Source organism: Drosophila elegans, unplaced genomic scaffold, assembly GCF_018152505.1.
Source record: "Drosophila elegans isolate 14027-0461.03 unplaced genomic scaffold, ASM1815250v1 contig_149, whole genome shotgun sequence".
In the NCBI taxonomy this organism is placed as follows: domain Eukaryota; kingdom Metazoa; phylum Arthropoda; class Insecta; order Diptera; family Drosophilidae; genus Drosophila; species Drosophila elegans.
The window spans coordinates 24,884,025-25,023,221 of record NW_024545513.1 but is presented as its reverse complement, the minus strand read 5'-3'; the positions used below and the strand labels follow the sequence as shown (position 1 = coordinate 25,023,221).

The 139,197-nt window shown below is 39.9% G+C and overlaps 14 protein-coding genes across 26 annotated transcripts; 7 read left to right on the top strand and 7 right to left on the bottom strand.

The window, feature by feature from the left end:
* The first annotated feature begins 3,499 nt into the window (after positions 1–3,499).
* On the top strand, positions 3,500–11,114 carry LOC108148153 (regulator of nonsense transcripts 1 homolog). The gene is made up of 3 exons (XM_017275048.2): positions 3,500–4,069; positions 4,152–7,613; positions 9,755–11,114. The coding sequence occupies exons 1-3, from the start codon at positions 3,902–3,904 to the stop codon at positions 9,794–9,796; spliced, it is 3,672 nt and encodes a 1,223-aa protein (XP_017130537.1). The 5' UTR covers positions 3,500–3,901; the 3' UTR covers positions 9,797–11,114.
* Positions 11,115–11,252: 138 nt separating this feature from the next.
* On the bottom strand, positions 11,253–19,907 carry LOC108148171 (poly(A) RNA polymerase gld-2 homolog B). 3 transcript variants are annotated; one of them, XM_041710859.1, is made up of 8 exons: positions 18,783–19,907; positions 16,795–18,404; positions 15,261–15,753; positions 13,721–13,946; positions 13,525–13,668; positions 12,262–12,571; positions 11,694–12,180; positions 11,253–11,636 (listed from the first exon to the last, which is right to left on the bottom strand). In XM_041710859.1, exons 1-7 carry the CDS (start codon positions 19,725–19,727, stop codon positions 11,724–11,726), a joined length of 4,185 nt encoding a protein of 1,394 aa, XP_041566793.1. In that variant the 5' UTR covers positions 19,728–19,907; the 3' UTR covers positions 11,253–11,636; positions 11,694–11,723. The 3 variants fall into 3 exon arrangements, with proteins under 3 accessions (XP_041566793.1, XP_017130559.2, XP_041566795.1); XM_017275070.2 differs by having other exon boundaries at positions 16,795–18,389; XM_041710861.1 differs by having other exon boundaries at positions 16,795–18,221; positions 18,917–19,052.
* A 3,926-nt stretch (positions 19,908–23,833) lies between these two features.
* Positions 23,834–26,720, bottom strand: LOC108148121 (NADH dehydrogenase (ubiquinone) complex I, assembly factor 6 homolog). Its single transcript, XM_017274971.2, has 4 exons — positions 26,524–26,720; positions 26,345–26,459; positions 24,482–25,107; positions 23,834–24,006 (listed from the first exon to the last, which is right to left on the bottom strand). Exons 1-4 carry the CDS (start codon positions 26,682–26,684, stop codon positions 23,925–23,927), a joined length of 984 nt encoding a protein of 327 aa, XP_017130460.1. The 5' UTR covers positions 26,685–26,720; the 3' UTR covers positions 23,834–23,924.
* A 333-nt stretch (positions 26,721–27,053) lies between these two features.
* Positions 27,054–27,839, bottom strand: LOC108148125 (glycine-rich selenoprotein). Its single transcript, XM_017274975.2, has 3 exons — positions 27,687–27,839; positions 27,544–27,628; positions 27,054–27,485 (listed from the first exon to the last, which is right to left on the bottom strand). Exons 1-3 carry the CDS (start codon positions 27,703–27,705, stop codon positions 27,245–27,247), a joined length of 345 nt encoding a protein of 114 aa, XP_017130464.1. The 5' UTR covers positions 27,706–27,839; the 3' UTR covers positions 27,054–27,244.
* Positions 27,840–28,241: 402 nt separating this feature from the next.
* On the bottom strand, positions 28,242–29,210 carry LOC108148169 (glycine-rich selenoprotein). Its single transcript, XM_017275069.2, has 3 exons — positions 29,065–29,210; positions 28,909–28,993; positions 28,242–28,850 (listed from the first exon to the last, which is right to left on the bottom strand). Exons 1-3 carry the CDS (start codon positions 29,081–29,083, stop codon positions 28,625–28,627), a joined length of 330 nt encoding a protein of 109 aa, XP_017130558.1. The 5' UTR covers positions 29,084–29,210; the 3' UTR covers positions 28,242–28,624.
* A 1,312-nt stretch (positions 29,211–30,522) lies between these two features.
* On the top strand, positions 30,523–33,272 carry LOC108148168 (lymphokine-activated killer T-cell-originated protein kinase). Its single transcript, XM_017275068.2, has 3 exons — positions 30,523–30,996; positions 31,929–32,287; positions 32,466–33,272. The coding sequence occupies exons 1-3, from the start codon at positions 30,737–30,739 to the stop codon at positions 32,999–33,001; spliced, it is 1,155 nt and encodes a 384-aa protein (XP_017130557.1). The 5' UTR covers positions 30,523–30,736; the 3' UTR covers positions 33,002–33,272.
* A 1,621-nt stretch (positions 33,273–34,893) lies between these two features.
* LOC108148166 (partitioning defective protein 6) lies at positions 34,894–38,622 on the bottom strand. The gene is made up of 3 exons (XM_017275066.2): positions 38,264–38,622; positions 37,462–37,690; positions 34,894–37,377 (listed from the first exon to the last, which is right to left on the bottom strand). Exons 1-3 carry the CDS (start codon positions 38,339–38,341, stop codon positions 36,617–36,619), a joined length of 1,068 nt encoding a protein of 355 aa, XP_017130555.1. The 5' UTR covers positions 38,342–38,622; the 3' UTR covers positions 34,894–36,616.
* Positions 38,623–41,811: 3,189 nt separating this feature from the next.
* LOC108148176 (ubiquitin-conjugating enzyme E2 S) lies at positions 41,812–46,463 on the top strand. Its single transcript, XM_017275077.2, has 4 exons — positions 41,812–41,892; positions 42,024–42,592; positions 43,421–43,891; positions 44,908–46,463. The coding sequence occupies exons 2-4, from the start codon at positions 42,584–42,586 to the stop codon at positions 45,055–45,057; spliced, it is 630 nt and encodes a 209-aa protein (XP_017130566.1). The 5' UTR covers positions 41,812–41,892; positions 42,024–42,583; the 3' UTR covers positions 45,058–46,463.
* Positions 46,464–49,022: 2,559 nt separating this feature from the next.
* Positions 49,023–92,394, top strand: LOC108148149. 2 transcript variants are annotated; one of them, XM_041708073.1, is made up of 9 exons: positions 49,023–49,121; positions 55,303–55,455; positions 64,268–64,349; positions 73,584–73,753; positions 75,375–75,653; positions 85,714–86,233; positions 87,163–88,411; positions 89,559–90,248; positions 90,651–92,394. In XM_041708073.1, the coding sequence occupies exons 2-9, from the start codon at positions 55,396–55,398 to the stop codon at positions 91,708–91,710; spliced, it is 4,110 nt and encodes a 1,369-aa protein (XP_041564007.1). In that variant the 5' UTR covers positions 49,023–49,121; positions 55,303–55,395; the 3' UTR covers positions 91,711–92,394. The 2 variants fall into 2 exon arrangements, with proteins under 2 accessions (XP_041564007.1, XP_041564006.1); XM_041708072.1 differs by lacking the exons at positions 49,023–49,121; positions 55,303–55,455 and adding an exon at positions 56,670–57,072 and having other exon boundaries at positions 63,446–64,349.
* A 1,706-nt stretch (positions 92,395–94,100) lies between these two features.
* On the top strand, positions 94,101–101,178 carry LOC108148142 (O-acyltransferase like protein). Its single transcript, XM_017275000.2, has 4 exons — positions 94,101–94,343; positions 95,412–96,141; positions 97,243–98,176; positions 100,954–101,178. The coding sequence occupies exons 1-4, from the start codon at positions 94,151–94,153 to the stop codon at positions 101,086–101,088; spliced, it is 1,992 nt and encodes a 663-aa protein (XP_017130489.1). The 5' UTR covers positions 94,101–94,150; the 3' UTR covers positions 101,089–101,178.
* A 93-nt stretch (positions 101,179–101,271) lies between these two features.
* LOC108148141 (spectrin beta chain) lies at positions 101,272–113,532 on the bottom strand. 3 transcript variants are annotated; one of them, XM_017274995.2, is made up of 8 exons: positions 113,353–113,532; positions 103,756–109,976; positions 103,485–103,681; positions 103,251–103,419; positions 102,780–102,830; positions 102,523–102,629; positions 101,949–102,115; positions 101,272–101,873 (listed from the first exon to the last, which is right to left on the bottom strand). In XM_017274995.2, the coding sequence occupies exons 2-8, from the start codon at positions 109,802–109,804 to the stop codon at positions 101,687–101,689; spliced, it is 6,927 nt and encodes a 2,308-aa protein (XP_017130484.1). In that variant the 5' UTR covers positions 109,805–109,976; positions 113,353–113,532; the 3' UTR covers positions 101,272–101,686. The 3 variants fall into 3 exon arrangements, with proteins under 3 accessions (XP_017130484.1, XP_017130485.1, XP_017130486.1); XM_017274996.2 differs by having other exon boundaries at positions 113,357–113,532; XM_017274997.2 differs by lacking the exon at positions 102,780–102,830.
* A 1,028-nt stretch (positions 113,533–114,560) lies between these two features.
* Positions 114,561–119,794, top strand: LOC108148158 (integrator complex subunit 2). The gene is made up of 3 exons (XM_017275055.2): positions 114,561–115,606; positions 117,026–118,662; positions 118,771–119,794. The coding sequence occupies exons 1-3, from the start codon at positions 114,791–114,793 to the stop codon at positions 119,627–119,629; spliced, it is 3,312 nt and encodes a 1,103-aa protein (XP_017130544.1). The 5' UTR covers positions 114,561–114,790; the 3' UTR covers positions 119,630–119,794.
* Positions 119,795–121,668: 1,874 nt separating this feature from the next.
* On the top strand, positions 121,669–136,033 carry LOC108148150 (rho GTPase-activating protein 190). Of its 8 annotated transcripts, none has more exons than XM_017275028.2 (16): positions 121,669–121,792; positions 124,308–125,600; positions 125,902–126,584; positions 127,371–127,953; positions 128,144–128,322; positions 128,387–128,629; positions 128,691–128,759; positions 129,228–129,353; positions 130,968–131,012; positions 131,784–132,281; positions 133,115–133,339; positions 133,674–133,726; positions 133,788–134,181; positions 134,252–134,383; positions 134,441–134,585; positions 134,652–136,033. In XM_017275028.2, exons 2-16 carry the CDS (start codon positions 124,318–124,320, stop codon positions 134,848–134,850), a joined length of 4,857 nt encoding a protein of 1,618 aa, XP_017130517.1. In that variant the 5' UTR covers positions 121,669–121,792; positions 124,308–124,317; the 3' UTR covers positions 134,851–136,033. The 8 variants fall into 8 exon arrangements, with proteins under 8 accessions (XP_017130517.1, XP_017130514.1, XP_017130518.1 ...); XM_017275025.2 differs by having other exon boundaries at positions 133,115–133,348; XM_017275027.2 differs by lacking the exon at positions 121,669–121,792 and adding an exon at positions 121,891–122,143 and having other exon boundaries at positions 133,115–133,348.
* A 2,366-nt stretch (positions 136,034–138,399) lies between these two features.
* Positions 138,400–138,795, bottom strand: LOC108148127 (drosomycin-like). Its single transcript, XM_017274976.2, has one exon. The coding sequence runs from the start codon at positions 138,730–138,732 to the stop codon at positions 138,517–138,519; it is 216 nt and encodes a 71-aa protein (XP_017130465.1). The 5' UTR covers positions 138,733–138,795; the 3' UTR covers positions 138,400–138,516.
* Between the last annotated feature and the right edge of the window lie 402 nt (positions 138,796–139,197).

Genomic DNA, 139,197 nt, shown 5'->3' with positions numbered 1-139,197 from the left:
ATGATTCGCAAATTTCATGGAATATTTCGAAATTATTTAAAAGGCTGTTATCACTAAATATATTATTTCTTTTATGGCCAAGCCTCTCATGCCATAATTGAAAATTATTTTTATGTTTCGCATCTATGGTATATGCCTGAAACTTAGCATAAGGTATATTGTTTAACATACCTGTGTTCACAATCACATTTTTAGAAATGCTTACACCGTTCTTGTCAAATTTGATTGACATTTCTGCCTCTTGTAGGCGCTTCACCGACATCAAGTTTCCAGCAGCCAGTAGCAGAATTACGTTTTAAATTTCATGGAAATCGGACGACTATAGCATATAGCTCCCATACGAACAATCGGAAAAATAAATGTAAAAATTATAACTTGCTGTTTTTAAATTTATTTTTTTAGTTCTTCGACAGAATTACAGATTAAATTTCATCAAAATCGGACGACTATAACATAAAGCTCCCATGGGAACAATAAAAATAATAAAAAAAAAATTAAAAATAATTCAACTTTTTTAAGTTGTAATTTTTTTTTAGAAATTCTTTTTGATCATGTAATTATTTTACAGTTCAGAACTATGCTTTTAATTTTTTAAATTCGGAAAACGATATCATAAAGCTGCCAGAGAAACTCTAGTAATTGAGCTGCAAATCATCATAGCTTCAATTCCTTTAAACATACACGCAAGTAAATCATAATTTTAATGTCTTCAAGAATATTTAATAGCTGCAAGGGTATATAAACTTCGTCTTGCCGAAGTTTGCTTCCTTTCTTGTTAAAGGTTGGTTTTACCAATTTTCAACTTTTTTTGCAGACTGGCCTTACGTCGAGAAGACTTAAATTTATTACAGAACGCGACCAATATTTTAGAAAAAAAAATTTTTTGTTGTAAATAAATGTAAATATTTATTTTGTAAATTACTAATAAAACAAATGTACATACTTGAAGCAAAGGTTAAATTTTTTATTTTTCATTTCTCGTTTCTGATCTTACATTTATTTTACATTTATAATATCAAGTATGCAGTAATATTGTTTCGATAATAAAATATGCAATTTATAATAGCATCGATTCTACATTTTAATGTCAAAAAAATGTTAAATATATTGATACTGTTTTTGTGTAAAATTGATATTGTCGAAATGTATTTTTTACATTTCGATGATTTCAAACTGAATTGCAAAATGATACGGAATTTTATCAGAATGAGGTATCAAATTTTTTTTTAAGTACGCATAGATTAGGAATATTTTCGGTCGAATGAAAATGTCGAGCTCGCCTTCTTGCTTTGTCCTCCTTCTCCGCCTGGTTAGGGGTCACTTGTCGAAACTTTATGGGCCTCTCTGCCAAACTCCGGCCGGTGACACTTGCCTTTGTTGCATTTAGCGCCCCGATTCTCCGGCAACCTAGACACCCTCTCTAGCTAAGGCGCCTTCTTCCCGATTTCCCCACCTAGGTCAACTCGCCCATAGGTGGCGCCAGTCAAGTGTCTTATGTCTCAGGCATAAAGCGCTACAAATTTGCTGCTTTGACGCGCAACACGGATTCAAGGATTGATCTGAAACTTAGATTTTTTAGCAACAAATACAACCATTTATCATAAAGGAAAAATAGTAGGGAAAAATCCCCAAAGCGACTCTTATGAATTTTTGGGTGGTGTAGCCATTGTTTTTTTTTTCCTATTTTTCCTTAATAAATAAAAGTAAATTTTTAAAAAATCTTCAAAAAAAAAACAATATCTGGTACTGACCTGATTACTTCTCTTCAATCACGCACAAATAGAGTCACGAATGAACAAAAATTATCATAAATTAAAAATTAAACACAAATTTGGCGCAAGCAATAACTTGTTAGGCGACGATAGTTTGTTAGTGACGGTAGCTGGAATCTGCGTACCGATAAATGGCAATCGATAATAATCAAGATTTTTCATTGAATTTTAAATATACTCTATTTAAGAGAAATATTAGGTAAATTCATTATATATTAATTTCTAACACTTAATGTTAACTTCCAAATGCAAAGAGAAAAATAAAAAAAAATTGAGTGGAAATGGTTTTTGCTGTTGCATTTTAAGACTATTTTTGACTATTTTTATTTAAGTATTTTCCGGTATTTTTTTTAAATGTTCAAGGCGAGTGATTTTTAATCGCATTTATTTAGCGCATTTATTTTAAATGCGGCATTTAACTTTATGGGATTTCCTGTGTAAATAAATTCGCATTACGCAGTGAAACCCGGCTATTATACTCTAAGTAATAGACTAGTTTAATTGAATCTTTTGATTAGAGGCTTATGACAATACATTGTTGACCTCATTCCTTACTAATTTTATTTTACTATACGATTTTACGTAACTGCGAGCAAGACAAACGTATGACGATTCGAATAAGCAATGAATGAAGAACATAAACAAAACCCGATACCCGATAGTAAAATACAAGACGAAATTGGGTAAAAAAAAATCCATTTGATAAAATACCACCAGGGCCGATACATCAACAAGCCAAAAAAATCATTATTTTGCTCATTTATTGGATATGACGACAAAACGGTATGAAAAAGCGAGGCTTAGGCTTATAGCAAATAATTTTTACGATTTAAAGGTCACAACAAAGGTCACAAGCTTTTAAATTAGCGGTATAAACTCAATATTCTAAGGTAAACAATAAAGTTTGAAATTAACGTTAAAAAGGCAGTGTGACCGTGAACTTATTACCTAAAAAATCTCAGGCAGTACTCAAGTAATGTCGTACCCGTATTAGCGTTCAATTTCCATAAATATATATTATTATAAATAAAAATAAGAGTATTATAAATAACAATTAATTGTTAATTGCTTAAATTTTATTTGGCGACCCATGCGAACGACAGGAATGCTAAAAGGAATTGTAACATATGATCCAGTGGAAATGGTTTTAAATTGTTGATCTATGGTATTTTTACGGTGTATTGATGCATGGTCAGACGTATTTTTAGTGAGCTCTTGGCACAGTCACACTAATCGCAGCATAGGGATGGAACATTTCCGATTGGGTGCTATCGACTAATTTATTAGGAAAAGCCATCGACTACACTCCATTATAAATTTTTAAGTTTTATTTGTATTGTTACGGTATTTTTCTTACCATTGCGGTGCAGAACAGTTGAATTTTTTGTTTTGCTATTACATTTAAAAGGGAAATTTTCCGAAACAGCTGTGCTAGTGGTGATAGTATCAGAATATTATCAATCATGAGGCCATAAACGAACTTGAAACATCCACTTCTAGTTTCAATCACTTTGAGTACAAATAACAAATGTTTTGCTCTTAGCTCGAAAACACCAAACCTTAAATAAATACAAAATAAACCCATATATATATACATATAACATATTTAATTTGACTGTATATTTTATCTAGAAGGTCAGCTACATTAAATTTCCAAGGGAATTATTTTTATTCGGTTTCGTAGTGAAATAAATTATCGATAGTATCGAATGGCAATCGAGTTGTGATCCAGCTCTATCGCAACAGGCCGGGCAAATTTGTTGGACAAGCGACAATTCTTTCATTTTTTCTACCCCAGGTGAGCCTCTCGAAAGTGAGACTCTCCAACGAACTGGATTCTGTACACAGAGGAGTCGCATTTTCGAGGAAGCGGCGACCGACAGGCGCCAGAGAAACTGAACGCGCCACAATCATCATCTTGTACACGTTCCGCCTGGAAAGCAGTCGCAGCAGAAGTCAGCCAGTTGACTCTGGCAAGCGAATCGTGTTCGGGCGGGAAGTGCAATTGAGTAGCTGGTAGTTGGAAGTTGGCAGTGAAGCGGCGTTGCATCCACCCACGATCCATACGACGATCCGCCTACAGATCCGCACCCAAAATTAACAACCTTGGGTGAGGAACAACAGGCGCCATGAGCGTGGACACGTACGCGCCCAGCTCGGCGCTCTCGTTTTTGGACATGGACGACAACGAGCTGCTGCCAGGAGCGGACACGCAGCCGACGCAGTACGACTACCGCGACTTTACCATGCCCTCCACCTCGCAGAGCCAAACGCAGGGCGATCAGCTGGAGCTCCACGTGAGTTTGTGCCTTGAGCAGTAGTTCCTTATCATAGTCCAATATTCTCTACGGTCAATCTTCACTTTTTTTTTTTTTACAGCCACGCCGATCTGGCGGGGATTCGCACTCGCACTTGCATTCGCATTCGCATCCCCGGTTGGCCAGCATCACGAACGATTTGGCCGATTTGCAGTTCGAGGAGGAGGACGACGACGCCGGCAGCTCGTACGTAAAGGAGCTGCCCGCGCACGCGTGCAAATACTGCGGCATCCACGACCCTGCCACGGTGGTCATGTGCAACAATTGCCGCAAGTGGTTCTGCAACGGACGCGGCAGCACTTCCGGCTCGCACATCATCAACCATTTGGTGCGGGCGAAGCACCGCGAGGTGACCCTGCACGGCGAGGGGCCGCTGGGCGAGACCATCCTCGAGTGCTACTCGTGCGGCGTCCGCAACGTCTTTGTGCTGGGCTTCATCCCGGCCAAGGCCGACTCGGTGGTCGTGCTGCTCTGCCGGCAGCCGTGCGCCGCCCAGAACTCGCTGAAGGACATGAACTGGGACCAGGAGCAGTGGAAGCCCCTGATTGCCGACCGATGCTTTCTGCCCTGGCTGGTGAAGCAGCCCAGCGAGCAGGGCCAGCTGCGGGCTCGCCAAATCTCGGCCGCCCAGATCAACAAGCTGGAGGAGCTGTGGAAGGACAATATCGAGGCCACGTTCCAGGATCTGGAGAAGCCGGGCATCGACTCGGAGCCCGCCCAGGTGCTGCTACGCTACGAGGACGGCTACCAGTACGAGAAGACGTTCGGGCCGCTGGTTCGCCTCGAAGCCGACTACGACAAGAAGCTGAAGGAGTCCGCCACCCAGGAGAACATCGAGGTGCGATGGGACGTGGGCCTGAACAAGAAGACCATCGCCTACTTCACGCTCGCCAAGACCGACTCGGACATGAAGCTAATGCACGGCGACGAGCTGCGCCTGCGCTACGTGGGCGAGCTGTTCAATCCGTGGAACGAGATCGGACACGTGATCAAGGTGCCGGACAATTTCGGCGACGACGTCGGCCTCGAGCTGAAGACCTCGTCAAACGCTCCCGTCAAGTGCACCAGCAACTTCTCGGTGGACTTCATCTGGAAGTGCACCTCCTTTGACCGCATGACGCGCGCCCTGCGCCACTTCGCCATGGACCGCAACTCGGTGTCCAACTACATCTACTCGCGCCTGCTGGGCCACGGCCGTCCAGATGCCAACGACGAGGTGCTGTTCCGCGGTCCGCAGCCCAAGCTCTACAGCGCCCCGCATCTGCCGGACTTGAATCGCAGCCAGGTGTACGCGGTGAAGCACGCACTCCAGCGTCCGCTCTCGCTGATTCAGGGGCCGCCAGGCACCGGAAAGACGGTGACCTCGGCCACCATCGTGTACCAGCTGGTGAAGCAGCACGGCGGCACGGTGCTGGTGTGCGCGCCCAGCAACACGGCCGTGGACCAGCTGACGGAGAAGATCCACCGCACCAACCTGAAGGTGGTGCGGGTGTGCGCCAAGAGTCGCGAGGCCATCGACAGTCCCGTCAGCTTTCTGGCGCTGCACAACCAAATCCGCAACATGGAGACCAACTCGGAGCTGAAGAAGCTCCAGCAGCTGAAGGACGAGACCGGCGAGCTGAGCTCGGCGGACGAGAAGCGCTACCGCAGTCTGAAGCGCGGCACCGAGAACCAGCTCCTGGAGGCGGCCGACGTCATCTGCTGCACGTGCGTGGGCGCCGGGGATGGGCGGCTGTCGCGCATCAAGTTCACCTCGATCCTGATCGACGAGTCGATGCAGTCGACGGAGCCCGAGTGCATGGTGCCCGTGGTGCTGGGCGCCAAGCAGCTGATCCTCGTGGGCGACCACTGCCAGCTGGGACCGGTGGTCATGTGCAAGAAGGCGGCCCGTGCCGGCCTCTCGCAGAGTCTGTTCGAGCGCCTGGTGGTCCTGGGCATCCGTCCGTTCCGCCTGGAGGTGCAGTACCGCATGCACCCCGAGCTGTCCCAGTTCCCGTCCAACTTCTTCTACGAGGGCTCGCTGCAGAACGGCGTCTGCGCGGAGGACCGCCGCCTTAAGCTGGACTTCCCGTGGCCGCAGCCAGAGCGACCCATGTTCTTCCTGGTCACGCAGGGTCAGGAGGAGATTGCCGGCTCCGGAACGTCCTTCCTCAACCGCACAGAGGCGGCCAACGTGGAGAAGATCACGACGCGGTTCCTCAAGGCGGGCATCAAGCCGGAACAAATTGGAATCATCACGCCCTACGAGGGCCAGCGTGCGTACCTGGTACAATACATGCAATACCAGGGCAGCCTGCACTCGCGCCTCTACCAGGAGATCGAAATTGCCAGCGTGGACGCGTTCCAGGGGCGCGAGAAGGACATCATCATCATGTCGTGCGTGCGCTCCAACGAGCGCCAGGGCATCGGCTTCCTCAACGACCCGCGGCGCCTCAATGTGGCCCTCACGCGGGCCAAGTACGGCATCATCATCGTGGGCAACCCCAAGGTGCTAGCCAAGCAGCAGCTGTGGAACCACCTGCTCAACTTCTACAAGGACCGCAAGGTGCTCGTCGAGGGCTCGCTGAACAACCTCAAGGAGTCGCTCATCCACTTCCAGAAGCCCAAGAAGCTCGTGAACAGCATGAACATCGGTGCGCACTTCATGTCCACCATGACGGCCGATGCCAAGGAGGTGATGGTGCCCGGCTCCATTTACGACCGCAGCGGCGGCTACGGCCACAACCGCCAGATGCCCGGTCAGACCATGAACGGCGGCCAGTTTGGCGGCGTTGGCCCCTACGGCGGCGGCTCTCCCCTCGGCTACGGTGCCCCCAGCTCCAATGCTATGATGGGCTTTGGCCTGGGCACAGGCGGCGTCGGAGGTGCTGGTGGTGGTGGTGGTGCTGGTGCTGGTGGTGTTGCCGGTACCAACAACAACTTCGGAGGGGCCGGCGGTACGGGACCCAGCTGGGCGGCTGCTCACCTGCATCACGACTCCATTGGCTACATATCCAGCGAGCACGGAGCGGCAGCCCTGGGCAACATGCCGGTCCCCGTTGGCATGTTCATGAACATGAGCAATATTCCGCCGCGGTTCTACAACCAGCACCAGCAGGCCATCATGGCGGCCAAGCAGAACCGGGCCATGCAGCAGCAGCAGCAGCAGCAGTCCGGTCACTTCTCCTCAGCGGTCAATTCGGGAGTGGGCGTGGGCGTGGGCGCTGGAGTCGGAGCCGGAGCTGGATTAGGCTCCTTAGCCGGTAGTAACAGTAAGAAGTCTCAGAAGCCGGGAAAATCGCGTATCACGGCTGGCCAGGCTCCAGGTGGAGCAGCAGGAGCGACAGGAGGAGGCGGAGGAATTGGCGGACAGGTGGGCACGGGAGGTGCCGCCACTCCGTTCAGCCAGCAGCCGGCGCCCATGTCGCTGCAAATGACGCAGCCCAGCGGATTTGCTCTTTCCCAGCAGCCAGAGCTTTCGCAGGACTTTGGCCAAATATCACAGATGGATGGTTTGCTCTCCCAGGATGTGGCCTTAAACGTGGTGAGTTTTTTTTTTTGTTTTTGTTTTAACTATTCCGCGTGCTGAAATCTTAAACGTTACAGTTAATGCGCTAGTACTAAAATTAGATTCTACACCGTTTAGCAATGGCAAAAATGTTAGCCCACTCAATGAAATTATATATCGCAATAGGCACAAAACACTCATATGCAATTATACGCCTAAGAGGGTATTATAGTTTTCTGTAAAGTATTTATACGTATATTCTTGATTAGTACACCCGCTTTTGCATCAATTTTTATATCCTTGCAGAAGGTATTATAATTTCAGTCAGAAGTTTGCAATTCACTAAAGGAGACATTTCCGACTTTATAAAGTATATATATTCTTGATCAGCATCACTGGAAGAGTCGATCTAGCCATGTTCGTCTGTCCGTCCGTCCGTTTCTACGCAAACTAGTCTCTCAGTTTTAAAGCTATCTGCATGAAACTTTCCCAAAAGTTGTCTTTCTATTGCAGGATCGGACGACTATAGCGTATAGCTCCCATAGGAAAAATCGGAAAAAAAAATGAAAAAAATTAAAACATTGCTGTTTTTTAATTTTTGTTAGTTCTTCAACATATAATAATGGCTAAATATTTCAGAACTACGGTTTAAATTTCTTTAAAATCGGATGACTATAACATATAGCTTCCAAGAAAACAATAAAAACAAAAAAAATGTTTTTTTTTAAATGTAACTTTCCTATTTTTTTTTTTTTGTTAATTCTTTTTGACTTATTAATAATTTGACAGTTTAGAATTACGCTTTTATTAAAATCGGAAAACGATATCATATAGCTGTCATATGAGCTATCGATTAATTGAGCTGCAAATCATGATGGCTTCAATGTTTTTAAACACATGCGAAAGTTAATCATAATCATAATCATTAACTGCTATATATATTTTCTTAAAAGGAAAAATGCTTAATTTGATATTTTCAAATTCATATTTGATAATAATTTTTGCTTTAAAATTATTATTACGTCCTTAAAATTTCAAGTCTATTCGAACAAAAAATTAACACAGACATAATAAACTTTAAACGCGTAATCTATAAATAACATTTTTAAATTCTTAAAAATGAATTCTTATAACCTACTAGGTGCGATCTTTTTTAAAATTACAGCTTTATTTAATACATCAAAATGTAGTTTTACGTTCAATTCTTTTTCGATAAAAAGAATAGATTCTAAAGGGAAAAATTTAATAATTTTTTTTTTTTGGAAAAACCGAAACACAAATTTTGTTTTAAAGCTTTTAGATGTATTTGGAGTATTTATAGATTCCAACTATGCGGTTAAATGTGCTAACCGTTTTAGCGCTATAAAATCTGATTAGGGTTTAGGAAAATTAGGAAAAATTTAAATTATCATTACCTTACTTAACCTTTTGTTTAAAAATAAAAAAGCTTGACTTCTGACAACACTAAGGTTATTTAACTTAATCTTAGTATTTTTTGTTTAACATAAACCATTCATTACAATATTCATTATTAAAATTACTTATAAGAATATAATTTTCTTAAATAAATACATACTTAACAATATGCTTTCATTATTTAACATATTTTGGATGTTAAAATATTTTCAAAGTGACTTACTTAGTTAATAACAAAAGGTTTTATTAAGTTAAAATATTTGTATTACCATAAGGGCTTTTTTTATTTCCTTTTTGTTTTTTTTTTAGTATTAAATGTTTTTAGTTAATTTTAGTTGAAATATTAATTTGTATAATTAATAATAATGTTTGAATTTCCTAAAATTTTTTTCTTTTTATAAACAACTGATTTGCGCTCCAAATATATTTTAAGCTATGATGTAGAATATTTCATAGTAAAATAGAGTTTATAAAAAATTCTCTTTATTAAAAAAAATTTGGCACCTTGGAGGTATAAAGTTATTTGTCCTTGTAAAATGGCTGGAGTCAGCATATGGAATAAATATTTAGGTTTCATACTAGTTGTAATTTCGATAATTAATAAATAGATGCATTATTTCACAATTAAAACATTACTAAATGCATAAACTATATGTACTTTTAGATAGTATATGAATTGCTAAAAATAAGCAATCGATATTTTTCGTTTAGTTTATACACCCAATAATCCTTAACCTTGTTGATTTCCCTGTGTATTGCAGTCGGGCGAACGAAGTTTGAACCAGTTTTCACAGCCTTATTGAGAATCCGGCCGGAGGTGCACCAACTACAAACGATTACAAGCAAAAGCAACCCAAACGAAACAACAACAAACTCAACTTTGAAGTCATCATCAAGGAGTAGCATCAGTAGGCAGCAGGAAGCAAGCAAAGAGGACGATCACGGGAACAACGACAGATGCGGGAAACAGCGCGACCTAGGAACACGAGTACGAGCGGGACATTGAAGGCAGTGAGAGAGACGGAGATGGAGATGGCGATGGCGAGATGAGGAGTGAGTTTTAGAGAAGGCGGAGGAAATGTCGAGAGATCAAGAGATCAAGAGATCGAGAGATCGAGAGCAGATCGGTGTAGGCTGCCAGGAAGCACTGCAGCCACTGGAGCACACAGACAGGTAGATGTTCCCGAAACGCCGAGGGCCATGAGGTCATGGCCAGGCGACTGGCCACTGACCATTGACCACTGGCCACTGGCCACTGGTCACTGGTTACGAGTGCTCTCCGAATGAGCCAACCTGCCGGCAAGGCGCCACACCAGATGCCCTTGAAACGACGACGACGATGGACAACTCTCTTCTCGAGACGTTTCTTTGTTTTGCCAATCAGGATTCGCAGCCGGAGCCTACGGCGCAAACGCAAAACGCAAACGCACTCCCGCCCATAACACGTATTCACCAAGTGGCTTACCTTCTTACCTTCTAACCTCCTTCTGGCCTCCAGTGCAGCAGTCAATCCTTTGCTCCTGTTCTAACCTCCTTCCCGAAAACGGTTTACTCACACCGACGACCCCATGCTCACCGTTGTACGCTTCGTACATTCTTGGACTCTTTGATTTCTGTATGCATTTGTTATCCTAACAAACACACAAAATACAAAAAACAACAAAAAAAAAAAAAAAAAAAACCAAAAAAATCCAAAACGAAACAAAATCCAATTCGAAACTATGGATTCGCAATTTTTAATCGCACGGGAACGCTGGCGCCCCCAACGCGGATGCAACTTTCCAGCGCAGATTGGAAATCGGATGATTGATAAGGATTCGCGTTGCGATCTTCAACCCTAAAAAAAACTAAAAAAAAAAAAAAAAAAACCATCTACACACAATTATAAACGTACCGAACCGACGGAAAAGAGGGCCATGATCAGAAAAAAGTTAATATTAGTTAATATTAACGCAGTTACAGATGCCTGTTAATTGTTTTTAAAACGATATGAAAATTGTATATTTTTTCTATATATTGTGAGTTAATTCTTCCCCACGCGACTCTTTGATTCAAAAAAATGAAACATTTTTTTTGGAAATTCTAAATAAAGAATTTAAGTTTTCCCTTGCGAAAAACAAATGGATGTGGCTTTTTTTTCGCCAAATGGGGCCTAAGCATTATTTCTGGAATAGATTTTTATATATCCTTATATTGAGTTCGACAGAGATATGTTTATTTTGTTAGCAACTCAAAATCTAAGTTTGGAAAATTCGAAAATTTTTTTGGTTTGCATGTTGTTTTATTTTTTTTTTCACAGAACTTGGGTTTACGTTTTCGGGTGACATTTTATTTTTCAAAGAGATACATACACACCACAGGAGGGACGAATATCGCAGACCTCCGTGAATGTTTACAATAAGTGATGGAATCCGATAAAACAATTTGAGTTTATAAAAGTATAAATAAATGAATATAATAACATTTAACAAGATAGGGGTGCATGAAAATGTATTGAAATTCTATTCCATTCGCTTTGTTTCTCACACAAATCGTTTGTAATTTCGGATTTTTCGAATTTGAATTTCAATTTACAAGGTTTCTGTTCTGATCTAACATTGCAGGGACAAGTTAACTATCTTTATCTTCATGTTTTGCAAATACCTGGAAGAGATTAAATACATATAGAGATGCAAAAAGTAAAGAAAGTCAAATTAGGACCTCAATCTTTCAGCTCTGTTTCTGTTCCAACTAGGCTACGTGCGCTGCAGTCGGTTCGGCAAAGGTGGTGGCCGCATCTGGGCTCAATTTGCTGGAGCCTGGAGCGGCACCTCCACCCGCAGTCCGCTGCTGGCCGGGATTGGAATAGTGCAGCTGGTGGTCGACGAACTGCTGTTGGGGAAAGCCCTCCTGTGCCTGAGCCTGTGGCTGTGCCTGTGCCTGTGCCTGTACATGGTGGATGGGCCGAAAGACGGTGGCCAAGTCGAGCGTGTGGTCGAGGCGACGCGCCGAGGCCAGGAAAACGGCCTTCACACGCTCAAAGGTGGCATAGTCGTAGACGGAGCGCGCCGTGTTGGACAGATCGAAGGGCTCCTCGATGTTCAGCTCCTTCCACTGGTAAACGTCGTTCTTGGGGCTCTTGGCCATGCGGCACGTGGAGACCGGCAAGACGCCGCCAGTGCGTATGGAGATGGCCAGGTTCCGGAAGCTACAGTCAACGATTGCCAACGATTGGGGATAAGTTAGAGGTCATCGATGGGTTACACTTGCAGATCAGTGCCAGACTCACTCAAAGCTGCTGTAGTACTTGAAGAAGCCAAGCAGGTGCTCGCCGAGCGTCTGGCTGTTCAGCGCCGGGTAGGGCTCGATCGACTCGATGAGATCCAGGTCGAGGCAGTCCTGCTGCCCCAGCTGGAACTTCTCCGGGTAGAGGGTGTGCAGGCAGGGCAGGACGTGCGGCACACAGGCGTGCTGCAGGTAGTGCAGCACCATTAGGACCAGCGAGTAGCTCGAGATGGTCATGCGTTTGGCGTCGTTGATGTCGTGGTACTGCGCCCAGAGCTTCACAATCACCACCAACGGCCGTGTCCGCCAATCCACTAAAATGTCAGGTGGAGCGTTAGAGATAGTCTGATCTGAGCAGTATGCTATGCAGGTGAAGCACACTTGACAACACACCAGTGATGATGAGAAATGATCACAGTCAAAACACATTAAACCATACCCTGAACAAATAGGTTTTAAAAACGATCGAAAATATGGAAGTATTTGTTAAACAAATCCACGTTAGATGTAAGTGACACAATAAATTATAAATGACTTCTCAATTAATTACTAACTTAAAACTGATTACTTATTACCAAACCCCAATCGCACCAATAAAACAATGAGATCCAGAATACAGTTTGACAGAAAAGAATCGTAAAATAAAAAACCGAAATTAAGTTTACTTTATAAAAGATAATTTTCAAACAAATTTAAACCGAAAGTTTTTTTGAAATCGGTTGGAACTGAGCTGAAATAGATTATTGTACCATTCATATTATATTGTTACGTTTATATTTATTGTTTTGTAAAGGTTTTTTTTAATGTTACGGGTAAAAGTTCTAAATTCGGTTTGAATTGATTTTTTAGGTGTCAAAACTTATGAATACGGGTGATGGTTACTCAATGATTAGTTAGAAACTAAAAAGCTAAGAATAAAATAATTATTGTTATGCAAAAAAATCAAAAGTGAACCATTTGTTTTGTACATTTAATCGCTCAAAATAACACTCACTTGTTATTCACGGCTTTTGGGTTTAATTCCTTACGAATATCCTTAAAAAAGATTACAAGCTAGCACCTAAAGTATTATTCAAATCATTTAAGACATAAAAGATAGGTACTTAGTCAAACACCAATAGAATAATATCTATAAATAAGGTAGAGTTGGCAATTGATTATCTCCAAGCAACAGAAATTTGCGAAAATAAATTCATTATTCTATTTGACGAGTACTTGGTACAATTAATATTAAAAACCAAAAAACTGTCGATTCTCTATGACTTACGTTGGGCGTAAAGCTGCAGCAGATAGGTGTTTTTGATACCTACGCAGTTGTTGAAGTTGAGATCGACTTCGATTCCATTGGTAATGTCTTTAAAGCGCAGGATCGGCACCCTCGCCTCGATCAGGTTAAAGTCCTGAAAAACCTCTGCGAAAGACGGTCACTCTGATGCAAAGCATGGCCACCCAGCTTTCGTTACCTGTGTCCTTCAACACCGCGTTGAACAGGGTGAGAATGATCAGAGCCTCGGTCCGCTTCTCGTTGTGGTAGTGGTGGTGCTGGTGGTACTGATGCTGGTGGGGATGAGGATGAGGATGCGCCCCCTGCTCGGGAAGCAGGCACATGTCGATGTCGGAGGAGTCCGTCCCGAAGCCAGTGATGGTCGACCCAACTAAGCAGATGCGGTACCTCTCGAACATCGGTTGCTGCAAGTGCCCCAATTGAACGTTTTCCAGAATAACATCTCTTAATTATTTTCGGTTTGCTTTCTTCATTTTCATATTTATACCTTCTTTAATTTGTTATGCATGATATGGTAGGCAATGCTTCTTTACTTGTCAGATAAAACAAGAAAAAGCTTTTTCGAATTTCACAAACCATGGTTCTTTTTTGCCAACAACTAGATGGGCGCTATATAAAACTGAAACCTCCGAGACTTTAAAACATGCCCAAAAATAAAGAATTTTATATTTTTCGAAACTTTCACAGTGTTTGCCAGCTCTACACTTCGAGAACAGCCGGAAAAAAATTATTCAATTTCAAAATAAAATCTCTTAAAGCGTTTGTTGGAAACATCTCTGATTTTAACTTGAGCTGTTTTTTCTGTCGGAACATTTTCCCAAAAACTGTAATCTGTGTATATTGACAAAAATATGTATTCTCTCGTATTGATAAACCAATGGCTGTCTTAAAATACAATTAGCCGAATATACTAATACAAACCTACGATACTAATACACAAAAAAAAATGTTATGTGTGATTTATCACAGTAGGTCGGGAGCTTAAAAAGTTTAAAAAGCTATAAAGCCGCAATATTGAAAATCAGCAAGAAAATTTCGATCTTAACTAAATGATACAGAAATCAAAAGGTATCGCTTTTTTTAAGACATATAGAAAGTGAATTGTTTCAGGAGAAGAGGGTATGGTAGTGCGAAAACCTGGGTAAACCTGCAAGTTTTAGGAACAACGGTTAGATTTCCAACGCGGATATACTGATACGTGCTATATATCGTTAAAAATACATTTTTAGGTGTTATTAACTTTTCGTTATTTCTCCAAGTAGAAAATATATCAAAAATTTTAATTCGGTGTTTATGTTTAATGATTTTTTTTTTGAAAACGTTATTTGCAATTTCCTTCTACACAGACAAAATAATGAAAGAACCTACAGGTCGTCTATAATTAACATATAAAATGGCTTAGAAAAAAGTAAAAACAAGAAACGCTGTAGTATATTTGAAAAAAAAAAATCGTTGCTCTGCTAACAAATAGTAAAACTGCATGCGGCAGATGGCGACACCAATTATATCCGCGCAGCAAACTGTAAAATCGAAAATCTCGACCATCTTACGCGCAGACAGATCATAGATCTCGAATTTATGTATATATTTTACATAATACATTACTTTCCTGTTACATGTGTATTTTGTACCCTTTTCTTTATGCTTAGCGGACAAATGGGAGTACATGAACATAGGTATGTAGATAGGTTAAAGAGCATATCGCCGTTTTCACTTACATTCATCCAAAGGAATAGGTACCGCCAGAGCCGCATCTTGAGCTTGAACTTCTGCTGCGTCTGCTGGGCGCCCCGGAACCTCTTCCAGATGTCAGCAGACAGGTTGTCGTACTTGCACATGCAGATGAGCTTCTCAGGCTGAACGACGACCTCCGTGTTCCGCGCTTGGGCCAAGTAGCGATCGGGGGGCAGGACCAGCTCGTACCAGGGTCCTCCTGCTGTGGCTCCTGGCGTGGGATTCGGGGACGAAACTGGCGGAGGCGGCGGCGGATGGGGACGGTGTGGGATAAAGGGGGTCATTGCGTGTCCGTTTAGCTGCCCATGCGGGTGATGGGTTACGAGCGGGGGAGGGTGTTGCTGGAGTTGCTGGTGTGGCTGGTGTGGTTGGTGCGGCTGGTGCAGATGGGGGGGCAGATGGGGGGACAACTGTGCAGATCCTAAAGCACTTGGAGTGGGTGAAATGGAGAGGTGGCCTCCGTGGCCTCCGCCCAAGCTGAAAATACAAATTTCAAAATGTATCAGTCCACTGGGAAGTTGTACATAGAAATTGGTTTGGGTTTAAAAAAAACATTTGTTTACTTAAACAAGAACTCGGACTACAAGCATATGAATTATTTATTTGTTGAATAATTCAAATTTAAAAATATGTAAGAGAGCAATGGAAATTGTACAATCGACTAGAAGATGATAGAATATATACATTTAAATAAAATTTAAATAAGTATCATTATATAACACTCCCATGCAGACGCTCTTGGTGCGCATCGTCACTACAACTTATTCTTATGAATCATTTTTATTTACTTATTGATTTATAGTTAGCAATGAACTGCTAACTAACATCTACAGGGCTATATACTAAAATAAGTGTACTTTAAATTCAATTATGCAATGTTTGATGATAAGTGATCAATAGAATTTTCCTGCATAATAATTTGAGAGTCCACCTCACCTATGAGAAGCTTATGCAAAAATTGACTCCGCTGCACATTCTACAATGCTTAAAACAGACTTTTAATCAATTAATTTTAACCTTGATGCATATCTTATGTATATTATTTATATTCCATAGTGCATACAAGACCTTAAAAACTTTATTTTTATTTATACATTATTGTCGTTTTTTTCTTTGCCTTCTTAAAAGATTTAAAGGGGCAAAAACTCAAAATGATTATTTAATTAAAACTAGACTATGGAACCTAACTAAAAAAAAAATCGACTGCTTGAAACCCAACAATGATTTTAATGCATTTTGTTACTTTACGAAAGAGTAGAGCACTGTGAAAGTGTTCTCGTTTCACTTAAGATAGACAACGTTGCCATTGTCATATATAAAATAGATTAAATTGTGTATTTAGCGCTGAAACGTTTTGCTTTTCAAGAAGTTTAAATGAAAATGTAAAGAAAATGTCAAAGATGTAACTAGTATAAATGAAATTATCAACCCCCTTCAAGGGTATGCAAATGATCTGTTTCATTTCACAAGGACGCAAGTATGTTATGTTGTATAATTGAAGACATTTTTCTAACATACCGACTGCGATTGCTTGTGCCGCTCCAATGGGATTCGCTGCCCAGCGATGAGGTGGAAAGGGCGGGCGAACCGGGTCGCAGTCCAACTGCATTCCCATCCTTGGAGTGCGGCGAGTTCCCATTGCCGATCCCGTTGAGGCTGCAGCTGGATCCGTACGAGGACTGGTAGCAAGGCGACCTGGAATGTGCCCACACGGGAGCCGGAGGCGCTTGGTGGCCCTGCCCCGGGTTGCAGAACCCGTCGCCGAAATGAAAGAACACCTGCGGCGGAGGCGGCAGCGGCTGCGTCTGCGAAGTGCTGCAGTTCGGGATTAGGTGCGACTGCTGCTGTTGCTGCTGGGAGGGAACAATAAAGGGCACCGCCTGGTTGAAGCTGGGACTGCTGGCTGAGGGATCTCCTCCGCTGGCTGCCGCTGCCGTTATGGCCTCGTCCAGCTGGGCGCAGCTGATCATCTTGGTGGGCGTGGTGGTGGTGGTGGTGATGCTGACGCCAGTCACCGGGGAGAGCAGCTTGTGGCCACCAATCATCGCGAGCGGCGGCGGTGCGAACATGTTGCGGACGTGGGCTGCCGCTGCTGGCAGAACGGAGCCGTTCACCGCCTGAGGCATCCCCCCCACCCCCCTTTCTACATTGGTTGGGGTTGACACTGAGACGGAGGAGACGGAAGGAACCGGCGTTATCGAAATACTCGGTTTATTGAGCAACGAGGGCTTGACCACCGGTGTCGTTCCCGCCGTCGATGCAACAGCCTCACTGGATGCCTCCATGTCGACATGGATGTAGGTGAGGTTGTAGATGTTCTGGTGCTCGGAGCGCGTGGGCGTGGAGCCGCCCTCGCCCGCCAGCGGGTGATAGTTGTTGTGGTAGTATCCGTTCTTACCGCCTCCGCCTTGCATGCGGCGATGCGCTGCGCTGAAGTTGCTGCTGGCCAGAATCTCGATTGTCTTCTGCTGCTGATGTGGATTATGATGCTGTTGATGGCCAGAAGCGGACCCGGCGGGATCCCCGTTTTTCACCGATGGACTGTAGTGCATCTTCTTGTTGATGCCGCTGCTGCTGTTATTGTTGTCGCTGTGCTTCCGGCGGAAGTGCGAGTTGCCGATCCCATGCTGATGCGGAGGGTGTTGCTGCTGCGGCTGATGTTGCTGATGTTGCTGCTGGTGCTGCTGGTGCTGCTGGTGCTGGTAGTGCTGATAGACGTTCTGGGCATTACGGTAGCGCTGCTGTTGCTGCTGGTAGCTGCCAGTTCCCACAGACTGATGACCGTATTGCTGCCTTGAAAAGCTGCTGTTGCTGTTGCCGTTGTTGCTGCTGCTGCTGCCGTTGTTACTGCTGCTGTTGCTGTTGTTGCTGTGCTGGCTGGTCTTTTCGCTGCTGTCTGGCAAAAGTTCCTTCTGCAGGAACGAGGCGATGGTCAACTGTTTGGGCTGTGGATAGTAATATTGATAGTAATTGTGCTGCTGATGTTGCTGGTAGCCCGAGTTTCGCCTGTTCTCGAAGGCCAGAGACTGATGTTGCTGTTGGTGTTGCTGTTCGTGCTCGGATGCAGCTGCCGCCACAGCAGCCGCTGAAACAACTGCTGCCACCGTCTCCTTCTGGAATTTGACAACCTGTTAATTTATTTGTATTTTACAATTTCAAATGTTCACCTAATATTTCTCAACACAAAGTTTAAAACTTAATTCAAAATTGTTTGGGTAAATATGTTTTGTCATGCAAAAATGATGAGTATAAAATAAAGATAAAAAATGAACGTGTTAGTCGGACTATTGAATTATTGTTTAATTGTTGAAAATAAAAAATAAAAATGTAAAGTAAATCAAAGCATTAAAAAAGGTAGAAATGAACGTGTAAGTCGGACTCACGACTAGAAATCAAATTATTTGAAAGCAGAATCAAGCCCTACTCAAGTTATATGACAAGATAATATAGAGTTACATTAGTTATGACCATGTGCTGTTTGGAAACCGTTCTAGAAGGTCTCTTACATTCTTTTGCTGGCTGGCGGCTGGCTGCGGGTAGTTGGTTTTCCAGAAACTAAGGGGTTGCTGTCGGGGTCGCTGCTTGTCAGGCTCCTGGACATGTCCCTCATCCTGGTTCTTGGCCGCGGATGTTTCCGTACCACTTTCCGTGCTCGAGCCTGCAACTGAGGGGCTGGTCTGGCCATGTCCTGCTACTGCTACTGCCGCCTCTTTTCCCGTCGACTCAGCTGCGGTTTCTGGACTCAGGGAGTCTGGGCACTTGCGATAGTAGCCAGCAATGGCATCTGCCGATGGGTTGCGCTTTTTTGTACCAATGTTATTGGTGGTATTTCTGCAGCCGATGCTATTGTTGCTAATGTTGCTGCTGCTGTTGTCGCTGAGCCATTTGGCTGGCTTTGCCGCCATTCTGTTGCTGCTGTTGCCGTTGATGTTGCTGCTGCTATTGCTGTTGCTTTCGCTGGGCTTGCAGTCAGTCAATTGTGGCTGGACGAGATTTTGATTCTTCATCAGCACGTTGTTGTTGTTAAGCGTTTGCTGTTCTTGTTGCTGCTGCTGCTGCTGCTGTCGCTGGAAATACGTGGATTGCAGTTGCTGTTGCTGAAGACTGCTGCCGTTGCTGCCGTTGCTGCTGCCAAAGTATTTTTTGCGAGCCCACGAGTTACTGTTGCTGCAGTACTGCAGTTGTTGCTGCTGTTGTCCTTTGTTGCTCTCGGTGTTGCTGCTGTGGCAACTGCTCGCTTGATTCGCCGCCTTGTTGTTGTACTTTCCGAACTTCAGATGGCACTGCCCCGGCTTGGGAGCCGGCGATCCGGCGGAAATCCGCGACCGGAACTCGAGTTGCTGCAGCTGCTGTTGCTGCTGCACGGGAGTGCTGCATGTTTCCGTGGCGCTGCTCTCGGCAACATCTGCGGCAAAGATCTTCATGTCGCCAGCTACTCGGGTGGCGTACATAGCCCACGATTTATTGAACTTGGATGTGGTTGCGTGGCTTGAGTTTTGAGTATACAAAATTTCTCAACACATATAGCTAGCTCAGTTGCTTAGGACTAGGTTTAATTTATGGTAAAATTATAGTTAATTTTTTTTAGTTAATTTTTCGAGTTCGAAAACTTTTTTTTTTTTTTTTTTTTTTTTTTTAATTGTTATAATTGTGTATTTTTATTAGTTAGGATTTTGTTGTAACTTGTTTTTATTTTTGTTATTTTTTTTACTATATTTTGGTGTTTTACTTATTAACACTTTATTTAATTTCAGGATTTTAATAAGTCATATTTCACTTTCACTTTTTACGCCCACCAGTGTAAAAATACCGTATTTTCGATTCTTTTTCGATTCGTTTCACTTCCCAAGCAGCAGACACACACACACACACACACACACACACGCTCGCACGTCTATTTTTCGTGTGTTCGGTCAAATGCAGTCTCCTTTTCTTTCTTTTTTTTGCGTTGTGTGTGAAGGAGGCGACGAAAAAGAACCGTTATAGGCGAGGAGAACCGAAACTGCAATGCAAGCTGGGAAAATAAAAAAGAAATAAAGCCCGGAAACCAGGGAACGGACAGCCGGAGAAACGGTTTTGGGATAAGAACAAGAAATTAAAATAAACGAAGAAGCTCACCAAGCCAAAAACGCGAAGGCGTTGCAATTTTTCCGATACCAGGATCGGGACAAAAAAACGGTGCTTATCTTGTTGAGCGATTCCCGCACTGCTCCGTTTCCATTAAAGTCCAACACACACTTTCCACATCAATTCTAACATTCATAAAAAACTAAAACTGCGCCTCTAACGCTTTGAAATCAGCTAGCAACTACTGTACTGCCCGGGTATCCATCCAGCCGAACCTTCTGAGCGGGCTTTCGATCGCCTGTCATCGATAGTATACATATCTTCTGCAGTTGAGTCTAAGAAACGATATCTGTTACAATAGGGGAACTCGCTTCCCTTTTTTGGGAATATTTTACGGAAATGCCAGTTTTGGCGCTTTTAACTGTATTCCTCCTAGCGATGTAAAAAACTTGTGACGATCGCAACATAAAAAATATCTGATATAAAATTTTGTGAAGAAAAACTAATAAGCATTCCATAAATAGATACACCATTTAAATGTTTCAAAAATTAAAACTTTTTAAACAACAATATTTTGGTTTTTATGCTAATGCTGTTAGGGTGGGGAATGTGTCCTTCTGACTGAAATTAAAATACCAAAAAATGTTTTTTCCTTTAACCTGAAACCATTTTTGTATAGCATTTACTTTTTTACTTATTTAAGCCTCAGCAGCGTTATCTTCTCCAAACTGAGAAAAGCTTAATATTCTACCAAGACAACGATCCGAAGCATTTAGAAGGCATTGTGAAGTTCTGGCTCGTCTGGAACTGCCCTCATGTCGTCATAACACTAGCACAGTATCCAGACTTGAATGTCTTCGAAAATTTATGGGAAATATTGGACATGGCAATTCGAAAACGACAGATTTCGAATAAAAACGATTTGAAGAATGCTCTAATAGAAGAATGGCAAAAAATAACAGTAGAAACGACCAAATAAGTAGACGCGTCGATGGAAAATCGTCTGAAAGCTGTCCAGAAGTAGAAAGGATAGCACACAAAATATTCTAATTTTTTTAAAGAATAATAAGTTTATCCAAATCAACTGCACGAAATAAGTTGCGGCATGAAAAAAGCCTGTACATTTTGTTTTTGTCATATTTTGTTCTTATTTTTAAGAATAAGGAGATCGTTTTTAGTTTTTTAAATATGCTACTGTTTCTAGTTAAAATATTGCGTTTACATTTTTGTTTTATCTTCATTGGTTTTGCCGCAATACCGATTTAAAGTTTTGTAATACAGCTGCACGAAATAAGCTGCGAGCCACTTTAGGTGTCAATTTGATGTTCTTCTTATTAACAACTTTGGATGTATTTATCACTGTGGACGGCCGTCAACGTAGTGAAGATAAACACCGGAATTCCTTACTATATATATATATATAGAATTATCCGACTCTTCTAGTGATGCTGATCACTGCGTTGCTAACTTCTGACTGAAATTATAATAAGCTCTGCAAGGGTTATACATATATGAAAATCTTGTTTGAGCTTTGTAACTAAAATGGAAATATCAGCAAGGTATACAACAAGAAAGGAAGCAAACTTCGGCAAGCCGAAGTTCATATACCCTTGCAGCTATTGCAAAAATTAAATATTTTTTAAAACATTAAAATTATGATTTACTTGTGTATATGTTTAAAAACATTGAAGCTATCATGACTTGCAGCTCAATTATTAGATAGTTATTTTATACATATATTTTTATTATTTCTATGGGAGCTATTTGATATAGACCTCCGATTTTCATGAAATTTAAACCGTAATTCTGAAATATTTAACCATTACTATATGTCGAAGAACTAAAAAAAAAATTTAAAAACAGCAAAGTTATATTTTTTTTTATTTATTTTTTCGATTGTTTCTATGGGAGCTATATGCTATAGTCGTCCGATCCGGTTCGTTCCGACTTATATACTACCTGCAATAGAACGACAACTTTTGGAAAAGTTTCATGCAGATAGCTTTAAAACTGAGAGACTAGTTTGCGTAGAAACGGACGGACAGACGGACATGGCTAGATCGACTCGCCTAGTGATGCTGATCAAGAATATATATACTTTATAGGGTCGCAGATGTCTCCTTCACTGCGTTGCAAACTTCTGACTGAAATTATAATACCCTCTGCAGGGGTATACAAATATTCGTTTTATAATTGTTATCTTCGGTGAGTACTAATTTATTTTTACACATCTCAAGGACAACGTGCAAAAATAAGATAGATCACTTAAAGAAATAAGTGCCAAAGAGAGTTTAAGCAACATTGATGCCATCATTTTCGACCTTTGGATTCTAATCTCCGGATAAAGTCCTCAATTATAGATAAAAAAATCATCTGAATATGAACACACTTAAGCAAGAACGCACTTAAAAGAAAAATGTCAGGAAACACGACAAACGACAACAAGTAAACAATTGTCGCAGCTTCCTCCAATTGTAAAGTATGAAGTCATGTCCATGACCATGTTAAAAATCTTAACTATCAACCTCATTGTCGTTTTCCGAAGAAACAGCCGTCCAAGAGATTTGAACAGGAACATACGCCAAATTACCCTTCCGGATTAAAATCTACTTGAATTTGATTAGAAGGGTTTATTCTGTAACCCTATTTAGACCAGTTCGTACACAATCCGCAGGAGAACAAATCATTGTCAGTAACATTATTCCGAGTCATTGTTTTTTGGTGGCCCGATAATGTCAAAATATAGGCACTAAGCTGTAATTATTTGCGTTACTTAGTGATTTCATTGTCTGGTTATTGAGTCCTTTGTCATTATTCCTTCGCTAACTCGGTGTTTCGAATAGCTCTGATCTCTCGGTGTCAAATTAGATATCTTATAAACAAATGCATCTAAATGACATCAATCTATAATTAAAACTGCTAAAAGGGTGTAAGGCACACATAGGAAACAGTAAACGATTTTCGATAATATCGCCTTTTTTTCTTTGCAGACCATTTTTCGATTTAGTTAATTGGTTAATTCAAGCTAATACAAAAAGCATTCTTTCCCTTCAACAGCGCGAGATTAAAATACTCAATAAAGCCACAAAGTTTATCGAATAATGAAAAAATTTAAGAATAAACATAGTTTCCGGGAGGAAGAAATCCATCACTTCTCTCCAAATTTCGAGTGGCACAATAAAGATGGTTAAAATGTTAAATGCCAAGGAAAACGCTTTTCTAATGCTGGTTTGCAGAAATCTTCCATTGATTACTATGTAAGACGTCATGCCAACAAGCAAAGCATATCCATGGTAGATTTTTCTTGTAAATTGATGAATATATTATAATAGTAAAAGATGCAAGGGTTTACAAACTTTGGCTTGCCGATGTCTTGATTCTTTCTTGCTTTTATATAGAATCGTGCCTTGCGGAGTTTTGATTTAAGCTCCAGTTCAGAAGGTCACAGTTTTTTTTTTTTTTTACATTAAAAAAATAAGTTTTGCAAATATTTAGTAAGTCGGAAAGCATGTTTTCTTTAATTAAATTAGTCAACAATACGGCATTCGGCCTAGGTTACATATTTACTAAAACAACGAATGTCAGTACCGATTAAACAGTGACTTCCAAAATAGACGTGCCGGCAGCATGGAGTCGCGTCCTACGCAGCTCTTGTGGGTTAGCCTATAAAATGGGAATAAATAAATAATAATTTATTTATAATTTGGTGCACAAGTAACAGGATCCCTATCACGATTATAAGAGTAACGGTTATAAAAACAAACTCATTTAAAGGGCTTGTCGTTCCTATAGCAGAGAAAAGGTATAGTGGTCTAATGCAATCTGGATATTACTGCGTAAAATTATCAGCGCTGGCTTTCAATTGCATATCAATTGAATGCCATAATTTACTAAGATTATTAAAGAAACTGTATAGTTTTTTCATTGGACATTCATAATTCTCAATGAATATTCTCTTCCGATAAAATCAGGTTTTGAAAATTCTTTGTAACTGTAGAACAAATATTGACAAAATCAAAACGGAACTTATGGAAAATTAGTCTCTTTTACTTTAGTTTTATGTTTATATTAATGTTAAGCAACGTTGTGCTTTCTTTCTTGACTTTCTTAATGGCTAAAGGGTGCGTGTGAAACTCACAGGAAGTTGGCGCGACGCAGGCGCTCCAGATATGCATCCGTGGCAACGGCAGAAAGAAAAATCTTGCGCACCTGGGGCGACATCTGATCGTGTAGCTGCCTGGCAAGCTTCAAGTGAGTGTTGGCGGCACTGGCCACCTCAAATATACACTCCTCGACGCCCTTGTCCTCGCTGCGGCCGCGAATGATGCGCTCCTGATTAACGCCATGCCGCACGAGCACCTCGAGGGGCACGCAGACCGCTTGCTGACGTCCCGTCAGCGGTATGGCACGCAGCAGGGTGGCGATGCCTTGGGCCTTGCCCAGGTGGGAGGCGGCGTGGTCCGCCTGCAGATCACGTACTCCGCTCACCTCCAAGAGCAGAAGGAGCAGCGAGGAGAAGGTCTGTTCGGCGTACTCCTCGAGCTCGCGGATCGTCTCGAAGCCCTGGTTGGTCGGACGCTCTCGTGCTGTGACCAGGCGGCGTAAATAAATCTTATTCAGCTTGCGACTGCCCACCGTGTGCTTCAGTTCTCGCAGGACAGGCTGATCCTCCACATAGGATCGTTGGGATTCCGATTCGAAGCACTTGTCTATGGAGTCGTGCCAAAACTTGAGGCGCAGTTTTGCTATTTGTGGTTCGGTTTGCTGTCAAGAAATCAAACGAAAGTCAACATACTTTTATGGGGTTGAGATTTTTTGTCATTGTGCTTCTAGAGATATGCATAAGTGAATTGTCGTCAAACTCTATAGTCAAATGTGTGTATAGCCTGAAGCGATTTGACCATATATCGCAAATGACTAATAAACTTCTGGACCTAAACTTGACCTCATGGATAAATTAAAGGGTTCTTATTTATTTCCGTTATGCAACGTCCACAAACACTCATCATTTTTAATGCCCAAGATTTAAATCGCTGTGTTCCAATATACTATTTTTTATCAATGCTATACGCCTCAAGAACAACCTACCACATAACTTAACAATTAATAAATTCTGAATTAAAAAATATTTGACATAAATAAAATTAATTAAATATAATACAAAATTAAAAAAAAATATATTTAAAAAATTTTTATAAGAATAAATAAAGAATAAAATTAAAATAAGTAAGATAAATACAACATAGTAAATCTAAAAATAAATAATATATAATTTTGTTAGATTAAGAAATATCTTAAGTTATCAAACCAATTTAAATATTGAACATATTGTTTTGACAAGTGCAATACTATAAGCTCAACCTTGTCGCACTAGGATACAAAATAAATATATGCATATATAGATATATACTTCACATTACCACAAAGACTTAAGAAAGGGATTGGTGTTTTATATCAACTAATTAATGGTTTTCCAGTATAAATTCATAAAGTTCACACGCACAAAACATTATCGATCTCGAAAACTATAGATGCGATTGTAGCACGTCCACTTATATAGCTTTATGATTTATGAATGATTTATATTCAGAAAACAGAGTATGGAAATAAGTTGAGGTGTTAGTTCGAAGGTTCTATCACATCGTCATTAGGAAAACTCATGTACAATATATCTGGAACGCATGTAACTGCTGTGAGTTCGCTAGTAAACGCTGTCGATGGGATAGAGCTTAACCCCAACTTCTAATATTTTTGAGGTTACTAGTGGAAGCTCTATCATTTGAAGAAGACGTTTTAATTCAATTTGTTGAAGGAGTAGAGCTAAACCCTGACCTTAAATATTTTAAAAGTTACTGATTTCCTATTATCTGAAGAACCTTCAACAGAAATTGAAGGGGAAAGAGTTAGTAGCTCAATGATGAATTGATTTGAGTTATAATTCTGCCATTCTGCCGAGTTATAAGTCTCCTTGGCAGTAGGCACTCAGGGATTCCCCACTCACATGTCCGCTAACCGATCTGGAGACCTCCACGTTGAATGCCCGCAGGGCGAAGGCAGCTCGTCGCAATTCCCGGGGCAGCAACAGGGTGCACAGGTAGTTCTCATAGTCATATTTCCTGGTTGTAGAACAGAACGATTGCAAAACAGCAAACTTAAAGTGTGTCCGTATGTGCTACTTACTCCACTAGGCTCATACAGTGTTTGGCACCGAATCCATTCCTGTCCGCTCCGTCCTCCTGGGAAGCGATCTTTTGCTGGACACTGCCATGCCGGACAACTCTTTGGCCTGATTTGGCGTTGAGTAACAGTCGGCAATTCCAATTTCGCACCAGGCGCCGCATCTTCTTCTTCCAGCTGTTTGACTGAACAGATGATTTGAACGGCGTTGCCGGACTGCAGTTACCGGCAGTGTTGCGTAATGTCGAAATTGTGACCGCCGGATTCCACTGGCACAAATTTTCACACATTCACATTTTGAATTGCCTAATTTTTCCAAAACATAATAAATTTAATGTCAAACAGCTGCATTTTTGCATGGGTATATTAAACTGTATAACTTATAGGATCGGACATGCTTTTTTCAACCTTTAATATTATATACGTTATTATTATTTAGTAGTTTCCTTTTGCCCTCTGATGCAAATTGCTTTGATTAACCAAGTTTTTTCTCATTAAAGTCTGAAAGACCAAAAATTCATTGTCTTTGTGAGTTGGGTAATTAGGGGGGTTTATTAAAAATAATATTCTGATTCCAAGTCAATACAAAACCTTACGACTAAAATTCAGCCACAATATATTTGATTAATTGTTCCGGTATGGTGGTAAAATGGGGATAAAGGGGTGAAGTATTCGAACATTTTGGTTAAACACTTCTTTAGACCAAAACACTTATACTATTTTGCTAACCACAGCATCCTCCGGCACTGCATGATGTGGAGGGCTGTATGCGGCCGATTCGGCGGTTCGGTCTTAATCCTCCTCCGCCATATCCACCGCCACCACTTCCACCTCCTCCGCCACCACCACCGCCTCCTCCACCTCCTCCTCCTCCTCCCCAACTGCTACTACCCCAGCCATTTCCTCGACGGGAGTTATCGCCGTTGTTATCATTGCTGCTAAACGGAGCTAGGAACGATGCAAACCTGTGCAGAAGGTACTAGATTAAATACTCCTGGTTGGAAATATCATTTGCCCACTCACAACTGCTTGATGGCAAACCATATACCCACGAATATGGCCAATACCCGATTCAAGTCCCAAGGACGTTTCTCCCAAAGTCGACCATCTGCAAAAAAAAAGGGTTCAGACCGCCGGGATCCACATGTACATCCATTTGCACTCACTTTGATCGACATACGCCATGTTGAAGACCAATTAGCTTGCAAGGTACTCTTTTTTTTTGTTTTGTAAATATTCCCGAATGTACTGGCAGGTCAGCCTAAATTTGTAAATTTGTATACAACTTGACGTGGTGTTGGAGATGGCCAAGCCAAGCAGCTGATTGACGTTATCGATAAGCATTTCGTCACAATAATCGGTTTGCCGATATTTCAATAATACCCTTTACACACAGCCGATTATAATCGCTTTATTGAAAATGTTGTTGCAGGGCGTTCTCACAGCCGCCGCTTAGGTTTATTGTTTGCTTCGGCTAAGGAACTTGTAAATTATTATTATTTTAAAGTATGCATAACACCTTCTCCTTCTGGCGCATGTATTTGTTTTTAAGGAATTATAAACCCACAGGGGTCTTCGATTCCAATAAGTTTCGGGTTAAAAACTAAATTTTGAATACGGGCAAAATATATTTGAAAATTATTATAAAACACATAAACATATGCTAAGTGCTCACTTCTGACTGGAAACTAATTGAAAAAAAATGGGGTTCACGGAGGTAATTTTTGGTTTTTATCTACATATTTATTTCGCAGGAATAACAATACATATAAAAAGTTCTTGGCACTGTTACTTTGAACTTTAAATATGTATGTACTTTTCATTACTAAATTCACATAAAAACCTGTAACTATATTGGAGCTAGTACATACACATGTACATATGTAAACCGACGACGGCCACGCAAGCAGCGAGCCCAGAAATCGACGATACATCTTTCGGCAGTTCTCCGCTCGAGTCCGAGTTTAAGAGGACTGCGTCATAGGTGCTACTGGAGCCGGACAAACCGTGACTTCTGAGCCAGTTTTGGTGCTGCTTGGCGCTTACAGTCTTCTGTCGGCGCGACATCCGCCCACAAATGTGGGACCGGATGTCGCTACTATCCTCATCCGCCTGCCGCAGGCATATTGCAGCTCATCGACGGCTGTATGCGTCCAATTCGGCGGTTTGGCCTTAATCCTCCTTGCCCTCCTCCTCCACCACCACCTCCTCCGCCACCACCTCCGCCACCACCCCAGCCACCTCCTCCTCCACCGCCGCCCCAGTTATTACCGCGTCGTTGGTTGGGGTTGTTATCGGGGGCTGTGAAGGGAGCCAGGAACGTCACGAATCTGAAAGAAACTTGCTTTGTTATAGCCTTATAAGTCTGCAGCTAGATAGTCAACTCACAGTTGTTTGATGGCGAACCATATTCCCATCAAGAGCTCCACTATCCGTCGCCAGTCCCAAGGTCGCTTCTCCCACACGCGCCCATCTGCCATAAACGAACAACAAATGGTTCAGAGTTTGCAATATCTGAGCAACACAAAATCAATGTTTACTCACTATGGTCGATGTACACCATGGCGCATACAGGATGCTTGAAACCCGCTTAATTTATTGCGCAAATTAAACAGATTTTACAACAGTTTCATTTCTAAAACATGACTAGGTATAGGCAAACCGATAAGTACGTCACTGCAATCAAAAAACTTCAAAAAATGTGAATACTAAATTATACCCTGTTTCCACTGCGACATATCTACATTCTTGTTGCTGTCAATAATGCTCTATTTTCACCGAGAACCGTCCACATTCTTTTGTCAAGCATGAACTGTGCGCACTAGGGAAATGCGAGAAATAGGTTTGAATTCTTAATATTAACCAATACAAAACCGTTTTTATGTAAGTGGTTTTGATTGTGCTTATAACATTGCATTGTTGGATTCATTCATTAACGCATTTTTTTCTCAGACTACACGATGTAACATAAATTCGAGCAAAACGGACTTAAAGCCTATTCAGACAGGCGGGTTTTCTGCTTCAGCGATCAAATTCCGCTTTTATGTTCCTTAAGAGGTGCATGTACTAGAAAGAGACCGAAAAAAGTCGCTTCAAGTAGTTGTTGCGAGTAGTAGGCTATTAATTTGGTGGTGATTCAGTAGTTTTGAAGTATTTCAATTATTTTTACCTGGCCATTTTGGGATATTTTTGAAATGGAGATGTATTTTGGCCTAGTCAGCAAATGCCCATTCTATAATATGAAAGAATAGGAAGGTATCGACTTCCATTTGACCTACAGTAAGCGCGAAAGAGCTCTGATATTTCTAGGGAAATCCAGCATCAATTAATGGATCGGTTGGTCAGCAGAAAAAAGTTTTCCATTTGCGAATGTCAAAATTGAATTTAGTTTTGCGTTAATATCCATTTTGCTGTCGAAAAATGAAATTTTGTGTTGTCTTTTTCTTCTTTTTGGGTCTGTTCACATTATTGCATTTTTCGGCTTCAAACTCAGCAATATTTAATTTTGAATGATTAAAAATGATTTGAGGTTGTGCCGAGCAATCGACCGTTTTTTTTACCTCCGGCAACAAATTCTTTAAAAGCACTGGGTGTATATTTTGCAGCTACTACAAACCGTTTTTTGATTTACAGAGAAACATTCGGTAATTGTCGCGCAACCAAATTATTAATATTTTTATTTCTTGGATATCTACCCTATTGCAAAAAGATTTTTTTAAATGTTTAGAAAGCATTTGCCTTGGATTTTTAGTCCGTTATGTCGGAAACTTCAATGAATGCTGAAAATTGTACATTGTGTAAAATCGTATTGTATGACAAAAATTAGTTTAAATGATAACGGTTCAGAACTAGACCCCTTTGCCAGTATTGTTAAGTGTCCTACGATAAAGTGAGACCAAGGCAAACAGTTTAATATTGTAGGCGTATGTTTTAATTGTCAAGTGTAAGTAGCTTTTCAAGGCTGTCGTTTATAAGTTGTTGTTAAACAAAAGTGTCGTGTGGCGTACTCGAGTTAAAACCACTTTCAAAACAGCTGAAAATGTGATTAATTGTTGCCAAATAACTGCGAGGGTCACACTGCCACTTAAGAAAGTGTTGGTGCCGCCGCTCACACCCACTGTTGCATTCCATTTACAGTTCAAACGGACTTTTTGTGCGCGTCGCTTTTTTTTGTTGATTGATTAATAATTTTTTATTGAGAATAAGCGAATAAACGATGGAAACGCCGCGCCGCAAGCTGCGCAATTTGCACTTGGAGAACGTGCAGAACAGCAGCACACCGATTCGGGTGCCACCATCGCCGATGCTAAAAACTCTGGGCCACGGGACCGGCGTCAGCGTTTACCGCCTGGACCGCTCGCCACGGCGCGGCCAAATCCGCTCTCCATGGGCTGTCAAGCGGATCACGCATAATATGCGAGTCAAGAAGGATACGCTATTCAACGAGCGGATTGTCCACGAGGCGGAAATCTTGCGGTAAGTTTTGGTCCACAAGACGAATTTCTATCGCGTTTGCTCTTGCAGGATGGATTGTGTGTGTGTGTGTGTGTGTGTGTGTGTCACTGTCCTGCGTGTGCGTGTCGTGGAATGTGCAAATGTGCTAGTGCGGAGGCTGCATGTGTGGTAGGATGTGGGTGATATGTGGGTCACAAAAGCACCGGGGTGGTCATTGCAAACAAATACAGGCAACACTTGTTACAGTTACATATTAGGGTTTTTTTTATTGGTCTTAATAAGATTCGAAAAAATAGAGGAAACTGCAGTTTCCTTATCATAAGATGATGCGTCATACATGATGAATTGGCCTCAATACAATAATCTAATGTTAAGATTTATTATCACTATAAGTATAATTTAAATAATAGGGCGTCCCAAAGCCATAACTTTAAGCCTACAATCAATATTTGAAAAATAATGTTAATACAGTTTACACTGGACATAATAAAACAATAATAAAAAATGATAAATTTAGTGGCCAAAATAATCACAAAATGTATTAAAGTTCCAAGAAATCGAATGACAGCAATCAAATCAAATTTAAGTAAATACGTTCTAAGCTGGTTGGAATAAAGTTTTTTTTTTTTTAATTATATTCACAAAAAAAAATATTTTTTGTAAAAAATAAAAAAAAATGTTAAAAGCACATGAATTGATTAACTTTTGGTTGGACTTTCTTTACAAAGTTCTATTCAACACTTAACTTTAATTGTAAACTGCAGTTTTAATAAAAAGTTCCATTGGCTTTATATAAAAGTAGGAAAATCATTAAAATTACTTGGCTCTCTAAAGATTGATATAAGACGAATGTGCCTCTACGCAGGAAAGGTACAATAATTGTCTTATTAAAACCCCCAAAAACCCCATATACTATATAGTTCAAGAAATAATAACCTATTCTACCATCCTAGAAAACTTCAACACCCAAATATTGTGGGATTCCGTGGCGTTGTCACCAACGCCGAGGGCGTTAACACATTGGCTCTCGAAATGTGCACCACCTCGCTGGGTTCCATACTGGAGGAACGTCACGACGAGGATCTGGGTCCGCTGCCAGCCAAACACACTTTCAAAATGATCATGGACGTCGCCCTTGCGCTAGATTTCCTTCACAACGAGGCTCGCATGCTGCACGGCGACCTCAAGTCCTTTAATGTCCTGGTTAAAGGAGAGTTTGAGATCTGCAAATTGTGCGATTTCGGGGTCTCTTTGCCGCTGGACGAGCAAGGCGAGATTAATTTCCTCAAGAACCCAGGGTTGCGATATGTGGGTGAGTTCTTTGGTTGTAAACGATGCAGTGGCAGCACACTTAGCTAAATATTTAAAGTGTTTTTGATAAGCCATTGTCGGTGGTTTATATTTAATAAACTTACAAATCGATACCGCTGCACTGTTTGACTGTTATTAAAACATTAATTGCTATAATTACCAACGCGCTTTTGTTTCAGGAACTAGCCTGTGGTGCGCTCCAGAGGTCATAGATGATGTGGATATCATAGACAGCAAGGCAGACATTTTCAGCTTTGGCCTAATTATCTACGAGACCTTGGCCCTGGTGCCGCCACACACCTTGGAGCTCGATGCAGCGCTGGGCGAGGATATGGACAGCTCCCACGACTTGACCACCGACGCGGAGAAGCTGCAGCGCAAGCAGCTGGACTTCTCCGGGGTAGCTGCAGAAATCGAGGAGGAACATACAGACAACGATATGAGTCAGGAGACGGTCGAAGAGGAGGAGGTCGACGAGGAAGAGGACGATACTAAGGAGAACGACACCAAGGAGAACGACTTCTCTGACCTTGACTCGGCCTATGGCACACGCCCACCACTGCCGGTTGCCTTTCAACTCAGCGACGATTACAACTGCATCGTGGAGCTGTTCTACCTGTGCACAAATGCTCTGAGCGAGGATCGTCCGGCTGCGAAGACCATTTGGCAGTGTCTGGAGAACAATGCCGCGAATGTGGCGACCGGAAGCGATTAGACTGATTTTCATTCTCATCCTCCTACACAATCTTCCTCCATTTGGATATTGGATATTAACTCTTAAATGTAATTTGTCTAGATGTATCATTTTTGTTTGCATGTATGAAAAACTAGTTATAATTTGAACTCTGTAAAAAAAGACACACGACGAGCACGCATGAAGCAAAGAATTCGCTCATATACATAAATTTAATTTCCTGATTGGTTAAGTTAAGTGTATATATTCAGCAGCCGAAAGATAAGAAAGATAAATCGAATCGCAACTGAAAGAAAAATGTGATGGGTTCAATTATTTAAGGTGGTTAACAATTAATAGTTATAATTAAAAAAAAAAAACGAAGTTGAGCTAAAATTTAAAAAGAAATTGCTTTTTAAAAAGGATGGATCGCTTTAAGGGGGTATACAAGTGTAACTCTTTTTAATCGACTTTTTTTGGCGTAATCGGTAGTTTACAGTTTCAAAAATATCCTGATAAAGCGGCAAGGTTGTATCTAAAATAGCTTTTGAATAGCAACGTTCTAAGGAGCGACCGCTTACAGGCATACACCGCTGCACCTGAAACTTGAAACGCCTTTTTCTCGAAAAGATATTTTTGAAAACTGCTGACAATCATAGCTCGAATGTAAATTGACCGATCGGTTTAAAAGTAAGACTCAGCTACAAATAAGACTATCTACAATGACCTACGAACTTTTGGATTGGTTGAAAATTGTCCATTTGTGAGAATTTAAAAGGTCATTTTTTAAATTAAAAAGTAGCTACTTATTTTTTGTCAAACCGACGCAATTTTGTTAATATTTTTAAGATTGTAGCGCATTCGTATATAGCAATCATAATCTTTTTGAATTTTTCTATTTATTCGGAATCATGTCAGAAGTTGGAGACCTTTTTTTTTAATAAAGTTGATAACTTACCTTGTTGTGTGCAAAAAATTGCAAAACATTACTTTTAATTCATTCTTTAAAAAAAAGTTCAAACAATTTCATATTTTTTCGTGGGTAACACTGGTATAGCCACTTAAGGGGAGAGTAGGGTTTTTATATTTTTTTAAATAATGTCTAATATGTTTTGATGTTGTGTTGTGTCTAAATTTCAAATCGGTCAGAGAAAATTGATAGTATGGTTATTTTTATAACGGTTTACTAGTACTAGTATACTCATTTTCAAAACTTTAAAGCGGTTTTCCCACAACTCACGTTTGGAAGTCGGTGTTCATCATTACTTCAAAAAATTTCGTACTTCTTTCCTTAATAGATTGCATTGACTTAAATAAATATAAAAATGCCTTCATGCATTTATTTTTATCAAAAATTTGGAAATTTTTGCGGTAAGTCACTTAAGCCACTTTTGAAACCCTTTTCTAATTGGAAAAGCTTGTCTTACCATTAAAATGTGGGTGTCCAGAATTTAGCGTTTTGTGGGCGTTAGAATGCGATGCTTCGGCAGCACTTGAATCGCTTTTAGTTTCCAAAATCTCGACGTTCAGACGGCTATTAATTCTAAAATGGCTATTGATTCTGATCAAGAATATTTACGTGAAAGGGTAAAATATTGCAATATTCTCAATGTGTACAAAACAGCCCCTAATCTAAATTGAAAAGTGGCGGACATGCATCTTAACAATTTTAATTGAGCATTTTTAAATAAGATCATTTTGAAAATATTTGATATTACTTTCGTACGACACAATGAAGTAGAATCAATCCCATTGGATAGCGACTAAAGATTCTGTACGCAATAATTTTTAAAAATTTAAGTATTGATATTGGCACATTAAACGATTATTTACCAATTTCGATCTTTCTAACGCTTAAACCCCTTTTTTCGTACTTAAAATAATAGCCTTCAAGTTCCAACGTCCCAGAAAACTGCATTTTCGCATAAGTTCTATTTCAAGTTCACTTAAGTTTATTAAAAAATAATAATACATACATCAAAATATAAATTTTTTCTTTCGTATTTTTGCTTTTCGGTCTTTCTTAGTTATTCAGCGGGAATGAACTATCGCTTTATGTATATATTTATGCGTGTGCTTGGAAATCGGGGATGGTGGAGACTATAGTTTCTCGTTCGGTTAAGGTTAAGATCAGGGCCGTAGCTAGAGCATCAGGGGCCCGGGGGCAACGAGTAAAAATGGCCCCAGCTGGCACCGCCCCAACTGCCCCATGCTAGCTACGGCCCTGGTTAAGATTGCTTGGTAGTATGTGTAGGATATGTGGATATGTGGCATTGGGATGAGGGATGTGTTTGGTTTGGGCCATACGCAAGGTTTCAGATTCGCTGCTGTCTCTAGCCTAGATCTTGCTATCTATCTAGGGTATTTCGAAAAGTTAGTAATGCCTGTTCCGCCCCATAATGATGGGTATTGTTAACTTCAAGTCAAGCAGATCGCATCGCGTCTGCCTTGAGTGTCTTTTTGATTTGACTAAAGCGTATACAGACTTCAAGTGTGTGTACAAGGATACGTATTTAACATAGATTGTTTTAGTGTATATATTATCTTGTATATATAAAGTATCGAATTGCTCTCTTAAAGGCGAAGGCGCTGTTGGTGTTTCGTTTATTTACTTTATCGTTTTGTTAACTTTAGCTTCACAGTTTTCTGTATTTTCTCCATAACTTTAAATGATGACATTACAACAAACAACTTGAACGAGTATTGGACGCATAGACGAAAAACAAAAATTAAAATTACAAAAAATACAATGTTTAAAATAAAATAAACAAATACACTAGGTAATGCCATGAAAACATGAATATGGACTAAAAAAAATTATTGTATCTAATTTAAAAAAGGTTTGCAAATCAAAAACCATTCGTTTTTGGGGTTTTTTCGACTTGTAAAAGTACATAAAATGGAATGCTTTGGGTATAAATTAGTTGTGTTCGCATGTGTGATTTTTTTTTTACAATTATTGCCTTTTCAGAATTTGTCGATTCGAATGGTTAAGTAAATTTTTCTGCCTTCTGCATTTTATGCTTTCCCTCTCTCTCTCTTATTTAATCTCTCCTCTATCTGTCTCACTCTAATCTAATGCAACAAGCAAGAATAATAACAAGACGTAAATCTTACAAATTTAAATACATATATATGCCAAGGAAATAGATAAAAACAAGGGACTGCATTCAAAAACGTGCAAATGAATAGGTGTGATTTGTGTGACTTTGAGTGTGTTTCGTGGAATGTATGGGGAAAGTCTGATTATGATTATATGTATAATCGTATTTTATATATTGCTCAACTACTACATAACTGGGAATTTTGTAGAAACAGCGTTTTAACAAACTTTTACAGGATATGACCAAGATATTGCCCATATTTCTACATAATTCACTCAATTAATAATGCTTTTTGATGATTCCTTCATGGTGTTTTGAGCTTTGACAGTCTTTTTAGTAAGTGAGCTATATATAATCGATTGAAATACATGTGATTAGCTCGCCTAACTTGTATAACTTTAAATAATTGACTCGAGTTTAACGAACTTATCCTGATCTTAAGGAAAGTTAAGTCTGATAAACTGAAAATCCTCTCCTCTTCTCTGCTGTGAATTCGCGTTTTCCGTTGCTTGAGTCCTAGATGCCGCTGAATGGCCATTCCTCCTGGTCAATCTTACAAATGCAGCACTCCATCCTTAACGTCGCTGGCCATTATCGTGGACGCATTTGAGGCTGCCTGCTGGTGATGCGACGAGGGTGATGATGACAGCGGTGGCGCCGGCGGCTGATAATTCTGGTTCCCAGCGGAAGTCGACGTGGGACTCTCGTCTAGGGTCACCCCCGTGAGGTCCACGATATCGTCCTGATCGTCGTGCTCAATTTCGTCGGAGGTGTTGGTATTATTGGTGTGATGCGACCCACTGGACAGTTGGCTGTTCCTCGAAAAGGAGCCGCGATGTGTGGACGTCAGCGTGCGCTGGTTGGCCGGCTTCACAGTGATGATTAAATTGGAGCTATTAGCCACCATCATGTCGGTAACTTGATCCAGCGTCTTGCCCGCCACTTCGATGCCATTCACCTCGATCACTTCATCGTTAACGGCCAGCAAGCCCGTACTTTCGGCGAGGCCGCCCGGCACCAAGCGGGATATAAAGATGCCCGGCTGCTTCTCCAGTCCACTGGCCGTCACCCGCACGGAGGTGCCATCTCTTATATAGAATCCCAGGGGCTTATCGCTGCCATGCTTCAGCAACCGCACCCTTCTATGCGTTTCCGGCACAATATCCACATCTATGATGGCCGAAACCTGGCGAAAGTCGTGCGGTATGGATATCGATGGGGCCTTTGTCTTTACGGGCGTGTGTCCCATCAGTATGCTGCCGATTAGGTTCCTCGGCTTCATCGTCCCAAAGCCTGAGTACTCGTTAAGATCATCTATAGGGAGCGGGAACCGTTGGTGAGTGAGTAATGGTTATGGCAATGGCAATGGTAATGGGTTTGACAATACGATAGACTTACCTTTCCGCTGAACTATGACCCGTAGAAGGGGACGTGCTGTTTTCAGGGCCCTGCCAAAGTTATCATCGTTGTTAATCGGCAGCAGATCGTTGTCCCGCGGATCGATGTAGAGAATGAGAAACTGGATGTTCGTTAGCTTGTGCAGCTGCTCTATAAGGGCCGCAAATTTGTCGAAGCTCTGCTCCGTCTCATTTCGCTTAAAACTCCACCGCCGGAACTCCGCATCAAACTTAAAGGTTGGGTTTAATAAGTTAGTTTCTTATGCCTTTCATTTCTGTTACAACTAAATGGATACGTTTACGAATACGTTTGATAAGCATCACCTGTTGAACTATTCGCATGATTACTCAATAGAAATTTTCCTAATTTCCCTTTGTCGTTTTGGGAAGACATTTTTCAACATTCTATACAATTAACAAATCCTTACTTAATAGAGAACAATTAATTTGAGCATAACAGTGTAGGTGTTCAAGCTCAACAGATAGTAGTCTATCATAACGTGTTAAAGGAGTAGTCCAAAATGAACCCGCTTCATCAGTAAATATTGGCTCTGAGGACTTTTCAACAATTTCCAGATAGTAAATAAATTGTAATCAATTTGAAGTGCTTGCAGAGATGGAAAGCCCTTTTTTCGTCGGGACTAATACCTGTACGGGGATTTAGGTAACTTTCCAACTCAGAACCCTCGGCTCCCAAACTAGTAAATGCAATTTCTATGCGCATGAATCAGCAGCTCAGCGGCGAAGAAAGGGGCGTGGATGTCGGTGGGAATGCAGATTCAAGGGCTGAAGTTGGGACTCACCTTCGATTTCACCTCGATCAGGTTCGTGTCGCCACTGGTCGCCGTGCCGGACGTTGTGTTTATCTTGTTCTTTGACATTTTTCCCGAGCCAAGTGCTCACAATTTTGCTCAACAAGCACACAACACAAAACACGGCAGTTTGAGTTTCAGTTTCAGTTTCTCTGATCTGATCTTTGGGATCGAACCGAAACGCCCGATACGAAACGAAACCGAACCAAAGTGCAGCGTACCGATGGCGGGGGGCAACGATAGTGAGGGGTTGCCAATAAATTAGCGTTAGAAATATAAATTAAAACTAATTAAATAAAAGAAATGGATGGAGGTTGATGGTATGGTACTTCGATGAACTATCGCAGGCCAGGGCTGCCACCTTTATGATACAGAGTTGCGTTGAACTATCGCAGAGCTGCCACTTCTTATCGTAAAAGGCTATTCACACAGCGGCTATCATGCAACAGCGGCCGGATTCCGCTTCAGCGTCTTTATCTTCGGCGAAAAGGCGATAAAACTTATTATTGGGAGTAGAAGGTGATTTAGTATTAAGATGATTTTTACTTGGCAATTACGGGATTTTTTTGGAGTTGCAGATGCATTTTGGCCAAGTCAGCGATTTTAATATAATTAAATGAACAAATTCTAATTTGATAATACGAGTGAATAAGGAGTATTGACTTCAATTTGACCTGCGGGGCAAAATAAAAATTAGCTCTTGGAGTTAAATGATTTACATTAAAGCCTTTCTATGATTTGAGTGGATTTTAAAGTAAAACTTTACAGATTAAAAAGCACACAACAGTGAATAATTGAACCACACAAACAGTACCGACACAATTGTAACAAGGATTCAAGATCACCTTATCGTTGGTAATTATTCCACATTTTATTATAATCTTTTAACTTTTGCGTCAGAAAAGCAAAATCGAAAATATTGAATATAAACGAAATAAAGTTAAATTTGGTATTGAAATGGCGACAAATACCCGGCTTTTTCGTGTTTCTGTCGTTTTTCCCTCCATTTTGCTTGCAAGTTCAAATCTAACAACACCAAAGATTACATTTTTTATTCTTTTCGCCAGGGCCTGACAAACGTTCATCGAGAGTTCATTCCAGACGTCTGGCAACACTCTGCACATTTCTATTCTCATAGGCGGCGAAAGGTTTTCGTCGATCTGAGTACTAGGATGAAATCAAGGAAGGGAATATAATAAAACTAGTATTTTGGTGATTTAAACTAATAAATAACACCTTAAAGCCTATTCAGACAGACGGCTTTTCTGATTCAATGACCAAATTCCGCTTCCATAATATTTACATGTGCAAGAAAGAGACGGAAAGAAGTCGCTTCAACTCGCTGTTGCGGACTAGTAGGCTGTAAATTTGGTGATAATTCAGTAGTTTTTAAGTAATTAGAATATTTTTACTTGGCTATTTTGGGATATTTTTGAAATGGAGATGCATTTTGGCAAAGTCAGAAGTATAAATATAATTAAATGAACATGCCCATTCTATAATATGAAAGAATAGGAAGGTATCGACTTCCATTTGACCTGCGGATAATAAGCTGGACGACTTTCCACTTGCGAATGTCAAATTTATATTAAGTTTTGCGTTGATATCCATTTTGCTGGCGGAAAATGGAATTTTGTGTTGTCTTCTTCTTTTTGGGTCTGTTCACACAGGCACCCGCTGATGCAAAATAGAAGTAATTAATAATAATTTTAATAGAATTAAAAGCAATATTCTGAACTGTCAAATTATTAAAAAGTTAAAAATCATTTTTTTAAAAATTAAAAAAGTTACATATAAAAAAGTCCATGGGAGCTTTACGTTATAGCCGTCCAATCCGGCTCGTTCCGACTTATGTACTACCTGCAATAGAAAGACAACTTTTGGAAGTTTCATGCAGATAACTTTAAGACTGAGAGACTAGTTTGCGTATAAACGGACGGACATTCGGACGGACATGGCTAGATCGACTCTCCTAGTGATGCTGATCAAGAATATACATATATGTAGAAATGTCTCCTTCACTGCGTTGCAAACTTCTGACTTAAATTATAAGGGTATAAAAGGGTATATATTTTGGTAAAATAAAAAATAGTCGTAGTATCTGAAGTTTTTGGAAGATGCGATCGTCACGTTAAATTTACCTCGTCAAGAGTGGTTTTTGTTTGATATCAAAAATTTTTGTATGAAACAACTGTATTATTACTGCAAAGCTCCGAAACCTGGTTACAATAAAAGAGTACGTCAATAGCATGGTCATAAGTCATCTTTGTATGAAAAAACCAGAGCACACAATTCTGACTCTTGATCATAGCTAAACGCTGAATACTGCTGTCCAAGAACCAAAACAAAAATATGCCACCAAAATATGTTGTGCCGTTTTTTATATGAAGTTTTTTGTTTTGGGAGCAATTTTGGCAAACCTCTAAAACATATAGACACCATTTGACCTGCCCATCCTCTGCCTGCTAGAGCCATGTTCAAACTTCAACTTGATTTCCCACCCATGCAGCATGCAATTCATTACGGGACAGAAATTCAAGATTGAACCAAAAACTGAGAATTGGATGAAAATTCAAATTTAACTTCGCGTCTCGGGCAGAGCATAGTGGTCGGTTCAATAGGCCTTTTATAAAAAAATCAAAGTCAAAATTTTTCTTATTGGTTTAGCTATTTGAGAGATATTAATTGGGTATTTCAGAGTAAGAAACGTGCAAGGGAAGCTCTCCTCAAAAAATGTTTTAAGCTTATTAAAAACAAGTTTTAGTACAATGAAATTGCTTAATATTATAAATAAAGGTATTAACTTCCATTTTACATCGAAAAATATTTTTAGTATGTGTTGTGTTTTGTGTAAATCAATATTGTATTTAGTACATAATTGTGAGCTTTCTTGGTTTGTCTTTTCTGTGTTTGGTTAGAAGTTCAGTTGTGATAGTATTATTTGGCACAAACATATCTTTTTGTATAATATTCTTAAGCATTTTAAGAATATAAGAATGTTTAATTTAAGTGCCGAAAGTTGCCGAACATATGCAATTATACGAAGGTTAGAACCTAACCTCAATTTTTAAAAAGTGATAGTACGAGCTGCTTAATACAGTAAAATTGGTTTCAGGGCCCTTTAATATCGCTTTAATACTTACATACACGCCAAAAACGGAAAAACGTTTTCATTTCAATTTTTATATTTCAGAAATCGGGGAAGTGCCCGAACTGGGCAAAACAAAAAGATGTGGGTGGGAATCTGTTAATTAAAATCAAATAAGTATTTAAAAATGATAAGACATTTTTTGAATAAGCCCTTACAATCGATATAGATATGAGAATGGTCTCAAGCAATCGATATCTGAAGATGAACATATTTTCGTGCCATCGGCAATCGATATCTGGTTTAGCGACTGGTTGTTTCACAGAAACCGTAGTTTCGTAAATCAAAAATCGTTAATATAGGCAATAGTGTTGCTTGCTAGCTATCGATGTATCGATAGCGCCTGAGCAGCCCTGAAAGACGCATTAGTGTAGAGACAGTTTGTTGGTTCAAGCTAGCTGGACTTGCAGATGCGCTAGTTTGTAAGGGATTGGAATTTACCGCTTAAACAGAGTTTTAATTGCAAATAATGGTGGGTAAATTTGTAACATATAAGTAACTGTTGAGTTTAAAAGAAATTATTTTTAACTTGTCAAGCCTGAAAGCGTTAAATTTCTTATTCCTATCAAACACTTTGTGAAAACACATATGCTCAATTTGTAGGTCCACCGACGAGGGTTACTGTAAAATGGAAACTGTTTTTGTGTGTTGTTGTCGAGCGTGAAGTGTGCAATTAGACAATTGAATTTGTTTAAATGTGACGGGAAAAAGCGCACTACACCAACGGCGAAGGCGAGCGAATCGATTTCCAAACAATAATAAACTACGAAACTTAATTTAAAGTCGCCCGGAAATCCGGAAATCGGGAATTTCGAGAAGTGGCCCCATCCAATACATATACATATATAAGAGAAGAGCGTGCGAAAACAGAAACCCAAACAACGGATAAGGAGAGACGAGTGGCGGGGTCAGGAAAAGCCAGTCAGCCAGCCAGCCAGCCAGCAGCGCTTTTTGTCAAATACTTTTTGGCCACTTTTCCACGCCAGCTGGAAAGAGGCGGGCGAGGGCGGTGAAATTGCGACTTTCGGCGGCCCAAAGAGCTCAGCTGCAGGAATAAGCTGACGCGAAACCTTGAGACACCGACTCTTACTCACACCAGCGCAAGCACACGCACACTCTACCACACACACACAGGCGCAGGAGCAGCAGGAAGTGCAGACAACATGAGTTCGGTAAAGTAAACAAATTATCCAACTCAATACAAGAGTCAGTACTGGGTGTAACTCGAGAAAAAGTCCCATTCAAGGAGTTATCAGATTTCCAGCTTGATTCACAAATTATATGTCACAATCGGGGTGTAACAGAAATCTTTTCCAACCGAATTCAGTTGGAATTAGCATGAAACCAGACGAACGGCTCGGTTAAAGGGATTTCTGAGACTTATTCTAAAAAATAGCAAAAAATAGATGTCGGAGTCTTTATAAACAGTCTTATACCACATTATGCAGCTCTGTTCATTGGTCCAATTTGGGTTTTCTAACCACTATGGAAGCTAATCGTACGATTAAACTGCAATTCACTTACCATTGAGATAAGAAAACGGACCTTATTATGTTATGTTAGGTATGGAATGTTTTTCAGTCATTGTTATAATTTATAATTTTTAGCCAAAAGTTTTCGACGGAGCGACCCTATTATGAGTACATATATGTATATTCTTAATCAGCATTACTAGAAGAGCCGATCTAGAATTCAAACAAATTCGGTTGTGTTGGTTTATTCTCAAAAATCCCAATAAATATATTATAAAGTCGAAACGGGTAGGATCGGACGACTATATCTTATACATAGCTTCCATTGGAACAATTATAATGATAAATTTACATATGTATTTGTATCACCAAGCAAGTCGATATAAACATGTCCGTCTACGTGACCGTTTGTTTATTTCAAATCACTATAGCTTGCGGACTTAAACTTCCTTAGCAAACACAGAATAGTTATAAGGCAATTAATCATTCGAACCCAAACTAAAGCTACAAAATTCATCCAATTTCCAGCAATACTCAAATGTGGAGAACCTGTCACCGCAGACGATACGGCAGGTGATGCGGGAGCTGCAGGAGATGGAGACCACGCCCCCGGAGGGCATCAAGGTGCTGATCAATGAAAGCGACGTGACGGACATTCAAGCGTTGATCGACGGTCCTGCTGGCACCCCGTACGCCGCCGGCGTTTTCCGCGTCAAGTTGACGCTGAACAAGGACTTCCCACAGACGCCACCAAAGGCGTACTTTCTCACCAAAATCTTTCACCCGAATGTGGCTGCCAACGGAGAGATCTGCGTGAATACACTGAAGAAGGACTGGAAGCCGGACCTGGGCATCAAGCACATTCTGCTAACCATCAAATGCCTGCTGATCGTCCCAAATCCGGAATCTGCGCTAAACGAGGAGGCCGGCAAGATGCTGTTGGAACGGTACGACGACTACTCGCAGCGGGCACGCATGATGACCGAGATTCATGCCCAGGTAAAAAAGCGTTTTATTCTTTCTGTATGCTTTGGTTAGCTATACTTTTGACTATCAGGCATTTACCAGAAAATAATTTAAAAAAAACATCAAAATACGATTTGTATGCACCAAGAAGGGCAATGCCAATAGCGATTTTAGTAGCTTAAAGCTATAAGAAAAGTTAATTTACTGAAGCCGTTTGCCTATAGAAAGGACTATCATTTGAATATTATCTGTATTGTTCTTGGTGTTGCCATAATCCTTTCACATGCTTTTCATGACTTTTTGGCCCGTGAAATTTATGGCTCGGCCTTTAAGCCTTGCGTTTCGCAACTGTGAATGGTTAAATCGGCTCAGAATTAATTTATATATTATTATTTTTAAAAATATAAGCACCTTTTGCTTAAATTTAGGATTAGGACATTTAGCGCGTAAAGGAAAAATAGATTCGGCAGAAAAAGCTATCAATCCGAATTAGTTTTAACAAAATAGATCATGGGAAATAAACTAATAAAGCACTTATAAAACTTGTAAAATTAAATAAGTCATTCTTATAAATCGAAATAGGGTATTGAAAAAACAGTCCTAAAGTTAAACATGAATAATGTGCAATTAATTAGAATTAAAACTACATATTTAGTTTTCAAAAAAGAAATATTTGTTACAAACACAAAGCAGCAAAACAATTGTCTGAGTCATAATAAATATCAAAAAATATTTATCACACTCAGTAATTATCTGAATCATTTCCATGATTATGTTCTGTTTTTTTTTTATCAAATAACGCTGTATTAATAAAATATTTTTAATAAGAAAGTTTAGAAATATGATAAAATAACTGAATTTTTGAAAACCGTAAAACTAAAGCATTCAAATTAAGCATTCAACCGTTAATCACATAATGTAAGAATGATTATTTAAAGACCTATAAGCGTAACACTCTTCAATGAACCAATTTGAACTGCTTTATAGGACAGGGTTAATTCTCTATAGCATAACATTTGTCATATAATCCGTTTGCGGTTCAATTTCAGCCCGCCAAATGCGGTGCAGGCGCTGCTGGCGATGCCAAAGACGACGATGGACCCTCGACGAAGAAGCACGCGGGCTTAGACAAAAAGCTGCAGGACAAGAAAAAGGAAAAGTTGCTCAAGGAAAAGAAGCGAATGCTGAAGAGATTATGAGAATCATAAGGCGGAGTTCTGTGGACTAGCTAATCAACCAGGAGCAGTAAGCAGTAGCAGGAAATGACGGATTCGAAAGAATGGATAGATGATAAGGGAAAAAGTGGCAAAGTGCTAGTGCTAACCCAAGAAGCACTTGAATGGCTGCAATTAAAGAAGCAGGCGCGCTATGAAATTTTACACTGATCTGATACAAAAGGAAAAAAATAAGCAACTGAGAAATGGAAGTCGTCGATGAAACCCGGTAAAGAAACTGCGTCATTTAAAGGCTAACATCGGTATCGCAAGTTAAAGCTGCAAAATATCGGTAGAACGAGAGAGAGATAGAACCACTCCAAAGAAAAGGGCATCCAGTTACCACATACGATTATTTAAACCACTTCTTTTGGTGACAGCACCTGTGAACCGAGCCTAGAACATTAAAGAAAAAACAAACAAAAACTAACAAAATCTACCAAGAGATATGGGAAATGCAACCATCTCCTTAGTAATTTATGTAGTTCTCTTTTCTTGATGATCACGAGCTATCCTAGCATAATTTATGTAATTAGATTAAAGAAAAACAAGGAGAACATTATCGCCTCATACATGACACCACCCAAACTCCCTACAAAATCTCTCTAAAAAAGCATCACCACTTTACCTTAATGAGCATTATTATCGTTCACTTGGGGCCTGTCCATACATTGGGTAATCCTCCGTCTAATCAATTGTTTTCAGAAAACAATTGTCTATTAGTCGCCGTAATCGATTGCATAGTGTTTGGATGGCTCTTTAAACTTAAGTTTACCCCTTTTATTTGTGTGTCTTTTTAAAATTGTATCCATTTAGTTTTAAGTTTAATAAATTTCAATTCGTTACTTTTAATTGTCCTGCTTAGGTGTAAGAAAAAACACGCATCCAACAAACAATCACAAAAAATACATAAATTTATTAATGAAAAACTGTAAAAGATCGATAGCACACTTTGTAGAGATTTTAGTTTAAGGACTGAAAACTGTAAAAAACTTGTCGCAAAACGGAATGGAGCGGGACAGATCGAAATGGAATAGCACGGTGATAAGTGCATGGGATATCCTAGTCCTTTCGTTTGCTTTACCTCACGCTCTCTCTCACTCTCTTTCTCTCTCTCTCCTTTTGTTTGGACATCCTTTCCAAGCTTACACATCAAAAACACAGAAATCGAGGGCGGAGAATAAAAAGCAATTAAAAAAGAATAAAATTCCAACAAATATTCCAAGCAAAAGAAATTCTGAAAAAAAAGATTTTGAAATTGGCAAGTATCGTAGAAAATATGTCTGCCTAGATTTGAAAAATGTATTTATTATACACGATTTCAACCACATGAAATGTACTCTTTTGAGGGAGAATATTGGGTTAATAAATTTAATTTATGTATGTATGAAGTTAAAGAAAAGTAGCACTATCGTGAAACAAAAAAGTGAATCGGAGCTACCTTCGCCAAAACGAATTTAGACAGTAAATTTAATTATCCGATCGGAATATTCATATATAACCAAGCGGTAAGTATAATAGATATACAATACCCACGAACACCAACCTATTGATATAGTCAACTCCAAGGATGGGCCTTAAATGGTGTAATACCAACGTATTGTAAAAAAACCGCAAGATTACGTATATCTTATACTAGATTCTTTGAAAACAACCATATCTTTAGAGAGACCGAAAACTAACTTTTTTTTTTGCCAAAACAATTAACAAACCTGAATACGTTTATGGTAAATACATGTTTGTTTAGTATTTAAAAACAAATCCGGACCCCAAAAATGGGTCCAGATTCAGTGGACATCGTAACTAGAGACAGACCTTTCTTACAATAAACAATAAAGAAAGCAAACTATGGCGATCAGAAGTTAATCTATGCTTGCATCTACATATACAAAAATTAAAAATTGTATAAAACGACTGAGACAGCTATTTGATATTGAAATAGCATACCATTGCTACATCTCAAAGCGTAGTGTAAACTTTTGACTTCTGAAAGGGTATAGTAAATCATAAATAAGCGTAGCATTCTTTTAGTACAGTGGAACATTCGAATACGGACTTAATGTATTGAAACCATGGAATGGACTTACTAGAAACAGTAAACAAATCCAAAAACACGCGAGTCGACAGGTAAAAATGGTATTTAAGGAATTATTCTGGTCTAGAAATTTAAACAAAGTTTATTTTATTTGTTTGCATAATTTGAATGTTTTGACTTTTTTCTCCTAACTACTTTTTTTGAGGTGTGTGACATGATATTTCAAGTTCTGCCGAACCTATTCCTTTTAAATTTGGTATATGTACATATGTATATGTATTTTGTTTAAGCAACTCTCATTTTTCTCAATTTTATGGTTATTTTACAACCATTTAAGAAAATTATGCAATGGTTATTAGAAAGGCCTTCCTTATATTTAAGAAAATCATTTCCTAAAACTAAAGGCGAGTCGCCATTGGCTGAAATTTGTAGGCGATTTTCTTGAATCAATAGCGAATTTCTTGAATCTGGGTTTAGCATCGATCCGATTTTTTCCGTGTATAATTGTTAGCACTTAGATTTTCAGATCACGTAGCGCGTGCCAATAACAAAAGGTACGTATTTCCTAGTTCCGCTTCGGTCCGCTTCCCTTCCGCCCCTCCGACCCCGCGTCCACTGGAAGAGTTTATCTCTGCTTTCTGGAGTTTTTTCGATTCCCGCGATTCTGCGAAATGTCATGAGACACTCGCACACAGACACACATTCTAGAGGGGTGATGTGGGCTTGGGTAGGTGTGTGCGGCTCTTCCCCTCTCGCTCCCACTGTCTAGCTGGCTCTGTCTAACCGCCAACGCTTTTGAGCTGAGCCAACATTCCAATCGGTTCGGATCGGATCGGATCGGATCGGGTGTAACCTTCAGGCAACTTGTCGCTCGAACCAAATATTGTCGCATAGCCTGAATGAGAATTCTGAAAGGGCAGCGAATGTGAAACACCCTTATTTGAATACTATGATGATATAGGGTATTTAGTTAAATTCGAAACTAATGTCTCGCTTCTTCTAATGGTCTAAAATGTTGAACCATTTTTTTTTTTAATATTTGAAGAATTGAAGACACACTTCATATAAGGTAACATAAGTCCACAGAGATTCTAGTCTTTATGTTAGTTGTGTGCTATGTATATTGAATATCTGTATGTGGACAAAAAAAGAACTTAAGATTGACACAAAACTACAATATCTTGAAATCATAATGGATTTTCAGTCTTCTAATTAGTGATAGTAGTATTATAATAATGTGGATGATCGTTTGTTTCAACCTTGTGAACCCAAAAAACGACATAGTATTTAACTACCTTAGCTTAAAAGCTATATATATATGTATATGTTTTGGTTCTAAACTGCTGAATTTCGGTCAGCTTGTTTGAAAATTATGTTGTTGAAAATTTTTGTTGAATTGCTGAAGATATCACTGGTCCAACATGAAAGGAACTACCAAATATATCCAAATAAAGAAGCTTAGACAGTACATAGCAAAAAAATCAAATAGTTTAGCTTTATGCTCTTTTTAGTCTTTTTCTAATTGCGATCGGAATTGTAGCAACTGGATTTTCGCAACGGACTTATCCGAGGTGGTTAGAGTATAAAGTTTGGATTCAGATTTGGACTGAGTTCGATTTCGATTGTTCGGACTGTTGGCGCTCTCTCGCGCTCTCCGAAGTCGGACTTCAACGAATGGCCAGCAGATGTGGAGACCGCAAAATGGAAAATGCCGATCTGGGGGGAGCGAAGGGGAGCGGGGAACGTCAAGAGGGAGCGGCGATCGCCAATTTCAGCTAAAGCTGAGGCTAAAGCCAAAAGCCAGGCAGCCCGCAACAACACCAACAACAATAAGAACAACAACAACAACTGGAAAGTGAATAACAAACGGCAAAAGCAAAGCCAATGGCAGCAGGTAGATCAGTTGTGAATCTGGCAACAAACCATTTGGCTGGGGCTGCTGCTCCAAAACAAAAAGAATAACAAAAACAACGCGATCCTCTCTTCGGCTCCAAATGTGCGCGTGTGTGTGTGTGTGAGTGCCTATCGATACGGATGCATTGTGTTTATTTTTATTGTTATTGTGGTTTTGCCGCGTATATAAATTAAATATCTATATAAATCACATATCTATATAAGAATTTATTAATAATGGCCCCCTACAACCATATAATTGCTTATCGATAAAGTGTACCCTTTGGCACGTGAGAACTTCTCGAGGATCCTCATTTCCCGCTTGAAAAAACAAAAACGCGTGTTTCCACTGAGTTTTAGCGCCCAATCTGCCGCCCTACTGCCCTTTTTAAAAACATCTGTTTGCCCAGCTGCCCATGTGCATGTTGTTGGCTAATTGGCCAACTCCCCGCCCCCCTCTTGCCACTCATGTATTTCTCAACATCTCTTAAACTTGGCTTCTTTTTTTATTTACTTTGTTTTTGTTTAGTGATCGATGTGTGATCTGCGATGCTTACCAGTGAGATCAAAATGATGGGTTATTTGAAAAATGTATTTCAAAACATTTAAAAAATTAGTTTCCAATCATTAAAAAAAAAGAAGAACGAGGACAAGTAAGATTTTAAAAATGCTCTTCTATATATGTACGCCGAACACATTTAAAAACGTCATAAAGTTAATTGCAAGATTTTTCATACAAAAATGATTCATTAGATGGTTTCATTATGGCTCAAATTTGAAATGAAATTCCGTTCCCTTATAATTGTAGAGTTCAGTGCTTTTATTTTACAGTGAAATTTTTTTTAATGAAAATTTAAAGACATCTTATAAGGAATTTCTAATAAAATTCAAACGATTTTTTCTACCAGACAAGTGACCTTGTGTAGCATCCTCATCGCAAGTTAAATCAAACTAGATCACATCCGCAAATGTAAGTGCAAGTACCTGATACCGTTTATATGGTGCATGTGTATGAATATATATGGAATATAGCCAACAGGCGTGGGTCGGTTGCTTTCAACTGCAAAAATCCGAACAGAATTAAATCGGTATTCAATAGAATCGAATGGAGTGGAATGGAATCGAGTTAACGCACATTGATGACGATGATTTTGTTAGCCCTGTTACGTTGTTACTGTAGGGGCCATCGTTACGATCGCTCCAATATGTTTTGCATACAGTCACAGTAGAACGTAGGAACTAGTGTCTATAACTTAAGTAAAAGCTTCAGTAACATTACTATTCAGATCCTTTAAAATTAGTTCATTGACTCACTGATTAGGCCACTAATTAATGGATTTGTTATACATTTGAATTGGCAAATTTACCAATAATAACACTTTTATTAGTTCGTTAATCAATTCATTCACCAAACTATTTCATGTCGGTCATCTATCAGTTTTGCTCAATAAAGTCGGATCAAGTTCTTTCATTCAAGGCGATGATCGTGTTAGGAATGCTGCACTGTGGTTACAGGTATGACAAACTGACAAGTACGGCTTTAAGTTTGCCACACAAATACACTCAACCCCAGACAGATCACGGTTCTATAATGTGTAATGTATGGCAGATACAGGCATTGTGTGGGCCGAAGAAAGAAAGAAAACAGCATCACGAATGCGTTAAGTAAAGTCGCGCAAATAACTCGCTCATTTCGTCATTTTGAGCAGGTATCAATATTTGATATATGTCCAAATACACAGAAATGGCTATATCCATATATATGTAATATGTACAATATACATATGCAAATCGGAATTGAGATCTACACAAGGAAAAAAGTGTGAATATAAGCCGATACAGTATTTTTTTTTATATTAAGCGAAGTGCTTGAGTTAGGGACATACAACTTTTTACTAGTTTTACTTAACCAACTCTTGTATTTTTGTATTTGTATTTATCAAATATACTTTTTAACCCAGAACTTGGAATCAAAATTGGGTTTGTTCAATATGTTATTATTACATAAAACAGGCTACAGGCTAAAAATGAGTATATATTAAATGTATCCAACTTTTTAAAGTCTTTTTTTCTGTGCATTGATGGATCGCCTTGACGTCGAGCGTCGTAAAATCCTCCGATTTTGTAGATTTGTTGACTCCAAACCTCGTTTGTGTGTCAACATTAATGTGTTTAAATATGCCTGTTTCTGTTTCGGTTTGGTTTCTGATTTGTTTTTTGTTTCGAGAACGCTTGAGCGTTTCATTAACAGGCGGGGGCGGGTCGCCAGGCGAAGGCGTTCCAAATGCTTTGGCTTTGGCTTTGGCCATCGGGGCCAAAAACGAAAACTAAAACTCATTTTGACCAAATGCGTTCGAAACTATGCGGCAAAACAGCGAGTGGGCAGCGCCGCCAGTTCAAAGTTGTTCGAGAGCAGCAATTATCCAAATGATCAACTGATGCTTACGCCCAGAGAATTGGAGAAGTTAAAATCCAAGTCAAGCCACCTCCTTTGATTTGATCCAAATCGGATATATCTTATAGACGACATTCATCTGGCAAATTGATCCCCGATTCCACACAGTTTTTCACGCAGTGTCAAGATATTTACATAGAATTATCAAAATAGTATATTTTTATACAAATATTTGTATTATTTTAGTCAGAAGTTTGCTTCGCTGTAAAGGAGACATTTCTGACCATATTTAGCTTATATATTCTTGATCAGGATCATTGGCCTTTTTGTCCATCTGTCTGCCCGTCTGACAACTAGTTTCACAGTCTTGAAGTTATAGGGATTTTTTTTATACCCTTGCAGAGGGTATTATAATTTCAGTCAGAAGTTCGCAATGCAGTGATCTTCGATCCTATAAAGTATATATATTCTTGATCAGCATCACTAGGAGAGTCGACCTAGCCATGACCGTCTGTTCGTCCGTCTGTCCGTCCGTTTCTACGAAAACTAGTCTCTCAGTTTTAAAGCTATCTGCATTAAACTTTCCCAAAAGTTGTCTTTCTATTACAAGTAGTACATAAGTAATATTAATACTTAAATATTTCAGAATTACGGTTTGAATTTCATAAAAATTGGACGACTACAACATAAAGCTCCCATGCGAACAATAAAAATATTAAAAAAAAACAATTTAAATAAATATAACTTTTCTATTTTGTAATTTTTTTTTTTTTAATTCCGTTTGACTTATTTTATTTAAACATATACGCAAGTATAGCAGTATAGGTATATGAACTTTTGTTGTTTTAGTGTTAGCCATTAATTTAGGAATAATTCGCCTTTGGATCCTTTTTTAGGGAGATTTCCTTACTCTTAGTGCGATTTCGGGCGAATATTTTTTTGAGTGTATATTGAATAGCTGAAAAAATATATTTTACATTTTCGTTTTTGTATTAGACACCTGTTAAGTTCAATTTTAGCCTTAAAAGTATAATTTGCGCTTGGATACAACAAGTTGACATATTGTTTTAGTGTTAGCCATTAATTTAGGAATAATTCGCCCTAAAATCATGGGCAAATTGCCTTTGGATACTTTTTATAGCGGTTTCCTTAGTTTTAAGGCAAAAATGTTTGTGAAGTTTGAAGTTTTTAGTTTTTAGCCCCAACTTTTTTAAAGAAATAGTTAATTTGATTTTTGTTTTATAAAAATCTAAGTTTATATAACATAGCTGCAAAACGGCAAAAATAAGTATTGGCAAGTAAGATTGTTAAAAAAATAGCTAAAAATCTAGATAGTTATTTGTTTCATATTTAAATATTTGCTTGGATTTGATTTATTTATAGTTTCTTAATAAATTCATACAGATTTGAAGAGATAAGGAAATGTCATTTCAGAATATATGAACTTAAAAAGTTAAAATAAATAAATAGCTCATCAAAATGTAATAAATTTAATTTAGAAAATTATTTGGACTTGGCACTTACATTTTATGTAAACAGAACTTGAAAATGGAAGTAAATTTAAGTAAGTAATTGAATGGATTACTATTTTAATTTACTTCCATTCACTCTCGGTGAAATTATTAGTTAAATTTAAATTATTATCTTATTTTGATATGTAACTATCTTTGTTATGAATTATGGATATGGACAGCCAATCCAATTAATAGTTCTAGCAATTAAAAACTACAGTTTAAAAAATTTGAAAAAAAACTTCGGAGCAGTTTTTTGCATTTGTAATTTATACTAGAAGACGAGAAAAACGTTTTAAGTCGGAAAACGTTGAAGCTATCAAAAAATTAATATTGGACGGAAAGCGGCATAGGAAATCTAATCGACGAACAAGACATCAAAAACTGAAAAGGATAAGACTTTAAAACTTATGACTTATTTGTTAAGTCAATATGCTGTATCCAAGCGCAAATTATACTTTTAAGGCTAAAATTGAACTTAACAGGTGCCTAATAGAAAAAAATGTTAAATATATTTCTTCCGCTCTTCGATATACACATTAAAAAAAATATTCGCCCGAAATCGCCCCAAGAGTAAGGAAATCTCCCTAAAAAAGGATCCAAAGACGATTGGCCCATGATTTTGTGATTTTCTTAAGTATTAGGGGTGATATTTCTAGAAATTGTTCATAAATATAGTGCGATTTTTCTTGATAACAATGCGTTTTTTTCTTAGTTTAAGGCTGCCATAGGAACTTTCGAATAATTGAGCTGCAAATCATCATAGCTTCAATGTTTAAAAACATATACGCAGTAAATCATAATTTTAATGTTTTCAAAAATGTTAAATTCTTGCAATAGCTGCAAGGGTATATGAACTTCGGCTTGCCGAAGTTTGCTTTCTTTCTTGTTTAAATTGAGGTATTATTTTTTTATGAAATAAAACCCAAATTTTGGGACCTTATTTCGATTAACTTTTTGGGGGGCCTAATTTCTTTGGGGTCTTATTTCCAGCACTTGAAGCTTGCATCCTTTCTTTTGTTTTGGTAACATTTATTGAATGATGATTTGAAGTCCATTTTTGCTCTGAAAACTCATATTGGCATACCAAATGGTTAAAGCCCTAGTCTCCGATAGTTGTGGCCCTGGGTCGATTCCCAGTGCAGACAGAAAAGCTCATTATGAAATGTAAGTGTCAAAAATTGGTTCCATATAACTTATTAAAACCAAAAACGAAAACAGGTTTGTATGAAATTTAAATCGTAAATCGGAAATATTTTAAACATTACTATATGTCGAAGAACTAAACAAAAAATAACTAAAAAACAGCAAAGTTATAATTTTTTATATTTTTTTCTGCTGGCTCCTATGAGCGCTATATGATATAGTCGTCCGATCCGGCTCGTTTCAACTTATATACTGCCTGCAACAGGAAGATAACGTTTGGGGAAATTTTCATGCAGATAACTTTAAAACTGAGAGACTATTTTGCGTAGAAACGGACGGACAGACGGACAGACAGACAGACAGACGGACGGACGGACAGACGGACACACAGACGGACGGACAGACTAGATCGACCCTCCTAGTGATGCTGATCAAGAATGTATATTCTTTATAGGGTCGGAGTTGTCTCCTTCACTGCGTTGCAAACTTCTGACTAAAAATAATTGTACCCTCAAGGCTATAAATATGCAACCATTTATCGAGTAAAAAAACTGAAAATTGTTTGGTGACTAGTAAAAATATAATTGGTTGAGACAAATACATTTAGAACACTTCTATTTAATTAGACTTTTGAATGCCAAAAGAATATACTTTAATTTATTTGAACTTTGTAAAATGACCAACTAGAAATGAAATTTGTCAAAATTAATACTATTTAAATACTACAATTTAACTATAAAATTATTGAAATTAAATTTATATGAGTTTAGCGAAGCTTTTATCAAAAACAAAAACAAAGTGAAAAATTGATTTTTAACACTTCTGTGTGCCAGAAGTAACTCACATAAAAACTTTTAACTAAGCTGTACAGAAGCGTGAAAGCTTTTAGATATAAGAAAAACTCATCATTTTTCATTGCTATATTAAGTTAAAAGAAGGAATTTTCATACTTCTATACCCAACCACACTATCAGGGTGCGCCACCTGTTGGAATTCAGCGGCACTTGTAAAACGTTTTGAAATATAGCATACTTTTAATCTAACATTTGACCCAGGAATACATTCTGAAACTCGGCTTAGCGAACACGCCAACCAATATTTTTTAAAAGCTGTACAATTACATATGTTATATTAAAGTTTTCGCTGAAAGTTTAATTATCAAATTAAATACAACTTTATAAAATAAAAAAAAAAACAAATTTAAATTGATTGTTTTAAATGTTAGCAAGAACTCTATTTTTCTCCTTCAGAAAATAAATTTGGAGATTGAAACTGCTTAAACTAAACGAAGTCAGAGGAAGAAAGGTAAAGTAACCGGGAAATCGGAGAACTCAGCAGCGGCTATGGCTTTAAGCAAGATCATTAAAACAAAAGCTGGCGCCAAAAACGAACAAAACGAACTGGTGAGTGCTTGATAGACCCCCTTAACCCACCCAATGCCCCTTAACCCCAAACAGCAACCCACCACATGAAACTTACAATCACATTACGTATAGTTGCGGTCAGAATTTTAGTGGTAGCTTCTTCCTGTATTCAAAATGTGAATAAAAAACATAGCTTTATTCTTTCTCAAAACTAGTCCAAATTTATACAAATTATTTAAAAATGTATTTGGATTTATAAATTTCTTATTGAAATGGAACTAAGTGCCTTGTTAGACAGCAAAATTCTATTCAAAATGTTGGATATTTTTAATATATGTAATAAAATGTATTTTATTCTATATTGTTATTACTATTTTTATTATTTATAATTTACGTAGTACGATAGCTGAGTGTGAGTAAGAATATATTCAGGGGTGCCGAAGGATGACGTTCTTTTTTTAATACATTATTTTTGAATCATTTCAAGAGAATGTGTCACCTCCCATATTCGTGGTTAGGATCACATATCGAGTCGATCAAGCCATGTACGTCCGTTTTGTCCTCAGTCAATATGAATCTATACACCGAAAATTTATTTTAATGTTTTGAAATTGGTTTGTTATGGCACTTGACTATTTTGTTCCTTCTTGTTTTGTTTCAATATTTCATAACGATTCCTTTTGAAAAACATGGCAAACAAAGTATCCACGAAATGTTGGCATAAATTACTTTTATGTGTGTATATTGATAATACTTATTGCACTTATATCCCAATGCCATCATTAAACGATGTTGTTCTTGAGTTGTCAGAGCTAGACCGTAGACTACAAATAGGCCGTAGCCTACTTTTGGGTTCCTTGGCAAGTGATTTCAAATCTCTAGGGATTTCTGCGGGGTACACCGAATTAGTTTCAATAATTGAAAAAAAGTAGTTTTCTGCATAATTTAGTTTTTTTTTTACACACACACTGCCACTATTATGACCGCAACTGTATCCCCCAATCCAAAACCTTTGGCTAGAAATGTACTAACATTCGGGCCACGTTAATCGCGTAAGGTGGCTCAGGTAAAGTAAAGCTCGCCGAGCGGGAAAAAACAATGAATGGCTGCCTACATCGACGGCAGCAGAGGCAGAGGCAGAGGCTGCGGCAGAGGCAGCGACTGCGGCCGAAAAAAAAGGCAAACAGTTTTTCAGCTCAGGTGTAACAAACTAACGGTGCAGTTACCGACGGCCAGCAGTCGCAGACGCGCCATCGAACACGCCGCTCGCGATCGCGCTCTCATTCGGTTTTCCGTTTTCGGTTTTCGGTTTTCCAGCCTTCCAGCTTTTCAGCTTTTCACAACTCTTCAGATTTTCCGTGTCGGTTTTCAGATTTTTTTTTTCTCTTTTTCGGCCCGATCATTTTCCGTTTCGGTTTCCATTTCCTTGGCGCTTCATTTAACACAACCGCTTAAACTGAAAGCCTGCCAATCGATCTAAATCTAAATTTAATTGTGTTTTGTTGATTGTCGCGCTGCACTTGATTTTTTTCTTCGTGTGGTTTTGTACGCTAATTGCCTGAATGGCAAAGGCAAAGTGCAAAGTGTGACAGTGCAAGAGATAAAGAGCAAGAGCGAGACAGAGAGAGAGAGAGAGAGAGAGAGAGGGAGAGAAGGGTGAGCGGGGCCTAGTACACTAAAACAAAATGAGCGGGAAAGAACTTTTTCTTACTTTGTGATATCAAGTATCTTAACGATATTCGAATGAGAATGTTTATTTATATATCTTTGGAAACTTTAGTTGCAACAATGATATGTTAAAGTTCAAAAAACATACACTAAGGAATTAAACAAAAAATATTTAGTAAGACACTTTTCGAGAAAATATTGGTTTCCTTTTTAAAAGTAAGCAAACCTTGTGATAAATATACATATCTTTAACAGAGATCTTTTAAACAAATTGATCTTCATATATAAGTTCTTAAAATTTTTTAATAAGGCTTATAGATACCCGTTAAAAATTCCAAGAATAACTTAAAAAGGAGTAAAAAAAAAACAGACCAACAAATTGCAACCATTTATTTTTTTGGTAAATAGCCCAGCTATTGAAATATTTTCTCTCGGTGAGTGCCGCGTACAAACGTTTTTGTTTTGTTGTGTGCAGAATTGGAGATATATTTATATGCGACCCATTCCCGTTGTCAGATCGCGGCCCAAGTGGCGTATACGTGCAAAAAATTAATCATTAACTCAGGCTTTTTGCACTCACTCTTTGCCTTTCGATTCGTGTATTCTTGCTTCGTTTTGCTGCTCTATTCGTTGTCGTGATATTTGTTGTTGTTGTTCGGCTGCATATTTGCCAAACAATTTAGTTTGTACTTCTACTTTGTTGCCATTTTGCCATTTTGTTGATCTTTCCGTGTTGAACCACCTAACCCACATGGGCCAGTGCGCATACGCAACGTTGGCCCAACAAATTAGTTCTAGTATTGGCGCAATACTGCAAGTTTGTCGGCTAACACCTTCCTGCATGGCTGCATCCCCTCTCCCCCTTTCAACGAGCCACGAACATATTTTCCCACCATTAAGAGGCCCCCAAAGTCCGAGAGATCAGGCAATATAACAACAAGGCCTGAGAAACACTCACATATAACAACAAATCAAAGCCTGCACACAATGTGTTGGGCACTACACAGCGAAAAAAAGTTATTTGCATGGGTTGTGTTTAGTTTTATTTCAATTTGGGAACACATTTTTTAAAATATTGTGAGCAACTATTGGGAATTATTTGGCTTGCCAAAAAAGTGAATGAAATATTATATAATTTTTATTTGTCCGCCTAGAAATAAAAACTATTATCCTTCTTAAAATCCTTTTTATTACAATAAATATTTAGTAATTAGAATTTTAAAATGATCTAAATTTTGAAATCATGCAATGTAATTTTAAATATTTCTATATTTGTTACCTTAAAAACATAAATTAATCTTAAAAAGTTGAATATCGTAAATGATCACATCATATCTTATTCTATATCACATTTTTGTTCACTGTACAGAATTATAAAGGGGGTTGAGTGAAGTGTGGGATGCGGGTGGGGGTTTTCTACTAGCACCCACAACTAATGCAGTTGTTGTTGTTTTTTTCCTGTTGCTTTTATTGTTGTTGTTGTTGGTTGTTAGTTGCTGGTTATGTGTGGCTGCTTTTTTGAAAGAGTTTTGTTGTCTCGTTGTTTATTGTTGTTTTTAGTCGTGTTCAACTTGTTTGTCTGTTGTGGTTGTTGTGGGTGAACTATTTAAGATTTTTCCCGCTCTTCTAAAAGGAAACCTCTTTTGGCCTGTCTTGCGTTTTTTGGACAGCAGCCACAATTCAATGTCTTTGTATGGCCAAAAGGCGTGAATTAAATGCAACTACAACATGCCAGTGGGAAAAGAGGCTTGGGAAGGGGTTTTGCTGGGTTGGCTGGGAGTTGCTTTTAGATACCCATTCGTCGTTGACCAGTGCGTGACTTGTGGGCTCGGCTGCAACTTTGCTTCATACATACATACATGAAGTTGCTGCTGTCGCACACGAAAAACTGAAAGAACATTTTAAAAAGTTTTAAAATTAAAATATTTACAATTTAAAAGTATCTTATGAAAAAAACACTTTAATTATTATATTTTAACCAGCCTTCCTGAAACCAAAATTCCATCCTAGTAACGAACTTACAAGTTTCATAAAGTCTATATATATACTTAAAAATTTATTAAAACCAAATAAAAACCGTTTATCCAATCAAAAGAACATTCTATATTATCTACCATTAAAATACATAAATTCAAGGTAAATAATAAATTCATTTAACTGTCTCAAGTGGCAATTTTTAGTTTGTTTTTTCCCAGTGTTTTGCTGCCGTTGCTTTTGGGTCAAGTAAAAGGCTTTGCGATTGCAATAGGAATTGTCAAAGTTGGCCAACGCTGCGACTTTGGGCTCGCAACTCTGAACTTTAGTTCCCCGAAAACAAGCCAGATATTTCAATGTATGACTCATGGTGGGGCGTGACTACCCCCCTTCATCAAATAGATATCCTCCTGATATTTTTTTTACCCCAGTAGCCCTGTGACAAAAGAGGAGGCATCGGCATCGCCTTAAGCGTCATTTAGACGAACCGAACATAGAAGCTTCTTGACCATATTTATACACTTTTTGCTTGCGGTGGCTTCCATCGATTCCCTTTTACAAAACAACAAATCGATTTGACCGGAAGCAATTACAAAAATGGCCAAATTGCAGTCACAATTAAGTGTACGTTGTTGTGGCGGCCTGACGTCATCGGCCGATCGCTGAAAGCCGAAACTAGCAAATCAGCCAGCCGGCAACTCGGGCGAGATTTATTGTCCGTTTGCCTAATTATCGATTCAAGAGTCGTTTTCCCTCTCCAACGAATTGCTGGCCACTGTGGGAGATATGATTCGCAGTTGGCCACATCCGTTGGAGGCATCTGAAATCTGGCAGATAGCTGGTCAGCGATCTCGAAAAATATGGCTCACCAAGTGTAGAGCTAGAACAGTTATGCTGCCTTCATTGACATATTGTGTCCAATGTATCTACAGCTTCTGAATTTAACGTGCAAAGAGGGGATTTCATAACTGGGTGCTGTGTTCGATCGCTAACCCATCTTGGTATGTGAGAAACGATCTTCACATCCCTTTAGTGCGTCGGCAGATCAACAGGCATTCAAGCCGATTCAACAAGCGGCTCCAAGCCAACAGCAATCACCCAGCGGCTTCTTTGGCAAATCCGACGACCTGAAGAAGATCGAAGAGAAGGCATCTCGGCGACCTTTGTTCTTAATCAATAACTGTGATCTTCCTGTTATGTTACCCTGTTGTGATTCACTATTAGTAGATCGATTGGCAGATCGATGTTTTGCCTAATACAGTGCTAATCTAAAATTCGGGAATGGAGGTTTGCATAGTAAGAGATCTTATGAATATTGTATTATTATATTCTTAAGATTATAATATTATTATTATTATTGTATTATATTTAATAAAGTTTAAAAAACTTCACTGGTAAAAAAAAGAAAGTAAATCGAAATATTTTGTTATACTCAATTTAAATATTTTTTTCCGTTTTCGTCCCTTGCTGTTTTTAGTTATTTCAAATATAAAATCATTAAAACATTAAACATAGGAAGAATCAAAAAATAAATGATAAAAATATAGCTTTGCTGCTTTTTAATTTTTTAATTGGTTTTTCAAGAAATATATCAAAATCAGAAATATAAAATGAAATATAAGATGTAGCTCCCACATATAGCAATCAAAATATTATAAAAAATTAATTTAAAAAATGTAACTTTTCTATTCAAGTTTTTTTTTTTTTAAATATGTTAGACAGTAATGGTTTATTAATATAGAATAACGCTTTTAATTTTATTAAAATCAGAAAACGTTATTATACATCTGTCATATTAACGATCGAATAATTGATAATTATAAATGTTTTGTAATTATAATTATTACAATTTTACAGTAGAGAATTTTTAAGTTGAACAAATATATTAAATAGGTTTTGATAACTACTAAAAAAGAAGTTAAAGCATATTTGGATCCTTTTAATTCTCAAAATACATTTAATGCCTTTCTGAAATATTGTATGTTTAATCCTATACGATTTCCCACTACCCATTTAAATCCAGCTAGATATATTCGTGTATATTTGGATATTCCCTAATACAGAAATCGCAGTCAGAGGGCAACATTTTCACAGACAACAGGGTCCGTTTGTTGTTGTTTCTGACGCTGCCGTGGGTCTGGTGATCTGACCTTTGGCCGCTTTTTTGAACCCAGTCTAGTTAGACTGAGCGCAAGAGTTTGTTTTGTTCGAATTTCCACTTCCATTTTCCATTTCACCGCCTTGAACTGTGCACGATGCCCTTTTGGGTTTCGGCCTGTATTTATTTTTGTTGCTCGAAGAGATGGGGTGGGATGTGCGCTGTACAAACATAGTTATGAAGACTTAAGTACCGCACCCACTGCCAGATCCAATTATGGCCCTTGGCTCCGGTTTAATGAGCTCGCAGAACAGTTCTGAACTTAACGCATGGCGAATTTAACGCCCATTGAAAAGGAGGGAGGTGTACTAACCATGGTTACCACTTCAATAAATATGAACACGTAACAGAGGGCAACAAAAGTTTTAGACAGACCCAACCGCATTTGCTTTTCTAAGCAAAGTTTGCCAATACACTTTAGGCCTTTTAAGTGAAGATTAAATATAAATACCCAATTTTAATTTCAATGCCATATTAATGTTAACGAGGACGGAAGCTAACTTCGGCAAGACTTTGTCGAAGTAGCTTATATACTGCGCGAAAAATCCTGAAAAGTATCAAATTTAAAGCGATTTCAACCTGTTGTTTCTATGGGAGCTATAGGATATAGACGTCCAATCGACACGCGCTTTTACCTTGATCACGGTATGCAGAAAAAATACGATTTGGAAAAATGCATGTCAATATCTTTTACACTGCGCCAAATGTCTTCAATTCTTGCAAGTTATATCCTATTGTTCCTATGGGAGCTATAGGATCTTACCAAAGAAGATCCAAATCACAAATCAAGAGAGCTCTGGGCTTCCACAAATCTTACTAAAACTGTCAAATGTAAATAGTTTATTTTTAATAGAATAAATATAAGAGTCTTTGGACCATAAGTGAATAGTGGCAAGGCAATTTATCGTGATCAAAAAAACAATAATAATAATAATAATACTTACAAGAACCAGAAACAATTTCTTGATTATGTTAAAAAATATTTATTATTTCATGGGTTCGAAAAAGTTTCCGTCAAAATTTTACAAATTTTAGTGACAATTTAAAACATTTTTTCAATCAACGATTTTTGAGAATGTAACACGTTTTTAATGAGATTTTCGGCATGGGATTTAATCAAAGAACAATATTATTACGATTACTGCAAATATTAGCTTAAAAATCAATTTATAAACCCAACTTAAAAAAAGGCATGTTAATTTACCATTAGAAAAACTCTTAAATGACTATTAAAATTTCACTAGGAATTAAACAATAACAAGTTTTCCTAAGAACATGGAGTTGAACTTAATTTATAAACATTAATAAATATATAATGAAATTATAAAGAACCGCAATAGTCCAAAGCCTTGACTGTTAACCTTTAAAACAAGAAAGGAAGCTAACTTCAGAGATCCGAAATTCATATACCCTTGCAGCTAATTCAAAAATTAAACATTGAAAACATTAAAATTATGATTTACTTGCGTATATGTTTTAAAACATTGAAGCTACGATGATTTGCAGCTCAATTATTCGATAGTTCCTATGACAGCTCTACGATATCGTTTTCCGATTTTAATAGAATTAAAAGCGTAACTCTGATCTACCAAACTATTAATAAGTCAAAACATTTTTTTTTTAATTAAAAAATATAAAAGTTACATTAAAAAAAAAAAAAGTTATAATATTAGTGTTTCCATGGGAGCTATATGATATGATTTCAACACTCATACAAATTTTAACCTAAAATCGTCCTAAATAACACATTTTTCGTCTTTATATTTTAAAAATTGCTAGACACCGAATTTTTTTCACTTTAAGGGCGAATTTTCTTGAATTTAGAAATATGTTAGAAAAGTTTCACGAACAAAACCATGGCGATTCGCCCTTGAATTTAGGAATAGAGTCAATGGATAAAATTTACCCGTAGTTTTAGAAATTCACCCTTAATTTTAGAAAACAAATTTTTTCTTGCTGCGCTGAATCACTGGAATCGGCATGTTTAACTCAATGTACGCCTTAAAGTTTACAAGATTTACGAAATTTATTAATAATATGTTTTGTATTATTTGTTGTGTACTTAGACTTTTGTTAAATAAGCATTTTGTTAAATTCATTAACCTGAAGATTTGAGAATCGAATGGGTCGAGTTCTCCTTCCTTCTTCGCCGCTCTTCATCTCTCGCTCTCTTCTTGGTTTTCTGGTTCAATCCTTCTAAACTCGGCCACCAAATTTGGCTTGGCATAGACTCCGGGCCTAATCTTCGAAAGCTGAACTTGTAATTCGCGCTCAGCGATGTGGTGCGAGCTTTGGAATTGCCGCCGAGCAACACCACAATCTGGAGCGGGAAGTGCCACTGGATCGGGAAAGGGAACGGGACTGGGAGGTTGGCGGAGAACTGGAGGGCAGGGACAGTGGGGCGAGCAGATGTAGTCGGCAGTTAGAGCACAGCCACCGTTGCCACCGCCACCGTCAGATGATCGAATGGTGGTGATCCTCCTACTGTCGCCATGCACTTGCAGCCGCAGCAGCAGCAGCCACGCCCACTCCCACGCCCCACCCAAGCACCACCAAGCACAACCACCATCACCGCCGACAGCCAAAAGTGGAGATTCCCGGAGCAGCAATGAATCTTCATCGGCATCCACGGGCGACACAGCCATTCCGGCTGGATATCTGCAGCTGCACCACCAGAAACAGAAACAGAAACAGAAACAGGAGCAACAGCCGTTGCACCACCAACAACAGAATCAGCAAAACCCGGAGCAATATCCCCACCAACCTAGTCATAGTCATAGCACAACACCACTGCCCGTTTTCGGCCACGGAAGATGGTTGCCCCTGCTGCAACCACCGAACGCCGTGCCCAAGCCACCGCGCACCCATGGCATCCATTGGCCACCTAGTGTCTATCCTGCCCAACCACCCAACCACCAACCGATCATCTTCCGCGTCCAATCATCACTGCCCAACGGGAGCTTTACTAACGCCACCACCACAACAACCACCACCACTGACTACGTGCGTCACGTGACCCGCGTTAACTTCTACGACATTGATACTTCGCAGGTCGAATTCGAGCCCAAAGATGACGAGGAGAGCAACGAGGCCACGGCAGGCAATTGCGATACAGAAGCTATTACCAAAGAAGGTGAGTTGCTCCATATGAGCCTTGGGATTTACTGGGGGTTAGACTAAGTAATTAGAGTCTTAAGTAGGTCCAAATATGTAGTCGTTTGATCAGCATCATCATAGACCTTACGTCTTATTTTTCCCACCAATGAATGATGAATGAAGAGTAAACTGAAAAGTATTTGTTCCGAGGACTTAAATATATTTTGTGATAGGAATGGATAATAAACCACCACCATTTCGTAATAATAGCTATATGTTTTTTTTGTTCCAAATATTTTCTTTATTAATTAGATTAAAAAGGAAAGTTAACTGAGAAAAAAGCCACTATCATAATATTAATCTAACTTGTTTCCTGATTCTCAATTTGAATAAGACAAAAATTAGAATTGACCGTTTAAATATCATTAAGTTAATATTAGGAAATTCTGATAAGAGCTTTTTTAAAGGATAATGATAAAAAACTTGTTTTAAGAATAAAATGCACTATCTATGCCACAAAAAAACAAACAAAAAAAACCAAACTTCGGCAAACCGAAGTTTATATACGCGTGCAGCCATTAAAAAAACAAAATATTCTTTACAACATCTAAACTTCGATTTATAAGCTTATATACTTAAAAAAGTTGAAGTTATGATGTTTTTCAGCTCAATTATACAAACGTTCCTTTAATTTATAAAATTAAAAGCGTAAGTCTAAATTATTAAACCAAAGAAGGTGAGTTGCTCCATATGAGCCTTGGGATTTACTGGGGGTTAGACTAAGTAATTAGAGTCTTAAGTAGGTCCAAATATGTAGTCGTTTGATCAGCATCATCATAGACCTTACGTCTTATTTTTCCCACCAATGAATGATGAATGAAGAGTAAACTGAAAAGTATTTGTTCCGAGGACTTAAATATATTTTGTGATAGGAATGGATAATAAACCACCACCATTTCGTAATAATAGCTATATGTTTTTTTTGTTCCAAATATTTTCTTTATTAATTAGATTAAAAAGGAAAGTTAACTGAGAAAAAAGCCACTATCATAATATTAATCTAACTTGTTTCCTGATTCTCAATTTGAATAAGACAAAAATTAGAATTGACCGTTTAAATATCATTAAGTTAATATTAGGAAATTCTGATAAGAGCTTTTTTAAAGGATAATGATAAAAAACTTGTTTTAAGAATAAAATGCACTATCTATGCCACAAAAAAACAAACAAAAAAAACCAAACTTCGGCAAACCGAAGTTTATATACGCGTGCAGCTATTAAAAAAACAAAATATTCTTTACAACATCTAAACTTCGATTTATAAGCTTATATACTTAAAAAAGTTGAAGTTATGATGTTTTTCAGCTCAATTATACAAACGTTCCTTTAATTTATAAAATTAAAAGCGTAAGTCTAAATTATTAAACCACTACAGGGATCAAAAATTTTTTTGGAAAAAATTAAAAAATAGAAGTTATATTTTTTTTTTTTTTAATTTTGATTGTTCTTATAGGAGCTATATGTTATAGTCGGCTGATTTTAATAAAATTAAAGCCGTAATTCTAAAATATTAAGCCATCACTATTTGTCAAAGAATTAAAGAAAAAAAAACTGCAAAGTTAAAATTTTTTTCATTTCGGATTATTATTTTCTCTGCGCTCAAAAAATAACCATTATTTCGGTGTCAAATCAAGTACGAACGGTGTCAAATGTAGGGTAAACTCTAATTTTTTTGAGTCAACTACGAAAAAAAAAAATATTCAAGTACTTTATATTCAATCCCGAAGTTCTACATTTGATAATGAACGTTATCAGTCTAAGTACTTAAAAGTGCTTGAAGAAGGTACGAAATAAATTGGTCTGAGTACGAAAAATTCTTTATGCAAGTATAAAAGTTTCTTAATTTTAGTTGTGCAAGTGAACAACTTAAGTACACAGAGGGAAAAAACCAAGAACATTGTTCTTAATCTGGGCACATTTTTTTGTAAGCAAATACAAAAAAAAGGTACTTTTCTCTTTTTATACCCTTGCAGAGGGTATTATAATTTCAGTCAGAAGTTTGCAACGCAGTGAAGGAGACGTTTCCGACCCTATAAAGTATATATATTCTTGATCAGCATCACTAGTAGAGTCGATCTAGCCATGTCCGTCTGTCCGTCAGTCCGTCCGTTTATATGCAAACTAGTCTCTCAGTTTTAAAGCTATCTGCATGAAACTTTCCCAAAAGTTGTCTTTCTATTGCAGTATATATAAGTAGTATATAAGTCGGAACGAGCCGGATCGGACGACTATAGCATATAGCTCCCATAGGAACAATCGGAAAAATAATTGAAAAAAATTATAATTTTGCTGTTTTTTAATTTTTTGTTTAGTTCTTCGACATATAGCAATGGTAAAATATTTCAGAATTATGGTTAAAAATTCATCAAAATCGGACGACTATAGCATATAGCTCCCATAGGAACAATCGGAAAAATAATTGAAAAAAAATTATAACTTTGCGGTTTTTTAATTTTTTTTTTAGTTCTTCGACATATAGCAATGGTTAAATATTTTAGAATTATGGTTTAAATTTCATCAAAATCGGACGACTATATCATATAGCTCCCATACAAATAATAAAAATATATAAAAGAACAATCAAATAATTAAGCTGCAAATCGTCATTGCTTCAATGTTTTTAAACATATACGCAAGTAAATCATAATTTTAATGTTTTCAAAAATATTTAATTCTTGCGATAGCTGCAAGGGTATATGAACTTCGGCTTGCCGAAGTTTGCTTTCTTTCTTGTTTCTTTTCTCTTTGATTCCATATGAAATTTGAATGGAATGGAATATGATAAACTGATAAGTAAGGGGAAAGAGAAAAGCAAACTTATTTTGTTTACTGCAAGTCGACCTAACCGAGATTCGGACCGAGGCCTTTGGATTCGTAGACGAATTAGCCGGTTGCATCACAATTTACTATGTACTGAGCCCGTATAAGAGTTCAAAGGAATATGTTTGCAATCAAATAGCTTTTATTAGCTATACTTTTGAGGTCAACTAGATAAAAAATTTAAATAAAAGCAGATCAATAGCAAAGAAAACATAAAAACCAAAAAAATTATAAATTGATTACTTTTTCTGGGAGTTGAACCCGGGATCTTAATAGTTAACCCAATATTTGATGTTCCAAAAATTTTAAGAACGAAATGCTCTTGTTTTAAATTAAAAGTTTTTTTCTTTTCTAAAATAAATAGTTTTTAATACAATTTACTGTTTCAATATTTTTAGTATTATTTAAAAACACAATAAGCAGGATTAAAGCAAAAAATATCGTTTTCTCTGTGTATTGAAAATAGAACATTTTAAAATATTATTATCAAGTACGATCCGTACTTAATCTGTACACGTTCGTACTTAAAATTTTAAGTAATATTCAGCCGAATTTCATGTACGACCGTACTAAAATTATTCATCCTACATATTTCTGGGTGTGGAAGCTATAGGATATAGTCGTCTGATCCGGCCCGTTCCGATTGATGCACAACCTGCAATAGAAAGACAATTTTTTGAAAAGATTCATGCAGATAGCTTCAAGACTGAGAGACTAGTTTGCGTAGAAACGGACAGACAAACGGACATGGCTATATCGATGCTGATCAAGACTGACTGACAGAAATTATAATACCCTCTACAATACGAAATTTATCAGACAGGGAAGGCATTTAGATTACTATGAGCCAAAAAATCACTTAACAATCATTGCGATCTGCAGTGATGAATTGGGTTCCACAGTTCATGTCAAGACACTGATCAATCGGAACGTTCTGATCTTGATTGTTTGCTTCGTCCGTGGGAGAGCCAATCAATTGACATCATCATCATTGGCCTGTACTAGCCTTCAACCATCAGCCAACAAATTGCCACCAGCGTGAGATCACAGTGAGTGCGGAGAACACATGAGATGTTGATGGAAAGATACCAGTGGATTGACATAGTCACTGGATTACTCACTCGATTATCGATGGGGGGTGTGTTATGCAACAGTAGAGGGGAGTGTATACTACACAGTCATACTATAACAGTTGATAATTGGCATAAGGTTTATTGACAGAAATAAAAAAGGGAAAAACGCAAGAACAAAAATATAATGTAAGTGCCAATGCTCCCACCATTAAGCATGCGACCTGGTGACGATTGAAAATAAGAAATGAAAGCGAAAGCCGTGTATGTGATTTCGATCCATTTCCATATTCATAATTCGTCTACTAATCCCAAATTCCTTTCGCTCCCTGCTTTTCCAATTATATACGTATACCACCCGCGGAAATCATAGAAAGTTTTGATTTAATTATGTGATTAACATAACACAAAGGCGCCACTGCCAGCAGCAACTTGCAACCAGCAACTAGCAACTGCAACAATAAGTCGATTACTTGCGGCAATCTGAAAAATGTATGCACAACAACCGTAAAAAACGTGTAAAAATTAGAAATAACAAGCGGCTAACAACAAAATGCAAATGCATGGAAAACTGCCAACTGAATTGCTGGAAAAATGATCCAAGAAAAATGTGTTGCTGCAGCAACAAGAGATTTCCCACGTTAGCGAATCATTAAAAATCAACTCGCGAGGCAACTTGACAAGCCATATGCAAAAATGGGAGGAAAAGCGATGGAAAAATTACAATAATTGGTGCACCACCTCGCGACACTACCGTCATGCACCTGCTACCACTCTGCTTTTGATTTTTATTTAAATTTTGCTTGCAAAGGAAGTAACTTCTGATAGCGATTATTATTTATTTAATAATAATATGTTTAACATGTTTTTATTACCTAGTTGCTCATATATTTTCCACTTATTTTCCATAATTTCAATTTAATTTAATCACTAGAAGAGAAATGCAAGACAAAAATACAAAAATACTCTCTTGTTACAGTATTGCACATCGATTAATACAAAATTGTTAGAAATTCAAGCGGGGAGGGTTTTGTTTTGGGGAGAGTCAAGAATATAACATGAATAAAATCACCAAGATCAAAGGCGGTTCGATCTTAACTTACTTTTCAAAAAACAGAGTGGGTCAAAGGATATTTTATACTTCTCCATTCTGCAACTTAACTCAACTCAACACACTCATAGTAATTAAAATTAAAATTTAACACAAAATCGCAGGTTTATTTCATGACCTACCGATCTCTATTTTATAAACCTTTCCTTATTAAATCATACAAACATAACTTACTTATTAATTTCCTACAAAAACCGTTCGAATTTTTTATTAAATTATTAATAAATCAATCAGATAACCCGAAGTTTCCAGTGGAACTTCGAAAAGTCGAAGTTTGTATGCCCCTGCAGTAACACCGATAATCGATTAGTGAACTTAGCCAAATCTATTGATAGTCTACGAAAATAAACTGAACATAACACGTCGGTGGTCAGTATGTACGAAACATGCCATATGGGATAAAGCCATTCGATCTTATTTAATCTCAATTATTTTGTTCCAAATGGCTTACACCTAACCAAAATTGTAATTGCCCCTGCAATTTGGGATTAGTTTACGAAATTATGTCGGAATCACATTCAAGGCTTAGGCACTCGTTTCTCATTTTCAGTGGCCACCGGGTCGTATGCTTAATGTGTGTCAGGTCTTGTATGAAGTTTTTTCTTCCCGTGTTTATTTCCAATTTTTTTCTGTCATTCAATTTAATGAACTGCGTTGAATCGAAAATGGTTTATCAACTTGTTACTATCTTTACACAGTTAAAGGTATAATAACCTTAAATAAGTTACTTCCTATTTTATTTGCACGAAAAAAATTATAAACTGGAATCTTACATTATGACTTAAGTCAAAAGTATCATTTTAATGTAAAGTTTTTAGGGATATTTTACCTCTGTGCATTATTTTCTGGGTGTGGCTAATGACAAGTGCTCGGGGGGCCATTAAACCAGGCGATGGAAATCAAAATCGCGATCGAGAGGTGAAATCGGTTGACAGGCCATAATCGATACCACAATTAGTCCAAGTGCTGATCGGAGCCAGAGATGTAATGCAATACCTGGGTGCTGTGGAAAGACCTGCAGTCAGATCGGTGGAAATGCAAGGAAATCGGCAGAAATCGAGGCTTGTTAAGTGGGCGTGGCGGGTTAACATAAATTCACATTAGCGTCAAGAGCCCAAGCGCAATCGATTGAAGCGAATCGGTTTTGGTTCGGGTTATAGTTTTTTTTTTGTATTTTTGGATTTAAACAATAGCAAACGAAACCGAGAATGCAATTGCACCCGATATCCACCCTGCTGAAAAGCCCCTTTTTCCCCAAAGCCTCTCCCCCATTTTCCTGGTCATATTTTCCTACGATTTTCCTCCTCGTCTTGTGCCGTTTGTTTGCTTAATTGCGATTGTTGTTGTCGATGTTGTAGTTATAGTTGCTATTTATGAAGTGGTTGACTGCCCTGATGGAAGGGAAAACGGGGGAGTGGGGGAGGGAAAAACTGAACCAGCAGTTGCAGCAATGCGGATATGTATATAGTATGCGCAAATGATAAAGATAAACAGTCTGGTCAGGCAAATATAGTCGAACAATAGACAAAGGCCTTGTCGCAGTGGGACCTCATAAATAACGAAAACTATTAAATGATTATTTCTTATTGGCTTCATTGAGTGTCTGAAATAATCAAAACAAATTCGTGTTATTGTTTATTGTTCATTTAAATAAAAGAATTGCAATGATGATTAATTAAATTAATTAGATCAGCCAAAGCCGAACAAAATTTTAAAAATATTTGGTGAAAAGCCTACTTGTCTAGAAGTCTGAATTTTAGGCATTTTTTCAAGTAAAATATTAGCATAAAAAAGACCACGACTCAATCAGATCAGTAATCCAATAAACTAAGTTTAGTTACTTGTTTTACTTAGTAAAATGTTATTAATTAGTAGCCTAAAGGGTTCAGCTTAGGTACAGTCACTTTAGGCAATTCTGTCTGTAGTTCGATCGACTGCCCAGCGGACTGCATTTGCGGGCTCGAATTCGAAGCAAGTCGCGGAATTAGATTCAGATTCAGACAGACGCCAGACAACGCGACGTCTCGTTTCGGTTTCTGCCGCTGCAAATGCAGATAGATTATATAAGCGACCTTTAATGGTCCAGCGATCTCAATGCAGCTGAGATTCAGATGGGGGAAACGACTGAGACGAAGATGAAGATGGAGCCCGGGCGCCGCGGCGAAAAACCCCGCTTCGTTTCCACCCAAAAGTTGCAAAAAGTAGCAGGGAAATCACGTTGGCCAGTTGTCGGACGTCCGTGCTCGGAGCATTGCACTCAAAAAAGAAAAAACCTAACTGCGATTTTTTTCATGGCAATACTATCGGTATTAATTGCAAATCGGAGCAATTTCATACATGAAAATGATTTTTGCAAATATAAAGCTCATTTTATTTTCGTTTTAAAAATATTTTCTTTTTCCAAAATGTATTTGCTATGTATAAAAAATTTGCCTAACTTACAGGCAAAACGTGATCATTGAATCAATTTAATTTTTTTAAGTCGTCACATTGAACCTTTTTTATTTGGGAAAATGATTTAGAGCTCTGTTTATTTATTATAACATTCTGTGTAAACTCTTTCTTATGGTACAGCAGACTTTTAGTAAAAATAGACAATCAATATCGAAATTATAATTTTTGAGTGTAGGCTCTAAACTCGGAGATTCGTGGGCTCTGGGCTTATGTTAATCCTAGTACAGGTTGCCAACAAAGGCGTAAGTGTTACCAGCTTAGATGTTCTTTTTTAGTTGAAAAGGTACTTTTAGTTAAATAGAAATAAAAAATTTTAATATTTTATTTTTAATTTATTGAGAAAGAGATTTTAAATTTCCTGTTTAATCACTTAAAAGGTTTTACTTTAGATTATACTTAGATTATACCTTAAAACTTAAGAAATTTATTGAGATTGAAATACGAAGAGAAACAACTACAAAATGTTGTGTTATTTATAAAAACAGTATAGCTTTTTTTATAGCAAAAAACTGACTGCACTGACGCCATAATGTACGTATTTGTATTTATTAACAAAACGTGCCAAGTTTAGTAAAAAGTTTGCAATGCTGTGAAGGTTGCATTTCCGACCCTATAACGTACATATATTCTTCATCAGCATCACTAGGAGAGTCGATCTAGCCATTTGCGTCTGTCCGTCCGTCCGCTTCTTCACAAAGTAGTCTCTTAGTTTTCAAGCTATCTGCATGAAACTTTCCCAAAAGTCGTTCTATTGCAGGTAATAAATAAGTCGAATCAATCGGAAACTATTACTTCGCTTTGTTTAAATTTTATGTTTGTATATTTTTTTAAGATATTATGGTTTAATTAAAGAATTTTTAAAGAATATATAATTTTTGCAATAGCTGCAATGGTATATAAACCTCGTCTTGCCGAAGTTTGCTTCCTTTCTTGTTTTTTGATTTCGTTTTTTCCTCCTATCGGTAACCATACGTTAAAAACTCTGACATCACTAGGCTAAGAGTACAGTTAGCCGAGAGACCAACTTGGTCTGGGTTACGTAATTTGGCGAGCAACTCGAATGCGCTGAAGCGCTTCACGCCCCTCCGACTTCTTTTGTTAGAAGCGACGGAGTGGATCTCAAAATGGGCATTATCCACATGCAAATGAGGCATCTTGGGTAGTTGGTTCTGTTGCAATTGGTGCCAAAAAAATAAAAGCAGCAGATCGAGAGACATTGGGCAACGTCTGGTCCTGTCTGCAAATCAGTTAAACTCGCAAAAAGCTTGGCCAAGAGCTTTGATTTTGGCCTAAACCGAAGCTTGAAATGGACAATGTACCAAGCACTTTGGTCTGGTGTAGCCGTCTTTTAGGATGCAGTCAAAAATACAAGCTTATGGAAAAGCTTTAAGAAATATACACAACATTTTAATTAAAAATATACTATATGACACGTTTATTGTCATACGCCTATAGTTGCTCAATGACCCGATATTTAAATATTAGACGAATATTCAAATGTTAAAAATTAAATCTTATGTGCATTTTTCTATATATATCCTTTATACACTACAGTTTAATCAATAATATTGTAGCCATAAAGAAACTTAAATTTTGTAGCACAGAAAACTGACAGACTGCTCAAAACTGAATCTCGCATACCCTAATAACGATTTCGAAATATCCTTTGTTCTAAAAATTAAGACTGAGACTATATTGAATTGGTATTTTTTGTTAATATTTTGGAAAATGTATTTTCCCCTTAAACCCATTTCAGAGGAGTGGATAACGAAGCGCAAGACAGAACTCACAACTACCAGACAGATTGAAACGAGGGTGAAGCGACAAGTTAAGCTGCAGGATGGCAAGGTGATCGAGGACTCCGGTCCCATTGTCTCCACCAACACAACCGAGGACACCGATAAACAGGAGACGGAAACCACTGAGGTTAGTTTTACCAAAGGATTTCGCAAAATTCTCAGAAAACTATGAACAATTGCTTTTTATTTATAAAATTTTGTTTGTTAAATGTTTTAATTCTGAACATATTTTTGAAAGTTGCTGCTTTTGCCAGTTTGGTTCGGGCTTATATTTTATGCTATTATCCATTTTGTTGCTTTGACAGTCGTTTGGAAACCTTATTTGACATTTTGATACGGCTATATCTCGTCAACCGAGAGAAATACTTTTTTGTATCTTCAGCTAACTTGAAGGTATCGAATAGGAAAAAGAAGCGGAACAAACTTAACCCAAAAAAAATCCATCTTGTGGCTCAATATCGCAAAAATTACCATTTTAAAATATTTTTTACAATTCTTATACAATTTTAGGTCAATAATTTCACCACACATCCACAAATATGTAGTTTTTTTTTTATATTTCGAATGAAACAAGTGAAAGTCAAAATTAAATGAAAATAAAAGTTTGTTGTTGTTGTGTATTTAGGTAATAGAAATAAAAATATTTAAGTTGTTAATATCCATTGCAATAGATTGTGGTTTAAAACCTTTATCTGAGTCTTCATTATCAAATAAGGGATTGAATGACATATTGATTTCTGCATTTCCTTCAAAAGTTGTGTTTTTGGAATCTTCGGTGTCTTCTTATAATTTTACTTGACCACCAACATACTTCTGCAAGCAATGCATGCATCCAGTTTTTAAATCGCTTTTCCATTGGCATTGTGACCTGGTGGAATCGCTCACCTTGCTCATCCGATTCTTGGGGCAATTGTCGCAAAAAGTCATAAAAGGGAAAATGCAGATAATGTCATTTAAACGTCATTGATGTATTGATTTTTTTCAATAAAATACATTAGAATGTAAACTCTTTTCTTTATCTCGGCTGGCTGTAAGCGATTTGTAGGTTGTATAAGTTATAGGTCTTAGAACACTAAATTCCTTTTCTTTGAGAATTAATGCATGCGTAACAGCTGTCCCGTCCAAATTACTGGATTCATAAAAAGAAAATGTGCTATTTTCAGCTGTTTCCAATCCAAAAGTGTTATGAAGCATTTTTTGCAAACGGTGTTTGGCGTATAACCTTCAGAACTCAAATCAGGTTCATTGAAATATGCACAATACGCTTCTACGAATTCCGCACTAAACCAATTTTATCGCTCCTTTTCGTCTTTTTTCAACAATATATAACCACAAAACGTGACAAAAATCATTTAGTTTTCTTTTTAAATTTTCATTCTTTTATTATAATTTGTATAAAATTTTAAAAAATTTTAATTTTTGCCATATTGGGGCACAGATGGAATTTTTTCGGGTAAGTTTGTTCCGCATTTTTGTCTCTCGGTTTACGTGATACAGCCGTATCAAAATGTCAAATAAGGTTTCCAAATGCCAGTTAAAGCAACAAAATGGATAATAGCAAAAAATATAAACCCGAACCAATTTGGCAAAAGTAAAAAAAAAATGTTCCACAGTGTTATCAAACATAACCTAAAAATACTCCCATCATTTTAGTTTATTAAAAATTAGGCTGAAGAAAGATTTAAGTGGATTTATTTAACCGTTTATTACAAGTGGTTTTTTTCGCTTTGCTTAATTTGAAATGTTAGAAACGCGACCTTGACCTGCCGGATGACCTCGATAGCAATGCCCAGCTGATCGACGTGGCCGCTCTGCAGGCGGGCGCCCAGAATGAGACGCAGCTGGCCCAAATTCAAGAGGTATTTGGACCGGCAGACGGAGCAGGGAAGCTGGTCAAGCGAATGGTTCCACGTCCTGCGGATGGGCTAGTGCGACAAACGGACGACAAGCGGGTGATCTCGCACGAGGAGATCAAGGATTACCACGAAACGGAGGACGTCAAGCACCACGGCGACTTCACAGATCAGGTGGGTCTTTAATAAAATCTCCAAAATCCTTATTTCCTTACGTCCAATTAATATTTTTGTTAAACTGTTAAGGAAATTATACAGTTTCAACACTTAACACGTCTGCCTCGTCGCTCTGAGACATGTTAGACCTTAGCTTTAGTACTCTGTGTGTGTGTTTTGGTCATACCTATCGATAGACACAAAAAATTTTAAAATCGCGCTATTGTTTTAGTAGATATTAAGTCCTCTGCCGCCCCTCTGCCGCTCCTCTGCCGCTGCTCGGCCGCTGCTCTGCCGGTAATCGCTGATGTAAAGAGACAGAACGAAATACTGTTAGCGGAGGGTAAGGGTGATGCACGCTCTTAGCTTCTGGTGTTGGTTATGCAGAATGTTTTGAAAGGGAATATTTAGTTTGAAATTTGTTACCTGATTAACGGGTACCCTATTGTCGGGGAACTCGAATATAGCGTTCTTTCTTATTTGGACTTGTAGTGGGAGGATCCAAAAAATTTTAAAATTATAATAACTTGTACGCTAATAAAATAATGACATTTAATTTGAGGTCATAATATGTTTGAGTTAATTAATTAATAAGATTGCTTATTAATTGCAATAATTTAAATTGTTTTAAGATTGCGATTATTTCTTGAATTTTAAAAACTTGTATTTACATATTATTTTAAATAGTTATCTGAGACTTTATATCGTACAATCTCGTTACACGTCGCTTGAAGCAATAAAAATATATAATAGTCGGAATTATAGTCTAATTTGCCAAGAGATTCATAAAGAATATAAACCTACAGCGGTTTCGGTGGAAAATGGCTTTGAAACAATCACCGACGATCGCGGGCGAAACTCCAAGTATCTTATAAAAGAGGCCTGAATGTTTTAACCTCCGCTTGGTCGTGGAACTTACTTTTTCTCCCGACCTCCAACCCCCCACTATGGAGCGTTATTCATCTTCGGCCTAAGCTTTAGCTATATTTTCATCTCCAACTCCAGCACTAGTAATGCTGTGGCTTATTGTCTGCACCGCTCTCTGCTTTGACCAAGAAGAAGACCGGTCGAGTTAAACGAAATCAGGAGCGGTTCAGGCCAAGAGTGAGTAGAAACATCTACTTGAGAATGATTCGCTTTTTGAAAATTAATTGCAAATATCGTTGTTTTTGTAAATTCATTTATAATTAACATTTTAATGAATTTCTGTGACTCCATTTATGGAGTGAAATTTATTATGATAGTTAATGCGTTCGGATATTATATTGCAAACATTTGGTAGACCATATAATCAAGATAAACGCAAAACGAGTACGGGTTTTTGAATATTTCAAAACCTAAGTACAAATATTTAACTTATTTTTCTACATTTCTCCGAGTGTTCGCCTGTGTAATCGGAGACAGGACTGCGGACAGGCTGAACCGAAAATTGGCGTAAATAACTGAAAATCAATTCGGCGTGAAAAGCAACAATGTAGCAGTACTGGATAGTTGGCTTTTTTTTTGTTCTACAGTAAACGCTTAACGCAATCAACCAATGAAAAACAAGATTACACTATATTAATTTGGCATACAACTTTTTTTTATATATTCATTCATATTAATCGGTACTTTACTTTTGTTTATTATTACAGTAATTATAATTAAAAAAATTTTAAATTAAAAAAAAAATAAATATTTAACTGTTAAAGTTTGAAGCATGGAGGTCCTTCAATAAACTGTTAGAGATGGTATAATTAAGGTTTTAAGCTTCTCAAGTTTAAAAAAAAACAGGCTGTTCGCACTAGACAGTGTTAACTGTATTTTTCTCTTTTTTCTTTTAGCCGTTGTTGTTTTTGTTGCTTTCAAGCTCATTCGAAAGTTATTGGTGTTGTTGTTGGAGCTGCATCCCGCTGTCGTAGCAGTCGCGGCCGCAGCTGGCGTCGCAGCCGCTGCCGCTGCCGCCTCGGTGCCTCTGCCGATTACCTTGCGTTGTGAGCAGTTGGACGATCAGTTGCCGTTCAGCGAGCCAAGAGAATACAACAATACAACTCGCTTTGCATTTCGCGTATCCACTCGTTTCGTTGCGCTTTGATATACTGTTATTTTTTTATAGTTATTTGTTATTTATCTCCGCCCAAAAGACTGTCGGTGGAAAAAGCACGTTAATCGTTAATCAGTTATCGGTATCGCAACTCTCTCTCTTCGGCAGTGCTTTTTTGTTGGTTTTTTGTTTACAAAAACAAACTACACTCTCTCTCTCTCTCTCTTAATATTAGTGAGTGTTTTTGTGTGCGGTGTGTGAGTGCGGCTTAGTTTTTGTTTTAAATTAGTTTTTAGTGCGTGGGCTTTTTGGCCAAGTTAGTAGATGGTGCAACAGAGGTTAGAGCATCGATAATTTTGTGAAGAAGTAGGCGGAAGAGCTGAAGGGAAGGAAAAACAAAAAGAGGAGGAGGAGGAGCAACACAACCCCAATTTGCATAATTATCAAGGTGCGATATGTTCCAAAACTTAATGGAATAATTAAAGCCATAAGCACCCCGAAATTCCCTCCCCTAAAACAAATTTCTCGACAGGGTCTTCGGGATCCAAAAGACCAACTTAAACCGGTAGTTGGCAATTAACCAAGCCAAAAAGGTAATACCATTGAAGATGTGTTGGGGCTTTTGTTGTGGTCGTTATACGGACACTTACAAGGCATCGGAGTTGTCTGTCGAGACTACCTTAGGTACCTCAATTTTTAAAAATGGTCCGAATATCGACATTGCTCTATTTATTTTAGGTATACAAATATTTGCTGCAATTGAAATTTCAGCATCGTATTTAATATTTATTAAAGACACTTTAAAAACATCTTTCTTTAAACCTTAAACCTTTTTTGAAGAATTTTAAAAATAAATGTAATGTATATCATCCAGGAAATAACTTTTCTTTACAACCTTCCGATTACATTTATAATATATCTACAAGATAAGAACAAAAAGTTCTATTGGGTTCTATTGTATTGTATTGTATATTTTGTACTTGGAGGAAAATGAGGTGTACAGGATTTTGTTATATTATACCAACCAATCTGTATTTAAACAAAGTATGATTTTTTTTTGTAATTCAAAACACTTTTTTAACACTATAGTGTAATAATTCCTAAATGGTTTTGTCTCTGATTCCCAAATCCGTTAGCTGTAGAAGCTGATGATGATTTCTACCGTTAAGAAATTATCTCTAAAACCAGGATAAAAATCAATTTTTAATTTAACCGGCCAGACCAATATTTTTAGTTCGGTTTATTATTTAATTCTGTTAGGTCACCACTGTAAACGTTAAACTATAGTTAACACTGCAAGGCATACACACTGGGATGAGCGAGAGAGCTGGGCAGAGGCTGGCAGAAAGAGAGAGGACGATGGGAGTGCACACTCTCCCGAAGGCGAAACCTCGGGAACCTCTGAAGAAACCCAGAGCAGCTGGCTTTGTGCCCGGGGCAGACCTGTTCTGAGCCAAGTTTAATCAATAGCCAAAGTGCGCGGCGCTGCTACTGCTGCTGCTGCTGCTGCTGCCGTTGCTCCTGCTTGGATTTCTTGGATTCTAGGCGTGTCTGCGGCAGGTCCATGAACCTAAGATACAGATATACACAAGCCCCAACCAACCAACCAACCAACCAACCAAACACACACCGACCGTGCTGCGAAATCGGTGCGAGACATACATAAGTACATAGCACATTAAATTCGTCCATGCCACATTCAAAGAAGTTTTGTGGAAAGCGACCACAAAAAGTGTTTGGAATTTGAATTTAAATTTTGTATCTGTACTTCTTTGTCTCAGCCACAGTCTCCAGGTGTGTCTATGTGACCACGTACCGCTGTATGAGTGGGTACTTTGCTGGCCGAAAACTCGTTTCGAGTCAGTCTAGGTGCCCCCACATGCTAAACCAATCCAATCCAGCCCAAACAACTCTAATCAGCAAATGCCAATCAGCAGCAGCGGTCGGGCAGAGGTTCAAGGGGTCTAAACGGAGCCCAAGGGGGTTTGAAGGAAGCGAAAAGGGGGCTTAGACTGAATCATTCACGCAACGGAAGCGATAAACCGAGTCGTAGGCCCACAGACCCCAAACCTAGACCAAATATCTTTTCTTCGTTTGCTGGCCACTGCACAACTCCAGCCTCGAATTTTACTTCAACTTCAGATTTAGCTCTCCAAACCCATAAGCAACAGCAACATCAGTTACACTGCCAAAAATAATAAGGTGAAACCTTATAAGCTAAAACGACTGGAATTAGCAAAAAAACGGACTTAGCTTCCACTGGTATTTACTAACGGAAACTGATGACAGAAGTCAAAGTCTCCAAAAATTGTAATTTCTATTAGTTGATTACTGTCCTTAAAATGATATTTGTTCCTTTTTACTTCCCTCGATCGATCTAAATAGCTATTAATTAATCGGCACTTAACAAGGTTAGATCATTTTTTTTTTCGTTTGTTTTTTCCCAATGTGTGTTCGAGAGAAGAAGCAAATTTTGCTGCCAGTCATTTTGATCATTTATGATCATTGTGACTAAAGACAAAGCCTAAAGCAAGTCCGCTTTTTGCCACTCACACAAATGACCTACGATGCTATCTCTTGGATCTATGAAAAGGAATTTGTATGGTTTTTGTTGCCGTGTAGACATCATTATCATATGCAGGCGCGTTGGCGTTGGCCGAACACTAACTGAATTACAATAATAATAATCGATCGAGAGCTCTGCTCTATTCCGCTCCGCTTCGCTCAGCTTCGTTCGGTTCGGTTTGGCTCAGTCCGGAGAGGTTGAGCAACTCCCAAGGCAAACTGGTCTTGGTTGGTCTTGGTCCCTGGGTTTAGCGATCCACTCCACCGCATACACAGGGAAAAAGGCCAAAATAATACATTTGGTTACGAATCAGAAAGGGATCGGACATACACAATCTATAAGGACCCTCTTGCAAACCTTTGTTAATTTAATTATAAAATTGGTTTCAGTTAGAAATACAAATTCCATTTGCACCATGTGTAAATTATCTTTATATGAAAAACTTCAAATAACGCAGTAAAGAGAACATATTTGTATTATTAACAAATAAATAATATTATTTATTTTTATATTTTTATTATTATTTTAATATAATTTATTTGTTAATAATACAAATACGTACTCTTTACTGCGTTATAAAAATTTTCTTATAGATTGTCTCAAACCTGAACTGCTGCTTAAAAGCTAAAAATAATAATCAATACAATTTGTCTCTGTGCACTCTGCGCCGATACCAAGACCCACCGATCCACTGCCATCTCGCCCCCTTTGGCTGCCTTTTAAAGTTGGCTCATTTCTCTTTTTTTCTCATTGCGAATTTGCTTTGTTTTCCATTTATTTTGTGCTGGTTTTGACCACTTGGCATGCCAGGCCTGGCAACATGGCCAGCAAAATGTCCATTTGAATATGCTGGCCGCAACATGAGTGTGCATACGAAGTGAGGGGCTTAAAAGTACCAGTTCGAGTACGAGTACTTAGCCCAGGCCCTCCTGCACCTGGGGAAACCCCCTTTTCCCAGCCGCTTTTCGTTGGAATTCAATTTCAGTTTTGAGATTCGGCCAGGTGAAGGCAATAAAGCGAAACAAGATAAATCACAACATGCGGGAAAAGTTGTCAACGCACAAGGGGTTATCCGGGGTTATGGGGAGGGGCTGGGGTGCCCTGGAAAATTGTTTCTGGCTTAGAACTCTGTACGAAATTTGGTTAACAGTTTTAAAGACAGTTGAAAGTTTTAAAAAATGGTTTAGTTTTTTATTCAATAAATTCACTTTTTCTAAATAAATTTTATACTTTTTACAACTTAAATTTGCTTTTATATTTATTTTATCAGCTTAAGAGTGTTTAAAATAAGTGTTTAACTAAATTTTTAAAAAATATGACAGTGAGGCAAATTAGAGACAAGATTATTTATTAAACCAATATGCTCGACACTCAAAACATATTTTCCCCAAGGTGATTACGGTATTTTTGGTCAATGACAAACAACTTGACAATGCCGAAATCTTCGATGTGGGGATAAAGGTGAAGGGGCATAAAGGTAAAGAGGCAAAGCCGAGGAGAAGTAATTTGTCCCCGCCTCAAACTCTGCGTCAGCAAAAACGTCATCGGTTGATATTAATCACCGATCAGACTCTCCTCTCGTCTCCGCATTTTTTTGTTGATCAATCAACGCAGAAATAAAACCAAAACTTAAATATCCCCAAACTTATCAGCATGTATATATGTGTGTGTGCTTGAAAACTTCGCGTTCAATGGGTTTTTGAGAAGAAAAAAAGATGGGACTAGTGGCTTTGGAGAAAGAGGATGAGTAAATAAATATGGCTTAGAGGCTGACTGACCATCAAGTTTCAAGCTGAAAGCCAGAGAGATGAAAAAAAAGCAACTGGCTAAGCAACAACAAAACACTTTCTACGCGCGTTACCGTTAACGCAAGGTCGTCGAGAAATAAACAACAAAAAACAAAAACAACAGGTTCAGGAGGGGGGGCATTGAGGTGGGGGGCAGGGGTATCGGCTTCGAATGACGAAGAGATATAGCTCTTCAACTCTTTATCCGCTGGCCAGCGTCACCCAGGCGTGCCATCTGCTCGTCATCCAAGAAGTACAACTTGCGATACCCGTTGCTATTCGACCTTGAGCTGTCCATGCCGATGCGATCCCTTCTGCAATCGCCTTACAGAGAAAAAAAAAAACAAAAATACTATAAAAGCGATAAGAATTAAAATCAAATATGAAAATAAGCTTAAATTTCTGTATGCCATGAAAATAGTTCCATAAATAAACCGCAATGTTGAATATTTGAAAAACATTCGCCTTTTTTTTAGCCATTTTAAAACTCAACTCTTTCTTGGGCCAACCTCAACTTCGGTTGATATATAATTAACGCCTCTGTTAATTTGTATTAATCCATCGAACTTGGAGCAAAAATCGATAGGTCTATAAAGATTATATGGTCTATATATTTCATAGATTTCCCTGGAATAATTAAAATAATTAAATATTTATTGTTTCTCTGATATTTTAATTTGAGTGTTATTGAATCTGTTAATGTTGGTTGATATAAAGTAAGTAATTTTACCAACTAATTATTGTTTGTGTGATATTAAAAGTTTGTTGATATAATGTTAAACTAATTTTCGTTGTATCGGTCAGTGTGTACGCATATCCTCCTCCCCCCACCCCCATTTTACATTTCCATTCTTGAGTCGGATTCTTGACTTTTACCGTTACCTCAATGACGTTGCCCCATCCGCGTTTGCAGCTCGAAAAGTAAGTGGATTGTGAATTTGTTTTGTGGTTTTGCGCTGTCTTGCTCTGAATACTTAAATAAGGTAGGGCTTAAGGAGGGGGAGCTGCTCAGGGGGAAATGGAGCTAGGAGCCACCATGTGCAGTGACTGCATCGCTGAAAATGTGATGCAACCCCTCGTGAGGCAGTGGAGAACGGGCCACAGATGATATGGATTACCAATTGGACATCCGTTAAATGGTTTGAGATTAATTAGCTTGAGATTTATAATTATTAAGCAAGCATCATAATGCTTGGTAGGAAAGGGTGGTGAAACCTCTTCTAATGGCAATGATTGAGGTGTTCAAAAAGCTACATTTTTTTCAGTGAATATTTTTTTTGTATAAAATTTTGTTCACTAAGTTTTGATTCTATCTGGTTTCAATGGTTTCGGTTTATGATGTATGACTTTTATTTGGTGTATTTAAGGGGCCTTACCAGTGAAACCCCGATCTTCAGAATTTTTTGCACATAATAATGTAACTGTTCATTTTATTTTTTGTGGTGAAAAAATTACTTTTTAAATTCTGCCAAATGGACAATTTTTAATTAATCCAAAAGTTTGTAGGTCATTGTAGGTAGCACCCATTTAAGATGATTGAGTGTTAATTTGAAACCGATAGGTCAACTTGTAGTCGAGTTATGATGTTAGCAGTTTTCAAAAATTTCGTTTCGAGATAAACGCGGTTAAAGTTTCAGGTGCAGCGGAACATGCCTGCGAGCGGACGTTCTTTAGAACGCTGCCATTCAAAAAGTTTTTAGGCACGACCTTGCCGATTTCACAGCATATTTTAGAAATTGTAAACAATCGATTAGCAAAAAAAAAATTAATTAAAAAAAAGTTACACTGGTAAGGCCCCTTAAGGGGTTACATGGGTTTCCTCGTACAAAAAACGGTCTGTTTGCAGAGGGTATTATAATTTCAGTCAGAAGTTTGCAACGCAGTGAAGGAGACGTTTCCGACCCTATTCTTGATCAGCATCACAAGGAGAGTCGATCTAGCATTCAATCTAGTCATTCAGTTTTAAAGCTATCTGCATGAAACTTTCCCAAAAGTTGTCTTTTTATTGCAGGTAGTACATAAGTCGGAACGACCGGATTGGACGACTATTGCATATAGCTCCCATAAGAACAATCGAAAAACTAAATGAAAAAATTAGAACTTTGCTGTTTTTTAATTTATTTTTAGTTCTTCGACATGTTGTAATGGTGAAATATTTAAAATTTACGGTTTAAATTTCATCAAAATCGGAAGACTATAACATAAATCTTCCATGGTAACATTAAAAATAAAAAAAAATTTTAATAACTTGAACTTTTTCATTTTGTAATTTTTTTTTGTAAATTCTTTTTGACTTATTAATAATTTGACAGTTCAGAATTACGCTATTAATTTTATTAAAATCGACAAACGATATCATATAGCTGCCATAGGAACTATCGAATAAGTTACCTGCAAGTCATCATAGCTTTAATGTTTTTAAACACACACGCAAGTAAATCACAGTTTAAATGTTTTTAATAATATTTAATTTTTGGGTATATGAACTTCGGCTTGCCGAAGTTTGCTTCCTTTCTTGTTAATAATTTTTCTTCATATAAAAATAAAAAAATATATTTAAATTTTTTTTCATGTTCAAGATTCATATTCAATAATGATTTTGTGAAATTTAAGAAGTAACATATTTAAAACTCGGCTATTTCGGCGTAATTTCCGGCAGTCCCTTTTAAAAAAAGGTCTCTTTGCGTTGACAGCAGAACTTCTTGCAGGATTATCAGAAGTAAAAAATAAAAAGTGTGTGTTTTAGTTAAAACGTTAAAGATAGTATAGGACGAAAAAAAAATTGAAAATTGGATTTTTGACAGACATTTTATTAAGATCGGTTGAGTAGTTCGCGAGAAATCTTAACAACCGACTAAACTAAACTATTTCTAAACGTATATGCGTATACGCAATGAAGTTAGAGTATGTTGATTTACCAACAAAATTTTCGAACGTTTTAAAGCGTGATATCGTTGTTGCTGTTTTTTGTTTTTAATGCTTATGTTCTTTTTTATTCATTTTATTTAATTTTGTTTTCAGTTTTATTTTGTTTGGTTTATTTTTTACGTTTTTTTTAATTTAATTTTTGTTTTGTTAATTTTGAGTTTTGACAATCTTTTAATTAAAAAAATTAATTTAATAAAAAAAACCGCATTGCCGGCTTGATTTTATATATTGAAATTTTGTCTTTTGTGTCGTTTAAGTTTGACAGAGTTAAAAATAAGTATATTTTAAACTTAAAAATAAGAACATTTTTAAATTTCAGGCATTCCAATCACCCTCTTTTCAATATCCTGTATTATGGATTCTGCAGAGGGTATTGTAAAGGAGACATTATAAAGTTTAAATATAATATTTTAGATCAGCAAAGATTCTTGAAACACTGATTATGTTAAAATATCTTGTCGATCGGGCGGGCGACTATCACTATGGACGGCTGTTCATGTAGTGACGATACGCACCAATAGCTTGGTGGTTGGAGACTACTATATACAGCCGCAGAATTGAAAACATTTAAAAAGTGCATTTCTGTGTTTTTTTGAACACCTCGTTAAGAGGTGTTTTTGTTTGATATACTATAGCTGCGATTGAAATGATCGGGTTAAATTAACTCATTTTTGTTGCCTGTATGATAGTTTTTTAAAATTTCGAAAACTTCCTTTGTCTGCAAGGGTATTAAATCTTCTATATAATTTATTTATAATCGAAACCCTTTTGTAGACCTACGTGAACGCAGTGCGCGACGGAGTTGAGAACCTCGAGGCCGTGCTCTGTTCGCCGGAGAGCCAGCGCCAATTGGTGCCGCTCGGGCCGCAGGTGGTGGCCAACAGAAGCAAGTCCCGCAAGACGATCGACTCGGAGGACACGCAGAAGCGCTGTCTGGCCCAGGAGGACGGCACCCTGGTCACCGAGAGCCGACGCACCACCGAGCACGAGCTGATCGTCGACGACGAGCTCCCCGATCCCCCCGCCGCCACTTCCGATGACCGCGGCCTGCAGCTTCAGGTGGGCGAGCAGGTGACCACCACGGCGGCCAACCAGCGCTTTTTCCGGCAGCGGGACGAGCAGCATGTGGACGTGCTAGCCAACGGCCGGCTCCACTCCACCGAGATGCGCTACGCCGCCGAGACCACGCAAATGGACAAGGACGGGCCCGCCGACCTGGAGCGTCCGGGCGACTGGGACAGTCTCTCCGACCGGATGCGCAAGCTGCGCCGCTCCCAGCAGCAGCAACAGAAGGGTGAGTCCACCTCAAAAAACCCTTAAGTTTACTACTCATTGTTCCACATAGATAAAAATGCATAAAACTATCAATGGATATTCACAGCTCAACAAACAAGTATCATTGCTATACCCTTATGGTCGTCCGATTTTAATTAAATTTAAACCGTAATTCTAAAATCATAATAATATATAAAGACCTAACAAAAATTAAAAAACAGCTAAGCTATATATTCTTATTGTTTTTATGGGAGCTATGTGATATAGTCGTCCAATTTTAATGAAATATAAACCGTAATTCTAAAATAATAATAATATATAAAAACATAACAATTTAAAAACAAAAAGGTTATAATGTTTTCTTTTTTTCCCAATTGTTCCAATGGGAGCTATATAGTCGTCCGATCGGAATCGATCCTTACCTTACCAATAGGAATATAAAGTTTGGGAAAGTTGCGTGCAGATAGCTTTAAAACTGAGATAATACTTTTCGGAAAAAAGGACGGACGGAAAAATATGGATAGATGCTGATCAAGAATATTATTCTTTATAGGGTCCGAAATGTCTACTTCACTGCGTTGCAAACTTTTCACTGAAATTTAAAAGTGTATAAAAACAGGCTTTTTCCATAAATGTTAATTAAGTGATCGTTTCATGGGCAGATAGACTACAGTTAAGATTGATTTAGGTAAAACTTTTTTATTTCTGGAGGGAGTATTTTTAACCGATTTTCAAATGTAAAATATGACAGATTCGTTTGATTGAGTTTTCCATTCATATTCCGTGGCTTAAAGTAAGCTATTGTCTTTGAATATTCCAAAAGCTCCATACTGATGGTGATGCTGATCAGAAAAATGCATACATATTATACCATAATTCTCTGCAAGGGTAACACATGTTGCCATAACTTTGTGTAAAACTAATCCTAGTGTCGTTTTATAATTGCAGAGGTGGCCCTCCTGGCGGATCGCAAGGATGCGCTCACCAAGCGTCCGCTGGACTTTGATCGCGAGGAGGAGACGCGCAAGGGCGAGACGATGAAGTGGCTGGAGTCACACTTTGGCAGCGAATCCACCGCCTCCAACGACTCCCGCGATGACGAGGCCGATGCGGAGGTGGAGCCCACCAAAAAGAGCTACTTCAATGTGACGATCAAGTCGCAGAGCCAACCGCAGGCGCACATCCATGCCCAATCGCACCTGGCCACCCAGCAGCATCCGCACCCGCAGCACACGCATGCCCATCATCCCCAAACTCTGCCCAGAAGCGCTGAGCGCGAGAGGGAAAGGGAGAGGGAGAGGGAAAGGGAGCGCGAGCGGGAAAGAGATCGTCATCCTCTGACCATGACAACATCCGCCACTCTGGAACGGAAGCAACAGTCCAATTCGGCAGCAGGGCGCTCCAAGTACTTCCAGGGCATATCGAACTGGTCGGAACGCAAGGATCCCGGTCCTCCGGTCAACCACTTCTCATCGCAAGCCTTTCGCGAAGACCTGCAGGAGACCATCCGGCGGAATAGCCTCAAAAAAAAGGTCAGCTCCAGCCAGGGATCTGGCCTGGCCCCGGACACCACGGGTCAGCCCAAGGATAGCTATGTCAGCCGTGAGGATATTCTGCAGCAGAAGCGTCAGAGCTTATCCTCGCAGTTCTTGGCCCGTTCGACGCGGGGCTCTCGCGACACTCTGGACGACCTGGAGGCCATACCGGGACCAGGGCTAGGACCAGGACCAGGACAAGGACCAGGACCAGCCCGGGCCGAAGAGCCCTCGCACAAGCGAGTGGCCTACGGTCATTTGGGCGGCAACACTGGAACCGGCAGCAATATGAATGGCCATGCGGCGAATGGAGCTGCACCCGTTCTGGTGAATGGCCGGGGCAAGAGCTATGAGTCGCCTGCTCCTCCTCCGCCGGCGGCAATGTCCGCACTGGAGTTTGGCGGGAACAGCGGCGGCAGTGGCAGCCAGCTGGGTCTCAATCCGCGACCCACCGTTCCGCAACGACGACGTGCCATCGAAAAGAAGCTGGGCGAGCACAGCCATACGTCGCACCCGTTGCACACCGCTCATCTGCCAGTGGTCAAGTCGCAGGCTCCGCTGCCCTCGCAGGTTAGCCATCTGGAGCCACCGCCGGACTACTCGCCGCCGCCCAGGAGTCGCAGTCGGTCGTCCTCGCCGCAGGTGGATTACCTGATGACCAGGTGGGCAATGTCCCAATGGGACAGCACAGATGTGTTCGATATACGAGTAATGGGGCGACGTAGGAACCAGAGAAATTTAACTTAGTAACCAATTAGTCGGGATGCTCTGCAGTCTAAGTCACTCGATTTGGATAAAGTGCTCATCGAAATGCTCCTTTTTCCGAGTTCTTAACAAATCGAACGAAAGTTCCTTTCTTAGTACACAGGTTTAGTTTGAAAGGAAACAATAATTTTATTTTAACCGTCTAAAAAAATATTTTTGTTGAAATTAAGAAATGAAGCACATAGAAACCACTTACCACTCAATGAAACCGAAGCTTGTATTGAAACAGAATCTGAACCCCGTTGTTTTTGAACTGAAATGCAAACACTTCTCCGAACTGGACGTTTTTTAAAGGTCAACAACATTGTTTTTTGATAAAATGTATTTAGTTTCGTTGCTACAAAAAATTTATTCTCCAAATTCTCCGCTTCTTCGTGGCAAGACTTTTTGAAATTTAATATTATGATTATTTATTATTGTTATAAACACTAACTTATTTCCCCATTTATGGTGGTAAAGCTTTTTGATGCCTTAAGGGTGTACTTTTTGTGTGAGACAACATTTTTAAATCAGTTAGTTTGCTTTTTTGTGGCGAACTTTCTCGGGGTTCCTTAATTTGTTTGCTTCTTATTGTTTTTAAAAAATTTTAAAATTTTTTTCGTTACATTTTTTAAAGTTTTTTTTAGTTTTGGCTAGGCGTCAATCGACCATTCAATCCATTTTTCTAAATAAAATCTTAATTTTGGAAGAAGCTTTAATAAACTTAAATATAATTTCAAAAAAGCCACTAACTTATAAGTTATTTCCATAATATTAAGCAAAATATGTGCTCAGCTCACGACTTGGAAAAAATCTCAGCTATACGGCGGTTTTTCATCCAACTAAAAACATAGGTCCTACAAGGAGTTCATATAGAAAAGTAAAAAGTGTACCTATTATTATACTCACCAGTGTATAAAGCAGACATAGGAAAAGCGGGAAGTTATACATTTAGTATTATATATTGACCACAAATCTGCAAGACTATTATTAGTTCAGTAAATGTAAAGAATTGCCAATAGCACAATATGTTTTACTGATAAATAATAACTATACTCCCTGTAGAGAGGTGCCTGCCAGCACGATGACTCTGAGCCGAAAGCAGCAGCAGCGCACGCGATTCGCACCCACGTCCAGCTATCCGCCGGCAACTGGAGGAGCTGGTAATCTCCGGCCACAGGGAGCCACCTCCGCCTCCACCTCGAATCTCTCGGCCATGAGCGGTGGCGTCGGCGGAGGAGGAGGAGGAGGAGGCAGTACCTCCAAGTCAAGCCGCATGGGCCAGGTCATTGGCAATTCGCTGCGGAAACTGGTCAGCAAAATCCGGTCGGCCAGTGCGGAGCGCAAGTTCCGCATGAAATCGGCGGCCAGCAAGTCGCGCGAACAATCGCCCAGTCCAGGACATGATCCCCGAGGATTGGGTCCGCCGGTGACCACCTACCAGCAATACAATGTGATCGATGGGCACATAGGTAGCCACGATTCTGAGGACTCCACCAGCGACAATCAGCGGCGAAGGGAGAGGGAGCGGGAGAGGGAGAGGGAGCGCGAAAGGGAACGGGAACGAGATCGCGATCCTCCCAAACAGGAGACGCCATCCCGGCAGAATTTCAAGCGCGCCGAGTCCGCTGACCCACAGCTGCAGCACCTGGAGCAGGCCATAAGTCCAAGGCAAAGGTACTACCTGGGCGAAGATCCCTACTCCAGCACACTCTACGGCAAGGAGAACCTCTACGAACGGCGCCCACGTCAGCGGTAAGGAAAAACTACATAACTTTGATATACGAATATTCCGTTTTTAACCTTGTTTAACAAGTGTAGCCTTTTTTTTTAAGAGATTCCGAATCTGGTCACGAAATCGAACTCAATGCTTAAAAACTTTCGATAATTATAATTTTGTACATTCAATAACATGCGAGTGGTTTTGTTTGTTTCAAATTTTTAAACACTTGGACAAGTGCAACTATTTGACTAATGAATACATATATTTCTTACCAAAAAGTTTCAAAGATTTTTTCAAAACTGATCAAAGTGGGTATTTTCCCAACATTAAGGTCCAATTTCAAAACGCTGCCAAGCAGTATTGAAATTAATTATTAGAAATATTAATATAATTACAATAATATTGCATAATTAATAATAATATTTAAATTTTAGCAATAACTTGAATCGCCCGGATGAGCGAATGGAGCGATTGGAGCGGCTGGAACGGGAGGATGACTACTACGAGTCGAGGGCTCCGCCGCCGGTGACCTCTTCCCACACGTTAGGTCGCTACCAGAAGCATGGCCAGCGATTCAGTGGGTCCACGCCCAATCTGCACCAGCAGCAGCAGGATTACCGCTCAGCCCAGACGCTGCCGCGCAAATTGCACGAGCAGCGCACCCAGAGATTCGGTAACGCCATGGAGAAGCAGCCGGCTCCGGGCAGGGGCAGCTACCTTTCAGCCCCTGGACAACAACAGCAGCCAAGGGGGCTTTCCCAGACCCAGAATCAGAATCAGAATCCTAACCAAAACCCAAACCCAAGCCAGATACAAACGCAGGGACCGGCGAAACCAGCTCGCACCTATGCAAAGGTCCTCAATCGCAGCAAGAGCTTCAATGTGCACGGCATGAATGGCAGCAACGATCCTAGTCCCATCTACATCGAGAAGCTGACCCGCAACAACTATCAGCCGCGGCAGGAGCCGAACTTCGGGTATGGGTTGGGCCAGGGACCCAACGCCAACTACAAGTCCAACCCACACCTCTTCTCCGGCAAGGACAACTCGCTGAAGAGCGGCTTGAAGAGTCCATCGATTGTGAACCTGATCAGTCGCAGCCAGAAGGATCTGACCAAGATCGCTGGCAACGAGGAGGATGAGGGCAACTACCCGGAGCAGGACAAGAAGCAGCTGTATCTGCGGGGTCTTCACCAGCAGGCCCCAGATCTGTACCGTGTGATCCATGGCGACGAGGATTACGGATCGAGAAAGTATCCGCTGCAGGCCAAGTATTCGCTGGACTCGCGTTCGCCGCCGTCCGTGGAGCTCAACAAGGACACGGCCAGCATCGTGCGGCGCAGCAGCGAGGTGGATCATCAGCAGAGCCTCCACCACCACCACCAACAGCAGCACCACCACCATATCCAGGGCCACCAGCAGCAGAACTTGCGTCGTGGTTCGGGAGCCACCATCATTGAGCTGCGCACCGCCGGCGGCAGCCATCGCAAGTGATCTGCCATCCTTCCGAAATGATCCTATAATTTAAAACCGATGTCGAATTTCCCATATAATATGTTATTTACCCAAGTCGAACTATATACAGCTGCGATCAAAATAATATTAACTTTTTAGCTTGTGGAAAAGGCAAATTAAGCAACTTTTGAACACCTTTTTTTCATTTTTGAGAAATTATGTTAAAACGAAACCGCATTTAAAGAAAGTAAAACTTTTGATTGGAAGAAAGCGTTTATTAAGAGAAAGAGGATTTTAAGTTGTTTTCTTAGGGATTTCTAAAATACTTTACTATTGTTCATTTAAAAGCAAATTCTTCGGAATTTTAAAAAAAAATAATTTTCTTGAATTTTTTATCTCATTTTGTTTATGAAATTATACTAAGCCTTAAAAGTATTTTTACTTAATATAAAGGGCTATATTTTTTCACTACTATTATTTTGACCGCAACTGTATACTTACACTCGAAAGCAATCTTCTGGAACCGGAATTTTTTATTTTATAATTTTATGTTTTGTTTACACACTGTTGTGAATTATTTTCTAGAGTTCGCTCGCATTGGGAAAGTACGACTATACATATCCCTGCCAGGATCCCTAATCCCTAACTATTTGCTAACAAATGCTCGGCCTTGGGCTTTAGTTTCATTTGACAAGCAGCAAATAAAAATCAAAGGCCAATCAACCAATTGAATCTTAAATGGGTAAAAAAAAGCTATAAAGTTGATGGTAAACGGATATCGAAATATGCAATTAATGTTAAATGAAAATCGAAAAATAAATGAACAAAATATATATGTAACGTGGGAGCCACTCCCACTGCCCGCCACGCCTCTTCCAATCATAATTTGATAATACCATAATGCCTACGTCTAATTACATTACCTATTTTATCTTTTTGTTTTTTTTTTTAACTACTTATATTAACGTTTGTTGTATAGATGCCGTAAAATGGATAAACTAAAAATAACTAATATTAATTCGATATTATTGTACAATTTTGATTTTTAAACAAATTGCAATTAAAATTAAAATAAAGTGCCAAAATAAACAACATCTTGGGCTTAGTTGATGTGACAATATCGGGTTTTTACTTTAAACCAGGGCTGCTCCACAGGGCACAATTAGCTATACACTATCAATATTACGACAAATCAAAATATTACGACAAATAAATAATTGATACAAAGTTAGAGAATCATAGAACAGGTGAACCGTTTTAATAATGGCCAACCGTTTAAAAAGTTTATTAATAACAGTGGAAAAAACCCATGAATCCAAGGAATTTATTTATTTAATACAAGACCGAGCCAAGGCTACAATAATTTCAATGGGCCTTTTTAATCGCCAAATTGTTTTTGTTTTTTATTGACTCTACACTGACTTTGTTACTTTGTTACTTGTGTGCGAGTGTTTTTTTTAATTTTGTTGGTAAATGCATATGTCATAAGGAAGTTTTGAGCACCCCTGCATTAAACAAATTGAATATTGGCTTCGCATTTTAAACCGTTACGAAGTCCACAACGGACAAAGCACGTTCTTCTCAGTTCATTCACTCACTTAAACAAATTTTATATTGTTCTGTAAATACTGGGATCTTCAGAAATAATATTGACTTTTCTCAGCCCATCAAAATATTACGACAAATAAATTATTGATACAAAGTAATAGGATCATAGCACAGGTGAATCGTTTTAATAATGGTCAACCGCTTTAAAAGTTTATTAGTCGGTAAGGTGTATTAATATCAGTGGAATACAAAGCAGAACTATATTTATTTTCAATAACACTGGTAAAAAAAGGTAGTACAAGAATACAGGTATTTTATACTCAACATAAATATTTTTCGCTTTGATTTGATGGGAGTATTCAATTTTAATATCTGAAAATGTTATTTAAACGCAAGCCATATTAAACATTAGCAAAGTGTTTTTACAACAAGTCTTACCCATTTCAAATCCAATATTTTCTTAATCAAATTATATATGAAATAGACTAATTTGGATTCAGTAGTCACATATTTATTTGTACTCTTCCAATTTTTATCAGACCATAAAGACAGAATCAATCTATAAGTCACAGTCTCACCATTTCAACTTTCTTATGGTAGATTGTGGTTTGATTCAATCCATCCTAGACCTTTTCTAACTTATTCCGAGTACTGAGTGTTTTTGCAGTCTTTGAGTAATATTTGCCGCTGTACCGGGTAAACCACAGTCGAGAAGTCAAACATCTTGGCAAACGCGCTAGCTACAAAACAAGCGCAAGTCTGACCATAAAACCATTGCTCGGATCTTAAAGAGCGTCATGGATCATTTGGGCTCTAAAAAGCGGGGTTATGCGGGTTGCTTAGACTTTGCTGCATCCCAGAACTGCGAACTAGTTGTGCGACGTCTGTCGTTGAGAACTGAGGTGTTCTGCCAAATTCACCGATCGATATCATGCTCGTTGTTTTGCTCCTGGTTCAAATAATCGCTGTGCTCGGCCTTGGCGAAAAATGTGAATCACAATCCCTGCTTATGGACCTGGTGGAGATGGTTCCCCGAAATCAAAACACCACTCTGTCCAAGTGCGAGGAGCAGCTGGTGGAACTGGGAAAAGCCTGGCTGGATCGGCAGGCCTGGGCGGCAAAGGGTGAGTCTGGATGTGTATGGTATATGCAGAAGGTATTATAATTTCAGTCAAAAGTTCTTGTCTGTCTGTCCGTTTCTACGCAAACCAGTTGTCTTCCTGTTGCAGGTGGTATATATATAAGTTGAAACGACCCGGATCGGACGACTGTGTCATATGAATCCCAAAAAAAAAATCCGAAAAATACATTAAACAAAATTAAAACTTCGCTTTGTTTCAATTTGTAGTTATAGTAGTAGATTAATATTTTAGACGACTTTATCATTTTGCTTTTCCAGGATCCGTCGAAAAATATAACAAATTATAACTTCGCTGTTACTTAATTTATATGAATATACTTCAAGGCATAGTAATGGCTTTTTACTTAAGAGCTACTATTTAATTGGTTAAAAATCGGAGAACGTTATCATAGGGCTGCCAAAGGGATCGATAGAAAAATTAATCGCAAAATCGACTTCATTGTTTTTCGTTCTTTTTTATTGTTATACTCTTGCAGAGGGTATTTTTTAATTTCAGTCAAAAAGGTTTCAACGCAGTGACCGACACATTTCCGACCCTATAAAGTTTATATATCCTAAATCAGCATCACCAGGCAAATCGATCTAGCCATGTTCGTCTGTCCGTCTGAATCTATGCAAACTAGTCTCTCAATTTTAATTCTATCTGTATAAAACTTTCCCAAAAGTTGTCTTTCTATTGCAGGTAGTATATAAGTCGGAACGAGCCGGATCGGACGAATATAGCATAAAAATAAATGATACTAATTATAGCTTTGCAGTTTTTTAATTTTTTAGTTCATCGAGATATAGAACTACAGCTTAAATTTCATAATAATGGAACGACTTTATCATATAGCTACCAAAGGAATAATCAAATAAAAAACGATATTAATAACTGCCATAGGATTGATCGAATAATGGAGTTGAAAATCATATACCCATATAAATCGAAATTTAAGTGTGTTCCAGACTATTTAATTTTAGCAATAGCTGCTTCCTTCCATGTTTTGTTTAATTTGTCTAGGTAAGCATTTCAAAATAACGATTTTGAATTTTTATTTGCCCGCATTAGCTGTGGATGCCTCCGGCGAGGGCTTCTCTAACTTTATGATGGGACAAAGCACCTGGCTGGGCAACCGATTTACCTGCCGCGCCGTCAACGAGCCATTGCCCCATTATATCATGGACGCCGACAAAAATCCGCGCCTGTTGCGCGATGTGTCGCCCATTGCCTTCGACTACGCGGTGGCCTATATTGAGTCCAACTCGCCGTGGCAGCTGCAGGTGTCCATCAGGCAGAATCCCCTGTTGCACATTGGCCTCTGTCTGCCCAGGAGCTGTGGCATCGGGGAGGTCGAGCAACTCATCCGAAGGTCGCTGGACTCGGGAAAGTCCTTTCGGTGCTGGGATATGGATGCCAAATTGGCTTATGTCAAAAAACCAAAATTTGGGCCCCATTTTTTCCAAAGTGGTGCTGTGCAAATGTTCTTTTCAGTGGTGGGCGGAACCCTTCTGCTTACCCTTCTAGCCTCCAGTGGTCTGGCCCAGTACTCCCGCATTTTGGGATGCTTCGATCTGGCTAGCAACTGGAAGCTGGCATGGAAGCCAGTAAATCCCGGCCAGGAGAACACAGCCATCAACGGGCTGAGGGTATTCACCGCATTCTCCTTAATTGGCGTGCATGTGGTCTGGTACAAGTACTTCACCGTGGACTCCTCGGTCGAGATGCTCGACAAGATCGTGTCGATGACTATGCGGCACACTTATTGGCCCAGCATGGTGGAGATCTTTTTCGTGGTCAGGTGAGGATACCTAATTGCTAATCCATTTGTCAGGTCTTAAGATGAAAACGGATTGATATTTCAGGCCGCTTTCTTTTAGGTTTATATAGGCATGTTAAAATCCCACTTGCAACTTTAAAAAATATAATCTCGCAAAAAAACTAAACGTTTGTGTGGCTTGAAAATGATCTTCAGATAGTATTAAGTATATAATATAGCTCCTATACCTTTTACTTTCATTTCTAAACCGAACAGTTTAAAGGACTTATTTTTAAAACACAAGTTTTTTTTATACTTTCGTGGTAATATACTCATCTTTTTGGAAACAATAACAACAGTGTAGTTTCTCTGAAAATTTTATTGGTTATGCGTAATATTTAAAACTCATCGTACCTGTATAAATAGCATTCTTAAAAATGGTCTTATATTTGTATACCTTCATACCTTCATAGGAAAATATTTCCAACATAATATAATTTTCGACAAAGAATTGAGAAAATTAATTAAATAGATATAAAAGGGTTGCATTTTTAAACGCTAAATAACTCCCAAAAGCAAATTTTTAGAGAAAAATGTGTTATAAATCAATTATAAAGACTCAAAAATAAAAAGATATCTATACTGGTGTTTTCAAAAAATCGTTAAAATGCGAACACGAAAACCTTATTTTGGCTATAATTCCGTAATTATTTTTCTTTAGGAAACGTAAATAGCCCTTCAAAATACCTTTTTAAAGATATATAGCACGTATCCATAGCTTTAGTCGTTCAGAATGAAAAACACATTTAAGCTTCTTTATTTTTAATTTTGTATGGACTTTATTTAAATTGGAAAACGATATTATGTAGCTGCCTTAGGAACGATCGAATAACTCAGCGGATAATCATCATAATTTCAGTGTTTTCATAGTTTTCAACTCATATAGGCATAAAAATCGAAATATAGTTGTTTTAAAGAATATTTAATTTGTCTAATATCTGGAATGGCGCATAAGCTTTGGCTTTCCGAAGAAGTTGGCTTCCCTGCTTGTTATTAATGGATTTCTGTAACAAATTTTCTAAAAATTTAAATTTTATACACGAATTAACCTTTCCACCCCGTTAAATATCTTTACGATCGCAGTGGCTACTTGACAGTCTTGAATTTCCTGAAGGACGAGAAACTGCAGCAGGAAATCGCCGCCGATGGATTCTGGGGTAATGGGCGTCGCTACCTGGGACAGTTTATACACCGCTACTGCCGACTAGCTCCGCTGCAATTTGTGGTTGTACTGGCGGATGTGGTCATGACGGAATACCAGCGGCAGGTGTCTGTGCTGCACATAAGCGATCCGCAGGACGAACTCTGCCGGCGAAACTCCATACGCAACCTTTTATTCATCCAGAATCTGTATCCGATTAAGGAGATGTGCGGATCGTGGACCTGGTCGCTGGGCTGCGACATGCAGCTCCACATGCTGGCCATGCTGCTGCTCTTTGGCCACACCAAGCACCCAAGGGCGGTCAGATGGATCACCCAGACGCTGATGCTTGTCAGCGCCGTGGAGTCGATTGTGAAAATGCAGGTCAGAGAGGTGGGCGCCAATTTCGATGAGCTGTACCACACCAACGAGTGGTCCTACATGAGTCCCGTCATCCGCATGCTGGCCTACATAGTGGGTGGCTGGTATGCCTACACCCATGTCAAGGGTGTGGCCTTACCCTTCGACCTGCTGATGCCCAATCTCTGGGTCAGGATGGGAGCCGTTGGAGCGATTGGCTGGTTTGTGAAACAGGTGACAATGGATCAGTTGCCGGCCACCAGTGTTATCTACACCTTCATGGTCGTCCTGCGGGTGCTAGTGACTACGCTGGCCGGTCATCTTATCCTCTGTGGCACCAAGTCGGACAGCAGCGAGTCCTATGCTCCCACCCGCTGGCTCCTGGCGATCCTGCAATCGGAGCAAGTGCAGCGCATCAGCCGGTTCACCTACGCCATCTACCTGCTGAATCCCATTGTCATCATCTACTTTTACCACTCCTTCAGCAACAATGTGAAACCGGACAACACCATGATGGTAAGATTTTAATATATCATATTTCGATAAAAAAGAAACTTTCACTTACGTCGCAGCTAATTAAAAAAGATCTCCACATCTAAAAACGGGAATAATCGGATAACACTTGGGTAAAAACTGTTTTTTTTTTCTCACATACATATAATTTTTATACCCTTGCAGAGGGTATTATAATTTCAGTCAGAAGTTTGCAACGCAGTGAAGGAGACGTTTCCGACCCTATAAAGTATATATATTCTTGATCAGCATCACTAGTAGAGTCGATCTAGCCATGTCCGTCTGTCCGTCCGTCTGTCCGTCCGTCTGTCCGTCCGTCTGTCCGTCTGTCCGTCCGTTTATATGCAAACTAGTCTCTCAGTTTTAAAGCTATCTGCATGAAACTTTCCCAAAAGTTGTCTTTCTATTGCAGGTAGTATATAAGTCGGAACGAGCCGGATCGGACGACTATAGCATATAGCTCCCATAGGAACAATCGGAAAAATAAATGAATGAATGAATGAATGAATATAACTTTGCTGTTTTTTAATTTTTTGTTTAGTTCTTCGACATATAGTAATGGTTAAATATTTCCGATTTACGGTTTAAATTTCATCAAAATCGGTCGACTATAGCATATAGCTCCCATAGGAAAAATCGGAAAAATAAATGAAAAAAAATTATAACTTTGCTGTTTTTTAATTTTTTGTTTAGTTCTTCGAGATATAGTAATGGTTAAATATTTCAGAATTATGTTTTAAATTTCATCAAAATCGGACGACTATAGCATATAGTCCCCATAGGAACAATCGGAAAAATAAATGAAAAACAATTATAACTTTTCTGTTTTTTAATTTTTTGTTTAGTTCTTCGACATATAGCAATGTTTAATTATTTCAGAATTATGGTTTAAATTTTATCAAAATCGGACGTCTATAGCATATAGCTCCCATAGAAATATTAAAAAAATATAAAATAACTATCTAATAATTGAGCTGCAAATCATCATAGTTTCAATGTTTTTCAGCATATACTCAAGTAAATCATAATTTAAATGTTTTCAAAAGTATTTGATTCATGCAATAGCTGCAAGGGTATATGAACTTCGGCTTGCCGAAGTTTGCTTTCTTTCTTGTTTGATTTGAGCTAACATAAGATCTTGTTATTGCCAGAGACCGATAATTACATTTGTTTTCAAGTTTTATTAATATGCATATAAAGCAAAGATGGTTTAAATACATAATGTGTTTGTAAACAAAAATTAAACAAGAAAGTGAGCAAACGTGGGCAAGCCGAAGTTTATATACCCTTGCAGCTATTGGAAAAATTAAACATCTAAACTTTGAAATATATGAGTACCCGTTAAAACCATTGAAGCTATGATAATTTTAACTTCAATTATTAAATCGTTTCTATGGCAGCTATATGATATCGTTTACCGATTTAAATAAAATTTAAAGCATAGTTGTGAATTTTTATTTTAAACAGAATAAAATTTAAAATTAGAGAAATTTAAATTTTGTTTCCTTTTTTTTTAATTTTCCGATTGTTTTCATGGGAGCTTTGTGATATAGTCGTCCGATTTTGATCAAATTTAAACCGTAATTCCAATGTAACAAACCATTACTAAATGTAAAAAAACTATACAAAAATTAAAAACAGCAAAGTTATAATTTTTTTTCATTTTTTTACCAGATTGTTCCTATGGGAGCTACATATTTGATATAGTCATACCTTAGGGGGTCGGTTATGACTATATACTATATAATACCCTCTGCAAGGGTATAAAAAAAGAAAAGAAAATAAAATTTGACAAGCCAAAGTTTATGTACATACCCTTGCAGCTATTAAATATTGTTTAACCTATATTTTGATTTTTAATCGTATATGTTTAAAAACAGCGAATCTTCGTCAATTTTCCTTTGAATTTGTTTGTTGTCCGATTTTTATATAACTAAAAACGTGTTATAAATAGAAAACCCATCACTAAATTAAAAAAGAAAAACGAAATGCAAATTTTGTACCATTTATTTGAATGGTATAATATAGTCGTTCGATCCAGCTCGTACTACCTGCAATAGAAATAAGACATTCGGAAAGGTTTCTTTATATAGCTCTAATAATAAGAGACTAGTTTGCGTTGAAAAGTGAGGGACGGACAGACGGAAAAGGTGAGGTCGGCTCTCCTAGTAATGCTGATAAGGAATATATATTTAAGAGACCCGGTTATGTCTCCTTCGCTGCGTTGAAATTTTGTTGATATAAGTCGGAACAGGACAGATCAACATGCAGTCATATAGCTCCCATAAAAGTAATCGGGAAAGAAAGGGAAATAAAATGTTATCTACGTTGTTTCTCAATAAATATTTATACTCCGATATAAAGTAATTTGTAGATATTTTAGAAATATGATCTTAACTTTATCACTTTATCATATAGTCCCCATTGGAACGATCGGAAATGTTAGTTAAAATATAAATAAAATTAAAACATAGCTGTTTTTAAATTTTTGTAATATACTTCGAGTTGGTATACTAATTCCAAATTTCATTTCAATTTTTCATTTTATTTGAATCGAACAACGATATCATATAGCTGGCATAGGAATGCTCGAATTGAGGGTATATAAACTTTATATTAAACAGTAGATCGATTTTGATTCATTCTGAGTTTAATTATACTTGAATACTGATATCTTTATTGACTCGCAAGGTGATGTTGATCAATAACATATGTACATACTTTAGAGTGTAGGAAATGAGTCTCTTATTGCCCCATTTAATCGACCACTTTCCTTCTAGATCCTATTTACGATATCCTGTTCGGCGATCTGTTACGCAATGGCCATTGTAGCAACACTGCTCTTCGAGATCCCATACAACCGGATGATCCATCTGCTGGTTAATTTTAAATCCTCCAAGAATAAAAATCTATAGATGCCACTGGCTAAAATTCCTCCCAAAAATGTACCTCACAAAAATGAAATATTCGCCTAAATATTCAATAAATGTTTAATTGGTTAAGTATAGCAAGCTAACTGCAATGGAAAACCCCCACATCAAATTGATCTGGCGAAAAACGAGGGCGGTGGTAATTAAGCAGTTCGTCAGCAATTGGTGTACTTTAAAGGAATATTTCGTTTATTTATCGAATACATTGAAATGCATACACGAGTTGGTTTCCTCAAATTTTTTGTTTGTTTTTTGTATTTTTTTATCTTTATATTACTTTGTATTTGTTTAAATAAATAAGATACATACGTTTAATCATAATAGCAGTATTTATCGTGCAAATTTGATAAGCATAATAATTGTTTACGTTTTGCTCGTTTTGCAAGTTTTTGTCGGTTTTTGTTTTTTTCTCATTACGAAATAAGTTTAAATATATGAAAAAAAAATATATATTTGCTTCTTCTTAATTTTTGCTGTATAATTTTTGTCGTTTTGTATTATCATTTCTCATCATCTTTTTTTTTTGTTTTGTTTTGTTTTAATTAGCTGCTCTTGCTTATGGTTGCGTTGCGGGGCTGTTAGTTTACTTTTTCTTTAAAGTAAAAAACGATCTGCGCTTTGGTTCGTCCTTTTGTGAGGTGGCGGGCAGAGTCTGGGATCTGCTGGCGGCCACCGCTGTCGAATCGCACTGTGCTTTCAGGGAGGTCACCCACTGGGACATCTCGGTGTCGTCATGGGCCTGCAGCAAGAACAAGGCGCCGTTGGCGAGCCTGTAAGTTGTAGAAAATATTTTCGATAAGTATCTGAGTAACATTTTTATATAAAATCACTAGTTTTGTACTCACTTCACTCGCAGCACGTGCTTCTTCTTGGTGTAATCACTGGCAATTTCAATGGCAGCGTTTTGCAGGTCGTAGCTGGGCTCACCGCGGAAGGTCAATTCGGGATTACTCTTATAACCCTTCTGATCTTTGTAGAACGTAATGCGTCCAGCCCGGGCAGCCATGTATACCTGAGAAAGGAAGACAGTGAATTAATTATTTAACTTTCTATAGGCGATTCCATCTCAAATGATGAGGCTGAATTAATTAATTAAATTAATTTATGAATTATCAATTATCAAATGTTCAGATGAACGACAAAATTAAGTTATTTTCTTAAATATTGCATATGCATTTTTAACACTTTCCATTTTCCCTGAAAAACTAAACCAAAGTTAAAGGTTTATTCTCATTTTGCTTATTGGTTGCTAAGTAAGCAATATGATAAATTGAAAGGAAAATTGTCTTGTGCCTTTTACGTATTTTCCTTTACACTTTACATTGTTGCACAATAATTACTTTGACCGCACTGTACGTATGTATATAGAGGAGAGGTATTCCTAAGAGCAATTAAATCGGCAGACTAAGTGTATCTTACCTTGTCCCAAGATCGGTTGGAGGCCTTCTTGGTGGTCGAGTCCCACTCGTGCTTTCGTGTCACATAGCCCTCGTGACCCTCGCCAGCGCCTGGTGTTGCTCCCCGCTCTGAGAAACAAGCAAATAAATGATTAGTTTTGAGTTCTGTGGCCGGGATGATCCAAACATAAAAAATAAACACAAACGGAATAAGTAACATTCATGGGACCACATGAGCCATGTGCCATGGATCTGCGCCTAGCTAATGATCGTTTATACCTGTTTGGATCTCGACAACGCGCTCGAACTCGACGGCCGTGTCTTTGGCGGCTTCACGGGTTTAAGTTGATTGGTTAGTTGGTTAATCCGTGGCGGGGTGAGTTTGGTTTGAGTTTGGTTTAGTAAGCATGAGTGAATGACAGAGAACGTTTAGAGATAAATTGGATTGGCTTTTTGTGGTTAGACGGGATTTGGAGCGGCATCTTGAGTGCTATCTTGACGGGGACGTTGACAGTGCGGCTGGGATGGATGTGGATATGGATGTGGATTTGGATGCGGATGCGGAGGAGGGCTGGACCAAAACATTGGGTGGTTAAAAATATTTTAATAGAAATATACGTTTACATCTTATGACCTTGTTAATTAAAAATAAACTAGAGCTAAATCTTTTTTAAACTTTGATGCTATAGACGTATATTTCTGTATTTTTAACCATCCTTTGTATCCCACAAAGCAGATCATGTTTCATACCTGAATCATCGTGCGAAGCTCCAACGTCCACGTCGTCGCGCCGCTCAGCCTCTCGTTTGGCCTGTTCCGCCGCCTCGGAGGCGGCCTTGGCCTCCTGCTCCTCCTTGATGCGTTGTCGCTCAGCCTCCTCCGCCAGCTCCTGACGCCTCTTCATTTCCTTAAGCTCAAACTGGAAGGGGGTATAGGGGTTAGCACAGGTTAGAAGTAAAATGCGTTCCCATGCGAAACACTCACTGTTGTCAAACGCTCGAGAGCACTGAAGCGTTCCTCTTGGGCGGCGGCAGATTTTTCAAAGGCTTCGTGTTTCTTGATCAGGTTCTCCACCTCGTCGATCGTGTGGCCCAGCTCTGAGGAGAGCAGGTAGGGCTCCTGGGCAATCAGCCAGGCCTCGGCCACGGCAGCATCTCTGGCGAACTGGTACACCTCCAGGACTACACAAATGGCAATTGGGAGATCAGTGTTAAGCAAAGGGGGGCAATTTGAAATTGAATTTCAGTGTACTCACTCAGCTGGAGATTCTCCCAGCGCTCCTCCCAGCGGCGGAGCAGGGCACTGCGGCTGTTGTTCAGCGACATAAGGCGATCCTTGATGTCCGCGGAGGCGTAGTGGTTGCGGGTGAGCAGCTCCTTGCCCAACGAGATGCACGCTCCGAAGTTGTCCTCCCGCGTGTCGATCTCGGCCTTGAGGCTCTGGTGGTTGTTCATCAGCAGCTCCACGCCGGACACGTCGCGCGGCTTCTCCGAGGTGTTCATTTGGCGGACGAGGTCCTCCATCCAGATCATCAGGATGCGCACCATGTTGAAGAAGCGGAACAGATCGCCCGTATCGGCCAGTTTCTGTTTGCGGGCGCCGCACATCGTCTGCAGATTGTCCCAGGCGTGGAGCACCTCCTGTTCTCGATTGGTTATCTCCTTGGCCTTCTCACCGGCATAGGCGTCCTGCAGCTTGGCCGACTCCTCCTGGATCTGCTGGACCTGTGAGTATAGGGTGATGAGGTCCTGCAGGAAGTTGTAGTGCTTGCGCTGAAGCGTCGACACAGAGCCGGCATCGCGTCCGAGTTCGTCCGATACGCCGTGCTGTTTCTCCAGGATGCGACCCAACACATCCTTGCAGTCGTGGAAGAATTTGTGCAGCTCCCGGGAAGCGGCCAGCATTTGGGTGCGGGTTTCGATTAGCTCCAGCAGGTCCTGCCACGATTCGTTCAGGTTGTCCTTCCATTCGGCGATCGTGGCGGAGTCGGAGTGCCCGGCCTGGATGAGATTGTCGGCAATGCCGTTCACCTTGGCCACTCGCTCGCCGCCCACGGCCTCTGTGTCGCGGGCGAACTCGTTGAAGCGCTCCGACAGCAGGGTGACGTGGTCAAAGTCCTGGCCAAGTTCCTGGGAACCGGCCACCACCTCGCGGTCGGTGATCCATTGCTCCAGATCGTCCACCTCGCGGCTCAGCATGAACAGCTGCAGGGCCTCGTTGAGGCGGGCCCTCCTCTCGCCGGCCAGATCCTTGAGCCCGGCATAGAGTTTGTCCAGCTGCGACTGCTTGACGGCGACGGCATCGCCCGAAGAGATGTCATCCCCGCTGAACTGGCGCGCCACCTCGCCCAGCTGGCGAATGGTGTTGGCATAGTCCTCCACCGACTGCTCCAGGTTCTCGTGCTTCTTCATCAGATTCTGTGCACTGATCTCATCCTTGCCGCGATCCTCGACCATCATGTAGAGCTCCTGTTCGCTCATCCAGGACTCCGCCTCTTGGGCGTCGAAGAAATACTGCTGCACCTTCTCCGACTCCAGCAGGTGCTTCCGCCGGTTCTCGATGGCATCCTTGAGCTCCTGCCACTTCTGGGTCAGATCGCTGATCAGCGCCTCGAACTTCTTGGCATCCTCGTGGCCCTCGTCGATCAGCTTGCGGCCATTGTTGCAGATGGCGTTGATGCGCGGCTCGTGGTTGTCGATCTCTGTGGCCAGCGACTGGTTCTTCTTCTTGAGGACATGCACATTGAAGAGCGAGTTGCCGTAGTCCGGCGAATTGGCCACCGGCAGCTTCTCGTCGATCCAGAGCTTCTCGTCCTCGACATCGCGGCAGAACTGGAAGGCCTCCTTCTTCTTCTCCAGCGCCTTTTGACGCTCCAGCAGCGGGGCCTTGATCTTCTCGAATCGCTCGAGCACGGCCGTCTTCTTCACCACAATCGGTTCGATCTTCTCCTCGGGCACCGTCTTCTGCAGATATTCGGTCTGCTTGTCGATCTCCTCCACTTGGCGGGCCTTGACCGCCATCTGGGTCTGGATGACCTGCTGCTTCTGCATCAGGATGTTCACGGATGTCAGATCGTTGGCAGTGTCTCCGCTGACAATCTGCTTCTCCAGATCGGTAATGTAGGAGTCGATGTCATCGCAGGTCTGCTGGACAAGCACCTCGCGATTAGCGTCAAACAGCATGGCGCCCTTCTCCTTGGTGTGCACCTCCAGGTCATCGAACTGCTTGGCCAGCTCCTTGAGCTTGGGCTCGATCACATCCTTGAACTCGGGCTTCTCCTTGGACAGCTCTTGGGCGGACTTCTCCGCCTCGAACAGGCGCTCCTTGTTGGCAGCAATCTCCGCCTCGAAGGCCTGGTGGCGCGTCCACTTGGAGTGGATGGTCTTTGCGCTCCTGTACGACTCATCCTGCGAGGTGGCGTACTTCTCCTGCACCCATTCGGCCAGCTCCTCCAGATCCTGCAGGAACTCGTGCAGTTTCACCTGGTTCTTGAGCTTCTCGTGCTGATCCAGAGCTCGCTGACGGTTGTCATCCCGACGTCCGGTGATATTCTCCGCCCGCTTGCCAATCTTGTCCGCGTCAAAGTGATCCTTCTCGACCAGAGTGTCGGCCACCTGCAACAGCGTGTTGATCTTGTCATCGTTGGCCTCCATGGTGGTGAGGAAGGCCTCGTGGCGCTTGAGCTGGTTCTCGGCCTGCTCCAGGTTGACTGGGGTGTCGTCCTTGCTAAGGAAGTGCTCCTGCTGGCTGAGCAGGACTTCCGTCTGGCGGGCATCGCGGTTAAACAGCTGCTGGTCCAAGCTCTGCGACAACAGAACCTGTCGGTTCTCCCACATCTGGTGCAGCTCCTCCCAGCCATCCTTCAGGGCGTTCAAGCGCTCCCGCAGGAACATGTACTGCGGATCGTCCGAAGTGCTGCCCTCCGAGGTCAGCCGCTCGCCGTACTCCATCATGTTCTTGTAGTCCTCCGTGTAGTTGTCAATCTCCTCGCGGATCGATTGATGTTGGTTGAGCAGCTTCTCAGCCTCGGGCAGGGAAGTGGGCGTGTCCTCGGAGGCCACGTCCGTCTGGGTCTTGGTCAACCAGGTCTGGAAGTGATCTAGATCGCGCAGGAAACGGTGAAGATCGCCAGCCTCCTCCAGCTTCGAGTCGCGCTCCTTGAGCATCTGGGTTAGCTGCTCCCAAATCAACTCTATCTGGGCAATGCGCTCGCGGATGATCTTGGCTTCCTCTGGATGTTCATCCTCGATGCTGTTGGCCTCGCGCTCCAAGCTGGAGAGCTTGGCCTGGATGGCGGCCAAGTCGCGGTCCATGCCGCTAAGGCGACGCTGCAGTGTCATCACACCGGTGAGATCCATCTCCAGACTGTCGGTTTCGGTGAGGATGCGCTTCTTGTCCTCGATCCACGAGATCGTCTCGCGGCACTCGATGTAGAAGGTCTGGACGCCGTGGGCGGACTTCAGATCATCCATCTTGGCCTCGGCCTTCTCGCGCAGCGTTGACCACTCCTGGTTGAGGTGGTTCTGTCGCTCCAGAATCTCATCGGAGTTGGGATGCTCCACATGAAGCAGCTGGCGAGCCAACTGATTAACCACGGCCACGCGCGAGGCATTGGCGTTCATCTCCTTGTCGAAACCCTCGAAGCGATGCTTCATGATCTCGACATCCTCGATATCCTTGCCCGGTGTCATTGTGTCCAGCATCTTGGTCTTCTCCTTGATCCATTGCTCCACTCCATCTGCCTCGGACATGAGCTTGTACAGGCTGAGGGCATCGAGCAGTCGTTGCTTGCGCAGCTTGGCCAGCTCGGTGAGTTCCTTGTACCGGTTGTCGATCGCCTCCAGGCGCTTGTCCACACTCGCCTTCTCCGCCTCGTTGAGCTTCAGACTCTCCGCCTGTTTGTGCAGGGCGTCGATCACCTCGGCGTAGTTCTTCAGCTCGTCGGCCACATCCTTGTGCTTCTTCAGCAGGGACTGGACATTGGCCTCATCGCGACCAACATCCTCGCTGGAGACGATGCGCAGCGTGTCCAACATCCAGTTGTCCACATCGTCGGCATCGGCAAACAGCTGGAAGTACTCGACGGCGTTCTCCAAGCGCTGGCGGCGGTACTTGGTGAGGTCCAGCAGGTGATCCCACTTGGAGAGGATCTCCTTCAATCGGTCCTTGATGCGGTCCGCGCCGAAGTGGCCCTCGGTGATCAGCTCCGCCCCGACCTTGGCCACATTCTGCAGCTGGGGATCGTGCGACGTGATCTCCGACTCCAGGGCCTTGTGCTTGCTGAGCATCAGATTGACGGTGGTCAGGTCGTGGCCGACCTCATCCGTCGAGACAATCTGCTCCTTCTCCTTGATCCAGTTCTCCTCGTCGGCGGTGTCCCAGTAGAACTGCCACAGTTTGCGGCTCTCCTCCAGGCGGCTGCGACGTTCCACAGCCAGACGAACCAGCTCCGCGTAGGCATCCTCCAGCTGCTGGACGCGGGACACAATGATCTCTGGATCGCAGGGCTTGTACGACTCCGGGTCGTCGCTCAGGAACTTTTGCGAGTTCTGAACCACCACCTTGACGCGCTCACCCAGAATGTTGATGTCGGCCTCGACAAGCGAGTGCTTCTGAAGCAGATCCTCCACGCCCATCAGATGCTTGCCGTAGTCGTCGGTCATCAGCAGCTGCTTGATCTCCTCCATGTTGTCCAGGATGTAGAGCATCTCCTGGAAGTTCTGCTGCAGCTGCAGCGAGATCTCAAGCCGCATACGACGCGCCCTCAGGAGTTCCAGCAGATAGGTCCACAAGCGCATCACATTGTCCTTGCGCAGCAAAATGCGCTTCACATCGTGATAACGCTCCGATTCCAGTTCATCGCAAACGGCCACCACCGCCTGGACACGCTCCTCGTAGGCGAAGATGTCGGTTTCAATGGCCTCGTGCTTCTTGGCCGCCGCCTCCACGGCCGCCAGATCGAATCCGAAGTTGTCCTGGCTGACTAGCCGTTGGTTCTCGGACAGCCAGGTCTCGCGCATCGAGGCCTTGCGATCAAAGCGGGCGGCCAGCTGCTCCAGTTTCTCCTGCCGGATTAGCTCCTCGCGCAGGGCCAACTCGCGTTCGTGCTCGGCCTTCTCCAGTCGCTCCCAGGCCTTATTGATGTCCGAAATCATCTTGCCCTCCTTGGGTGTGTAGGGCTTCTGGTTGTTGGCCCGCATCTTGGACTGTAGGGTGAAGAGCAGGACTTCCAGGTTGCCCTTCTCCACGAACTTGGGCGGCTTCTCGATAGTGCGGTAGTTGGAGAACTGGGCCAACTGCCCTTGGACGCCGGTGAGCGAATTTTCGAACTCACGTTCGCCCAGTGACTGGATGGTCGTTTCGATCCACTTAAGCAGATCGCTGGTGAAGTGCTCGTAGTCGTGGACCATCTTGTCGTTCTCCATGGCAATGCCAACCACTTTGCCAATACGCTTGCCTTGCACCGTCTCCTGTTTGAGTTTGCTGAAGTAGTGATAGTAGGTGACCACGTACGTGATGATGGACTTCTCGTCCGGATGCTCGACGAACACATCCTCCGCATCGAGGAGCTTGGCCAGGCCCAGTTTGTCCTCGGCCACATCGAAGGCGTTGTTCAGATTGTGGATCGCGTTCGTCTTCGAGAGCTTCTCGAACTGAACCAAATCCGGACGGTGTTTGTGGATGATGGCATTAAAGGCCAGGCCATCTCGCCACGAGGTGGTGAAGTTGCGCACGTTCACATTGTGATAGCCGGCTGTCTTCATCTGGCACCAGAGCAGAAGGGCGTCCTTGGCCGACTTGGTCTCCTTGTTGTCCACCTCCTCGATGGTGATGTCCTGGATCTGGAAGCGCAGGATGATGGTCCAAATCAGGCCCAAATTGAGGGAAGCATTGCCATCGACTATGTCATGGGAGCCAATATTCTCCAGATGGACGCGCTGTTCGCGAAGGAACTGCAGCGCCTTGTCCACATTCTCCAGGCAGTGAATGCGCATCTTGCCCTTAGTGGGCTTGGGCAGACGTTCTCCGGACAGGACCTCCAGCAGCTTGATCAGGTGCTTGCCATCCCGCATATCCACATAGAGATCGGCAATGCGGCAGTTAACACGGCAGAGATGCGAGTTTACCCACTTGGTAAAGGTTTTCTTTTGCACACTCTCGCGCTCCTCGGCCAGCGCCTTGATCCTGGATCGCTCGAACAGTCGGGAACTGGAGTTGCCGCCATCGTACTCGTACTCATCGATGTACTCGTTGCCAGGACCCTGGCTGGGATCCCAGCGAACAATCGAAATGTCCGTCGTCATGGCTGGGGATCTACGGTTTCCACAGTGTTTTCGTGCTTAGTTAGTTGTTTTCTAGTTGCTAGTTTCTAAAGTGTCGTTTCGTTTCACGGGAGCTCGCCTCTCCTCCGTTCGTCTTTCCTCTGAGTTTATCCTTTAAGTCCAAACCGAATGTGTTACCTTCAGAAGAGAATCACTGGAAAAGGCGGTGGGAAAATCGGTTAGATAATTTACAGCGGTGGGTGATTCATTTTTTTTTTTTTTTTTGGTTGGATTGCGTCACACGGGTCGCCGGGGTCACCACTAGAATGTCCGATCGCAATTGTGACTATGACTTAAAGCGATTACATCACGCCGTGGACGGAAAAAAAGAACAGAAGTGGGGCGGCCCTCCCCCAACCGGATTCGAATGGCAAAACCGTGAAATTGCAGGAAATTCAATTCACAAAAACCATCGAAATAGCAGACAAAACGAAATATATAGCACATACGGTGGCGAGGGCAAAAATATATATAATATATACCCATAACAAGTACCTAATTACTAAAAGTTTACTTTGCATGCGGGTCTAATTCGTTTGGGGGTATCAGCTGAGTGCACTAGAGGCTATTGTGTTTAATTGATATTTAATTGGTAATTTATTTACAAAATGTATTTTTTTTTTTGCTATGTATAATAACTTTTTTATTGTTTTTGTAACCTTTATTTTTGTATTATTACATACATACGTACTTAAGTGTTTAGGTATACATGTATGTTCATCACATAAACCTAATTAAGGTCTTGGATATTTGGTTATTTTTTTTAGAGAAATTCATCAGATAAGAAAGGGGTATATAAGGGTATGAATCAACCAAATAATATTTTACTATTTATTTATATCAGTTTAACAACTTAAATTATATCTATATTTCAATGCAGCTATTCACTGTTGACTCAAGTTAGAACGCTATCTTGATGACCTCAACTGTAAGTATACAGCATACATTTCCATAAACCATGCTGTGCCCAGTTTCCATTTTTATCAGCGAGCTTTTTATTTTGTCTGTTTTTTTGCCGTTTCAAATGGTATACTGGTATTTCACTTTAATCGACGTTGCCGACGATTTGAAATTATGACCCATTCACATGACGACGACCCTCGAAAACCCATTCAGTTTCACACGTCGCAGCGTTTTTCACACTTTTGCAAGCTTTTGGGCTGCAATGAAAATGAGCCAAGTACTAGGGCTGTACTTTTTCCGTTTAATGTTTTTTGTTTGTTTGTTTGTCGCTGTACTTTCTCCCCGGCTTTCACATTTCAAATTAGAAAAACAAAGTAGTAAATGCTGAAATTTAGTTTTCCTTTTCTATAGTAGTTTTTCTTATCCTTAATTGTCTTATTATCTTCCAATTTATTGGATGCCATTTTGATTTTTAGTTTAGTTTTATTATTATTATTTGTATTTAATAAAAGTTTTCTTTTATTTTTGTGTTTCAGTGTAACTCATTAATAAGATTTTTTTTAGCATTTATAATGTTAATTCAAATTTTATTTTCTTATATATTTTCGAGTCTTATTGAATTTATAACTTTTAACTATAGAATTCCATTTTGAAAATTTTTGTTCTGATACTTAATAGTGAACTTAATAATTGCTTAATTTTCTAAGAGTCATAGTTTTTCACTTTTATAAAGAAAAAACTTTGAGCCAATTGCGATATTAATTTACTAGTTTTCATTATTAGTGTTTATTTAAACAGAACAACATAGCCTAGGTCAAAATAGGAACACTGATAAAAAGGAATATTTTTGCTGGGCTGTGTATAACAATGTTTTTGTTCTAATGTCCTTTGACCTTTATTCCCATTCGTATTGGCACAGGTGCTGGGGTCATTCCCTTCTACGCACACAACAACAAAAGTTTTCCCTGCTCTTGTTCCTCTTCGTTACCCTCCTCTTCTACTATTTCTCCCACAATTAAGTAAGCTGCTGATTTCATTTGTACTAATTTTATGACACAACAACAACCCTACTATGGCGAGAATTGTTAAAACAAACAAAAGCAAAATCAGCACACGCATACACGCATCTTCTATCTTAGTATTACGTAATATTTTTATTAAACGAAGCTTAAAACTTTGAGAGAGCGAAAGCGAACAACAACAAAACTGGAGCGACAGAGCGCGCGAGTGTATCTGTGTATCTGAAAGGTGGTGCAGTTAGAGTGGAGGAGTGGGAGTGGGAGGAAGAGAAGCAAGGGTGGAAACTGCATAAGTCGCTCTCGCAAGCAGCTCTGTCTCTTTTGCACACCCCAGTTTGATTGTTAGTGCTTTTGAGACATAATTATGATGGCCGATCCTCTTGTTTTGAGTGTGTTCATCACAGAGAGAGAGAGAAAGAGAGAGAGCCGAAGAGAGCGGGGCGTGGATGTGGATTTGTGTGCAACTGTAAGTTCAATTAAACAGGCCAAGAGTTCAACTTTGGAAACTTGGAAATGAAACCACCACCAAAGTTAAGTTTAGCTAAAGAAAACCAGTTTTCCCTGCCATTTATGAGCAAGTTAATGAGTTTTCGGTGATCAATTGAGTGTTTATTTGTGTGCGTGTAGGTGTGTGTTGTGTTTACAACTGTACGTGTGTGATTTGTCATAAACAACAACCTAAAACACAAACAAACAAACAAACACACATTGGGCAAGTGCAGCTATATGGATTTATGGGTTTTCACTCCTAACGACTGGGCATTGGTAAATTGAAGAGTGCTCTTTTTACAAAAGGAAACTTCAACTCGTGACCTCTGTGGGGTGGCGTAAAGGGGGAGGGAGGAAAAGTAAAGAGAGTGGGTAGTGTGTTGCCTATTTTTAGTATTGGTGAGCACGTAACTGTATTTCAGCCAAGTGCATAGGCGTATGCGTATCTATGAGGAAGAACGAAGAAAAGAGCGGACCGCTTGTATTTCATAAACTCACAAGCAAACGAATGTCTTTATATATGTACATATCTATCTCCGATTAGACGATAACCGTGAATTTCATTTTTATCACCAGCTGACGCAAATGTTACTTAAGGATGGCGTTCTTTTTCACAGCCTTTTTTGCTTTTTTTTAAACTTCAGTTTCGGCTTAAGCATTTATGCATTTGGCGTAAATTAAAAAATAAAAAAAAATACGAGCCACACACGTCCAATTCGATTACAGTAATGAGGCAGAGGCAAACACACACACACTCACGCACTCTACGCGCTCTCACCGAAAACCGAATGATGTCATCAACGGCGGCAGAGGCAGCGACGTCGACAGGGGCAAAATATATGAGCTAGCAGGCAATTTTAATCGATGATGTTTTTATTATGTATGTAGCAAAATCACTGAGCTTAATATTTAGCACACTTTCCGTTCGCATCCTCTGTCCCACACACTCACATTCGTTAGATACTTTTACACTCCGCTCTCTTTTGCCACTTCTGCCTTTTATTGGTGGCTCCTTTTTCGTGGCCTATTCACTTGGGCGTTGGTCTATTTCACATTTTTTTGGCCGCTTCGGCAGGCTTTTCGCGCCGTTTTCACTGCACTGCGGCGGCTTTCACTTACCTACTCGATAATTTTGCTGATCCACTCGCCCTAATTGATTCATAAAACACAGTTAATTTCATAGATTTAGCACGTTCGACTAAAAATCTTCGGTCTGGCGGATGAACTTCACTTGGCGAGAATGGAAAAAATGTATGTATTCAAAACATCGCGTTGCGAACGAGTGAACGAAGTGAACCAGCGCGAGATGTCGCTAAAAAACGCCGACTGCGCAGTGTGACCGTGCCTAGGTGCAGCCAGAGAAAGAACTGGCTACAAAATAGCTAAGAATTCCCTCCAGAACTCGGAAGATTTTAAAAAATTTTAGGTCTGAGTATATGGAATATATGGCATAAATAGTTAGTTACTGCTCAGCTTAAGCTTTGATTTGATAGCTATAAATAAGCTAATATTTCATCGCGTTAAGAAATAATTTACCCATCATTTTACAAACTATTGGCTTGAAGCCTGTCAGAGCATCTAGATACATTTAATATTAAGAGCATAAGTCATTTATAAAAATATAAATTAGCATAACAACATTATTTATACAATGCTTATTATATGTATTTGTACTATATGTTTTTGTTATATATTATTGATCAGCATCACTAGGAGAGTCGATCTAGCCATGTCCGTTTGTCTGTCCGTCCGCTTCTACGCAAAATAGTCTCTCAGTTTTTAAGCTAACTGCATAAACCTTTCCCAAAAGCTGTTTTCCTATTAGGTAGTACTTACATACGTCGGAACGATAGAAAAAAAAGGTGTTTTTAAATATTTTTTGTTCTTCGAGATGTAGCAATGGTTAAATATTTTAGAAAAGCGGCTTAAATATCATTAGAATATTATGTATCTCCCATAGGAACAATCGGAATATATCGCTATTTTTTTAATTTGTTTTAACAATTCTTTTGGAAATAGTAAAAATTTGATAGTTCAGACTTACGATTTTTATTTATTTCAAACCGGAAAATGATATCATATAGCTGCTATGGGAACGATCGAATAAATAAGCTGAAAATCATCAATGTCTTTAGACATATACGCATATAAATCGAAATTTAAGTGTTTTCAAGAATACTACATTTAAGCAATATCTGCAAGGGTATATAAACTTCGGCTTGCCGAAACCTGCTCCTTTTCTTGTTTTTAGTTTGTTTGCTCTTTGGTATATTTTTAATAAACTGAATTAGGGTGACTCCAAAAACGGATACCAGTTGGTATCCCTCGGCGTTTGCAACTCGGCCACACTGGCAACGAGTGTTGTGTTTTTGGATGCGGATTGCAGTGGATTCTCGGATTCTCCGGCATTCCCTGGTCCTCCTACCGCTCGCCGAGATTAAAGCAGACCCGTGCCGGGATCTCCAGCACGGACAGTCCGCCGGCCAGGCCCATAGAGCGAGCAAACCATCAGACAAGGATAGCCGGGATCAACAAGTTGGGACGGGATACGGACAAGATGCCGGTGAAGACGTACGATGTTTCGCCGCGCGTGTTCTGCGCCATGCAGAACCTGGACATCACCCTGCTGGCCAGCTACCCGGAGGCGGAGATCCGGCCCGTTCTGCCGTCGCTGGTGCGGATGAGCCTGTTGTCACCGCTGGACAACACGGAGTCGTCGATGGAGTCGCGCAAACAGATCCTGGCCGTGCTCATCGGCATCGAGGTGGTGAACAGCATTGTGTCCTACCTGCAGGTCAACTACCACGAGCTGGAAAACGAGCTGAAGAAGGAGCTGCAGGCGCGGCAGAAGTCGGCCTTCTTCGAGGGACAGCAGCACGAATATGGACTCCAGTCGGGCATTGCACTGGGCTTCGAGCGGGCGGACGTGGCGCGCAAGGTGCGGGTGGTGCTCTCGGAGATCTTCAATCTGCAGCAGCAGGTCTCAGAGCAAAAGCCCGCCGCCCACTCGGAGATGCTGGACGATGGCATCTATCTGGAGGAGGTCGTGGACATCCTGTGCATTGCTCTGGCCGAGCTGCCTTCCCTTCTCAACATCTTGGAGCTAACGGATGCCCTTGTCCATGTGCCCAACGGGCACCGCATCATCTGCGCCCTGGTGGCCAACTTCCCTGATTGCTATCGCGATGTGGTCTCCCATGTGATCGCCAATTGTGACGAGGATGGCACCGATGGCAAGCACCGGCTGATGCTGCTCATGGGACTCAGCGAAATGAATCCCTCACAGGCTCTGGCCAATAGGTCCATGTGCGTAGACATGCTCAAGGTGCCGTCGTTCATGCTCAAGCTCACGCTGAAGCATCCCGAGGATCTGGTGAGTGGGGTAATGTTTACCAAAGGGTTCAGGTATGGTGTTAAGCTGGAAACGATTTCAAATCATTGCAAAAGTCTTAATTTATTGAGCCGGTACTCCACCTGAATCAAAAAGCCAACGAAACGAAAAGCTCTGAACAAACATTGCTGGAAAACATTTTCATAAGCGATCTTTTTTTAATTTGTGGGTCTTTAAAATTAAGAATCGTGTTTTTAATATGTAGTAAGTAGGGAATATAAACAGAAATCTAAAGATGTCTGATTAATACAAAAAAAACATAAACCTAAATATTAATTGGAAATTGTTAAGATCTTCATTTTAATATACTTTTCGACGCAGGCGTTACAGCGTTAACAGCCACGACTAACGAGAGCCAAGGCCCTCTGCCCTAACTAAATTATTAAAGTAAAGTAAAACATAAACATATATATTATATATAGAATATGCTTTATTTTTGTACCCTTGCAGAGGGTATTACAAATTCAGTCAGAAGTTTGCAACGCAGTGAGGAGGAGACATTTCCGACTCCATAAAGTACATATATTCTTGATCAGCATCACTAGGAGAGTCGAATTAGCCTTGTCCGTCTGTTCGTTCGTCTGTCCGTCCGTTTCTACGCAAACTTGCTCTCAGTTTTAAAGCTATCTACATGAAACGTTCCCAAAAGTTGTTTTCCTGTTTGGTAGTATATAAGTCGGAACAAGACGGATAGTCGACTATAACATATAGCTCTTATAGGAACCATCGGAAAAATAAATGAAAAAAACTATAAACTGCTGTTTTTTCTTTCAATTCTTCGACATATAGTAATGGTTCAATATTTTAGAATTACAGGTTAAATTTCATCAAAATCGGACGACTATAACAAAAAAACATGGAAACAAAAAAATTAAAAAAAAAATCTAACTTTTCTTTTCCTTTGTGTAATTTTTTTTTAAATTCTTTTTGACATACTAATAATTTGACAGTTCAGAATTTCGCTTTAATTTTATTAAAATCGGAAAACGATATCATATAGCTGCCTTAGGAACTATCGAATATTTGAGCTGTAAAACATCATAGCTTCAATGTTTTTAAACATATACGCAAATAAATCACAAATTTTAATTTTTTAAGAATATTTAAATTTTGCAATAGATGCAATAGTTTGCTTTCTTTCTTGTTTGCACGATAAGAAAGTTGCTTTCAAGACCGAAAAGTTTTTAAGATCTACATAGATAATCTTGAAATACAAATATTTTATTATTTTAATTTGTAATAAACTTTGTTATTCCCCATACTTCATCCAGATTAGGAAATAGTTCTAATATTATATATTGTGTGAACGATCACAAAAGAAAAGAGACGAACGTCTATAGCCGTCTTCTTCTATTCTACGAATGCAAATGTGACAATGACAATGACAATGTTTATCTACAGATTGCGTTCCTCACGGGTCTGCTGCTGGGCAATGACCAGAATTTGCGCTCCTGGTTCGCCGTTTACATCCGCTCCAGCCAGAAGCGCAAGGGCGACGCACTGAACCTGGTGCGAGTGGAGCTGCTGCAGAAGGTGGTCCAGACCACGAGCAACGCGGCGGAGCTGCGGGACTTCAATCTGCAGGGAGCGGTGCTGCTGCGGCTGTACTGTGCCCTGCGTGGCATTGGTGGGCTGAAGTTCAACGACGACGAGATCAATGCTCTGTCCCAGCTGGTCACGAGCTGTCCGCAGGCCACGCCCTCGGGCGTGAGATTCGTGACGCTGGCGCTGTGCATGCTGATCGCGTGCCCCTCGCTGGTGTCCACCATACCGCTGGAGAACAAGGCGGTGGAGTGGCTGCAGTGGCTGATCCGCGAGGATGCGTTCTTCTGCAAGCGCTCTGGGACCAGCACGTCGCTGGGCGAAATGCTCCTGCTGCTGGCCATCCACTTCCACAGCAATCAGATATCGGCCATCAGCGAGATGGTCTGCTCCACCCTGGCCATGAAGATACCCATCCGACCGAACAGCACGAACAGGATCAAGCAGCTCTTCACGCAGGACCTGTTCACGGAGCAGGTGGTGGCGCTGCATGCGGTGCGTGTTCCGGTCACTCCGAATCTAAACGGCACCATTCCGGGCTACCTGCCGGTGCACTGCATCCATCAGTTGCTGAAGTCGCGCACCTTTCTCAAGCACAAGGTGCCCATCAAGTCGTGGATCTTCAAGCAGATATGCAGCTCGGTGCGGCCAGTGCATCCAGTGATGCCGGCCCTGGTGGAGGTGTTCGTCAACACGCTGATAATACCGAATCCCACGGGCAAGGTGAACATCGATCACATGCACCGGCCTTTCACCGAGGCCGAGATCCTGCACGTCTTCCGCACATCGAAGCTCACGTTCTTCGCCGAGGAGCTGCCACCGATGGCGGAGAGTGAGGAGCTGGCGCAGATAGAGGTGACTTGTCCACTGACCGCCCAGCTGCTGATGATCTACTACCTGATGCTGTACGAGGACACGCGACTGATGAACCTGAGTGCGTTGGGTGGGCGCAAGCAGAAGGAGTACTCGAACAACTTCCTGGGCGGGCTGCCCCTGAAGTATTTGCTCCAGAAGGCGCACAACTACCACCACGACTATCTGTCGCTGTTCCATCCGCTGCTGCGACTGATCATCTCCAACTATCCGCATCTCAGCATGGTGGACGACTGGCTGGAGGAGCACAACTTGGCCCAGGGCAATGCCACCGTGGTGGTGAGCAAGCGTGAGCTGAAGCCGGAGCAACTGGATCGTGCCCTGGCCGCCATTCAGACGAAGCCTCACCTGGCCATCCGGGTGTTCAAGCAGCTGCTGCAAATGCCCGCGGAAACGCAGGCGCAGTATGGACAGCAGCTGGTGCAGCATCTGCCGCTGGTCTTTGCCAGGTCGGTGCCGCGCTACATCAAGGATCTGTACAACGATATCTGGCTGCGCCTGAACGCCGTGCTGCCCACCACCCTGTGGATCATGTCTCTGCGGGCGATTACCAACAGTTCGGACTCGATCAACCGGCGCACCTTTGCCAACGAGAGTTTGCTGGAGCCCATGGAGGTGTTGAGGTGCGTATCCCCGGCATATCCTCATATATGTATTAGCTAACCGCCTTCTGTAACCCGCCTTCTGTAACCCGCATTCACGCATTCACGCATTCCCCTCTTGCCCAACAGTTGCCCCCGCTCGGTGTTCTGCTCGCCGTATTTGCTGATGATCCTGCTGCGCATCCTCAAGGGCAGCCTGGCCGCCTCGAAGACCTATCTGAACGTGCACATGCAGCAGAAGCAAGTCCTGGACAAGAACGGTCTGGTGCAGACGGACGCGGACCGGGAGGAGCTGAAGACGACGCTGATCGCCTCGCAGGAGAGCGCAGCCGTGCACATTCTGCTGGAAGTGCTTGAGTACATGGCCAGCAAGGCCTCGGATCGGGTGTCGCACCTGGAGCTGCGCGAGATACAGGGCATCATTGGGACGTATGTGCATCAGGCCTTCATCTCCGAGCCGTCGTTGGCCAAGCTAGTGCACTTCCAGACGTATCCGAAGTCTGTGATCCCCATGATTGTGGCCAGTGTGCCATCGATGCACATATGCATTGACTTCGTGCACGAATTCCTCAACGTCACCGAAATGGACAAGCAGATCTTCACCATCGAACTGACCTCCCATCTGGTCCTTAACTACTCGATACCCAAGAGTTTGGGCGTCTCAAAGTTCTGCCTGAATGTGATCCAGACGACGTTGTCCCTGCTCACCGCCGCGGCCAAGTGCAAGTTCCTGCGGAATGTGCTGCCAGCGATGGTGCGGTTCGTGGAAACGTTTCCCATATTGGCCGACGACTGCGTCAACATCCTGATGACCACCGGCCGCAGCCTGCACTCGCAGTCGTCGCTGGGGGTGACCACCATGCAGATGCCCCTAACCGAAAGCGCCAAGTTGTGCTCGTACCGGGATGCCCAGCTGCACATCATCATGATTGAGGACGCGTTCAGGGCGCTGGTCACCGCCGTCATGCAAAAGTCGGAGCTGTATTAGCTGGATTCGATCCCGCCTTGTACATCTTAAGCACAACCCCCTCTCCCGCCACCCAGCTGATTATAATAGTTCTTGTAAAATTGATAACAACGACAAATGACCAGAATAAAATTGTAATGCGTGCAAAGTAGGCACTTTATTAACAATAAATAAAGAAATGACCAACTTGTTTTGAGCGAAACTATTCCACTTTCAGTGCGATCGCCAAGCAATTTGAAATTTGAGTTTGACTGTAAATTATACAATGCAATGCAATACTCCAACTAAGTTTTAGGACAACAAGTTAGGACTGTCACTAACTAAGAAGACATTTCCGACCGGAGGCGGAATGGGCCGGATCGGAGGACTATAGCATATAGCTCCCATTGGAACAATCGGCGAAAAAAATGAAGACAAAAAATTTAGCACTTTGCTGTTTTTCAATCTTTTTTGTAGTCCTTCGATGTTTAGTGACGGTTTATTATGATCAAAATCGGACGACTATGTCATATAGCTACTATGGGAGCAATCGGACTTTAGATGTTTTATATTATTTCCAATATGACCTACTCAACTCAACTCAATTACATTCAGGTTTCTTGGCTTTCGACACTTATAGCTGAGGGTCAAAATGACCCTCTTGGGCTATGACGATACAATATACTGTTAATTTGGACAAAACTTTATTAAAATTCCAATTCACTTAGCGCATTCTTTGATAACTTGTAATTCTTTCAAAATATTCCCAATAAAATTATATAAGCCAGCGAATTCTTAGGATGAAATCAAAGGAATGCCGAACGAAAAATGGAAATATATCTTAGTTTTAAGTTAATAAGATGAAATTATAAAAATTGTTGTTAAATCTTGCGGAAGAGCTATTTTTGTAAGCATTAGCATTGATTTGTAATTATCATGAAAAAAAGTATTGCTTATAAAAACAATTTTCAATAGCTTTGAAAAAAATGAATGCTTATGAAAAATTATAATAGATTGTCAAAAAAGTAGTGCTAGTGATAAAATATTTGCATTAGATGTCATAAGATGCTTCTGAAAAAAGCAATGCTACTGAAAAAAAAATCATTACAATTTTTTAAAATGCATTGCTAATGAAACTTGTACTTAAATAACATTATTTATTTGCCATTGATCTTAAACAATCCTCCTTTTTGTCAATAAAAACTTTCACCTATTGCATGGGTTCGATGCCACATAAAACGTGCAAAGATTTTTTAGCAATCCTTTTCTTTAATTCCAATTAAATATTTTATCATTGGCATTAATTTTGGAAAATCTAATGAAATATTTTTCTCTAGCATTACTTTTTGGACAATCAATGAAATGTTTGTTCGTAAGCATAACCTTTGTTAATGCTTATGAAAATTATTTTAATTAGCATCACCTTTTTTTTCTAATAAGCAGAGTTTTGCATTACAAAAGATGTTAATTAGTCATAACTCAGCCGGGTGTACACTCTGACTCAAAAAGGTATTCAATGACAATATCAATTGATTTCGCATTTGTAAAAAACTGCAAGCTGTACACAAATTTTAATATTTTTATTTGTTTTATTACTATTTTTATCATTAAGAAAATTTACTTTATCATCTTTAGTTTCTACCTAAACCAACATTAAATACATTTCTTTATTTTGATGATGGGTGTTTATTTATTTTGGTGGGGTCCTGGCAAAACTGATCTCTGTTGAAAAGTGTATTAATTATAGAAAAAATCGTTATACCAGAAATTATATTTCGATGCAATAAAACAAACTATGAAAAAGAATAGATTTTCGACAAACAGTTAACATAGCTCGTTAGCTAGAAGCGGGTTTAAGTCTCTGCTAGTATTTTCTGTAGCGAAAATCCCATCACGGTTAGCGAGTACACCCTCCATAATTAGCGAATTACACCATCAGTTATCGAAGACCACTGTTAGCAAGTACTTCCTCCTTGTTACCAGATGGTACCGGAAGTCTGGCAGCACCAGAAAAACGTTGTCTAACAATCTGGCAGCTTCAGGCACTGTCAATATCTGGCAGCACCAATGCGATAGTATCGAACAAAACATCGATTTGTGTTCCGGCTCTAATTTTTGTTGTTGTTAAACTAAAGCTCGGATGTGAAATTACTCGTACTTATATTGTAATTTCGAACCCCGCATTGGAGTGCAAGTGCAATAATTGTGAGTAGCGTGCGTGCGTTGTTTGGGAATCGGTTGTCCTGGAGTTTTCCGTTTTCATCTCGGAATCATGAGTTTTTCGTCTCCTTCTCCAGTGTGCGTTTTACGATGCTGATTTGTAATTGTCTTCTTTTGTGTACGCGCTGCTCTCCTCTCGCTCTCTCTCCCTCCGCTGTGTATTTGTGTGCGTTAGTGAGTGAGAGTTTCGTGCTAGGGAAACATAATTAAAGCCAACACAACTGGCATTTGTTAAGTTTTTTGTTAAGTGGCTGGTTGGAAAAGCCAAGAAACACGGGCTTTAAGAATAGTGTCGCCGAAGCGGATTAAACATAAATTCTTTGTGCGCAGCTGCAGGTAATTGTCCACACACAGAGCGAGATGCCGTGATGGTTGGAGTGTGCGCGTTAGAGCGGGATGGCTAGACGGATGCGGCAACAGTGTTTTTCTTTTCTGCAACAAATCTGAATTTCCAAAAATTGTTATTCTCTCGCCATCTCTCTCCCGCCCCACCCGTTTGTATTGTAATTGTACCGTTGCACTTGCAGTACCCACTTCCAACCCCCCCTCTCTCATGTTCTCTCCCTCCTTTCTTCCAACTAGCAACAATAACTGTGGGCCTCCCTTTTTGTCTTTGTCGTTGTTGTTATCACTGAACCGACCCTCCCTACTTTTGTTGTTGTGCAGCCCGGGAATGTACAGGAAATCTGTTGCAGCTCCAATTTTGCTTCTGCGCTGCTCATACTGCACTTGCTAAACATGTGTTTGTGTGTGTGCCGGAAAAACTCAATTAAAGCCCAGTGAGGAATTTATTATTTCCACTCTCAATGAGTCTGTCACACACTTGCACTCCCACCCGTCAGTCGTTTACTAGGATAACAGCAACAAATTGGAGTGCACTGGCAACAACAAACATTCACATCCACCCACGACAGCGACAGCGCCGCTCTCCTTCGCGCTCTCTCTTCCGCTCTCTTTCTCTCTCTCCTGGAGCGTTCCAGCCTTGGAGAGTTGCGCCGTCGTTTGCAGCAGCAGCAGCTCGAAAGCAGCGCAGCGGCAGATCAGCCGCCACAGTCAGGACGGAAAAAGGATTTGTTGCAGACTGACTTTCCCTACTTGCCGAAAATGTTTTAAAAACTAACAGTAAAAATACAAAAACCAGGTAAAACAATGCCGAGCCAAAAGTTGTAAAATCAAATCAGGCGTAAAAGTAAATTTAAAGATTTTTCGCTTAGCGCCGGCATAGGAAAATCGCTTTCTCGTTTTTTTTTTGTCACACCGCAGCAGCCAATTTCTCGCTCTCTCTCTCGTGTTTTTGGACCCCCAATCCGTGGATGTATCCGTAACTGCGTAGTTGTAGCTAAAAGGAACCCATGACGGAGTCCTAGACTGGCGAAAAGTGTGCGAAATGTGAAGGTCCAGCGGCCAATTGAACCAGGGGATGAAGGGGGACACGGCTATTCTCCGACTCGAATCTTGTACAAGGTTATCTTGGATAATAGTCATCGGTTGGCATCATAAGCCAGCCATTTGCCTAAAAATAGCGGCCAGAAATTGACTACTTCCTGCAAAGCTCAGAAAAACTCGACGTCCTTGCTTTTCAAATCCATACGCTGTAGCTTCTTAATATAGTGATAGAAACTAGAGTCCGGCCTACTGTGAGTGGAAAAATCGTCAAACCCGACTTCTTAAAAAAGGTGACATTGTTCAGACCAAAACAGACCAAAAGCAATATCCCTAAGAAATTGGGCGAATTCGTGCACAAAGTTATTTTAATTTATAGTTGTTGGCCATTTGTATAATAGTGACTAAAAGTGTTCGTCCTTATGTGAAACTAAAAAAGTAATAAGAATTAATAGGCTGGTCCTTTAAAAAGCCAATAGATTCTGTCTAACGCTAACTCCAAAACAAAGTAACAAAAACTATTATCGTGAGTAATGTGATTAACTTTAGACGCCTTTGAAATTGTTTCCCTAAGAGATCAATTTCACTAAGATTTTAAAGATGTTATTAAATCTTGCAGCACATTTCCCGAATCTTACAAAACGTTATCGTATCTGTGAAACCCAGAAAAACTGATCCTTAAAATATTTTAATATATATTTTAATATTTTAAGTGAATATGATGAAATTTAAAACTTGTTTAAAGTATTAATTTATGATTATTTTTTATAATCTCCAAGTGTCAAATTCCCTTAAAGCTTAATTTATGCGGGCATTCCGTATATATTGTCTCAATTCTGTGTACAATTCGAACACGCAAAAATGTATGTGAGGGTTTATATGTATTATTCAACATGGATATATTTTACATTATTGCATTCTACTCAAAAACTAAGTCGGTAGATACCACCTCTTATAACCCTCGTTTGACAACAAACTTTTTCTGCACAGTACTTTTATCACAAAGCGCCTAGATATTCTTCAGGTTAAGCTGCAATACATTTTCACATACTTTCCAAAGCGTTAGTCTGTGGTTCTATTTGCTTACTCAATTCCTTTTGCCTTCGACTCCTTGCAGGTACGTCAAGATGCGTCAGTTTAACATCTCGGTCATTGGACTATCCGGGACCGAAAAGGATCGCGGCCAGGTGGGTGTTGGCAAGTCATGCCTGTGCAACAGATTCATGCGGCCGATGGCCGACGATTACTTCATCGATCACATATCAGTGCTGAGCCAAAGCGACTTCAGCGGCAGGATCGTGAACAACGACCACTTTCTATACTGGGGAGATGTGCGCAAGACGACAGACGAGGGAGTCGAGTACCAGTTTAACATCATCGAACAGACAGAGTTCATGGACGATTCCACCTTCCAAGCCTTTAAGGTGGGAAAAATGGATCCGTATTCAAAGCGTTGCACGGCCACCAAGGTCTTCTCCGCGGAAAAACTAATGTACATATGCAAGAATCAGTTGGGCATCGAGAAGGAGTACGAACAGAAGGTAATGCCCGATGGCCGACTCAGTATCGATGGCTTCGTTGTCGTCTTCGACGTGAGTCCAGTGCCCAATCGCAGTGTTGAGAAGCAGGTGGAGTTCGTACAGAACGTCATTGCTACCATACTGAAGAACAAGAAGCCACTGGTGCTAGTTACCACGAAGAACGACGACGCCTACGAGTTGTATGTTCGAGAGGCGGAGAAGATTAGTCAGCGAAAGGACTACAAGAGCACCGTTCAGTTAATTGAGACGTCGGCCCACGAGAGCATCAACATCGACTTGGCCTTCCTCCTGCTCGCCCAGATGATCGACAAGGTTAAGAACCGGGTCAAAATCATCTCCTACCAGGAGTCGGCCAAGTCGCGCAAGGAACTCCTGGACACCCGATCCGAGGCGGTTACGCGACTAATTCGCAACCAGATCACCGACTACCATGTCCTATGGTCGCAGGGCTCCAAGATGCTGTCGCAGTACCGCGAGTGGAACGAGTTCCTCAACATCTTTGGCCACGAGGCCGGCCAGAAGCTCTTCCGGCGGCACATGAAGAAGCTGCGCGACGACCATCTCAACAAAAAGCTGCATCAGTATTTGGACAAGTTCGCCTTGGCCCTGGAGTACCTCCTGCCGGACATTGGGGCTTTAAATATCAGCGATGACGATGCGTGGGAGTGCGCCAGGAATTATCTGCAGAATCACATCGAGTTCGAGCAGTACTTCTTCGAGTACCCGCAGGCCTCGTGGACGGAGCTGGTGGACATGGACGAGGCGGAGGACGAAGCCCGCATTCCTTTTGATGTGCTGGAGACTTCCGAGGCGGAGACTGTCTTCCGTAATTACTTAAACTCGGTGCAGCAGGACAAGAAAAAGATTGGGTGAGTCTTATCTTACACAAGCTTAGAAACTCAGAAGCCTATTGTTTATTGATGGCATATCCAAGTTCTTTTTTCTACTTGGCCTTCTCTTATTGCACTTGTAAACTATCAAAGCTTGTATATAAAAGGAACAAGTAAAATATAGAACTTGAAACATTTCTAAAAAAAAGTTTGACAACATTTCAGTTCAGTTCAACACTAAGTTCACTAAGCATTTCGAAGCTTTATAGGAATAAAATGCTGTCTCAAAATTTGTTGTTAAGACCATTTAAAAATTGTTTATTTTTGTATGTTTTTCTAGGTGGAAGCAGCAATTTAAAATGCTGCTGGAAGAATCGGGCTTTGTGACCCCCGGCAAGCAGCTGTCCGAGGTGCGTGTCCTCTTCATGGGTCGCGAATGCTTCGAGGCGCTTTCGGAGCACGATTGCCAGCAGATCTACGATATCCACCAGGACGAGATAATCGAGAAGAGCAAGCAGAACTTCGTGGAGTTGCTGCTGGAACATGCTCAATACTTTCTGCAGTTCAAGAACGTGGATAACATCACGCAGGAGGATGTCCGCCAGATCACCGATGTCATCCAGGAGGATTCGCGCTACAAGATGCTTGACCGATTGGACCAGGAGAGGCGGGTGATGCTTGTGCAGCACCTGCGCTTTATCCACTGCCCCATTCGCGATCACTGTCCGTTTTTCTACAACTGCGTGGATAGCCTAATTGAGGAGGTCTTGTCCGACAAATCTGCCAGTAACCACAAGACGCCCAGCAGCGGAGGCTGGAAGAATTCCAGCAGCGGCACTGACCGCACGCTCAATCTGCTGATCGTGGGCTCCGAGCACCTGGCCAGCGATTTGCTCAACGACATTCGCATCTGCACTGGGAGCAAGGGCGAGTACATCTACGAGAACCAGACCTACTATCTCAACTACCGAATCGCTAACGGCGACATGGAGGCCTTCAAGGCCATCGATGTCTACTCAAGTGGTAAGATTGCCGTTTCATAGACAGGGGTTGTACCCTATAATGAGCAAACGTTGCTCATTTAATTGCAGTTAATTAACAGACTTAAAAATATATTTATACGACAAATGATATCATGTTGCTTACTCACAGGTTTTTGATTATGAATTACTAATCTGTGATTGGTAATTGTTGGCTGCGGGGTTGTAATCAATAAGAACGCAATTTAAACTTTTAGTTTAAACTAAATGACGATTTTTTTTTACTAAGCTATTAAAATTATTTTTTACACAAAGTATTATTGTTAATACAAATTTATAGATATCTGCCTTAACAATAGAAAGGACAAGAAATCGAACGAAATCAAATTAAAGGTATCTTATCTTAGGCAACCAAGTCTCTCAGCTATCTGCCATAACGCAACAATCAGCTGTTAATTAAAAATTTAATTTAAAGGAATTTTTAATTTTAAACTTCTACGCATATGTTACGAGATATAGTAGTATTTACGAATTCAAAAATACGGGTTCAATTTTTTAAAGTCAAACGAATATAGCACACATAAAAAAAAATGTAATTTTATTAAAATGTCAGAGAAATGATCGCAAATTCATACACATAGCTTCATTGTTATATATATATGCATAAAATCCAAACTATTTATGTTTTGTTATATATTACATTTTTGTTAAAGAAAATCTTAGTTAATTATAATCAAATGCGACAAGTCCTAATATGTGAAATGAATATTATATTTGAATATATTTATTTGTGAACTTAACTCAATTCTTTAAATAACTTTGTTTTTAGGCCTCATTTGCGTGTACTCCAACCAGCAATCTTTTGAGACGCTCAAGGATAACTTGGAGCGAACGCTGCTTTGCAACCTGGAGCTTGAGGACAAATTCGAGAACCTGCCGATAGTGCTGGTCTACCAACCGCAGGATCTGAAGGAGAACGAGGTGGAGTATTTGCGCAACGAAGGAATGCGCCTGTCGGAGATGTTGCACTGCGACTTCATCGATCACACGCAGAATCATCAGAAGTACGTCTACGATATACTCAACATCGTCATCTTGTCGCTAAAGCTGACCGAGATGAAGAGCTACGAGCCATATCCCTCCAATCACACGGACCTGCGAATCTTGTGCTGCATCTTCTGTGGCGATCAGTACGACATTGAAAACATTGTCCAGCCGCTGGTAGCCGAATCTACGCTGGTCAAGGCCAGCGAACACTCTATAATCGTCGACGTCTTTATTGGCGATGCCAAGCGGCGGGTCGAGTTCATTCTTTCCTCATATCACGGAACTAGCCAGTATCGCGATGAGCTAATCCATGGCTATATTTACTTTTACTCCGCCAAGCGTCGATCCTCGTTGGCAAATCTTAGGTGAGTTATGCTCTAGATTAGTAACAAAACAAAAAATGAACCAAAATCAACATCTTAACCAATTATAGAGCTAGGGAATAATAATTTTAAATTAGATTTAATTTAGACTTTTTTTTGTTGCTTTTTCATAGTTAAAATATAAGATTTTCAAAGGTCCTGCAAATTTGTTTAATTTTTTCTTTGTGTTTAGCATCCTGGCAGCACAGAATGCCAATATTCCATTGCAGATTATCGCGGTGACCGAGAGCGGGGGCGTAAATGCCTTTTTCAACAGCGACATTTGTCAGTTTCTGATCACCGAGGGCAATGCGGTGGCTGATCGGTTTAAGGGCAGCTTCATGACCTTTTCGGCGGATCAGTATGTCAAGTGTAAGTGAATCTTTGAACAAATAAGATTGTGAACCTTATTGTGAACTTTATTGTCCGAACACAGTTGCGTTCTATAATCCATTCCTGAAGACAGCCTGGGACAACAAGTACGAGGTGGAGAACCTGCATGTGGAGGAGTCAATTACTTTGGATTCGGGCGAGGGCACGCTGGAGAACTCGGTTAACCAGATGCCCCGTCCGCCGCCGCGCCACGAGAGCTACATGCTGTCCAATACATTGGGGACCGATGGTTCCGGCAGTGAAAATTACGAAATGCTTCCTACCCGATCTCTCAACTCATTAAATGGTAGGCCAATCGTTTCGAAATCCGCTGAGCTCTGCTTAATCGTTATGTTTGCAATTTGCAGAAGAAAGAGATATATCATTAGATGAAATCTACGATGACAACAACGAAAAGCCCAAGCACCTGCATCAAAGTAAGTTCCATGATGGCCACTGATCCCAAACGACCAAGCCAAATGCCCCACCTAGAGCTAAAACAAACCCGAAAACAGAAAGAAACCAAACTCATTCAGAATTCGTGCTACATAGCCAATGAACTATATATATATTACTACATACCCATTAACGATATATATATCCATGTATGATTACTCACCCATTTCATCATCCAAACTATTCATTCATTCATTCACTCATCCATTCCATTGCCAACTCGTGGAGATCGAGATCATGCCATTTCCATGCCATACCATACCTATATGCGCCATATCTATATATACTCTATAATGATTATTATTAATTAACGATTAACCTTAACCATTTTTTATCGATTTATCTCTGTGTGTGTATTTGTTGTTGTCGTTTTGCCTATTGCAAATCAAATTATTTGCTCTCAAACAAACAATACTCAATCAAAAAAAAAAAAAACGAAAATATATAAGGATTCCAGATATTCCCTCCTCCAACAACTCCTCCAGAGCCAGCCCCTCCAGATCATCAGCTCATTACATGCACATATAAGAGTCAATTCGTTTCGGCTTCAGAATCAAGTTTGGAAGAAATAACATGTAATCTAACTATTTGAATATATTTCTCCTATATTCTCGTTTATATCTCTTATCTATATCTGTCTCTCTCTATCTCGTTATCATCCTTTAGAGGTTTTTGTGTTTGTTTATTTGATTTCTTTGATTTCTTTATTGTGATCACTCAAAAAACACCAACGAAACTTCACAAACCTCTCACTCCCTAACCTTTTCTTCTCCCTCTTTAAATCTCTCCTCTTGGCTGAAGCTGGCGATATCCCTAAAGATAAAGCTATCCCGACTTTTCCATATGTTTGGGCTTTAAGAATTTTTCTTTGATTTTGAGAAAGAATTTGAAGTGAAACCAACTAGGATGCGAATAGGCTCGAAATATGATGGATGGGTTGTAAAATTCTGTAAATAGTTTGTACTATATTTATATTTCATTAAAACCAGATATTTTTTGTTTTATTTCTTATGTACAAGTAATTGCGGTAATGTTTGATGAATATTTTTAACAATGATTTGAGATTTTTAACCAGTTTGTTTAACAATTACTAAACGAATAGAAAATTGTAAATATATTCTAAAGTCTTGTTCGAATTTTTTGTTAAATTAATATTATTTATTATTTTTAGTTATTTCCAATTTGTACAAAAATTCCCCAGTACCTATTCTTCTCTTCAATCATTAAATAATATTTAAAGATTTTTATCAACATTTCAAGTCGAAAGTTTTGCGACCTTGAGCTTACGTTGCTAAAGCACATAAATTAAAATTGCTTAAAAAGCATGAGAACAGCATTTTAATGCCGTGTTCTCAAAACCACGATTGAAAAGTAAGCTAATCGGCATTTTAAAACTACTTTACCGATTAGACTCCATCTTGGCGCACACTTTCTGCATAGAAAAAAGCATCCACCACTTTTTTTTATTATTTTATATATAATCTTTTAAGGCATATTTTTAAGAAAGAGCGGTTTTTTTAGTATCACGTTTAAATTGAAAAGATTATAAATAATTTCAAAAGAAGAATCTTTATGAGTGGGGTATTATTTTATATAATTTGTATCCGAGAAAAACGATAGATAAAAACGATAGGAAAAGTTAAAAAAAAATGCCGATGCCGAAGATTCAAATTGAAGCAAAAATTTTTTTTTTTGTGTTGGTTGTATAAGTATAATTTGTGGAACACCCCAGTAAATGGCTAACGATTTCATAAATTGTCTCTGCAAGGATATCTCACCAGGTCTGGCCAGAGGATCTCAATCAGCCAATCCACTTCCACTTTCTCCACCACCTGGATGTTTCAACCTGCTTCCTCCCCCTTTTTCGTTGCTGTTTTTACTCCTTGTTTTCCGTAAACTCTTTTGTTTCGTGAGCCCGTACTGTCTGCCAGCAAAGCTGTATATGTATATATATATATTTCTATATCTCCATGGTCCCTGACCCACGACCCCAACCAAAAAACAAATCCAAAGCCCAACATCGATGGGTATCGATTGTACAGATGTTTCGTTCGTTTGCTGTTCCCCATGTTCTCCTTTTGCTTTGCTCTCTCTGTTTTTTTGTGAATACCTCGTCGGAGTTTAAATCTTTTTCAAATCTGATAGATCCTGTGTGTTTGCTCTCGTTTTTCTCGTTTCCCGACAAGCAGCGGATGTAAGCGGGTCCAAGGACTCACTGGCCACCCACGATGCAGGTTAATCTCACGATCCACTTACCTGGCTGACATAAGTTTAGCCCTTTGTTTATTGCATTTGAAACCGAAGCACTGCCTGAAATAAATCCCAGTTCCCCGGCACGAATCTATTGAGCTTATTTTGCTGCCTGCCCCTGCATCTCTCCCTATTTTTAACTATGAGTATGGTGGATTTTGATTTTATGCATAAATTCTTATAACAATATTAAACTATTATTTATTTGAGAAATAAAGCCAGCCTTGCATTGCAATAGTTGCCAGCAAAGTACCTTCAAATCCGTTGCTATCAAATTAAATATTCGTAAAACATCCTTTGTTTAAACTAAAAGTACTAAATTAATGATATTGCTATTACATTATATATAAATTACAGAAAAGTATTAGCAAATAATTAACTTAATAATCTCATTATCTTCTGTGAATAAATAAAAAAAACACTTCACCCTTAGGAAATTAATATAGATGCATACATATTTTTGTATTTTGAATTTGTATACTTATATGGATTTAATATTTGTATTGCTCATACGCATCACAAAATTAGCCCGATAATACTCTATATAGAAGTAGAAAGAACGTTTATAATCATGACGCAAACGGCCAGAATTGAATATTTACAAGTTTTCATTCGTTTTGAGAAGTTGTGCTTAAGACCGATGTCCACCGTCAGCCGTAGCACTTATAGTTTTGAGAAGTCCCACGAAGGCAATCTCCTGCGATTGGGCTAATTGTGAATCTCTGCTTCTCTCCCCACGTGGCTAACCTTTCTAGAGTGGCTGGAGGACAAAAGCGACGGGCGGCGCAACATGAACAAGAACTCGATTTGGAATAACTTCAGCGGATCGACCCATGCCTACACCACCGGTCGCCGGCACATCGACTCCAATCTGAACAAGATCCGCCCGAAGGGGCCCAGCCAAACCCTGAAGGTGGGCGAGACGCCCAGTCGCAATTGCCCGGTCATGAGCTCCTCCACTTTCACCCTGCCCACCCAGCAGCCGGGCAAGCTCAACATGAAGAACTTCCAGCTGGTCAGCGATGCGGTGGCCAAGATGAATTTCACCGGCTCCGGTTCGGGCTCGGGATCCGGTTCGGGATCGGGTAGCACTGGGCTCGGCCTGGGACTGGGCACCGGCAGTGGCAGCATGGCCGATTCATATCTGGAGCCGATCGACAAGGATGGCAAGCGCTATGACCATGCCCAGCTGGATGGCGAGGACGAGGACTCCGAGGAGCTGGCCGAGTACGAGCAGATCTACGAAAACGAAGGTATTGATCCGGCATCAACCCGATTTGCGGGCCATCATCGGTTTGCTAGGAGTAACCCTTTCTCGCCCAATAACAATAACTCACCCGAATCACTCACCCTGCACAGAAAACAAAAGTACCCCATGAACTGTTGATATTAACAGACAGAATTTATGAGCAAGAGTTTTTCAAAAGTTTTCAAATTTTCATACAAAAGAAAGCATCAATGAAAAAAAATGACAAATGTAAGAAATGTATAAAATCAGTATATATATTTTGCGGTTGTTTTGTGACGAACTTTGAATGAGTAGTTTAGTTGCATTCTGTATACCTTAAGATATCTAAAAAACTGTAGGTATCCATAAACCATAATTTTCCATAAAGCCTAGATCAAAACAATCATGTTTTAAATTATTTTCTGCTTTAATGTTAAATATCGTAAATATGTGATACATTTTTGAGAAATTTCATTAATTACTTGAAATATATTGTACATCAAAGAGTTCTAAAATGCTTGAATTTTACATAGTATATTTTTAAGAATTATTTTTTTTTTACACAATGCATTGTTTTTTCCGATAAATAGTTAGACAAATTAAAGAGTGTAATGACAAATTTTGTTACATTTTTAGTAACACTACCTTCAGGCTTGCTCCACACATTGAGATTAAGATTTGAAATGCCATGTTAAGAACAGTTCCTTGTGGTGGTAAGAATACAAATCATCGAATTTCGACCAAAGCATTGTCCTCTGTGTCCATTTGCACCACCTCTCACTCTGCGCCAGCTCGATAAACCCTGACCCAAGAACCCTCTTACTCATACCTTATACCGATCTGCCATTTCGTCCCCAGACTGCACCGAGTCGGATAGCTGTGCCAGCTCAACGGAGCGACGTGTGCGCCAGCAGAATGCTTACTATAAGGCCAGTAAGAAGCCGGTAGCCGCCAAGAAGCAGAAGAAAAAGAAGGTGGCCATTCCGGTCCAAACGCCGCGTGTTCCTCCGTTCGGCTCCTACGTGAGTCCGCCGGAGATTCCGCTGCACTATCAGCGCATGGCCGTTGGCGGCGGCGGGCTAGGTGAGAAAAGTATGTGTCGTGCTTTGTGTTTTATTCTTTTGCACTGCTCCCCAGCCTTTTCCCCAGGGGCTGCGATCTTCACCGGAAGCTGAAGACTATCTTTATCTCTGATTTGGCAATCATTCATTTAAATAATTTCTAAACGGAGCAGCGGCAGGTGCACAGTAGTAGTATTAGTAGTATTCTGTCAGGCAGCCGCCGCACCGTTTACAACTTATTTTTGGTATTTTATTGTGACATTAATTATCGCATTTCTTACACATTCTTTTATTTTGACACGGATGTATTTCCACTTAACGATTAATTTCAATGGTTTTCCTTTGAATTTCCATAGAGAAAACCGAAACCGGCGTTCCGGAGTTCATGAAAAGCGATAAGTCGCCAGAGGTAGGTTTCTACTACTACTTTTCTACAACTTCAGCTTATAATATTCTCTATTGCCATGCAGTATTCCATGGTGCCGGAGTTGGCAGCTGCTGGTATCTTCGGTGCGGAGAACTTGCCCGAATACAACATGAACGCCAAGTGCTTGAAGGACTTTGAGAAGCTGGAGAAGCGGCGCATCAAGGAGGAAACGGCCAGGCTGCGCAAGCTCCAGGAGAAGGAGAAGGAACAGGAGAAAAAGCTCAAGCGCAAGCTCAAACAAAATGCCAAGGGCCTGGTTGAGTCCGCGGAGGCTCAGTTTGGCAAGCTGATGATAAGCTCCGAGCAGGGCGAGATCCCCATCTTCCTCAACAAGTGCGTGGAGTTTATAGAGAAGGAGGGCCTGGATTCCGAGGGCATTTATCGGGTACCCGGAAGCAGGGCACACGTCGACATGCTCTTCCAGCGATTCGAAGAGGGTAAGTTGGCCCTAAAAACCTAATGGTCTAACATATTTGAATATGACTAACATTTTTCAAATTTGCGCAGACACTAACACTGAGATTGACGCGTTGGACATTCCCGTCAACGCAGTGGCCACGGCACTGAAGGACTTTTTCTCCAAGCGTCTGCCTCCGCTGTTTAGCAAGGATATAATAAAGGAGCTGGAGGAGATTGCCGGTATGTGGCAGCTAAGCGTTACTCCTTATGGACCTATTTGAAAGCTTTCTTTTGCAGGCTCCCGTGGTGTGGGCAACTCCAAACTGAATGTGGAGGTCAAAACGGACCGGAGTTGCCGTTTGATAGCTTTAAAATCGCTGCTTCAGAAGCTGCCGCCCATCAACTTTGCCATACTCAAATACATATTCCAGCACTTTGTGCAGTAAGTTCGGACAAATACCAATTCCCGATTGTTTGGTTCTTCAATGCTCTCGTTAATTTCCAACAGCGTCTCGGACAACTCCAAGTTAAATAGCATGGACAGCAAGAACTTGGCCATCTGCTGGTGGCCTACACTCATACCCATCGACTTCACCGACATGGGCCACTTCGAGCAGCTGCGGCCATATCTGGAGGACATTGTCCAGACAATGATTGACCAGTTCCCGTATCTGTTCTGCGGCAAGGACGCTTTTGTCATGGTCTAGGCCTAGATCCCCGCCAGGCCATGGCACACTTGGACTTCTACTTGACCGCCGGACGCGAAGCCAAAACGAGATAGTTAGATTCAATGTGCGTTTGTGTATGGTATGAATGTGGGCGCCAGTGCCATGTGTGCTTTGTGTTTTTTGGGTGATCTGAAGAGCATTTTAGTAATAGCCATAGGAGGAAGAAGGTGGAGATAAAGGAGGCAGGAAGCGTTAGCAGGAGGCAGCCCATCGATCGATCGATTCATTCAAATGAGGATCAGCAGCCAGGCATATACATATTTATAATAGTATATAATATACGTGGGTCTATTGTGTGCAGTGTGTGATTAGTGATTGTGTGTGCGAGCGAGACAACAGAACTTGGCTAAGTAGGGTATATTTATTTTTTATATATACAATATATATTTTGTATCGATGGCTTTGTTGTGTTTCCGTGATATATGTAAACGCGTCAAGTATTTTCTCTGTGTAGTGCGTCCCTTGTCGTTGAATCCATTGAGTGAGACCTCCCCTCGCCGCCCCCCAGACCCCGCCCCTCCGCCCACATCGTCTCCGCCTCTTTTTCCACCCACCACCCACACTCGCCCCTTCCATGAAAGGGGCGGGGCGGGGGCGCCAGCGACAACGCACAAAAAAAACAACAACAAAAAACAAAAACCAAGAATTAGACGAACGCATGGAGAGATGATATCTAGTATGAAAATGGTTAAATAAAATTTACTGTGTATCTGTGTATGTTATAAATGTAATTGTAATTGTATGTTAAAAATAACGCGCGATCAGCAAACAAATTTCCATATAAACAAAATAGCGATAATGCTAGATATATAATATATATTTAAATACCACTAAATGTCTGTGTGTCTAGTGTAGGAGAAAGTAGAGGAGGAGGAGGAGGAGGCTTAGGGAGAAAGGACAACCGAAAGAAAGCAAGAAAAAACAAAAACCTTTATAAAAACCAGTAACAAACAACCGAGCAAAATCTAATTTTCGAGCTAAACTAAATGTGCATCTCAGTGTGTGTGTCTGTACATGTATGTTTGTCATCCAACTAGATATACACTATATAATTATATAGCTACCGTATAAGCAAAAAATGATAATTACTACGAAACGGCAATGGAAATCTCCCTTAAAAACAAAAAAAAGCGAAAAAAATAAAACAAAAATTTCCCCCACACTCGAATCTCCACTGATTGTCTAATTGATATTTGCATTAACCAGGCATATAATCCTTAATGTAATACTCTCTCTCTATCTGTCTCTTTAAAAACAAATTGTGTGTGTGTACTGTATCAAATTAGCAAAACAACAAATTATACAATTTCTACCCATGTACGCATATATTTTAACTAAAAACGAGGAGCAGGTATTCAAGAAAGGTAAGCAGAAGAAAATAATGCAGACAGGCAAACAAAAAAAACGTAAAAAATTATAGACAACATACGCCTAAGTGTTATTTCTTGTAATTGAGCATTAATTTTTTATATAAAAACCGAAACTTAATTATGTAATTGTGTATCTTGTGTCTGAAACGGACCTCAAACTTAAAGGAAGAAAATAACGCGAGATCTGTTGCCAAAAAAAAAAACAGAAAAAAAGCACTCAAAGTAAAATTTAAAACAAATAACAAATAACGAGAGAAAAAGAAAAGAAAAACTTAACCATTATATAGTATAATTTGTATAGATGTGTGTCTATTGCATTATTTGTACACGTACATATATATACTGTCTATATATTACCGTATATATGTGTATGCATTTATTTATATACGCTAAACTGAAAAAAAACAAATATGTCTAAACGAACCGAAAAAAATGCAAAACAAAACGAACAAAAAAATTGTAATTGACGTGATGTGTAATGATATTTTTAAAAGCAAATTTTATGCCACGCCCATGCCAAGCAGCCACGCCCCCCTTTTTAACGGAAAAGGGGACTCCCCCCAAAAGCGCCCTTCCCGAGCGGAACGCAGCGCCTCTCCCCGTCCCGCTCGCCCCGTTCCACCTCTCACTCCCACGCTCCGGATCCCCCATGTTAGATGGTGGCCACTTCTCCTGGGCTGCATCCAAAGGGCTGGTTGCGATGTGGAGGATGTGTGTCCCAACCAAAAGACGAGAAAATAATGAAATCAAATCAAACAAAACAAAAATAAATTTGTGGGCATTTTCCAAATATTTGTGAAGCATTTGGAAAGCGACTTTTTTCTGGGGGTGGTATGTAAATTAAAAACCAATTCAAAATTTACCTTTCCTTATTTTTTTTTTAATTTTTATCTAATGCATCATCTGTCTGTTGTTACGCAAACTGAGTTGTAAAGCTAACTGTATAAAACTATCCCCAAACTCTTCTTTCTTTGCAGGTAATAAAAAACGGAAAAATAAATGGAAAACTAGCATAATATCGCTAATTGTTAACTTATACAAATATACTTTGAGATATGAATCGAAGTGTTTAACCTGGATCCTCGATTTATCAAAACTAAGCGAGGCATCACAGTTGTAGATTGGCTCAGGCACCCCAATGAATTCTGAACGATTTTCCATATTTTTTCAGTCCATGTGCGTAGCATTTTCCACTGAGTAAATTTAGAAATTCAAATTAACATGGTGAATTTGATTAAAAGCATGTTGATCTCTTATTCGTTTGTCCTTGTTTATTTATTGGCTTCACTTGGATTTGGGTTTGACTTCTTTGCAAAGTCATTTTTAATTCTCAGCTGTTGAGATTATATTTTTAAAATTTAGTATCTCTTATATTTTGGTATTGGTCTGCATAAGGCAGTGGAAAAAGAAAAACAGCCCCTTTGTTAAACACTCGATGATTATTGGACTCTTAACTAAACTAAATTTAAATCGACGTTGAGACAGTATGTAACATACAGAACGGCAGTTTTTTTTATAAGGAATCATAATCTTACCTTTCTAAATGCTAGATATGGGTGCAAAGGCCCATGCGCAATTATCTTAAATTTTCCATAAAAATTACTCATACGACACGTATGTGAGTTTTGGTCAAGCAAGTCTTTTTCCATTTCTATGTATGTCAATTTTTTGTACATAAAATTAATTTTTTAAGAATAATCGTAATCTTTCGAAAAACGTTCGACCTGCGACATAAAAACATAACATACTTAGTAAAAATTTACAATTAGTGGTTCGATTTGTATGGAACCGAAAAAGTGGGCAATCGTATGTGGGGAATGTAATCCTAAGATCAGGTTTGACTCTCCTCATTTGCAAAATAAATGAAAATGAAAAAAAATAAAAAAATAAACTATTTTGGGGAAAAAATAATTAAATAATAATAAAATTAATTTTCTAACACATAACGATGGTGTTGTTTGCCGGAAAGTAGTTTTACTCAAACCTAAATACAATATATACTTTTTTTCAACTGCAGGTAAAAAAACCTTTTTTTTTATTGATAATGTCTCTGAAAATTTCTTAATTTTAAATATAAAAATACAAAATATATTTCATTCGATAGGAAATGCGTCAATAGATTTTTGTGTAAAAATTTCATTCAATTTAATCAAACGAGTCCAAAGCTATAATTGTTTTTAATTAGGAGATGCTCTAAATACATATATATGTATGTGTGTGTTGATTATTTTGAGCATAATTCCAAATATGTTAATGCTTCAAAAGAACTGGGAGATCAGCATTCTTCGCACCAACACTGCATGCCGGCACTGCAATGACCGCTGACTCGCTTTTCCTCCTTGCAGAGGCGTCTGCAAAGTTCTCCGTCCCAAGGAAAGCAGGGACCGCTAAATTTTCCAGAAAGACAATCCGAGGCTGAAGCCATGTTGGTGGTCAGGACAACAGTTGTCATCACAGCGAGGAAGGCGAACAGGAATTTGATCTGCACCATTGCAACTGGTATTTTCTATAAGTGTGGTAAATTATTTGAGTTCTTGGTAACGTGTGATCTCGAAAACTCGTAGTGGATCTTATATATAGGGACTCGAGGTTTCCAGCGAACTGCGACTTTTGTTTTCTTTTCACCGTAAATAAAATGCAAAAATAAACATGGATTCTTATCTGAAGTTGATAAGAGGGAAAATCGACTTGGTCTCATTTTTTGGTTGTTGGGGCTAAGACAATACAAAGAAAGTCAACCGCCTTTTCTGTTTGACTGCCATTAAGGTGATAAAATTGCGTACTTAAAGAAGTAGATGAGTCAGCCGTTTCTAGAACAGGAATAAGCATTTGCGCAAAACCAAGTCAACACATTTTCATATCGAACGCAGTAAGCATTCACCTTTCAGATAGATAAATATCTAAAGTTAAGAGTTAAGAATAAGCGTCAATCTAGAACTTGATCTTCTTGTCTATG

What these genes read in the sequence shown, in the direction of transcription:
- LOC108148153 (XM_017275048.2), top strand. Translation starts at nt 3,902, where the DNA reads ATGAGCGTGGACACGTACGCGCCCAGCTCGGCGCTCTCGTTTTTGGAC. An exon ending in GCGATCAGCTGGAGCTCCAC is followed by an intron (nt 4,070 to 4,151) that starts GTGAGTTTGTGC and finishes TTTTTTTTACAG; the next exon opens with CCACGCCGATCTGGCGGGGA. An exon ending in AGGATGTGGCCTTAAACGTG is followed by an intron (nt 7,614 to 9,754) that starts GTGAGTTTTTTT and finishes TGTGTATTGCAG; the next exon opens with TCGGGCGAACGAAGTTTGAA.
- LOC108148171 (XM_041710859.1), bottom strand. Translation starts at nt 19,727, where the DNA reads ATGTACGCCACCCGAGTAGCTGGCGACATGAAGATCTTTGCCGCAGAT. An exon ending in CCGCCAGCCAGCAAAAGAAT is followed by an intron (nt 18,405 to 18,782) that starts GTAAGAGACCTT and finishes ATAAATTAACAG; the next exon opens with GTTGTCAAATTCCAGAAGGA. An exon ending in AAGTACTACAGCAGCTTTGA is followed by an intron (nt 12,181 to 12,261) that starts GTGAGTCTGGCA and finishes CGTTGACTGTAG; the next exon opens with CTTCCGGAACCTGGCCATCT.
- LOC108148121 (XM_017274971.2), bottom strand. Translation starts at nt 26,684, where the DNA reads ATGCGGCGCCTGGTGCGAAATTGGAATTGCCGACTGTTACTCAACGCC. An exon ending in CACTGTATGAGCCTAGTGGA is followed by an intron (nt 26,460 to 26,523) that starts GTAAGTAGCACA and finishes TTCTACAACCAG; the next exon opens with GAAATATGACTATGAGAACT. An exon ending in CTGCGTCGCGCCAACTTCCT is followed by an intron (nt 24,007 to 24,481) that starts GTGAGTTTCACA and finishes CCCATTTTATAG; the next exon opens with GCTAACCCACAAGAGCTGCG.
- LOC108148125 (XM_017274975.2), bottom strand. An exon ending in TGGTTTGCCATCAAGCAGTT is followed by an intron (nt 27,486 to 27,543) that starts GTGAGTGGGCAA and finishes CCTTCTGCACAG; the next exon opens with GTTTGCATCGTTCCTAGCTC.
- LOC108148169 (XM_017275069.2), bottom strand. An exon ending in TGGTTCGCCATCAAACAACT is followed by an intron (nt 28,851 to 28,908) that starts GTGAGTTGACTA and finishes AGTTTCTTTCAG; the next exon opens with ATTCGTGACGTTCCTGGCTC.
- LOC108148168 (XM_017275068.2), top strand. Translation starts at nt 30,737, where the DNA reads ATGGAAACGCCGCGCCGCAAGCTGCGCAATTTGCACTTGGAGAACGTG. An exon ending in CACGAGGCGGAAATCTTGCG is followed by an intron (nt 30,997 to 31,928) that starts GTAAGTTTTGGT and finishes CTACCATCCTAG; the next exon opens with AAAACTTCAACACCCAAATA. An exon ending in CCCAGGGTTGCGATATGTGG is followed by an intron (nt 32,288 to 32,465) that starts GTGAGTTCTTTG and finishes CTTTTGTTTCAG; the next exon opens with GAACTAGCCTGTGGTGCGCT.
- LOC108148166 (XM_017275066.2), bottom strand. Translation starts at nt 38,341, where the DNA reads ATGTCAAAGAACAAGATAAACACAACGTCCGGCACGGCGACCAGTGGC. An exon ending in TGATCGAGGTGAAATCGAAG is followed by an intron (nt 37,691 to 38,263) that starts GTGAGTCCCAAC and finishes CCAACCTTTAAG; the next exon opens with TTTGATGCGGAGTTCCGGCG. An exon ending in GGTCATAGTTCAGCGGAAAG is followed by an intron (nt 37,378 to 37,461) that starts GTAAGTCTATCG and finishes CGCTCCCTATAG; the next exon opens with ATGATCTTAACGAGTACTCA.
- LOC108148176 (XM_017275077.2), top strand. An exon ending in TGACCGAGATTCATGCCCAG is followed by an intron (nt 43,892 to 44,907) that starts GTAAAAAAGCGT and finishes GTTCAATTTCAG; the next exon opens with CCCGCCAAATGCGGTGCAGG.
- LOC108148149 (XM_041708072.1), top strand. Translation starts at nt 63,683, where the DNA reads ATGGTGGTGATCCTCCTACTGTCGCCATGCACTTGCAGCCGCAGCAGC. An exon ending in CCAGCAGCAGCAACAGAAGG is followed by an intron (nt 86,234 to 87,162) that starts GTGAGTCCACCT and finishes TTATAATTGCAG; the next exon opens with AGGTGGCCCTCCTGGCGGAT. An exon ending in GAACGGCGCCCACGTCAGCG is followed by an intron (nt 90,249 to 90,650) that starts GTAAGGAAAAAC and finishes TTTAAATTTTAG; the next exon opens with CAATAACTTGAATCGCCCGG.
- LOC108148142 (XM_017275000.2), top strand. Translation starts at nt 94,151, where the DNA reads ATGCTCGTTGTTTTGCTCCTGGTTCAAATAATCGCTGTGCTCGGCCTT. An exon ending in GCAGGCCTGGGCGGCAAAGG is followed by an intron (nt 94,344 to 95,411) that starts GTGAGTCTGGAT and finishes TGCCCGCATTAG; the next exon opens with CTGTGGATGCCTCCGGCGAG. An exon ending in GAGATCTTTTTCGTGGTCAG is followed by an intron (nt 96,142 to 97,242) that starts GTGAGGATACCT and finishes TTACGATCGCAG; the next exon opens with TGGCTACTTGACAGTCTTGA.
- LOC108148141 (XM_017274995.2), bottom strand. Translation starts at nt 109,804, where the DNA reads ATGACGACGGACATTTCGATTGTTCGCTGGGATCCCAGCCAGGGTCCT. An exon ending in CTGGGAGAATCTCCAGCTGA is followed by an intron (nt 103,682 to 103,755) that starts GTGAGTACACTG and finishes CCATTTGTGTAG; the next exon opens with TCCTGGAGGTGTACCAGTTC. An exon ending in CTCTCGAGCGTTTGACAACA is followed by an intron (nt 103,420 to 103,484) that starts GTGAGTGTTTCG and finishes ACCCCCTTCCAG; the next exon opens with TTTGAGCTTAAGGAAATGAA.
- LOC108148158 (XM_017275055.2), top strand. Translation starts at nt 114,791, where the DNA reads ATGCCGGTGAAGACGTACGATGTTTCGCCGCGCGTGTTCTGCGCCATG. An exon ending in TGAAGCATCCCGAGGATCTG is followed by an intron (nt 115,607 to 117,025) that starts GTGAGTGGGGTA and finishes GTTTATCTACAG; the next exon opens with ATTGCGTTCCTCACGGGTCT. An exon ending in GAGCCCATGGAGGTGTTGAG is followed by an intron (nt 118,663 to 118,770) that starts GTGCGTATCCCC and finishes CTTGCCCAACAG; the next exon opens with TTGCCCCCGCTCGGTGTTCT.
- LOC108148150 (XM_017275025.2), top strand. Translation starts at nt 124,318, where the DNA reads ATGCGTCAGTTTAACATCTCGGTCATTGGACTATCCGGGACCGAAAAG. An exon ending in CATCGATGTCTACTCAAGTG is followed by an intron (nt 126,585 to 127,370) that starts GTAAGATTGCCG and finishes CTTTGTTTTTAG; the next exon opens with GCCTCATTTGCGTGTACTCC. An exon ending in AAAGCGATAAGTCGCCAGAG is followed by an intron (nt 133,727 to 133,787) that starts GTAGGTTTCTAC and finishes ATTGCCATGCAG; the next exon opens with TATTCCATGGTGCCGGAGTT.
- LOC108148127 (XM_017274976.2), bottom strand. Translation starts at nt 138,732, where the DNA reads ATGGTGCAGATCAAATTCCTGTTCGCCTTCCTCGCTGTGATGACAACT.